Raw genomic sequence first — 144,179 nt, forward strand, 5'->3', positions numbered from 1 at the left:
TGCCCCATCAAACCCTATAGTAGATGTAATATATTGTAGCACCTCACTCCCTACAATACACATTATACATTGTATGACCCCCCCCCCCCCCGCACTACACATTATACATTGTATCCCCCCCGCACTACACATTATACATTGTATCCCCACCGCACTGCACATTATACATTGTATCCCCCCAGCACTACACATTATACATTGTACATTGTATCACCAACCCCCCCGTACTACGCATTATACATTGTAACAGTCCTCCCCGGAGTCTTTATAGTCATGGATTCTCCCAGGTAATGTGTGTGTTAGTAGCTATAGAAAAGGTCCTATACCTATACCTCCTTTTTCAATGCGTTTTGTTGCCATGATACTATATTATCTACCGATAACTTCATAGTGACACAGGACATATCTAGCAATGTTAATGTTATCTCTAGTTGGATTCAAAACTTCCTGACTAATGGATTCCAGTCCTGTAGCCACCGGCTGCGTCTATGGCCGTCCGCAGGCTTTCTCTGTTCCCAGCCTTATCAATAACCATCAGCCTCCACCCCGCCATGGTATTTACATAAAGTGCTTTCCAGCCGCTCTAATAATTCCTAATATCTTTATTGAGGCAATGTGTCTGCTATCGCCAACACAGTCCAACAGATGGGAGAATTCTCTTGGACGCTGCTGTAAGGAAGATCTCATTTGGTAAGAAGCCTCGAGCAAAAAGGGAATAAAATGAGAGTTAACGCTGAACGTTCCTTGTAGAGTAACGGCTGGAGAGTCGGAGCCGCGGATATGATCACAGTCTTCCCAGGAGTTCCCAAAGTCATCATTGTGTTTGGAAAGGACAAGATGATGTTTTATTTCCTTGGCTTCTGGCCTGAGCTCCTTCTTATTACAGGGATGCTAGAAAGAGATCAGCTAGAACACATCTCCTTCCTAAGACTTATGTACAGTACATATAATCCAGTCCTGTTGGTCATATAGTCTTTGATACCAGGAAGTGGTGGCTCTACAGATTACTGGCCACATGGTCAATGGCCACTGGCTGCATGACTGTAACTAGACTGTCCGAGGGTATAGCTTGCTTTATCCAACAATGCCATAAGGGTATGGCAGCTGAGAACCTGCTGAAAGAAGAGCCCAAAAAGGAGCTTCCACCAGGGAGCTCTATAATGCTAGATGAAAAATGCAGATGTGTCCAACATTACCTTTCTCATGACTCAACCTACCCCAAAAAGTAAAATGATCATCTGTAATACTCTGCTTGGAGATCTTCATGCCATCTGGGTCTAGAGGTGGCCGGCCAGTGGTTGTGATGGGAATTGCAGCTTGTTTAGGGTTTTCCTCGAATATTAGAAACTAAACCAAGGAAAGATAAGGGTGGATACATTTTTTGAATCAGAACGGTGAACTTGGACCTTTTCCTACAATGTATAGAACGATTGGCAGCATGTTATCCATGTAAAATTGGTCTCTTTGGAATAATCCAGTTGGTTTAGTGGTCTACTATTCCAGTCTACTATGGAGCACGGCAGCTCGAGTGCCATATTTGCACTACTAGATGTTGAGCTCTAAGCGCAGCATCTTTAGATGAGTTCCTTTCAAGTTCATCTTTTTACCCTTTACTCAATGTTATTATCCTATGGTGCCCCTTATCTTCTGCCCTACAATCTGTGGAATGATGAAAGGGGCTACAAAGTTGAAGAAGAAGGTGGGTACACTTGCTGTGGTGGAACGCCTTGATGGCCTGGGACAGGGGTGCAGGGTCCTTTCTGGTCTAAGGGCCACACTGTCAGCTGGTGCCACTTCCAAAATCCACAAGAACACCTTAGCATCTGAGATATTCTTGGCATATTGATAGTATCTACCATAAGAATCTGATGTCTATTCTATCTCCATCGGAAGACTGGGGCTCCCATGACATCTCTTTTGGAGCTCCTGTGAGGAGGAGTAGATAGGGCTGTATATCTATGTCCCTATTATTGGGGTCATTGTGCAGGCTATATGAAGCCCCCATGACGTGGGAGAAGTACCACCGTCCTAGACTGGGATCACAGTCAGGGGGCCCCTTAATTCTACATTATTACAGAGATGATAACTTATGCCTGGAAATAGAAGCTCTCCATCTGTTTCTAGCACAGAAGCCTGGGAGACAAGCAATGCAAAACATAACAGGAAAGCATCTCTCCTAATACAGGAAACATAATGTCCTATTGATTGTATTCCACCGCCGCTACAATGTAACCACTGCTGTCTGAGCGAAGGAGAACAATGATTTAACAAAGCGTTCAAGGTTTATGGGATGCGCGTATAATACAAGACGCAGCAGACAATGCAAAAATCTTCACCGGAAGCAGAGTCCATGAATAATGCCGAGCAGATGTGGTGGTGCTGTCCGTGGTGCTGTCTGTGGTGCTGTCCGTGGTGCTGTCCGTGGTGCTGTCTGTGGTGCTGTCTGTGGTGCTGTCTGTGGTGCTGTCCGTGGTGCTGTCTGTGGTGCTGTCCGTGGTGCTGTCTGTGGTGCTGTCCGTGGTGCTGTCCGTGGTGCTGAAGCTCTCCAGGACTCCAGACCAGGATTTCCCAACCAGTTGATTTCTTTCAAATCAACTGGTGTCAGAAAGTTATATAGATTTGTAAATTACTTCTATTTAAGCATCTCAAGTCCTCCCATACTTATCAGCTGCTGTATGTCCTGCAGGAAATGTTTTTTTTTTTTTCTTTCAGTCTGCCCAGTGCTCTCTGCTGCCACCTCTGTCCATGTCAGCAACTCTCCAGAGCTGGAGAGGTTTTCTATAGGAATTTGTTCCTGACATGGACAGAGGTGGCAGCAGAGAGCACTGTGTCAGACTGGAGAGAATACACCACTTCATGCAGGACATACAGCAGCTGATAAGTACTGGAAGACTGGACATTTTTTAATAGAAGTAAAATACAACTCTCTGGCACTTGCTGAGATTAGTTGATTTAAAAGATTTTTTTATGAACTACTCCTTTAAGTCCTCTCAACACTATTCCCAACCTGTTGCTTTCCAGCTGTTGCAAAACTACAGTCTTCATTATGTCCTGACATACACATAGGCTCTCCTGGGAATGCTGGTAGTTGTAGTTCAGCAACAGATTGATGAACACTACTATAGCCAGTTACGCTTGTATTATATCTTCACCAGATTGGATTTGTATGCACCAGTGGACCTTAAGGCACCTATAGAAGTCACCACTAGTGATGAGCGGTCCGTCGGACTTTTGGTCTGCGCTCTATTGTTATGCCTGTGATCCTGGGTGCATAGTTGCGATCCCGCGAATATGCGGCCAGAATATTCCAGGGAATTCCAGATTGATTGCCTGGAATATCCTGACCGCATATTCCCGGGAGCGCAACTATACAGCCGAGATCACAGGTATGCCAATAGAGCGAACTGCTTTCGGACCAAAAGTCGGAAAGATTTGCTCATCACGTAGTGGGGTGATCTTATATACCCGATAGATAGCGGGTGAACACACAGGGGGCATTCGGGATCAGCTCATCCCCAGAGGACCCAACAACAACCTCCTCACCGGAACAATATTTCTCATCCAGGTCTAAACTTCATTTGTGTCTGTTCATTTGCACGGAGAGTCCGGAGGCCTCCGAGAACCTGCCGCTAATTGCAAAATAATTTCTAATGATGGAAGAGCTAAAAAATGCATGAAGTAATTTCCTCTAATTTCACCCTAATCACTTTCCACGTGAGCGGCCCGGCTTCCAGTTCTGGTCATTCATTAATCCTGGCTATTGCGTACCTCGCACCCATCAGACTCCGCGGCCGTAGAACCAGGAGCCCCGACTGACAGTATAATCACCTTTCCAAAAAATGGAGATAATTACTATGGGACGTGCTCCGGCATTACCCAAGATGCTTCCTTCTTCTCATATAATATTTAAATTACCGATTGAGACAAGATGGAGCCACATCTGCCGCAGGAAACCAGCTCAATAATCTACTTGATTTTATTCAGATTTTTTTTTTTTACCGGACATGGCAGAAAACTCATATAATAAATAATTTTGTCAATTTAAATAAAAAAATAAAAAAATAATAAAATAAAAAAATAATATATATATATATATATATATATATATATATATATATTTTTTTTTTTATCAACTGGTGCTAGAAAGTGTGAGAGATTTGTAATTTACTTCTATATAAAAATCTCCAGTCTTCCAGTACTTATCATCTGCAGTGGTGTATTCTCTCCAGTTTGACCCAGTGCTCTCTGCTGCCACCTCTGTCCATGTCAGGAACTGTCCAGAACAGGAGAGGTTTTCTATGGAATTTGCTGCTGCTCTGGACAGTTCCTGACATGGACAGAGGTGGCAGCAGAGAGCACTTTGTCAAACTGGAGAGAATACACCACTTCCTGCAGGACATACAGCAGCTGATAAGTACTGGAAGACTGGAGATTTTTAAATAAATTAAAAAAAAAATGACAGAGCTCCAAAGCTTTGCCTGCAGCTGGAGGAGGTGGTTAGATGCTGGAGGCAACCAACCAGTCTATTTACACAGTTTCCTATAGAGGTCACCAGGAGTTACAGGAACAGTATCGCTCACGGTGGTACACTATTTGCATAATTCCCACTATTGTCTTTGGGAGTTATGCAAACTGCATAAAACAGCCCCCTAGGCTCATTGGGAATTACAGACACCGTGGACACATCCAGCAGTCTTAAAGGGGTATTTCAGTGGGGGGGGGGGGGGGGGGGCACTTTTTCGCTGGGACCGGGGACAAGGTGGTTGAGGGAAAAGACGTCTTTCACCTCCCCGTTTCCAGCGATGGGTCCTGCATCGCGTCGCTCCGGTGCCCGGTTCCCGGCCGCTTCCTGGTGTCTGACGCGTGCCTGAGACGTGACGTCTCAGGTCCGCTCAGCCAGTCAGTGAAGGAGGGGGGATCCGTCACGTCAGCTATGGCTATATAAGTCAGATGCCATACGCATACCTGTCAGATGAGCGAGCGGTTCCTTCTGACTTCCCATACACTTACATTGTCTGCCCCCCCCCCCCCCCGAACAAATCTAAGCACCTATACCTTCTTTACCCCAACATGTTCAAGAGGCGAAGAGGCGGCAAGTTACCAAACCCATCAGAGAGCTGACCAGCCCCCATGTCATTGGCTTGGCTGACATACCTTCAATGCGTGTGGCCACCTTTAAGCCTGAAATTGATGGCGACCATCGTCCTTGTCACTTATAGATTATTTCACTATTGCAGCGAGCTGATACTTCATTGTGTCAGTGGTGTCGAACACTCATTGACACAACCATAAGGTCAGATTACACAATAGTTGCAGTCAGTTATTGATGGCCACTGAGTCAATAATGGCTCCCAGATGACTTAATGGTTGCTGCCATCAGTTGTAACCTCTGATGATGACTTTATGTTAATAGGGTGGAAGCTCTGCATCAGACTGCCCCATAGTCATCAACTCTGATGTTCGGTAAGTAGTTCTGAGTGGATTTGCCAAACTGTTTGGGTCAGCAACGTTCCGAACCTGAGCGCTCAGCATTGGACACCCGGTGGCTGGAGAAGTTAGATGCCGTCCTAGGGAGTCCTGGAGACCATGGATACAGCCATTGGCCACCTTCTCCAGATGCCTCGAGTCATATGACCAACATTCAGGTTCGGAGTATGTTGCTGATCCAGAACAGTCCACTCATCACTATTGGTAACCACAGTCAGTGGCGTCACACAATAGAAGAAGATCACACAATAGAAGGAGATCACACAATAGAAGGAGATCACACAATAGAAGGAGATCACACAATAGAAGGAGATCACACAATAGAAGGAGATCACACAATAGAAGAAGATCACACAATGGTTTACACCACACGGCACAACAGCTGAAGCCAACCTAAGTTTTGGTGGCCATATTGTCAATGGCGTCATGCGTTAGCTGGGGTTGCACAAAAGTTGTGTAAAACTTCTGCTGGCCACCTCATCTTTCTACATGAAGCCCTTGTCATTGACTCCTGGGAGCCCAGAGAGCTGACTGACTGTCACATCACACGGCTCTAACATGCAGCCCTCCTGGAGCCGGGATTAGACATAGAACCACGTCGCCCCAGGCTAAATATCAATCCTAAATGTGACTCCCAGGCTGAGCCGCTGTAATAAATCACCCCTCGCCACATAGCCATAAGCAGCCCCCGCTCCAGCCTGACAAGTAGTCTCCCATGGAGCGCAACCAACACCACTCCAGAAACCTTCATCTGGTTCAATCGTGTCTATTAACTCTTTCCATAAGACAAGATACAATCACCGACCATGGAGAAACCTGAGGAAGGATGACGACTAGAGTAATGCAATAGTACTAGACAAGACTAGACAAGAACATACACAGCTTGATACCCAATAATACTAGACAAGGCTAGACAAGAACATACACAGTGTTATATGCAATAATCCTAGACAAGACTAGACATGAACATACACAGTGTTATAAGCAAAAATCCTAGACCAGGCTAGACAAGACTAGATAAGAACATACACAGTGTTATACACAATAATTCTAGAGAACACTGGACAAGAACATACACAGTGTTACAAGCAAAAATTCTAGAGAAGACTAAACAAGAACATACACAGTGTTATACACAATAATTCTAGAGAAGACTAGACAAGAACACAGAGTGTTATACACAATAATTCTAGAGAAGACTAGACAAGAACATCCAATCTTATATGTAATATTTCTAGAGAAGACTAGACAAGAACATCCAGTCGTATATGTAATATTTCTAGAGAAGACTAGACAAGAACATACTTAGTGTTATATGTAATAATCCTAGACCAGACTAAACAAGACTAGACAAGAACATACACAGTGTTATGTGCAATAATCCTAGACCAGACTAAACAAGACTAGAAAAGAACATACTCAGTGTTATACAAAATAATTCTAGAGAAGACTAGACAAGAACATACTTAGTGTTATAGGCAATAATCCTAGACCAGACTAAACAAGACTAGATAAGAAAATACACAGTGTTATGTGCAATAATCCTAGACCAGACTAAACAAGACTAGATAGGAACATACACAGTGTTATACGCAATGATTACAGACAAGATCATATACAGACGACTGGGGGAAACTAACTATAAAGTTTACCATAGAGGAGGAGGGGGGAAGGGTGATACTACTGCGGGGGTCTCTGTCTCATGACTTCACCAGGGGCACGGACCCACCATAGCGGTAACTCCTTGCAGATGTAATAGGTCATAGGTCATGGTAACATTTCCTATAGGATGTGTCCGGATAGTGAGCGCTCCTCCACTTACCATTACACGCCTTCCTGTTGCAGAGTCGTCCTTCTTCTAAGACGCCTTCACAGATGTGGGTTTCATCAGGGGGAGACTGACAGGTCCTGGTTCTGGTCTGCAGCCCACCCCCACAGTCTCTGTTACAATCCCCCCATGTCGTCCATGCCGTCCATCCACCTTGAGAGAAGAAACAAAAGAGATTTCATTATCCTCCATATACATGAGTATAGATCCATGATACATGAGTATAGATCCATGATACATGAGTATAGATACATGATACATGAGTATAGATACATGATACATGAGTATAGATACATGATACATGAGTATAGATCCATGATACATGAGTATAGATCCCTGATACATGAGTATAGATACATGATACATGAGTATAGATACATGATACATGAGTATAGGTACATGATACATGAGTATAGATACATGATACATGAGTATAGATGCATGATACATGAGTATAGATACATGATACATGAGTATAGATCCATGATACATGAGTATAGATGCATGATACATGAGTATAGATGCATGATACATGAGTATAGATACATGATACATGAGTATAGATGCATGATACATGAGTATAGATGCATGATACATGAGTATAGATACATGATACATGAGTATAGATACATGATACATGAGTATAGATACATGACAGTCCATGTAGCATTGGGACTTACTGGTCACATGACTCTACGGCCTTATCCTCCTCCACACAGAACATGTGCACAGTCACTATTACCAATCCCAAACCCTCTTATACTAAAACACATCAGTGTCTCATAGGTTATTGCACATGATCTTATGTTATATTAAAGGGATTGTTCACCAAAAAAAAAAATCAACTGCGGCCAGAAAGTGTCTGAGATTTGTAATTTACTTCTATTAAAAAAAAAAAGAAAAAAAAAATCTCCAATCATCCAGTACTTATCAGCTGCTGTATATCCTGCAGGAAGTGGTGTATTCTTTCCAGTTTGGAGAGCAGGAGAGGTTTTCTATGGGGATTTGCTGCTGCTCTGGACAGTTCCTGACATGGACAGAGGTGGCAGCAGAGAACACTGTGTCAGACTGGAAAGAATACACCACTTCCTGCAGGACATACAGCAGCTGAAAAGTACTGGAAGACTCAAGATTCTTTAATAGAAGTAAATTACAAATCTTTGGCACTTTCTGGCTCCAGTTGATTTAAAAAAATTTTTTTTCTGGGGGGGGGGGGGCGGGGTGTTAACCCCTTTAAATCCCCTTTAAATCTCAGTCATATGCAGAGCTGCGCTCTTCACTCACTGTTCTCCCTACACCCTGCTCATTGAGTATCTGCTGTGAAGTATTGTCGCATATATATATATACCTCTATAGACAAAGAATATACCTCTATACTTGATACCTATCTAAGATATAAGATAAACCTAGGAAGAATGTAAACTCTGCTATCTTCCATTTCTCCATCTCTCTGACTTCTTCCAATATTAGAACAATATGATAGAGATTTACTAGCAATCGCTTTGTATAACTGCACAAGGTTCCCCGCAGATGGCCGCTCAGCCACTCAATCTATAATATTGACCCTTAACAGTTAATGAAGAACGGCCATTGGCCGGGAGCGTCGGACGCAAGAAGTCATTACCACCTGTAATCGGATACAATTGTTTAAGAATTGGTAACTGGTAGAAGATAATGGAAACATATAATCCATAGGATCCATAGAATCCATGAGCGGACGCCATTGAGGTCCAGGTCCTGATTATTTTTAACATGTCCCTTGGGGAGGAGGAAGAAGGGAGGAGGAAGAAGAGAGGAGGAAGAAGGGAAGAGGGTCACATGATTCCAACACTGTCCACAATTCCCCTATCCTTGTGCTATACGATATAGCGGCATATAACTGGACTATTCCAGCAGCAACATGGAGGATTTATTGGGTGCAATCACAAATATCCAACCTCTGTACACAGTGACCCCACCAGCAGAACAGTGAGTGCAGCTCTGAAGTATAATACTGGATGTAACTCAGGATCAGTAATGTATGTACACAGTGACCTCACCAGCAGTATAGTGAGTGCAGCTCTGAAGTATAATACAGGATGTACCTCAGGATCAGTAATGTAATGTATGTACACAGTGATCCCACCAGCAGAATAGTGAGTGCAGCTCTGGGGTATAATACAGGATGTAACTCAGGATCAGTAATGTATGTACACAGTGACCTCACCAGCAGAATAGTGAGTGCATCTCTGGAGTATAATACAGGATGTAACTCAGGATCAGTAATGTAATGTATGTACACAGTGACCCCACCAGCAGAATAGTGACTGCAGCTCTGGAGTATAATACAGGATGTAACTCAGGATCAGTAATGTATGTACACAGTGACCCCACCAGCAGAATAGTGAGTGCAGCTCTGAAGTATAATACAGGATGTAACTCAGGATCAGTAATGTAATGTATGTACACAGTGACCCCACCAGCAGAATAGTGAGTGCAGCTCTGAAGTATAATACAGGATGTACCTCAGGATCAGTAATGTATGTACACAGTGACCTCACCAGCAGAATACTGAGTGCAGCTCTGGAGGGTGTGGTTACTGGGTGTGTCTGTGTTTGCTGCTGAGCTCCACACATCCAGACTTCCAGGAGGAGAGAGGCTGATTTACCACCTGCTTCCCCAGGAAGGTGGCAGCTTCCTGGGAGAGTTCTCAGCATGGATCCCCTGACCTCCACCTCCCGGTCAAGGCCGGCGGGGGGTGTAGAGAGTAAGTTACCGGCCAGCGCTCCGGCTGGAGGGGTAAGAAGATCTAGTAGGGTTCGCAGCAATGTGGACCCAGCCCTTCCAGCGACGGGTGGAAGCCGCAAGGTTTCTGATGTTGATACAAAGCCTGCAAGTAAGGTGAGCGGAAGACGGGGTGCAGGTGCAGCTGCACGGAGGGGCTCCCAGGAGAGTCAGGTGGTGGAGCAGTGGGGTCTCAGGGGGCCCAGGGAGTCTGCAGCCACCTATGGCACCAGGATAGCTGCAAAGCTTACTGAGTATGAGCAGCTGGGAAAGATACTGAAGGGGTTAAGAGAAGACCTGAGCTTTGCTAAGCACAGAGCCAGCTCAGCCCCAAAGAAGCAGAAGCCTGGGTTTACAGCCAAGGTGAAGTCTCTGCAGCAGGAGGTGAGAGAGCTGGAGCTGCAGAGAATGGTTATCCTGGAGGGCAGCGATATCTTCAGAGAGAAGCTCCTCAATGCGGACAGATTTGCCAGTATGAAATCCCCAAAGAAGGAGGAGGAGGAGGATGATGGGGGTGATTGTTCCGCAGATAGTGAGAGCAGTAGTGAGGAAGAGGAAGGAGAAGACATAGAAGCTGGAGAGACCACTGTGACAGCGAGTCTGGAGGACTTGGCTACAAAATCCCCCAGTGCACAAGTGGTGGATGAGTCCCAGCTGAGTCTACCTGCAGGACAAGTGGCCTTACCAACATCTTCAGGAGAAGGCTCTACAGAGGATGATGATGGTGGTGATGATGATGATGATGATGACGACAACGACTCTGGAGGAGCTCTGCTTGCACAGATAAAACAAATTGAATCCCCAGTGCACATGGAGAACTTCAGCTTTGGAGATGACCTGGGGATGGAGAGTTTAATTAAAAAGAAGAGGAAAGGCAGAAAAAAGAGGAAGAAGCCAGCAGAGCAGGTGAACCTTGTGTATGTTCCCTTTGTGCAGTCTGGGGCGGCTGGAAAGTCGTCTCAGGGTGCAGATACTGGTAATCTGACTGTCCCCGCTTCTGCTACTGTGGAGCGGGGCCAGAAAGCCAGTAAGAGTACAACCAAGATGGCGGAGAGCGCCGGCCTCGCTGGTCAGGGTAGTGAGGTCGGTAACGGTGTAGGAGCGGCCGGGGGGCCGGACAGTTTGGTGGCTGAGGTGACGTGTGCAGGGCGCTCTTCTGCAGGTAAAGGGAGGAGTGTCCCAGTGCCAGCGGCTGGCACATTGCCCGGGCGGTCGGGCATCAAAACCAAGCTTGTGGGCGATCCTTTGAGTGGACCTGGAGCTGCAGGATGCTCCTCTGCAGGCAAAGGGAGGAGTGTGCAGGCCTCAGGAGAAGCCACAAGTGCCAGCAATAATCGTACTGCCGGGGACAGAGCAAGCAGTAAAGAGACTGTAATGTCAGGTGCCTGTCTGGTGCCGCAGGTACACACCAATGGACATGGACAGATTTCTGACAGCCATAACATTAATGAAGCCATGCTTCAGGCGGTGCAGGAGATTGAGGCAGAGGTGCTGGCTGAGGCTGAGGGCCGGGCAGGTGGCAATGCTGCATCTCCCCATGTTAAGGGGAAGACGGTTGCCCAGTCAAATGTGCCCGGGGATGCCAAGGATGCCACTGCTAATGCCAGAGCTACTACTAATATATCCTGTAGTAATGTAATAAAGCCAGCCAGACTACAGGTAGGCCAGTCCAGCCCAGCTAGGCAGGAAATGATTAATGCTGGTGTTAATGTTTCTTCTGTGGTTGCTGGGGGGAGTGGGGATGGTCCGGCTGCCCCCCCAGTGGTGGCCGCTCCAGTAAGGAGCTATGCCAACGTCACTGCTGGGGGAACTAGGGGATCCTCATCTCTTAATCCAGGAGAAGGTAACTTGCAACGACGCCTCCTGGAGGCGTTGAGGAGAGGAGACAGAACGCTCCAAGTAGAGGGCCGGGAGGTCGACCTGTCCTTCTATGTAGAAAGACATGGGCTTGGGGCATTCCGAGAGCATAATGGGGAAGTGGTCTGGTCCCTTCCGACACCCGGGCAGGAGGTTGGCCGTAGGAACGTGGCCCGTCTGGTATGGAGAGGCAGTGATGCGTGCCCATCCAGGGCAAAGGTGGTGGAGCTTCTCTTCCAGATGAGATTCAGGGCGAATGACATCTTTGCCCTGATCCACCCCTACGGTACCTCTGAATTCGACATCAGCTTTGTGAAGCCAGAGGGACTTGAGCTCTTCTGGTCCAATCACGAGTTGGTGAAGGATGAGCCTGTGTGGCGGGATTTCGCTGTAAAGGTGGTATCCCGTCAGAGTTCTGTCAAGAAAGTGACCGTTTTGACGCGCAACGAGTCGCTTTCTTGCTATGACATCATGACCTGGCTAGGCAGGTATGGGGAGGTGACGGACATCCCCAAGAAAAATCTGGATGAGCATGGTATTTGGTCCGGAGCCTGGACGTTTTCCGTTCGCCTCCGTCGTTCAGGCAACACTGTCGCACACATTCCATCTGCTGCCTTCCTCGGACGCGATAGGATCCAAGTCTTTTACCAGGGACAGCCGAAGCTGTGTCACAGGTGTGGGGATCCCACCCACTTTAGTGCAAACTGCACTAAGCTGATTTGTGCATTGTGCGGTGCGGAGGGTCATCTGGCTGCCGCCTGTGGCCGGATTCGCTGTCACCTGTGTGGTGACCTTGGTCACCCATTTAGCAGGTGTCCACGCTCATTCTCCAATGCTGCGGCCGCCCAAGATGGGGAGAGCCTTGTTGTTGCCTCACCTGGGGAGGGAACCAGCAGAGGAGAAAGGGCACTAGTGCCAGTGAAGAAGGTGAAAAACAAGACCCCCTCTAAGCTAAGGCGAGAGGAGAAGCGCAGAAGGAGCAGGGACCTGGGAAGTTCCCTGGTGGCAGGAGTAGTCAGTGGTCCTGCTCCAGATGCCAGCTTAGAGGGAACAGCTGAGGCTCTAGAGGATATCGAGTTAGATGAAGAGATAAGGAGACTTCGTAAAGAGGAGGCAAAGAGAGCCATTTCCTCCAGTTCCTCCCAATATGAAAGTTTGGATGAGGATGGTGGGAAAGGGCAAAATGAAAAACGTAAGTGCGACAGTAGGAGGCAAGGCCAGAGGGGACCTAGGGCATCTTCTTCTTTGTCCTCCGGTGTTGCGGGCCAAGTGCCAAAGGAAAGCCTGACTGACCCCCCTCTGATCGTTCTGTCCAATAGGTACCAGGCCCTCGGCAAATCCGAGGTTGAGGGACTGATTTTGGAGACGGTGAGGTCTCCAGGAGGTGCCGAGCCTGTTCCTTCTGAGGCTGTTTCCTCGGGAGGTCAGGTGGCCCCTGGGTCAGGAGATGAGGATCTGGGTATGGATATGTCTGCATCTTTAAAGCGGGTTAAAGAAAAGGCAAAATGATCTTCTTCTGATGGGGAAGGTGGTAAAAAGAAGGGTAGGAAATAAAGAGACAAGGCTGTCCAACTCAATCACCCATGATGGCGGCACTCACCCCATTGACGCTGGCATCCATTAACTGTGCCAGCATTAAGTCGGATACGGCTAGATTCGCAGCCTTTGATTTTCTCGGTCGTATTAACGCCGACATTTTGTTTTTGCAGGAGACCAGGTTGACAGATCAAGCCTTGCTAGTAAAAGCCAAGCGAGAGTGGAGGCATGGACCTTCACACTGGTCTCTTGCGGCTGAGCCGTATAGTGGGGTGGCGGTCCTTTTTACCGCTCCTGTAGAATGCAGACGGGTTATTGAGTTGGAAATGGGGAGGTGCCTGATCTTGGATGTCCTCATGAGGGGGCAAGAGCTCAGGCTCATTAACATCTATGCCCCACAGACTAAGTGGGACCGTAAAAGCCTTTTCATGAGGATTAAGCCCTTTCTTTTTACGAGTCGGCAGGTGATCTTTGGTGGAGACTTCAACACTATCACGAGGTCTCAGGACAGGAGAGGCGCCAAAGACAAGCTGGCTTATGATAGCATGGCCCTGATTAGTATAGTTAGGGAAGCTCGCCTAGAGGATGCCCACATCCGGACACCCTCGGGCCACGCGGGTTTCACCTATCATCGAGGTAGCTGCAGGTCTAGATTAGACAGGTTTTATTTAAAGGAGGAAGCCGTCTCTTCCGCAGTGTCCGTGGTTGAGGTGGAGTTCTCCGACCACTGTCTAATTTTGTTTTCCCTGAATGTTTCAGAGACCCCCCGGATGGGTAGAGGCTACTGGAGGCTGAATTCGTCCCTCCTGGAAGAAGCAGAGGTAAGACAATCCTTTGAGGATTTTCTTCAGAGTCAGGTACCTCTACTGGGCCTATGTAGTAGTAAGTCAGAGTGGTGGGAGATATTCAAGAAGCGGGTTGCGAGGTTCTTCCGCCAGCTCTCGAGCCTCAGATCCCTGAATAGGTATCGTGTGTATCAGGGCCTGAGGAGGAAACTCGAGCATCTCGTCTCGACTGGAGGTAGTAGAGAGGAGATCTCCAGAGTGAAAGCCTTGCTCATGAGGTGTCAGTATGATAGGCACACATCTTTAGTTTTTGAGAGGGATTTCGGGAGGTACCGCTCGCCCGACCCCTACAGAAACTGTAAGATGTCAGTGAATAGTAAGATTGTGACTGGACTGGTTGATAGTACGGGATCTCTGAACCGGTCCAGATCAGGGATCCTGGAGGTCATCAGATCCTTTTACTCACACCTCTTGGGGAGGAAGGATCTAGATCGAGATGTGATGTCGGGTTTCCTGGCTGAAACCATTCCTGAGCCAGGGGTAGACCCCTCTCTTGATGTTTTGGCAGAAGAGATCAGGGAAGAGGAAGTTAGACTGGCGATTGAAGGGCTTGCCCTGAAGAAGTCGCCAGGTCCAGATGGCTTAACATCTGAGTGGTATAAGACCTTCAGGGACCTCTTGGTTCCCCTCTTGACCGAGGTCTTCAATGAGTGTCTCTCCTCGGGCACTCTGCCGAGGTCAATGAGGAGGTCAGCCCTGATTCTTCTGTCAAAGGGTAAAGATTCGAGCCGCATTGAGAATTGGAGGCCCATAGCTCTTCTCAATGCGGACAGGAAGATTCTGGCCAAGATACTGTTTAATCGGCTGGTGAAGTTTGCACCCCGGCTCCTTTCGGGGGCTCAGCACTGCTCTGTTCCAGGCCGAAGCACCTTAAGTGCTGTCCTTAGTGTCAGGGAGGCAGTGGAGCGGAGTAGTGCGGGTCTTTGGAAGGGGTACTTGCTGTCCTTGGATCAGGCCAAAGCATTTGATCGGGTGAACCACGAGTACCTCTGGTCCGTCCTTCTGAGATATGGCCTACCAGATACTTTTGTCAATTGGCTTAAGATCTTGTATGCAGGGGCAGAGAGTTTCCCGCTGGTGAACGGTTGGTCTGGCCGCTCTTTTGAGGTTGGGTCTGGTGTTCGCCAGGGCTGTCCTTTGAGCCCACTGTTGTATGTGTTCGCGATCGACCCTTTCCTTAGGAGGGTTGGTTGTGGACCGTTGGCAGGGGTCGGGATGAGCCTGGAGGAGCCAGAAGCCACCCTGAGAGTGGTAGCGTACGCTGATGATGTCACTGTTTTTGTATCCTCGAGAGGGGAGGCAGTTATGGTGATGTCTGAAGTGGAGCGCTACTCGGAGGCATCCGGGTCCAAGATCAACCGGGACAAGTGTGAGAGTCTCTGGCTGGGAGGGGGGGATCCCAGGTTTGATCTCCCGGGCACCCTTCCAGAGCCCCAAGAGTCAGCAAAAGTATTGGGCATCACATTTGGCCAGGGTGATTACCCCACTAAAAACTGGGATGGTAGGCTCCAGGATGCCACTCGGAAGGTGGATCAGTGGAAAGGTTGGTCTTTAACCTTAAGGGAAAGGGTGCACCTGATCAAATCATACCTGCTCCCTTTGTTTATCTACCTGGGCAGTGTATGTATCTTGCCAGAGGCTTCCTATACTAGGATCTACAGCCTGTTCTTCCAGCTGTTATGGGGGAATAGGCTGAACCTGGTCAAGAGAGAGGTTACGTACCGCACGAGGAGACTAGGGGGTTTGTCTATGGTGAACCCTGTGGTGTTCTTAGTGAACACCTTCTTGAAAGCTAACATCGCAAACCTCTGGAAAGAGAGGGCTCCTCCGTGGGTACTCTCCTGCAGGGAATGGTTTCGGCCTTTCTTCCAGGAATGGGAGACAGGAGGGCGAGTGAAGGACCTTCGTACACCCCATGGATATCTTCCGGCTTACGCTACCCTGACTCTGAAGATGATACGTCGGTGGGGTCTGGGAATGTGGGAGATCAGGACTCAGTCAAGGAAATTCCTTGACCAAAGGGTTCTGTTGACCCATTTCCAGAAGCCCCTGGCGCTCAGGGATTGCCCAGGTCAGGATCTGAGGGTTGGGTTAAGTCTATTGAACTCAAAGAGGATCCCCCAGAAGTTTTGGGACTTGGCCTGGCGCTGCTTCCAGGGGAAGCTATATGTGAGGGACAATTTGAAGTGCAGGAGCTCCGATGATCGGGGGTGTCCCCGAGAGGAGTGTGGAAATACGCTGGAGAGCATGGATCATTTCCTGCTTCATTGTCCCTTCAATATAGGGGTTTACACCAGGGTGGGCGCCTCCATAGGTTGGAGTCAGTTAGCCAGCCTCACCTATCCGGAGTGGGCTTATGGGGCATTCAGGAACCTGGGTGGCCGAGATCGCTGCACGTTATTTCTAGTCAGCTTAGTAGTTAGGTACCACACGTGGAACGCACGGTGTCTAGTATCTACACAGCGTAGAGTCCTCTCCGAGGTGGAGGTCTGTAGGAACATCACTGGTGACCTCGGGAAGATCAGGTCTTTGGAGTATGGCAGGCTGGGTACCAGTAGGGCTTCTCTCCTGTGGAGAGGGTTTTCCTTTGCTGTGCCCTAGGTACTGAGCCCACTGGGTGAGGGACCATAATTCTGGTTAGGGACAGAGTAGATAGGGACAGAGGTAGGGAGAGTGTGAGGGTTAGATTAATATTTAGGGATAGTAGTAGGGAGAGGGTAGGGTGAATAGTCAGGGATAGGTTATAAATTATTATGGTACCCGGTCTGCCATCCTCCGATCCCGGTGGGGGGCTGTGCATGACACTTTAGCTTTTTGTTTTAATTTTCTATTCAGTTATAAACAGTAAAGGGCTTACAGGCTACCGAACTTGAGCCTTGTTGTTATGTGTTGTGGTGTTGGTGTTTTAGGTAGTTTGGTAAGTTGAGGGCTGGATAAGCCCTATGGACGGTTATAGTTATTGTATATGGTATTGGTATAGGATAGGTTGGGAGGGGTGATGGGGGGTTTACATCGCATGCTTTTTCCTGGATGAGTACTTGGGGTTCTGGCATGGGTCACTGAGGGACAAGAACTGAACTTATGGACCCAGACTCATGTCCAGATTTGGGGTGTGGGTGATGGGGTTTGTAGTTAGAATATTAGATAGGTTTATGTAATTTGATTGCTATAATTTTATTATTATTTGCATTATTGTTTATTAGTATACATTATTATTATTATTATTATTATTATTATTATTATTATTATTATTATCATCATATTTTATCTTTAAGTATATAAGGCAGCCGGACCTGGTATTCTCAAGTTAGTATTTGATGTTTCCATTTGTACTAACTTTGTTTTGTTAGGTTAGTTTTAGTTGAGGATAGTTTCTTAACTGTTAAAGTTGTGTATTGTGTGTGTGTGTGTGGGGGGGGTTAGGTGGGAGTTATGTATATGGGGATGGGAGGTTTGGTTGGTGAATTGTGCTGGGGTGTGTGTGAGTGGGGGGTGCTGTGTGTGTGTTGAAGGAAAAAAAAAAAAAAAAAAAAAAAAAGCTTTGTGTAGTTTTGGTTTCTTATTTTGTTCAGTTATGTCCAAGCAGGGACTGTATTAAGTTAGAGACAAGAATGGCTCAAACCTTGTTATAGCTTTTTGGCCCTTGGTCTAAAGTGGCTTTACTATATTATTTCTGTGTGCTGTGAGGTGTGAGTGTGGGGTAGGTAGTAGTAGCGGTGGTGGGGGTAGTAATAGTTGTAAGTTTGGGGGATTTTGGTACTATCTTATAATGAAGCTGGACTGGCCAGTGAGGCAGGTGTGAGGGAGGATTTCCTTTCCGTAAAGACATTGTTTAAGAATTTATTAATTTGTTGTTTTTGTTATAAGCAGAAAAGCTTTGTATTTGTTTTTGTTCTGGCTGATGGAGCCGCGTTTATGTTTATGTAGTTATACTTGTTATGTTTTATATTTTTCTAATAAAAAGAATTACAGGATGTAACTCAGGATCATTAATGTATGTACACAGTGACCCCACCAGCAGAATAGTGAGTGCAGCTCTGAAGTATAATACAGGATGTAACTCAGGATCAGTAATGTAATGTATGTACACAGTGACCCCACCAGCAGAATAGTGAGTGCAGCTCTGAAGTATAATACAGGATGTACCTCAGGATCAGTAATAAAATAGGAGTACACAGTGACCACACTTGTTACATAGACTCCGTCTACTTTTAAAGAAGTGGAGCCTTTTCTTCCCCATAAACCTCCAGATGAGATTATTAGCATAGTAACAAGTTGTTACATAATCCATTCATGGCGGCTTTGCCTGATAAGCACCAACATCTGCAATCCTTCCCGCAGACCCCACAACCTCTCATAAAATATTCAGAATTTATATGAAGCCAACGCCGTACAATTTACTAGCTCAATAAATCTGACCTGGAAACCTGCTCTCTACAGCTGTAATAATAATTTTATTTCACACACCAATAATAAAATATGCAACTCCGTGGAATTAAAAGATCCAATAAATCTGCTCGCCGGAATGGGCTGGGATTCCTTTATTGATGCCGCAGGCTGAGAGGGAGAGAATAAGCGGATTAGCCGGGGCGGCAAGTCACCCGCTTCATCCAAATTGGACGTTCCCGGGTCAGTCCATTAAACGGCCGCGGCCACCGGTTACTCCACAAGTGTCAAATACGGCCGTCTTCAAGCTGTTTTCCAAAAAAAAATATCAAAATCAATGTCACTTTGTGCCGCGCAGTTCATTCAGGAGACATAAACATGGCGGTATTATTTCTTCTGGAGGATTATTAATACCGCTGCGAGGGCTTTAATGTGGCTCCATTTGTATTGGGCACAAAGTCAGAGCGGGATCCGCAGCCAAGAGGTGATTTAATGGAATAAGATCCTTTCAGTGCGGCCGAGACGAGAATTCACGACTTGTAGTGAGATGTAACCTGGCGCCCCGGATAATCTATGGTGCGTGTAAAAAATAAAAAAAGATGCAAAGCATCATGGTCCTAAGTTACTGAGGGGCCAGGAAATAGATTAAATACAGTAAGGTCCATGCACAGGACAGTAATAATGCGTATATATATATATATATATATATATATATATATATATATATATGCAAAAAAGGGGTCCGTGGAGCCTCAGTTACGAGTCTCAAAACACGGGAATAGCCAGATATCCCTCTCTCCAGAGAAGGAAGCCCATTGCCAAGGGGTGCCTCCTAGTGGGGAGAGCACCAAACCACCCTGATACGTAGTCCCTCAGGTCCTACCTCTGTTGCGAGCTTTGAGACCTAAATAGGGAAACACCAGGGTGGCCCCTGTAAGTCAAAGTCTAACTCTGTGGCGAGTATAACCACATAAGACAAGGGTTACCAAGGCTAGGCATCCATCCACAGACTGCAGTTTTGGGGTATTTGCCCCTCGTCAGTGTGGAGCAGGATTCTGGCTACTGGGGCAATGACAAATAGACCAACAAAACACAACAATCACCGAACTCAGGGAGAACAGACCCATTACAGGGGTAGTTCCCCCCAAAATTTTGTATTTTAAATCAGCTGGTTTCAGAATGTTATAGAGATTTGTAAATTACTTCTATTTGAAAATCTACAGTCTTCCAGTACTTATCAGCTGCTGTATGTCCTGCAGGAAGTGGTGTTCTCTTTCCTGTCTGACACAGTGCTCTCTGCTGCCACCTCTGTCCATGTCAGGAACTGTCCAGAGCAGGAGAGGTTTTCTATGGGGATTTGCTGCTGCACTGGACAGTTCCTGACATGGACAGAGGTGGCAGCAGAGAGGGATGTGTTAGACAGGAAAGAAAACCCCACTTCCTGCAGGACGTACAGCAGCTGATAAGTACTGGAAGACTGGAGATTTTTAAATAGAATTAATTTATAGATCTCTGGCACTTACTGGCACCAGCGGATTTGAAAGAAAAAATGTGGGTTGAACAATTCCTTTAAGTCTGCCTGGAAGTCAATGACAGTAAGAAGAGGAGAGGAGGGACAACCTTATTTGTAGACATTGCGTCTTCAGGGGGCATGTGTCCGTCACTGAGGGGGTATGTGTCCGTCACTGAGGGGGTATGTGTCCGTCACTGAGAGGGTATGTGTCCGTCACTGAGGGGGTATGTGTCCGTCATTGAGGGGGTATGTGTCCGTCATTGAGGGGGTATGTGTCCTTCATTGAGAGGGTATGTGTCCATCTTTGAGAGGGTATGTGTCCGTCACTGAGGGGGTATGTGTCCGTCACTAAGGGGGTATGTGTCCGTCATTGAGGGGGTATGTGTCCGTCATTGAGAGGGTATGTGTCCATCTTTGAGAGGGTATGTGTCCGTCACTAAGGGGGTATGTGTCCGTCATTGAGGGAGTATGTGTCCGTCATTGAGGGGGTATGTGTCCGTCATTGGAGGGGTTTGTGTCCATCATTGAGGGGGTATGTGTCCGTCACTGAGGGGGTATGTGTCCGTCACTGAGGGGGTATGTGTCCGTCATTGAGAGGGTATGTGTCCGTCATTGAGGGGGTATGTGTCTTACATTGGGGGGGATATGTGTCAGTCATTGGGGGGTATGTGTCCATCATTTGGGGGTATGTGTCCATCATTGGGGGGGTATGTGCCTGTCATTGGGGGGGTATGTGTTCGTCATTGAGGGCGTATGTGTCCGTCATTGAGGGGGTATGTGTCCGTCATTGAGGGGGTATGTGTCCGTCATTGAGGGGGTATGTGTCCGTCATTGAGGGGGTATGTGTCCGTCATTGAGGGGGTATGTGTCCGTCATTGAGGGGGTATGTGTCCGTCATTGGGGGGGGTATGTGTCCGTCATTGAGGGGGTATGTGTCCGTCATTGAGGGGGTATGTGTCCGTCATTGAGGGGGTATGTGTCCGTCATTGAGGGGGTATGTGTCCGTCATTGGGGGGGTATGTGTCCGTCATTGAGGGGGTATGTGTCTGTCATTGAGGGGGTATGTGAGCCCTGGGGCAGCATCCAACTTCTCCATCCACTGGGAGTCAAATGCAGAAGGTTCGGGATTGTGAGAACCCCAACGTTCGGTGAGTTCTGTCAGCACCGTCCGGGTCTATGTGAAGCCTGGTGGAGAGCCTTATGGGTATGTTAGTGGTTTCTATTAGTGGTGGCCTTAAAGGGGTTATCCAGCGCTACAAAAACATGGCCACTTTCCCCCCTCTCTTGTCTCCAGTTCAGGTGCAGTTTACAATTAAGCTCCATTTACTTCAATGGAACTGAGTTTGAAACCGCACCCAATCTGGAGACAAGAGAGGGGGAAGTGGCCATGTTTTTGTAGCGCTGGATAACCCTTGTAATGGAGGAGCCATGTGAGATGCTTCTTCCCATCCCATCGATGTGCGGGTCATGGTCTGATCCTGATCTTCTCCATTGCTGATCCCATTTGCTATATGTAACGACCCCCCCCCCCCCCCCCCCCCCGTCCATTACGATGTTTTCAGCTCCTCTCAGTAATCACGCACAGAAAACAAGGAAACGGATGGTAATTCAATGGTTCCGCCATCCCGGGAACTACGCCTGACCTTTTAGACAGTGTCAAAATTTGAGCGCAATAACATCCAGGTTTTATCGATCTCGGAATCGACCTTTCCCCTGACAGCGCTGAGTTATAAGCCCCTCCGTCCTGTATGAATGGGAAGGAGAGAGAGAGGAGAACTCTTCATCGATCCCGCCGGCCCAATCAAAATGCCACAATTTCCAGCTTTTATCTCTTCCGTCGTCCCGTCCAAATGAGAGAATCAAGGTCATTTGTTCCCCGACCTCAGGAACACGAGACCCTCCGGCTTATGGATCAAGTGCCAGAGTTTTCTTCCAATTGTTGGATACGATCACTATGGCCATTGCCGGAACCCACAAACTGATCGGAATAACCGGAAAATATAGGAGAAATCAGCTCAGGGCATCCTTATAGATTCATGTATTTCTGCCAGTGTAGACAATGCTCTGTGAGCTCTACAGCCTGGACTCCAGACTGATACATTGTGCATAGCTAGTCCTGCTCTCAGCTGTATCCAGTGTAGACAATGCTCTGTGAGCTCCAGACTGATACATTGTACATAGCTAGTCCTGCTCTCAGCTGTATCCAGTGTAGACAATGCTCTGTGAGCTCCAGCCTGATACATTGTACATAGCTGGTCCTGCTCTCAGCTGTATCCAGTATAGACAATGCTCTGTGAGCTCTACAGATTGATACATTGTACATAGCTGGTCCTGCTCTCAGCTGTATCCATGTAGACAATGCTCTGTGAGCTCTACAGCCTGATACATTGTAGCTAGTCCTGCTCTCAGCTGATACAATTGTATCCAGTAGACAATGCTCTGTGGTTACTTAGTAATCAGTACTCACACAACTTCTTCTATTTGTACCAATATAGCCGTCACCATTATAGTCTGTACAGGTTGTCACCCAGCTTTCCCAGATAACAGAATGCCTAATAATATAAGGGTAAAGACTCCCCCCACCCCCATGGCGGCCATATTGATTGTCACCAAACTTTCCCAGAAGTGAATATAATTAAGTAACAGACAGAACAGGTAATGAAGTGGACAGGACGGGTCACACTGGGGTCTCCTATTAACCGGAGACGTTGTGCATTAAAGGTGGAGATGCCCTTTAATTATGATGTTTCCACGCTCTATGTGGCAGCTGCGGCCCTGAGGTTATACGCTGTGGCTGACGCTGCTGAGAGGTGACAGAGCTCGGGCGATGCTCCCGCTGGATGTGAGCGATGGCCGTGCTGGATATTGATCCACGACATAGTGACCTGCTCCGTGTGATGGACGACGCCTCACACTGACTAATGGAGAAGCCGCCGCCACTTACCTGCCCTTTTCTTTTTAGAATTTTTCATCTTCTCTTAAATTTATCCTGAAGTAAATGGGGATGAACATGAGGATTTTATTACATCAGCAATCCTGTACTATTGTAGAGCCGACCGTGTATTATTATAGAGCCGACCCTGTACTATAATAGAGCCGACAGTGTATTATTATAGAGCTGACTATATATATTATTACATCAGCAACCCTGTACTATTATAGAGCCGACCGTGTATTATTACATCAGCAATCCTGTACTATTATAGAGCCAACCGTGTACTATTATAGAGCCGACCCTGTACTATAATAGAGCCGACAGTGTATTATTATAGAGCTGACTATATATATTATTACATCAGCAACCCTGTACTATTATAGAGCCGACCGTGTATTATTACATCAGCAATCCTGTACTATTATAGAGCCAACCGTGTACTATTATAGAGCCGACCCTGTACTATAATAGAGCCGACAGTGTATTATTATAGAGCTGACTATATATATTATTACATCAGCAACCCTGTACTATTATAGAGCCAACCGTGTATTATTACATCAGCAATCCTGTACTATTATAGAGCCAACCGTGTACTATTATAGAGCCGACCCTGTACTATTATAGAGCCGACCGCATATTATTACATCAGCAACCCTGTACTATTATAGAGCCAACTGTGTATTGTTATAGAGCTGACTATATATATTATTACATCAGCAACCCTGTACTATTATAGAGCCGACCATGTAATATTATAGAGCCAACCCTCTACTATTATAGAGCCGACAGTGTATTATTATAGAGCCGACCCTGTACTATAATAGAGCCGACAGTGTATTATTATAGAGCTGACAATATATATTATTACATCAGCAACCCTGTACTATTAAAGAGCCAACAGTGTATTATTATAGAGCCGACCATGTATTATTACATCAGCAATCCTGTACTATTATAGAGGCGACTATATGTATTATTATGGAGCCTACTGTGTCTTTTTTTAGAGCCAACTATATGTATTATTATAGAGCAAACTATATGTATTACTATAGAGCTGACCGTCTATTATTATATCAGCCACCCTGTACTATTATAGAGCCGACCGTGTACTATTATAGAGCCGAGCGTGTACTATTATAGAGCCTACTGTGTATTATTATAGAGCCGACTGTGTAGTATTATAGATCCAACTGTGTACTATTATAGTGCCGACCGTGTATTATTATATCAGCAACCCTGTACTATTATAGAGCCGACCGTGTATTATTAGATCAGTAACCCTGTACTATTATAGAGCCGGCCGTGTATTATTATAGAGCCGTCCGCATATTATTATAGAGCCCACTATATGTATTATTATGGAGCCTACTGTGTCCTATTGTAGAGCTGACTATATGTATTATTATAGAGCCATGTCGGGCAGAGCTGGGCAGGTTCCTACTGGTGCAGAAGAGGGCGCTTTCATTCTGGGCGCACATACAGAAAAAGAGGCCAGACTCCTATCACCACAAAGCCTCCCTGAGCCATGGAGCCCAATGTGCCCTCCAACAGGGCACCCACCACCAGTCCGGCCAAACCCCACAACATGGCCTGACAAAAGCCCAAATAAAGCAGGTGATAGAGACATACCAGGGGCAATATACAGAGGGATACCAGGGGCAATATACAGAGAGATACCAGGGGCAATATACAGAGGAATACCAGGGGCAATATACAGAGGGATACCAGGGGTAATATACAGAGGGATACCAGGGGTAATATACAGAGGGATACCAAAGGCAATACACAGAGAGATACCAGGGCCAATATACAGAGGAATACCAGGGGCAATATACAGAGGGATACCAGGGGTAATATACAGAGGGATACCAGGGGTAATATACAGAGGGATACCAGGGGTAATATACAGAGGGATACCAAAGGCAATACACAGAGAGATACCAGGGCCAATATACAGAGGGATACCAGGGGCAATATACAGAGGGATACCAGGGGCAATATACAGAGGGATGCCAGGGGCAATATACAGAGGGATACCAGGGGCAATATACAGAGGAATACCAGGGGCAATATACAGAGAGATACCAGGGGCAATATACAGAGGGATACCAGGGGCAATATACAGAGGGATACCAGGGGCAATATACAGAGGAATACCAGGGGCAATACACAGAGAGATACCAGGGGCAATATACAGAGAGATACCATGGGGCAATACACAGAGAGATACCAGGGGCAATATACAGAGAGATACCAGGGGCAATATACAGAGGGATACCAGGGGCAATATACAGAGGGATACCAAAGGCAATACACAGAGAGATACCAGGGCCAATATACAGAGGGATACCAGGGGCAATATACAGAGGGATACCAGGGGCAATATACAGAGAGATACCAGGGGCAATATACAGAGGGATACCAGGGGCAATATACAGAGGGATACCAGGGGCAATATACAGAGGGATACCAAAGGCAATACACAGAGAGATACCAGGGTCAATATACAGAGGGATACCAGGGCCAATATACAGAGGGATACCAGGGGCAATATACAGAGGGATACCAGGGGCAATATACAGAGGGATGCCAGGGGCAATATACAGAGGGATACCAGGGGCAATATACAGAGGGATACCAGGGGCAATATACAGAGGAATACCAGGGGCAATATACAGAGGAATACCAGGGGCAATATACAGAGGGATACCAGGGGCAATATACAGAGGAATACCAGGGGCAATATACAGAGGGATGCCAGGGGCAATATACAGAGGAATACCAGGGGCAATATACAGAGGGATACCAGGGGCAATATACAGAGGAATACCAGGGGCAATATACAGAGGAATACCAGGGGCAATATACAGAGGGATACCAGGGGCAATATACAGAGGAATACCAGGGGCAATACACAGAGTGATACCAGGGGCAATATACAGAGGGATACCAGGGGCAATATACAGAGGAATACCAGGGGCAATACACAGAGTGATACCAGGGGCAATATACAAAGGAATGGAGGAGAGAAATAAGTAACTCCTACAAACTCACTGCAGAGAGACTACACCATGGCGCCATACCTGGAGAGACTGCACCACCCCAAACACAGCCAGACCCTAAGCCTCTATAGACTGAGCGCCCACAGCCTGGAGATAGAGATGGGGCGGCACAGACAGACATACAAGCCGCGGGAGAGCCGACTGTGCCGGCACTGTGAGCAGGGAGACCTGGAGGATGAGGCCCGCTTCTTGCTACACTGCAGCAAATACTCATCCACCAGGGTCACCTACTTCCAGAGACTCTCCACCATCATCCACCAGGGTCACCTACTTCCAGAGACTCTCCACCATCATCCACCAGGGTCACCTACTTCCAGAGACTCTCCACCATCATCCCCCAGGGTCACCTACTTCCAGAGACTCTCCACCATCATCCACCAGGGTCACCTACTTCCAGAGACTCTCCACCATCATCCACCAGGGACACCTACTTCCAGAGACTCTCCACCATCATCCACCAGGGTCACCTACTTCCAGAGACTCTCCACCATCATCCCGGACTTCACCTCCATAGATGAGGAGAGGAAACTCCACATTCTGCTGTGGGAAGAGAAGGCCACCCTGGAAGTAGCGCCCCAGTATGTCTCCACCTGCCACCAGCTGAGAGGATTATAAGATACCATGGACTGTATACACCTTATGATCCCCCAATCCTGCCCCTTACCCCATATCCACCCTCCTTTCCCTCACATCCCACATATTTTATACTCTTTTGCTTTGGCAATGCTAAATAACTTTAAACTTGATAAGATACTTAATACTTTGGGATCCAGATCTGTACTGAGAGTAGAGAGAGTGGTACAGTTGTGCTGACTGAGCTGTATATAGGAGCAGTATTATAGTAGTATATTCCTGTATATAGGAGCAGTATTATAGTAGTTATATTCCTGTATATAGCAGCAGTATTATAGTAGTTATATTCTTGTATATAGGAGCAGTATTATAGTAGTTATATTCCTGTATATAGGGGCAGTATTATAGTAGTTATATTCTTGTATATAGGGGGCAGTATTATAGTAGTTATATCTCTGTATATAGGAGCAGTATTATAGTAGTTATATTCCTGTATATAGGAGCAGTATTATAGTAGTTATATTCCTGTATATAGGAGCAGTATTATAGTAGTTATGTTCCTGTATATAGGAGCAGTATTATAGTAGTTATATTCCTGTATATAGGAGCAGTATTATAGTAGTTATATTCCTGTATATAGGAGCAGTATTATAGTAGTTATATTCCTGTATATAGGGGCAGTATTATAGTAGTTATATTCCTGTATATAGGAGCAGTATTATAGTAGTATATTCCTGTATATAGGAGCAGTATTATAGCAGTTATATTCCCGTATATAGGAGCAGTATTATAGTAGTTATATTCCTGTATATAGGAGCAGTATTATAGTAGTATATTCCTGTATATAGGGGCAGTATTATAGTAGTTATATTCCTGTATATAGGGAGCAGTATTATAGTAGTTATATTCTTGTATATAGGAGCAGTATTATAGTAGTTATGTTCCTGTATATAGGAGCAGTATTATAGTAGTTATATTCCTGTATATAGGAGCAGTATTATAGTTGTTATATTCCTGTATATAGGAGGCAGTATTATAGTAGTTATATTCCTGTATATAGGAGCAGTATTATAGTAGTTATATTCCTGTATATAGGAGCAGTATTATAGTAGTATATTCCTGTATATAGGGGCAGTATTATAGTAGTTATATTCCTGTATATAGGGAGCAGTATTATAGTAGTTATATTCTTGTATATAGGAGCAGTATTATAGTAGTTATATTCTTGTATATAGGGACAGTATTATAGTAGTTATATTCCTGTATATAGGAGCAGTATTATAGTAGTTGTATCCCTGTATATAGGAGCAGTATTATAGTAGTTATATTCCTGTATATAGGAGCAGTATTATAGTAGTTGTATTCCTGTATATAGCAGCAGTAATATGGTATTTGTATTCCTGTATATAGGAGCAGTATTATAGTAGTTGTATTCCTGTATATAGGAGCAGTAATATGGTAGTTGTATTCCTGTATATATGGGATGATATTCTGGTAGATTTATTCCTATCAATATTTGGTAGTTACTTAAGTTGCTCCATTGTTTTCCGTTACATTCTGTAAGTTCCCCTTTAACTGACTCATCAGGATAATCTGAGAACACCATCTATCTCTCCCTCTTCCAGTCTCTCTCTTCACCATGTTGCCTTCCCTGTTAGGAAACAATATAATTGGCATTCAGAAACTTGCTGACTGACCCTGGGGCTGACCTTGTGTAAGTTGTGTAGGACACTGCGTTGCGGGCTCCCTTATTGTCGGTGACTGGCTCCCACTTCCTGCAGTGATCTGTATTAGCTTTCATATGGATCAAAGGTTATCGACATATTTTCAGAAACCCAGAAGTGTACTTAACACAATCAATACTCTCTCAATAACCAGAGAGGCATAACCAGCCAAATGCTCAACCAGCCAAAAAGAGCTCTCCCTTCGCCATCTGCCAAAAAGCATTTTAAGATTCCTCCTTTATGATGGGGAATCATTAACCCCTTTATTCATTTATTCTCCACCAATGAGCCGTGTTTACACTCTGCACGTCCTTAAGCTGAAAATTATTCATAGTCCTAATGATGCCGGTTCGGGATATTTCTCCCTGTCCTCGTTCTGCACCTAATGACTCTTTAACAATCAATAGACATGAACGGAACGGTGTTACTTTCCTCCCAGGAAACCATTTGTACGTCACAGTTACGACTATGTTGGAATATATAGGGTGAGGAGCATAAAAGAGGAGACGATTAGAGGCATTCAGTGAGAGACAATGGAGCACAATGGTCTTTATGCATCTTAAATCTCCCGAATCCGCTTGTTTGGAAGCAGCTTCATGTTGTCTTGCTGCCTGTTTATGATCCATGAGCTCCAGCTCCCATCTAGTCGCTCATTGGAAAACTCAACAAGGTTGGCTCTATCCAACGCTAGGCATCGGTCTTGTATTGTATTACTGACATGGATGGTACCGTATCACCAGGATTGGGTTGGAGTTTTTCAGTTTAGAAAATTTTGAATTTTCCTAATATTTCAATAGAAATAATCATTATTATAACTAGTTAAAAAAAAGTTGGAAGTTGCAATCCAAAATGGTGCCCGTTACCTACCATAACAATTTACAATGCTGTTATCTTTGTATGTTAGCAAAGCATTAACAAAGATTTCAGAAGATTTGCTCAGCCAATCGATGTCCAGGATGGGACTGTTGCGGCCAGTGATTGGCTGAGCAGCTGTCACTTCAGAGAGTGGCTCTGAATGTTGTACTGGTAGCTGCAGGGAGCGGGGAGAGGCTAGAAAAACTCTGGGGAGTATGGAGAGGCTAAAAAGACACTGGGGAGTGTGGAGAAGCCAGAAAGACACCAGGGAGCGTGGAGAGGCCAGGAAGACACCAGGGAGCGTGGAGAGGCCAGGAAGACACCAGGGAGCGTGGAGAGGCCAGGAAGACATTGGGGAGTATGGAGGAGCCAGGAAGACACAGGGGAGTATGGAGAAGCCAGGAAGACACAGGGGAGTATAGAGAAGCCAGGAAGACATCGGGAAGCATGGAGAGGCCAGGAAGACACCAAGGAGCGTGGAGAAGCCAGGAAGACATTGGGGAGTATGGAGAAGCCAGAAAGACATCGGGAAGTATGGAGAAGCCAGGAAGACACTGTGGAGTGTGGAGAAGCTAGGAAGACACCAAGGAGCGTGGAGAAGCCAGGAAGACACCGGGGAACATGGAGATGCCAAGAAGACACCAGGGAGCGTGGAGAAGCCAGAAAGACACCAGGGAGCGTGGAGAAGCCAGGAAGACACAGGGGAGTATGGAGAAGCCAGGAAGACATTGGGGAGTATGGAGAAGCCAGGAAGACACAGGGGAGTATGGAGAAGCCAGGAAGACACCGGGGAACATGGAGAGGCCAGAAAGACATTGGGGAGTATGGAGAAGCCAGGAAGACACAGGGGAGTATGGAGAAGCCAGGAAGACACCGGGGAACATGGAGAGGCCAGAAAGACACTGGGGAGTATGGAGAAGCCAGGAAGACACAGGGGAGTATGGAGATGCCAGGAAGACACAGGGGAGTGTGGAGAAGCCAGGAAGACACCGGGGAGCGTGGAGAAGCCAGAAAGACACCAGGGAGCGTGGAGAGGCCAGGAAGACATTGGGGAGTATGGAGGAGCCAGAAAGACACAGGGGAGTGTGGAGAAGCCAGGAAGACACCAGGGAGTATGGAGAAGCCAGGAAGACACCGGGGAGTATGGAGAAGCCAGGAAGACACAGGGGAGTATAGAGAAGCCTGGAAGACATCGGGAAGCATGGAGAGGCCAGGAAGACACCAAGGAGCGTGGAGAAGCCCGGAAGACATTGGGGAGTATGGAGAAGCCAGAAAGACATCGGGAAGTATGGAGAAGCCAGGAAGACACTGTGGAGTGTGGAGAAGCTAGGAAGACACCAAGGAGTGTGGAGAAGCCAGGAAGACACCGGGGAACATGGAGATGCCAAGAAGACACCAGGGAGCGTGGAGAGGCCAGAAAGACATTGGGGAGTATGGAGAAGCCAGGAAGACACAGGGGAGTATGGAGAAGCCAGGAAGACACCGGGGAACATGGAGAGGCCAGAAAGACATTGGGGAGTATGGAGAAGCCAGGAAGACACAGGGGAGTATGGAGATGCCAGGAAGACACAGGGGAGTGTGGAGAAGCCAGGAAGACACCGGGGAGCGTGGAGAGGCCAGGAAGACATTGGGGAGTATGGAGGAGCCAGAAAGACACAGGGAAGTGTGGAGAAGCCAGGAAGACACCGGGGAACATGGAGAGGTAACGTATAGTGATAAGGTAAGTTATTATTGACTATATATAGCAAGGGCTGCACGAAAATCGCTAATGATTGATATATATATTACCGATGAGGATGCTGAAGATATTGTAGAGTCCCACCTACGCGTATCTACAGCAGCCAATAACAATCTGACCCATTTATACATCATACATGAGTACTATCCTACTGGGAACATTTTATACTGATTTACAATGTGCAAAGTTGAGCCTATACTCCACTCATTACACTCACTTATAATATCGAAATACTAACCGCACACCAAACAGTCTCATCAGCAGATTCCCCCAGCAGAGCTCTATCCTGCTGCCCTATAACACTAAAATAGACATGTGAAGAGTGTAATAGACAGACAGCGTGCATTATAGGAAGATATTAAAGGGGTACTTTCTATGGGTATTTGCTGCTGCTCTGGACAGTTCCTGACATGGACAGAGGTGGCAGTAGAGAACACTATGTCAGACTGGAGAGAATACACCACTTCCTGCAGGATATACAGCAGCAGATAAGTACTGGAAGACTGTGTTTTTTTTTAAATAGATGTAATTTCCAAATCTGTACCAGTTGATGTAAAATATATTTCACCATAGTACCCCTTTAAACTCACAAAAAAAACTTTTTTTTTGTTCTAATACATGTATAAATGGAATTACACAAAAAATAAATTAAAGCCAGATGAGACGTGGCCCTGTATTGTCCTGATGCTAAGTTATGAGGTTATACATGAGTAAATAAGAAGCTGTGTAGCTGTAACATTGGTGATAGATAGGTGGAGTCTGTCAGCTTCCTTCTCCCTCCTCCTATTAAGAACACATAGAGGTTCAGATTAGCTGTGCATGCATGTGTATGGGGGGGGGGGGGGGTCCAGGAGAAATAATTGAGGGTTCAGCCAACAGCCTCTTTAACAAAAAAATAGATATCATATCTATAGTAATATACCAAAATAAAAAGAAAAGAGTGGGTCTATACAGAAAGAGGGGGCCCATTGTTAAGAGTAAATGTGGGCACTTGGAACAGGAGAACTTGTTTGTCTCCATCTGCTTTATATAAATGTTTTATTCTCTACAGGACTTGAGGATACGCATTGCCTGCACAGTATGTGGCCAACCTGGGTCAATATCTCTACGACCCCCATGGCATCCAAATGGGCTTCCTCTATGACCCGTATGCCCACTACAGTCTCATCAGTCTATGTTACTCTGCGCCATATTGACTGATGCTTCCCAACATCCGGCAACACTTCCCGAGTACAAATCCGTGTCCTTGTTACCGAGTTGGCGTGACGGGCCGACCTGTTTTCTTAAGCACTTTCTGTGGAAAACACGACTTCCCGTAATATGGTTTTCACGAAGCGCCGTGGTAATTAGCCTTCTAAGTGCCCGATCCTGGAAGCTATTGTGTTTTGTAAGCATTTAGAATGTATCCGGCCACCGCGCTCACATAAATGTTAATCATGCCTGGTTGACTTCCAATTACCAAGGCTACAATGGCTTTTTGTGTGTCTTACTGTGTTGGGTTCCCATTGTTTGCAGATGACTGACTTCCTATATTCGGCTTTATTGAGCAATAATGAAGTGGTGAGGGACTCGCCCATTGCACCTGCTGAAGGGGCACAGATTGTCTTCATCGGGGGCGGTTGACCTTGACTCTTGGCTAAGTAAAATTCGGCAGAAGAGAGAAGGAGAGAAACACCTGGAGCAAATCTGGACTAATAAAAATATACGTTGTATGTCGAATAAACCCGGGACATATGGGATTCTATGGGCGCCATCCATCACTGTGTCGTAAGTGTCTTCCTATGATGAATAATCTGTAGGGAACAGTACGGGACGGCTTCATATCTATCAGCAGTCAGATAAATGACAGCCCGTGGTCTCGGTAATGCACACATTTGGCGTTCTTCACGTTAGTGCATAAGGACTCTTGAACTTTTATGGGTCATTTCACTCCATCATTTTGTTTATCTTTAGGAAAGTGAGTCAAATGTGTAAGAGAACGGCGCCCCGGAGGCTCGAGACGAGAGGCAGATTTCTAAGAGCTCTTGAGATATAAACGGCTGCGATGGGACCGTCTCCATCCCGCTTAGCTTGTTCTTACAGACATCGATACAGTGAGCTCAATGTTCTCCTAATGCGTCCTCCGAGAGCAACTAGAAAGTCAAACACCGGCGCACACCTATATCAAAAGGCTCTTTTTAGAATTGAGTTATTTTGAATTCTCTCCTCCGAGGTGGAGAGATGCTCGTAGAATTAGATCATGGGTTATGTAGCGTTAAACTGGCGCCATGATATCTCAGACATGCCATTACCCATGGAAAGGTCCATCATTGTAGGCAACCAGCAATATGCCGAGCAGGGATATTAACGCTTCCGTCACATTCCCGCTGCTTGGTTTCCCAACATACAAGAAATGTATCATCAGAAAATGAAGTATGGCTTTATACTTTATTTTAAATATTTTATATATTTATTAAAAATCTATTTATTTTATAAATCCATAAAAAATATCATTTTTAACTTATTGCATCTTACTTTTAGCTTTGCTGTGTAGAGTGGGGTAGAAAGAGCAGAGTCAATTTATTACTATTCACTGTAAGTTTCCGCATAGACTGAGTCTCTCTGTACTCTGAATCTCTTGTTAGCTTTGCTGTGTAGACTGGGGCAGAATGAGCAGAATCAATTTTTTACTATCCATAATCATTAGAATTTCTCAGTTTCCACATAGACTGAGTCTTCCTGTTTTCTGAATGTTTTGCTGTGTAGACTGGGGCGGAATAGGTAGAGTCAATTGATTATAACCCATAAAAATTGAATTTGCCAGCTTCCACATTGACTTCTGTATTTGCATTTAACACTTTATATGCATTTGGTTGGAATGTCTTATGTGGTTGTTTTTTTTGCTCTATATGGCATCATGGAGCTGTAATCCTCCTTTAGGTATGGCCCCTGGGGCTCCCTCTTTGCCTGCCTCACTTGCTCATGTTTCTATATGAGGTATATAGTTTGGCACACCTTGTTGTTGGACTTCATAAAGATTGTGCATTTGTTAGGATTGTGCACTAAATTATTCTCTTGTGCTCCTCTCCTCTGATTTTTGTATGTAGTTGGGCACGAGTTAGTGACACCCAGTTTTCCATTAGATTTCTGGTTGTGCACACTACATTGACATCCCCTTAACCCAACAACATCTGTTGGAGAAGAGTCATGATTAGTGTTGAGTGGACTTGCTGAACTTCCCAGACCTTAACACTCGGCACTTAACTCCCAGAGCCCCCCACCCAACTTCTCCAGCAGCCAGGAGTTCCGGTAGATGTTGAGTGTTCGGGTTCAGAGAAAGTTGCTGAACCCGAACAGTTCAGCAAGTCCGTTCAACTCTAGTCATGATACCTCCATACACATTTGTCATCTAGTCCCACAAAAAATGATGGGTTAAGATGATGTATATTTAACACCATGTGGGTAAAGCTCTCCATACAGCTGCCCCACCATTCTTCAAAAAGGTCTGAAGCCGACTTACTTAAGACTGTAATAGTCTTTTACAACCTCTATAGGCTTCCATATAAAGCTTAGAAGTACTCCAAGATCAATCTACATGAAGACTCAGCCCTTCTCATGATGGTAGTCCATCCTCCGACAAGCACCATCATGGTAATAACTTCCTATTTTCTCAGATAAGCTGGTACCTTTGTTATTTAGGGGTCATTATGTTGTATTGAACAGAGATGCAGAACCGGAATGTTTGTCATTTGACTGCTGGCATCTGAAGTTGGATGCCACCCTAGGGCTGCCAGGAAAACATGGATACAGCCTTAGGCCATAGGCCATATCCATGTTTTCTAGGACTCCCCAGGGCGGCATCTAACTTCTCCAGACTTTGGGAGACATCTGTAAGACATACAGATCTTTGAGCGCTATGCAAATAAAAAACATATGCCTAATGTTCAGGTTCGGAGAACGTTGCTGAACCCAAACAATACGGCAACTCTGCTCTACACTAGTCATAAACAGGGGCTTCTATACTTTTGGATCAGACCTTGATGGCATCTCAAGGATGTCAGGTTTTCTATAACATAGGTCTTCTATTTGAGCTCTAGGGTTACAGCTGTCACCCTACGCGGCTGTACTGAGGGGTGACCACCACCACCACCGCTCTCCACATTCTGTTACTTCTCCGATGTACTTTATTCCGCATAGTCCTTGCTTCCCATTTAATTTTGGACATTCACTCTGAACTAAGTTACATGTGAGAATTTCTGAAATGAAAGGTAATCGTCTCCATTAAACGCATTATCCTAAGTCTATAGGCCGGGCTGTTAATAGCCACATTTTCTTAAGTGTTTAAAATAGTGAGAAGTCTTCTCTGGCTTCCGAGGGGACATGAGCGTCTCGCGAGTGAGTGATGATCTCAGGACACAGCTTCACATTAAATAGGAGATGTGATCTTAAGTCAATTTGGCCACAATCCGAAGACAGATCTGTAGGATGAATCCACCTATTATCCCGAAACCATTAACAGACGGCTGACTCAGTGGAAAGGTGAGAGCCGGGCGGCTCGTAAGCTGAAACACTATCTGGCCTGCGCCTGGCAGAAATCTGGAGAGATGATATCTGATATTTATAGCTGAATGTGACACGTACAGGATGGATGATGACCAGATGACATCATCATGGAAATGTATAGTGGCATCATGGGACCGCTCAAACAATCCGAGCGGAAGCCCAATTACTCAATGACTGATACCATGATTTCCTGCCTCACCTGCCAAGTTCTTCTGTTCTTACTAATGAAGAACATCTACCAAATGACCGCCCGCACATAGAGACGGAGCACAGAGGAGTTAGTCATTAGGAAATGATCAATAGTTTACACTAAGCAGCCTCAAAATTAAAACCAAAGCCACATAGAGTGAATACATTTTATTATCGGGTGAGAATGGTGCCTGTTGGAGGATGACAAGTGGCCGGTCAGGTGTTGATGTGAGAAGCAGAAAAAAGTGGTCACCAGGATGCACTATGGGAAGAAGACAAGATGGCGGGAGCAGTGTGATGGGGACATTACAGGCATATGGGGGGGGCACATCACAGGGATACGGGGGGGACATCACAGGGATATGGGGGGGCACATCACAGGGATACGGGGGGGACATCACAGGGATACGGGGGGCACATCACAGGGATATGGGGGGCACATCACAGGGATATGGGGGGACATCACAGGGCTATGGAGGGCACATCACAGGGATATGGGGGGACATCACAGGGCTATGGAGGGCACATCACAGGGATATTGGGGGCATCACAGGGCTATGGAGGGCACATCACAGGGATATGGGGGGACATCACAGGGATATGGGGGGCACATCACAGGCCTATGGGGGGATACATCACAGGGCAATTGGGGGCGCACATCACAGGGCTATGGGGGGCACATCACAGGGCAATTGGGGGCGCACATCACAGGACTATGGGGTCTATGCCCTAGAAGTCAGCACTCCAGAATAATAAGTGGGTCTATTATTATTATTATTATATTAGCTCACTTATAGCTCATTTATACCTTAAGCTGGATGCAGCTTTTCTCCTAATATTATACTTTTTTCCCACTTTTTTGTGTCCCGTGCATAAATAATTGACTTCCAATTTTAACAGGACTTTAAAATGGTTTTGATTTCACTGTACATATGTTCTATTATTAACAGATCAGTGCCGCTATACCAGTGTGCGAATAGTAATATAATGTGTCTGCCATCCAGCTGGAAAGGACATTGCCTAAAGTGTATTCAGAAATGAATGCTCTCCCGCACAGAGTCCATCTCCCGCACAGAGTCCATCTCCGAGGGGGGTCAATCTCCCCCACACAGAGTCCATCTCCCACACATAGTCCATCTCCCGCACAGAGTCCATTTCTGAGGGGTGTCCATCTCCCCTGCACAGAGTCCCTCTCCCTGCACAGAGTCCATCTTTGAGGGGGTCCATCTCCCACACAGAGTCCATCTCCCCCGCACAGAGTCCATCTCCCACACAGAGTCCATCTCCTCCGCACAGAGTCCATCTCCCCCGCACAGAGTCCATCTTTGAGGGGGTCCATCTCCCTGCACAGAGTCCATCTCCCCCGCACAGAGTCCCTCTCCCTGCACAGAGTCCCTCTCCCTGCACAGAGTCCATCTCCCCCGCACAGAGTCCCTCTCCCTGCACAGAGTCCATCTCCCCCGCACAGAGTCCCTCTCCCTGCACAGAGTCCCTCTCCCTGCACAGAGTCCATCTCTCCCGCACAGAGTCCATCTCCCTGCACAGAGTCCATCTCCCCCGCACAGAGTCCATCTCCCCCGCACAGAGTCCATCTCCCCCGCACAGAGTCCATCTCCCCCGCACAGAGTCCATCTTTGAGGGGGTCCATCTCCCTGCACAGAGTCCATCTCCCTGCACAGAGTCCATCTCACGAGGGGTGTCCATCTCCAGCTGGATGCCAGGTACAGTATCCAGCTTGAGATGGAGACCACTGATATAAAGCATTACAAGCCCCGGTAGATTGACTAGCCCTCTTAGTTCTCCCCTCTATGGGTATTCTCAGCACCAATATCGATACTTGTGATTTCTTAATATTCCGAGATGAAAAGATTCATTTCCAACACGCGGCGCTCGGCATTAACAAGACGGAGGACTATGGCGAGAAACTCTACTCCTTCGCTCTACATCCCACAGACCGGCCAAAAGAATATCCCACCAGCATCTTGGGAAAACGCCAGCGTTACCTCAGCAACGAGAGAAGCGACCCCTTCACTATTCACTATGTGCTGAACAGGATTAACCGCCTGGACGCCATCCACATGGATAACCTATAGAGTCTCACAGTCTTCGCCTTACTGTATGGTTTCCATGTTGTCGGCACTTGTATCTGTTGTACTATTTCCTAGGCTTCTCCTGTGTGTGAGGCTGCGACGCTCATAGAATTACACCTGTATCATTTTAGAGGTATCAACAACTTTAGGGGGGAAAAAAATAAAATTCTATTCTACGTTACTTCATTATTGGCCTGGCTGGATTGTGTTGTATGGGAGACTGAAATAATAATAAAAAATCTTCCATCGCCTATCTTCGTGAATCCTGGTCTTAGTCATGGTGGGACTCAAATCTTAAGATTGCGATACGTTTTTTTGATATAGTATAGTAGTCCTGTATCTGATTGAGTGTCGCGAAGGATCTTTTGGACTGGCGGACTTTCCATGCATGTGTTCGGCCATGTGCCTGGTGTTAATCAGAATAACACTCCATCTTCATATCAACCTGAAGTTGATGAGAAGGAGCCCCCGCACCCCCACCCTGCTCTATCACCACCGGGCACTGAAGGATGTCAGACATCTGAGACTTTCCAAGCCTTTCACTGGTTACACTTTACTCGTTCCCCTCCAAGCTTCATTAATTCCCTGTATTTCGGGCATTCCGCCGTCTGACTTTGATGCGACTCTCTTTTTGAGCTGATTTATTGATATTTTTTCATCCCTGATTCGCCCTTGTGCGTTGCGTGGAGGGCACATTCTGACAGTAAATATTTCTAGAATAGTCATAGATAATAATTCCCGAGGGGGGCTAAAAAAATAAATAAATAAAGTGGGATGAATTTCTGGAGGTGATTTTTGGTGCTGTTAAAGGTTGAGTAATTGTAAAGTACTTTAGCTAATGTGGTTGCATTTAATGCGGTAAGACATAATGGGGACACCTCTCTGGGTGATAATTCTCTGCCTTTAATTTTATGTCGCCTGATCGGGACGCTGTTTACACTCCGCTCCAACGAAAGACAAAGAAGAGTGAGAACATTCCTCTCATGGGCATTGGAAGTGATCCTAATGTGTTTAGTAAGGGGGGTGACTCAACAATGACTCTATCAATGAGGTTACGGAAAGTCCTCTGGAAATAGTCACACTCAATGTATACACACGCCGGATCTGCCCTAGGCAGGAAGGAACTCTGGAGCAGCTCAATGCCCCCGAATAAGCAAACTACAAAGGCGAGAAACTCTTCCCAAAGTTACAGAGGAGACGAGAGAATGGAGAACGGGTAAAATACTGAGGTCTCCATCCTTTCCTATACCCAGATGATACTTAGAAACGTGAGTCTGTGATACTCTGTTGGGAGTTGTTTATTCTACATGTGACTATATGTGGTCACTCAATGGTTGTGGTGGGAACCGCAGAGCGCGGAGAGTCTTGTGATGCGGTAGCATAATTACTTTACCATTGCTTCATTCCCAGTGGTCAGACCCCCACCAATCAGAAAATCTCGTAAGCTTGGGATAAACCACTTTAAAGGGATAGTTCACAAAAAAATTCTTTCAAGTAAACTGGTGCCAGAAATTGCCAGAGGTTTGTAATTTAATTCTATAAAAAAATCTCCAGTCCTTCGGTACTTATCTAAAGGACGCTGGTTGACCTCAGGGAGCTCAACCAAAACACCGCAGAGACACCATCACACGTCTCGACGTCGGTGTATTCTAGGACATTTTCCCCTGGGAAATCAAATATGCAAAAAACACTGCAGAGACACCATCACACGTCTCGACGTCGGTGTATTCTAGGACATTGCCCCCTGGGAAATCAAATATGCAAAAAACACTGCAGAGACACCATCACACGTCTCGACGTCGGTGTATTCTAGGACATTGCCCCCTGGGAAATCAAATATGCAAAAAACACTGCAGAGACACCATCACATGTCTCGATGTCAGTGAGCTAGCCGGACCTTCCCCCGGGAAGGAACAACCAAGCCAAGGAATGTCCAATCAAGGAAACCACCCGAGCAAGGTATCCATCCACAGACAGCTGTTTTGGGCTATTTGCCCCTCATCAGTGTGGAGTAGGATACTGGCTAGTGGGGACAATGCCTAGTAAGTGCATGCTCCTCCACACTGATGAGGGGCAAATACTCTGAAACAGCCGTCTGTGGATGGATACCTTGCTTGGCTGGTTTTCTTGACTGGAGACATTCATTGGCTTGGTTGTTCCATCCCGGGGGAAAGTAGTGGTAGCTCACTGACATTGAGACACATGTTTTTGCATATTCCTGTACTTATCAGCTGCTGTATGTCCTGCAGGAAGTGGTGTATTCTCGATTCTGACACAGTGCTCTCTGTTGCCACCTGTGTTCATGTCAGGAACTGTCCAGAGCAGGAGAGGTTTTCTATGGGGATTTTCTGCTGCTCTGGACAGTTCCTGACATGGACAGAGGTGGCAGCAGAGAGCACTGTGTCAGACTGGAGAGAATACACCATTTTCTGTTGGACATACAGCAGCTGATAAGTACTGGAAGACTGGAGATTTGTTAATAGAAGTAAATTACAAATCTATGGCTTTTTCTTTGAAAGAAAATATTATTTTTTTTTACTAAACTACCCCATCACTAATGTCTCAGCCATGCTACAACAGCCAGCTACCACTCTAGCAACCATCCTGCCCATTCCCCTGCCCATGGCTTCCATGGGGCTTCCTAGCCTAGCCCCTGTGTCTACAACCAGCAGTATGGCTAACAGGATGACACCTCTCTCCGACACTAGCCGCATGTTCAACCAAATCTGTGTGCATAGCCAACCCGCTACATGACAGGTGTCAAACTCAGGCCCTCCGGCTGGTACAGGACTACAACTCCCATCATGCCTGGAGAGCTAAAGCTTTGGCTGTCCACCCATGATGGGAATTGTAGTTTTGCACCAGCTGGAGAACGAGGCATCAAACATTTCACAGAAATCGGTTATCGAGACTAAACTCCCTCTATAGAAAACGATACAAAATATATATAAATGACGGTAACAGATCTGCCTTCATCCCCGTCCCCAGCGGGAAGCAGACAAGCTATAATGCTATATGGGGGTGGTCGCACAGGTGCAGAACACTGATCAACAGCCGATCTAATAGTATGGGCGTAACCAACAGGCTGTATGCCAGCATGGTGCACTACACCAACCGTGTGACTGCCGCCCCATAGAGGCTTTATCTGGGTTACGTGGCGTCCGCCCCTCTTGTGAATAGCGGATGTGTGAGTGAACGTTCCTCAGTATTATGCACCTGTGCCACCTCCCCCATATAACACCGGCCAGGATTAACCTGATATTGTATGCGGGAGTATGGCCTCGTTTTCTGGGATTTTAGGTAAATTTGCTCCAATTGTCGGTGATTTGTAGAGGAAAGACCCTCCAGATTTACTAGAACTGATGATGAAGAGAGTGGGGAGAAGGCTACTGGTAATGTGAAGATGCTGAAGAAGCAGGGGATGCTCTGAGCTTAGTATATGGTGGAGAAGGAGCTAGGACTTGGCTGTAATGTATTGTACTCACAGGATGACGCTGCTGGATCCGGGAGATCAGATCCATACGGGGTCCAGAGGTGAATAAGCTCTTATAAGTGCAGCACTCATCCTCTGGACCGAGGCCGACCTGCTCCTAACCTTTACTCCAGCTTACTCAGCAACAATCACAGCTCCTCATATAAAAGTCCCCTGCTCTGTATAATGCAGCAAAAACCGGATGCAGCAAAGGTATCTATAGGTCCACCAAGACGTAACCTCGAGACCCTTAAAGGGGTAGTTCACAAAAAAAAGTGTATTTCAGTACTTATCAGCTGCTGTATGTCCTGAAGGAAGTGGTGTATTCTTTATAGTCTGGAGAGCAGGATAGGTTTTCTATGGGGATTTACTGCTGCTCTGGACAGTTCCTGACATGGAGAGAGGTGGCAGCAGAGAGCACTGTGTCAGACTGGAAAGAATACATCACTTCCTGCAGGACATACAGCAGCTGATAAGTACTGGAAGAATGGAGATTTTTAATAGAAGTAAATTACAAATCTGTATAACTTTCTGGCACCAGCTGATTTCAAAGGAAACATTTAACACCACACGTATAGAACATACAGACTCTGTTATAGCCTGATGCCCACAGTCAGGGCATCTGAATACTTTATGGGCGGTGTGATATGTATCATGGCCTCCTCACTTGGTAGTGTCACCTTACTGACCTTAAAGTGGTATTCTGCTGATCCCATTAAAAACAAAATGCACAACAAAGCCTATAGGTGCACTCACCGATCATTTGACACCTTTCTCGCTTGTCTACATTGCTGGATTCAAACTTTCACAAATAATCCCAGTTTTTCATTATGGCAACCGACCAGGAAACTACATCTCCCATCATGCACTGCACCTCAGAGCCAACTGCCTGGTACTCACCCACTCCTGGCTCTTTCTGGTCTGGCCAGGTGATCACTCATAGGTCTGAGTAAGTTACAGAGGAGGTGTCACAGCTTGCCTGGCAACAGGAGAGACAGAGATCACATGACCTCTGTCCCAGAAGGGAGGGGGAGGACAGAGGAGTGGAGACAGAGTGGACCAGGCCCTCGGGATGTGCTGCAGACAAACTGCCAAATTCATGTAATAGAAACATATTACACAAAAGCTCAGATTATGGGTGGGGAGTAAACAGGGATAACTGGTTCCCCTTTGACACTGGTAAAAATTTTTGGCTTTAATCTGACCCTCCTATACAGATAGCACACTAGCCGGGACACCAAGTCTAGTAGTGATAGGGATTTGGACAAGGCCAAGTTATAGCAAGGAGTAACGGGGTACATACCCTGGCTGTTCTGCTATTTAGAGGCCTCCGCCATCCCACCTTTACCTTTAGTGTCCTCCTCCTCCATTCACCTCCATGGAAGTTTACTGTGTATAAATATTATGGCTACGGTATTATTTGGGCACCGTTACCAGGGAACTCTCGGCACTATTACCTTGGCATTATATGGTAATTTTATGTGGCATTATATTTGTGGCTTTATTTAACTCCGGATTCCCCCCGTGGTGCTGAGGAAAGAGAGCAGGGCAGCCGCCACACTATCTCCCCTCTATTAAAGGAGAAGTCCGGCGAACATTTTTATTAAAGTATTGTATTCCTCCCAAAAGTTATACAAATCCCCAATATAGACTTATTACGGGAAATGCTTATAAAGTGCTTTTTCCCCTGAACTTTCTACTGCATCAAGGCTTCCTTTCCTGGATAACATGGTGATGTCACTTCCTGGATAACATGGTGATGTCACTTCCTGGATAACACGGTGATGTCACTTCCTGGTTAACATGATGATATCACTTCCTGGATAACACGGTGATGTCACTTCCTGGATAACACAGTGATGTCACTTCCTGGATAACATGGTGATGTCACTTCCTGGATAACCTGGTGATGATGTCACTTCCTGGATAACATGGTGATGTCACTTCCTGGATAACCTGGTGATGATGTCACTTCCTGGATAACATGGTGATGTCACTTCCTGGATTACATAGTGATGTCACGACTCCCAGAGCTGTGCGGGCTGTGGCTGCTGGAAAGGATGATGGCAGGGGGACACTGAGGGACACAGGGCATCCCCCTGTCATCATCCTCTCCAGCAGCCACAGCCCGCACAGCTCTGGCAGTCATGACATCACCATGTTATCCAGAAAGTGACATAACTGTGTTATCCAGGAAGTGACATCACCATGTTATCCAGGAAGTCACATCACCATGTTATCCAGGAAGTGACAGTATCACCATGTTATCCAGGAAGTGACATCACCATGTTATCCAGGAAGTGACATCACCATGTTATCCAGGAAGTGACATCATCACCATGTTATCCAGGGAGTGACATCACCATGTTATCCAGGAAGTGACATCACCATGTTATCCAGGAAGTGACATCACCATGTTATCAAGGAAGTGACATCACCATATTATCCTGGAAGTGACATCACCATGTTATCCAGGAAGTGACATCACCATGTTATCCAGGAAGTGACATCACCATGTTATCCAGGAAGTGACATCACCATGTTATCCAGGCAGTGACATCACCATGTTATCCAGGAAGTGACATCACCATGTTATCCAGGGACTGACATCACCATGTTATCCAGGAAGTGACATCACCATGTTATCCAGGAAGTGACATCACCATGTTATCGAGGAAGTGACATCACCGTGTTATCCAGGAAGTGACATCACCGTGTTATCCAGGAAGTGACATCACCATGTTATCCAGGAAGTGACATCAACATGTTATCCAGGAAGTGACATCAACATGTTATCCAGGAAGTGACATCACCATGTTATCCAGGAAGTGACATCACCATGTTATCCAGGAAGTGACATCACCATGTTATCCAGGAAGTGACATCACCATGTTATCCAGGAAGTGAAGCCTTGATGCAGTAGTATGTGCAGGGAAAAAGCACTTTATAAGCATTTCCCGTAATAAGCATACAGTATATTGGGGATTTGTATAACTTTTGGGGAACAATACAATACTTTAGTAACAATTTTAGCTGGAGTTAAGAATTTGCAGGGAACTGCATCTGTTCCTATTTAATTGAATAGAGCTGAACAGGGGGTTGTTGGCCACCACTGTGCGGGAAAAAAATGAAGAGATTGCAGTGCTACTGTTAGTATTGTGTCCCCTTCAGGATTTGTGGGGGTCTCAGACGTTGTACCCCTACTGATGATTATGTGATGGAATACACCTATAAAATACAGTATAGCGGGAAGACCCCAGGCTCTAATGCAGCAGTATAGCACCTCACCTGCCATGTTCTATTACTGGAGTCACTTTTGGGGGGCTGCTGCTCCTCCTGCCCCCACCTCTGATCTTCTGATCCCCTCGGGTATGGTGCATATGTGAGGCAGCCCAGCATGGGAGTAAGCAGGTGATGTGGCGGCAAGTAGCAGAAGATCTCCATTAGATTAATGAGCGGGGGACAATCCAGATCCATTGAGTCTTATTATAGAAGCGCGGACACAGATCACAGTCCGGGACGACACTGCCGATTATTCAGATCACCTCCGTTATGTAATCAATGTGACACTGATGATAGGTGACTAATCAATGGATGCACCATGGGGGGAGGGGGGCTCGCCCGGGATCACGCTCCATTATAAGGTTCTAATGAAGAAGAGATAACAATGGAATCTAGAAGGTTCATTGTTATCATCAGGGCTGAGGATGGTGGGAGTCATTTGTTTACCATTCTCCTGCCCACCCCCCGTTATGTGCCGCCAAGGTCACCTTATACCGCCACATACATTACTGATGGGAAGCCACACTTAGCTGTTCATTAGCACTCTATGAAGTAGCTGCAGGTGAGTGTCGACAATTAGTCATCACGTTGCTTTATCATCTAGGCTGAGTACCTGCTTAATGTATCTCTGCAGAGGTCAGCGCTCCCATTCCCTGATAAAGATTCCCAAACGTTACAGATAGAGAATAGACACAGAAGGAACAGATATAGTAACATTGTACCTTCCTGCAATCACCACTAGGGGGATCACATGCTCACTGCATGCTTTCTACCCTTCAATGTAAAAGAGTCTGACATACACGGCTCCCTCTAGTGGTGAATGTTGTCAAACAAAAAGTTATCTGTGCCACAACTGGTGTCAGTAAAGACAGTATTATAGTAGTAATATTCTTGTATATAGGAGCAGTATTATAGTAGTTATATTCCTGTATATAGGAGCAGTATTATAGTAGTAATATTCTTGTATATAGGAGCAGTATTATAGTAGTTATATTCGTGTATATAGGGGCAGTATTATAGTAGTATATTCCTGTATATAGGAGCAGTATTATAGTAGTTATATTATTATATATAGGAGCAGTATTATAGTAGTTATATTCCTGTATATAGGGAGCAGTATTACAGTAGTTATATTCTTGTATATAGGGGCAGTATTATAGTAGTTATATTATTATATATAGGAGCAGTATTATATTAGTTATATTCTTGTATATAGGAGCAGTATTATAGCAGTTATATTCATGTATATAGGAGCAGTATTATAGTAGTTATATTCCTGTATATGGGGAGCAGTATTATAGTAGTATATTCCTGTATATAGGGAGCAGTATTATAGTAGTTATATTCTTGTATATAGGGGCAGTATTATAGTAGTTATATTATTATATATAGGAGCAGTATTATATTAGTTATATTCTTGTATATAGGAGCAGTATTATAGCAGTTATATTCCTGTATATAGGAGCAGTATTATAGTAGTTATATTCCTGTATATAGGAGCAGTATTATAGTAGTTATATTCCTGTATATGGGGAGCAGTATTATAGTAGTATATTCCTGTATATAGGAGCAGTATTATAGTAGTATATTCCTGTATATAGGAGCAGTATTATAGTAGTTATATTCCTGTATATAGGAGCAGTATTATAGTAGTTATATTATTATATATAGGAGCAGTATTATAGTAGTTATATTCCTGTATATAGGAGCAGTATTATAGCAGTTATATTCCTGTATATAGGAGCAGTATTATAGTAGTTATATTCCTGTATATAGGAGCAGTATTATAGTAGTTATATTCTTTTATATAGGGGGCAGTATTATAGTAGTTATATACCTGTATATAGGAGCAGTATTATAGTAGTTATATTCTTGTATATAGGAGCAGTATTATAGTAGTTATATTCTTTTATATAAGAGCAGTATTATAGTAGTTATATTTTTTATCCACTAGAGGCAGTATTATACTAGGTAAACAGCAGTATTGACATAGTTATATCTATCTAAGTAATTTCTGTTTTATTTAGCAGTACAGCAGTAAAATACAATCTATTTGCACAATGACTGGTCTGGGAAAGTGCTGAGTAGTTGTTACTTCCTCTTCTTCACACTCTCGTTGTGTAACACATGGTAAATTATTAAGATGGGGTGACAATAAGCTCAGTATAAATGTCCCCTGGGATTAGGGAGAATGCGAGCACATGATGGAAGCTGTAAATGAAGATGAAGCCAGTTACATAAGCATATAAGAATGATTCCTGACCCTTATTATAAGCTTATTACAAGAGAACACTTTCCTTTTCTTGGTTTTGTTCCTTGGCCTTGTGGAGGAGCCTTGTTACACTATATATTATTACCGTTATACCTCTTGATACTTCCGGGCTCATACGGTATATACTATGCCTCTCCATTTTGAGGTCACTCCTTTCGTGGGCTACACAAAGACTTTTCTGGAAACACAATACATTTGGTGGAAGTTTCCTGTTTCTATGGGAACTTAACTTGTTCAGAACTCAATTAAGGATTTTGTGACTCAATGTATTATTATACACACACGTTATATAAGGCTCTCGACTTCACAAGGTAACGCTCCTCTCCCATTACAGCATTATAATATATCATTATTGAAGGTAAAAGCATTGTTACGTCCCCAGGTGCCTGTTCTGTGGAGCGAAATCTATTGATGTTGACTTCTAAGATCATTTCATGAGAAGGAATCCAAGGTTGTCAAAGCTCCGCCCCTTTTAAATAATCTGTCTATATATCAACATAACTTAAAAGGGTACACTAACGAAGAACTTTGCGGGTCAGAAAGTTATACAGATTTGTAATTTACTTCTATTTAAAAATCTCCAGTGGTCCAATACTTATTAGCTGCTGTATGTCCTGCAGGAAGTGGTGTATTCTCTCCAGACTGACACAGTGCTCTCTGCTGCCACCTCTGTCCATGTCAGGAACTGTCCAGAGCAGGAGAGGTTTTCTATGGGGATTTGCTACTACTCTGGACAGTTCCTGACATGGACAGAGGCGGCAGCAGAGAGCACTGTGTCGGACACTTCCTGCAGGACATGCAGCCGCTGATAAGTACTGGAAAACTGGAGATTTTTAAGTAGTAAATTACAAATATGTATATTTCCTGGAGTTGCTCTTTACCTTTTAAATAGAAGTAAATGACTAATCTCTGGCATTTTCTGATACCAGTTGATGTGAAAGAAAATACTTTTTGGCTAGAGTACCCCTTTAATGATAAAAGATAAAAAAAAAATGCGAATGAGAGGCCCCATATAAGCATATAGTAGATATATCATGAGTAGGACTGGAGCTCTGGAGAGTATGCTGCCATTGTCAGTCTGTGGTGGTGTGTACTGTTATATATCCTGTTCACATACTGCATTGTGTTATGTAATAGTTCTGGTGGAGGTGCACTGAGCAGGCTGCACTGTAATGGGGGGTGAGTAACACAGTGGGGTGGGGGTTGTGAGGGTCTGGTGATACAGTATGTGAACTGAAGGAAAGAAACAGCAGCAGCACAAGTAGGAAGATGTTACGCTACTTGCACAGAGCTGCCGAGAAGAGGAGATAAGACAATAGAACTTCGGATATAAAGGTCCGCTGGTGTTTATATGAGGGACAGCTACCAAGAGCTTTTAGGGTGGGAAAAAGATAACAAAAAAAGCCTTGATTTACCTTTCAGGACCAGCATGGATCCACCTCAGCAGGCAGACTGGCTCAGCTTGTATACAGTATACAGTGCAGACTTTCTCTCTTTCCTGCACATAGCACATGCTAAGCCCTGACCCTATTTCCTGGAATCTGTCCTAAAACTAGTTGTTACTAGAGACAGAATTCTCCTAACAACAGGCAGTGGTCATCAGACCGAGGAAAAGTGGCCAAGTGTTTACAAGCATGCTCCAGATGACATGGACCAATAAATGGGCCAATGTCTAAATCAACCCTAAGCCTTTCTGATAATACTATGCCACATAGTATAATCGGCTTACACTTTATCTGCAGAGATGATTTTTTTCTGATCGTAATCTGAAGTTTATTACATTAATTAGAAGATACTATTGATTGTGGCGGAAACAAGAGCGGCTCTCGTTTCTTCTTCCTCATCTGATAACCTGACTCAATGTAATGACTTGAAAAGAAACAAAGACTCATCTAGCTCAGATATTTTCCCCAAACCTGCGTACTTTATTTTATTATACAATCATGACTCGATAACAATCAATGGAAAGATACTTAAAGGGGTACTCCGGTGAAAGTTTTTTTTTACTGGTGTCAAAAAGTTATAAATATATATTTATAGATTACTTCTATTTAAAAATCTCCAGTCTTCCAGCTGCTGTATGTCCCGCAGGAAGTGGTGTATTCTCTCCAGGCTAATACAGTGCTCTCTGCTACCACCTCTGTCCATGTCAGGAAATGTCCAGAGCAGCAGCAAATCCCCATAAAAAACCTCTCCTGCTTTGGCAACTGTGTCAGACTGGAGAGAATACACCACTTCCTGCAGGACATACAGCAGCTGATAAGTAATGGAAAACTGGAGATTTTTAAATAGAAGTAAATCTGTATTACTTTCTGAACTAGTTGATTTGAAAGAAAAAATAAACGCTGTAGTACCCCTTTAAAGGTCTAAGAATCTATGTCAAATGTGCACCATGAGCCCCACCCATCATGTGCCATTTATAGTGCTAATATCTTGGCAGAAGGATCCTCGGACCCCTCCAGGCACCAGGACTGGCTACATCTGCTCTCACCGCACCCTCCTCGCATAATACAATACACTAGACGTTTAAACTTCCAAGCACTAAATGGTTTGGAATACCTTTTTTTTTTTTTTTTTTTTACATAAACGGTAAAAGATATTTTGCAGGAGAAGAGGACATAAGCGAGTGTGACAGATGAAAGCAGAAGGAACGCTCCGCTCCATGTCACTGTTTCGGAAAACCATTATCTGTCAAACACTCCGCTCCAAGTTGTGTAGCCGAGAGCGCAGGAGAAGTGACCAATCCTTACCAGAGTGAGATAAGGTGAACAGACGTCTCCAGGAACCTTGGAGGAACCCATCACAGACGTCTGCTCTACAGTGGGAGATAGCGAGAAAAACAAAAGAGGATATATAGGGCAGGCGGCTATCTGCACAGACAAAGAAACAAACAGCACAGTAGCATGCAAAGTCAGAACGCATTAGTGTTTACTATGGCGAGGAACATTTTATCGAACATTTGACCTTTTTCTCTTCTAGGATTCTTGTCTGGCAGCAGATGCTCCTCTGCCTGACGAAGGAGGAGAAGGAGAAAAAGTGTCAGCTCTGGTAACAAGTTCAATCCCAGAAACCAACGTGCGACCAGGATGAGATGCATTAAAAGCTTGATTCGGCCACCAAGGAGTAACAAGGTTAAAATAAGATCACCTTCCCAAAGTCACCCAACGAAAGCGTCGAATCGATGAAAGATAATACACCTGCATGCACTTACTTCTCCCGAAATGCCTATCAATCCCAACACCCTGATCTAATGCTCAGTCCTGGCAGGCCGCCACCACCTCCGAGGGAAGGGTGTCTTCTCCACAGTCCATGGGAGGAGGGACACGGCATGACAACAGCCGCTCATCCAAGTGCCAAGGACGGCATCACCTTGATGGGCCAAACAACCAGAAGAATACCCTAGGACATGACGCAGGAGGAGGAGGACCAATGGAGGTTGGAAGAGGGTTTGGGTCAAGTTAAAGGTCTCTTTGATAGGAGTCCATTGGGGACATTTATTAAGCCCGGTGCACGGAGGAAAACATTTACCAGGTCAGAGCTGGAGTAGGTTTCCCTGTCATTTTTTCGATGGAAAAATGATGAATTTAGGGGACCCTCTTGTCCCCTTTATGATTAGCCGAATAAACAATCATCAATCATCAATGATTTTTGTCTTTTAATATGTTTCAAAATCATCATCCACTGGCCTCGCATTGCTACTTGTAATAGTGATGCGCGGCGGACATCTGTTGCCAGAGTAATGACAAAAAACAAAGATTTTACTTACCTGTCCAGGCTCCCCCGGTGTCCTCCACTCTTTTTCCCAATTCCCAGCTGACCTCAGCCGCCTCCTGAACGTCAAAACCCGTCTCTGAAGTAAGAGGTTGCTTGGCCAATCATTGGACAGTGCTTTGTCCTGTCTCAGCCACAGATTGGTTGAACGGCCTGTCACTTCAGAGATGGGTTTAGACATTCAGGCTGAGGTGATCCAGAAACACAGGGACAAGGATGGAGGACATTGAAGCCTGGACAGGTAAGTACATCTCTGTCACCAAAGCAATAATTACACCTACATGGCATAACTTGATACGCCCCTTATTGCACGGAAGGCGGCAAGGAGGAAGGTACATATGTGTCTTACCTTCCTCCTCGGAGCCGTTCTGGTGCAGTTAGTCTTGTGCTCCACAGTCCAGTGAGACCTTTAGGAGCACTGCCCGCCCTTACAGCACCGATCCGCCCCTGGCCAGTCGGCTCCATTCATTATCATTAGAAAGGGGCAGGCTGACCGGTGGTGGATCAGCGCTATGGGGGCGGGCAGTGCTCCTAACGGTCTCACTACATGCACAGGAATGGTGCAGAAGAGGAAGGTAAGAGACATGCCTTCCTCCTCAGCATCTCAAGTACAATAGGGACATATCAGCAGGTTAGAGTTGTCTCCCCTTAAAAGAACAAGACGCCTCATTGGGCCAACAACAGATCATTCATATACATAATGTAAACAGGACATATGGACATCGTTTCAACCAAGTAGATTATCCCCAGCGTCCACCTTGTTTCCTTGGTATCAAGATTGGGTCAGGAAATGGTGATAAGTGGGGACCTGGTGAGTGTCGGAATGGCTATGGAATGGGATTGGAGAGATGATTGATGATGGACAACCCCTTTAAGAAAGCTATGCAGTACCCTAATGCCAACTAGCAAACCAATCTTTCTCCCAAAACTGTTATGGATACAGGTATTCATGGGGTGTCCCACCACGGGTGTTTTGTGTCTCTTCTTTGCGCCTCTCAAAGGTGCTCTTTTCTAACCTTTTATCTTTCCTTTTTTTTCTTGCACACACCCCTTTCCACCACTCACAGGGTAGATTACTTAGCCCCTGTAGGAAGTAGTTACTTAGTGGGGGAGGTGTAGCTTCAGTCTTACTGAGATTCTAGATTCAACCAGATAACCACGACTGGGGCTTGTATCACCCTAATAGGACGGGACACTCAACACTGTAGGGCACAAGGTGGTCAGACCAAAGTCTATACATGGGTACAAGTAACTTCTCATACCAAAGTATTCTCTACGTTCCGGCAGAGTACAGTGCTACAATGGGTTAGGGCTCCCTCAACAAACTCTTCTCCTCTACTCTACTTCCACTCTTCAAGAACCAATACAACTACCTCTCTTCTACTTCCTCAAACACAAACAAGTTCAAGCACTAAAGTCCGAGTAAAGATTTATCTATTCTACAAATGTGTATTGTACTACTAAGAGACTGTACAATAAGCTGTTATATTTTTATATCACTGGGACTCACTAGGATATCATCCTTTCCTCCGCACCAGCACCTATACACATTACACATACACACTAGCCGCACACCTTGGGTTATTTTTCCCTTTCTATGGGTGGCGGTACCGATAGTCTGGGTGGGTCAATGGCCACTCAGGACTACCGTGACAAGAGCCCAAGGGGCCCATCACAGCCCGGCAGGTCACAGACCATTGTGGGGAGTACAGCAGTGCTATACACCACATACACATACTACTTCAAGGACTCTCCATAGACGAATGCTCGGCACTGTGTGAAGCACCCAGGGGCGGTCTTGGCATTTCTGGGGCCCCAAGCGAAGGTATGTCTGGGGCCCCCCCTCGACATGCGTTCCAAAACAATAGACCGCTGTGTGTTGCCCCAAGTAGTATATACCCCTTGTGCGCTACCGCCAGTAATATATACTCCTTGTTTGCTGCCCCCAGTAGTATATAGACCCCTGTGTGTTCCCCCAGTTATATATAGCCCCCCGTGTGCTCCCCCAGAAGTATATAGACCTCCTGTGTGCTGCCCCAGTTGTATATAGACCCCCTGTGTGCTGCCCCCAGTTGTATATACCCCCTGTGTGCTCCCCCACTAGTATATAGGCCCCCTGTGTGCTCCCTCAGGGGTATTTAGCCCCCCTGTGTGCTCCCCCACTTGGATATAGACCTCCTGTGTGCTCCCCCACTTGGATATAGACCCCTGTGTGCTCCTCCAGTAGTATATAAACCCCCTGTGTGGTTCAACCAGTAGTATATAGACCCCCTGTGTGCCCCACCAATATTATATAGACTCCTTGTGTGCTGCCCCAGTAGTACACAGACCCCTGTGTGCTCCCCCAGTTATATATAGACCACCTGTGTGCCTCACAAGTAGTATATAGACCCCCTGTATGTTCCCCCAGTAGTAAATAGAAGTATGGAGCTAGACGGCACTGTGTAGGCTCTGTGGCTCAAGTGGGTGCTTCAACCTCAGTGGGCGGGCTCCAAGACCACTTAGGTAACAGAAAATTCGAGAAGAGGCGGCACTCCAATATATGGTGAAAAATGAAAATGATTTATTCACCCATCAATGTGCAACGTTTCGATCTCCCAATGAGATCGTTGCTTGAAAAAGATCTCATTGGGAGATCGAAACGTTGCACATTGATGGGTGAATAAATCATTTTCATTTTTCACCATATATTGGAGTGCCGCCTCTTCTCGAATTTTCTTTCCCCCAGTAGTATATAGACCCCCTGTGTGCCCCACCAGTAGTATATAGACCCCTGTGTGCTCCCCCAGTAGTATATAGCCCCCCTGTGTGCTCCCCCACTTGGATATAGACCTCCTGTGTGCTCTCCAAGTTGTATATAGACCCCATTCTGCTGCCCCAAGTAGTATATAGACCCCCTGTGTGCTGCCCCCAGTAGTATATAGACCCCATTCTGCTGCCCCAAGTAGTATATAGAACCCCTGTGCGCTGCCCCCAGTAGTATATAGACCCCTCTGTGAAGCTCCAGTAGTCTATAGCCCCTCTGTGTGCTCCCCCCATTTATATAGACCCCCGATGTGTGCTCCCCCACTTGGATATAGACCTCCTGTGTGCTCTCCAAGTTGTATATACACCCCATTCTGCTGCCCCAAGTAGTATATAGACCCCCTGTGTGCTGCCCCCAGTAGTATATAGACCCCTCTGTGAAGCCCCAGTAGTCTATAGCCCCCCTGTGTGCTCCCCCTGTTATATAGCCCCCCTGTGTGCTCCCCCCATTTATATAGACCCCCGATGTGCGCTCCCCCAGTTAAACAGACCCCTGTGTGCTCCCCCTCCCATATAGTAAATAACACAATAAAACAAACACTTATACTCACCTGGGTCCGGGCGTCTCCTCTTCTCTTCACTCTTGTGGCCGCAGGAAGGGTTTTCCCTGCGATCACAAGAGGCCGCACTCCCCTTGTCCTGGCGCCGATGCTCCAGTGATGTCACTGGAGCGCCAGCACCACAAGGACAAAGCTGCCACTTGTGACCGCAGGGAAAACCCTTCCTGCGGCCACAAGAGTGACTGACAGGAAAAGAGCCAATGTCTCCCGCCCTGTCAGTGCTGCTGCATGTAACTATGAGCGCTCATTACGAGTGCTCATAGTTACAGTTCAGATGGCAGCAGCGAGCGGGGCAGCGGCCCTGTCCAGCGGTCTTGAGCACAAGAGCGGGGCGTGGGGGCCCCCCTGGATGTTGGGGGCCCCAAGCGATCGCTTGGGGTGCTTGGTGCCAAAGACCGCCACTGGAAGCACCTGAAGCTTTTACAGAAGAAATTCCACTGGGCCCCCTGTATGGCACCCAGAACCGTGTAAGTGGTCATGACCTGGTATGACCTGGCCCACCTGGCCCACTTAGAGGGTCTACTCACATATGAATGAATGGAGTGGTAAACGTCAAAGCTAATCAATAGTTTTGATGAAATAAATAAATGAATAAACAATGTCTGTTTCCTTTCATCCGCACGTGTTTCCGCGCCAAGGTACAAGCTGTATCATCGCCAAAGCGCCTGTTAGAAATGTGCAGAACCGATCTAACATTGACATTTCCTGACACCGTTGAGGCCCCTAAACAATACGGCGGCATTTCCCATCCTGCATCACGTGTCTCTTGAATGGATTAATGGTGGAGATATCGGCAGAGAAGAATGAGCCAGAAGAAAGCGACATGTATGGAGCGCATGACAACGTGAGGCTCTCCAAACCCATCAATAACCCCCTTCTCAGATGGAATTTCTAATGCAATCTGTCCGACTCCTACACAGGTACTCTACGTTTATTGTGAACGCATGAAGGACGCCAACAGAGAAAACTCCGCTCACGCACAAAGAATTTCAGGTTCAGAGTTTAACAGGAAGTTTTGCTATTTGTCGGATATTTTTATTATGTTGATTTTGTTGACTTGAAACAATGTCGCTGTAACATTGGTGATTTGTGCCTGCCGGCGGACCGCTCGTCTCGGCGGTCACGGTCATTGGGTTATGTTTTCCCAGCGCTGTCTGTGCTGCGTTCCATCCCCATGTTTCTTCAGTTGCTGACACTGTCATGACTGGCTCTGCCCATTGGGTGTGTGTGCGTGCTCCTCTCTGTCTCTTAAAGGGGTACTCAGGGGGAAAAATTGTTCACAAATCAACTGATGTCAGAAAGTTATACAGATCTGTAAATTACTTCTATTTAAAATCTCCAGTTTTCCAGTACTTATCAGCTGCTGTATGCTCACCCCTGTCCATGTCAGGAACTGTCCAGTGCAGCAGTAAATCCCCATAGAGAACCTAGTTCTAGTGTTCCATAAAAAGGTGTCCCTGTGTTTTCATCACTGTGCATGACCCCGGCTTGCTTCCTTGGCTTTGTTCTAGTCTGCTGCTTCATACTACATTGTATCTCTGTCCTCCCATATCCCTTGGACTCTCACGTGGACATTTCTTGGACCTTAAGTCCAGCTACTGCCTAAACTGGGACCATTCCTGAGGTAACAACCTGGAGGTCTCCTACATTGAAATCCAGGTCCTCATATGGAGTCTCAGGAGTGACCAAAGTCAGATGAGTTCACAGAGGGTCTACACCCAAAACAAGGAAGACATGAGCCATCATCCCCCAGCATTCAATCTAGCACTTGGATGTTTAAATGGGAACCTACAGATGCGTCCATGCTTACCCTTCCTTTAGTTTAGTTGAGGATTGCAATTTCTCATCAAACCAATTCAACACATTATTAAGACAGAACACTAAAAGGCTTCTAGTGATGAGCAAATACTGTTCGATCGAATAGATATTCGATCGAATAGTAAGGTATTCGATCTATCAAATATTATCGAATAATTCACTGAATATTCGATAAGCGTTTAAATCACCCAGCTTCCGTTTTTTTACCTCCAAGTGGTCGAATAGATGTTTTTCAATAATCGAATACTTGTTTCTATAGACTTTAATGGGATCGAATATTCGATCGAATATTCGGGAGATATTCGTACGAATATCGAATATTCGAATATTTCACTATTCGCTCATCACTAAAGGCTTCATCTCCATAACAATCACTGGGTGTACACATGTAGGCAAACACAGTACAAAAACCTTAAAAGGTTGTCCGGAGAAGTAGAAAACATTCTGGCTAGGGGGGGGGGGGAAATAACAAACACACTATACTCACCAGTCCTATTCCACTGTCACTGGCGCTTCAACACCCCCTGGTTCCTTGTTTTTTCTTGGCTTCTTCATAGGTCGGGTGATGCCAGGACCATGCAGATACTGCCCCGCTCAGCCAATCTTTGACATAGACGAGACACCACCAAGGCCAAGGATTGGCTGAGCAGAGCAGTTCTTGCACGGTCACGACATGGTGGGTTAGTCGGATGGGTGAGTATACATATTTTGTTATTTTCACAAACCCAAAGCCTGGAGTAATCAAATTTTTTTGCCTAGAAAGTCCCTCTAAGAACTCCATAAGGAGAAAATCAGCAGGACCAGCTGACTTTGTAATGTGTATGGGGGCCTCCCAACTTACTCTAATAGATGAGTTCGGGGAAATACGTTTCAGTTATGTTGTATTTCAACTGCCCCGTTAATTTGTTCTCTGGAAAATAGGCCAGAGATGTCTGGCAGCAATTTACACCCTATGGTGGGGCAACTATCATCTAGCCCTGGTTCGGGACCTTTAATACAGAATGGGCTTGTATAAAGCAGAGAACCCTTGTAAGAAGCTGTAAAAAACCATGAACACAGCCAATGAATCCACCATCAATCGTATGCAGCGTACACTATGGACACAACCATATCCCATAAATGACATTCGCCATAAATTGGAGCCGGTCAATGATTTATTTGATGGGGACTTAATAAGTAAAGGTGCAGAAAGTCATCGGAAGAAGCTTTTATATTAAACAGAAGATTTATTACTGAGAACATTGTTCTCTCTGTATCAAGAAGCCTCCTCACATATCAGGGGGGGATCCCAGGGAACCTCAGACAATGATGCCTCCGCCAAGTGTTGAGAGAGTCCAAATGAGTTTGTAAGAGCGGCAGAATGGGCGAGTCAGAGGTCGATAATAGAGGGAATCGGTGAAGCTACAGCCCTCGCTATAAATGAGCTCGGCTACTTCATTTAGCCTCCACAGAATTCAATTATTTAATCACTAAATGCATGTATTATTCCCATCTGACAATAGATGTTCATTTATGACTCCTGAATAAAACAGGTAGGAGAGATGGATGAGCAGAATTTTAATTAAACATTTGTCATGACTCGTTCGGAGCCGTGAAATATGTGAATGCGTGTGACGGCGAGATTACAGCTGAAAACAATTCGGAGTTAAAGGGGTAGGCTATTCAACCAGGACTATCCCTTGTCCAGGCCTCCTGCCAGTAGTGGGCAGTAATGAGCTAGGTACGTCCCATGAAGATGGTGATTAACCCCAATCATGATCAGTGGTTTGGAGCCGAGTTGCCAGACTGTTTGGGTTCGGCAATGTTCTCCAAACCCTGACACTTGCCATTAGACTACCGACATCTGGAGAAGTTAGATGTCGCCCTAGAGAGTCCTGGAAGACATACAGCCTATGGTCTATGGTGTATCCAGGTTTACAAGACTCCCTCGGGCGACATTCAACTTGCTGGGAGTCCAATGGTCGTACACAATAATATACCGTAGAGGGACAGTCTTTTTTGCCTTGACAACATCTGTCGGAGAAGAGTCATGACTAGTATTGAGCGGACTTGCCCCACTCTTCTCTGGACGTTCTGAACGCTCTCATTTGACTCCTGGTGGCTGCAGAAGTTGGATGCCGCCCTACTTCTTCAGCCGGGAGTCAAATTAAAAGCATTTGGGTTCAGAGAACTTTGCCGAACAGTTCGGCAACTTCGCTCAACACTACTATGAGTTACATGACCTGACACCTCCATGGAGCTGCTAATCTCAGAATTCTCTGCTGTACTGCTGCATCCAAACATGTTTTTACATTTTTAAAAAAAATGCTTCGATCTGGTGACCTGACTTGTTGCTAAGGACATGCTGCCTGACAATCCCATGGAAAGAACGGTGGTTGTGAGGCATAAATCCATAGCAACTAGATTGTCATCTGTTTAGATGAATCTTGGACAGACCCTTTGTGGAGAGAAGCATGGTGACGCCATCCAGGACCTCTTAGTGTGTTATTTGGCCCAGTGCTAAGGTTTTCTGTCTGCCCCACCATCCTGAACAATTTTTTAAAGATGTCTACACATTGGGGGACATGTATCAAGAGTGGCGTACCAGCCAGTGGTAGCTAGCGCTATGACTTGTAGTTACCGTTATGACCTGTATCTAGCGCTATGACCTGTATCTAGCGCTATGACCTGTATCTAGCGCTATGACCTGTAGTTACCGTTTTGACCTGTAGCTAAGGTTATGGCCTGTAGTTACTGTTATGACCTGTAGTTACCGCTATGACCTGTAGCTAGGGTTATGACCTGTAGCTTGAGTTATGACCTGTAGTTACCGCTATGATCTGTAGCTAGAGTTATGACCTGTAGCTAGAGTTATGACCTGTAGCTTGAGTTATGACCTGTAGATAGAGTTATGACCTGTAGCTAGGGTTATGACCTGTAGTTACCGCTATGACCTGTAGCTAGAGTTATGACCTGTAGCTAGAGTTATGACCTGTAGCTAGAGTTATGACCTGTAGATAGAGTTATGACCTGTAGCTAGAGTTATGACCTGTAGTTACCGCTATGACCTGTAGCTAGAGTTATGACCTGTAGTTACCGCTATGACCTGTAGCTAGAGTTATGACCTGTAGTTACCGCTATGACCTGTAGCTAGAGTTATGACCTGTAGTTACCGCTATGACCTGTAGCTAGAGTTATGACCTGTAGTTACCGTTATGACCTGTAGTTACCGCTATGACCTGTAGCTAGAGTTATGACCTGTAGTTACCGTTATGACCTGTAGATAGAGTTATGACCTGTAGCTAGAGTTATGACCTGTAGATAGAGTTATGACCTGTAGCTAGAGTTATGACCTGTAGTTACCGCTATGACCTGTAGCTAGGGTTATGACCTGTAGTTACCGCTATGACCTGTAGCTAGACTTATGACCTGTAGTACAGCTTCACCTTGCAGGTCGCACATGCTCAGTTGCATTGCTCAGAGTTTTAGCAGAGCTGTTTGCCCATAAAATAGTAGATAATGAGGACTAGGAACTAATGTGAGAGGATCAGCAGTGAGGGAACACAATACAAAGTGCACAATAGGGCGGAGATTCAACAGCCAGGGGGAACAGAGTCTGGAATATAGTCAGCAAAGCATGATGGGAACTGTAGTCTGTTAAAGCCGCTCACTCCTTCTACTCTGAAAAAACAGAACATAGGAAACAATGGTGTGACAATGAAGCTCCTTGTAAATGTTTGGGATATTGGATCAGGGTTATGCTGCTGCACTGTATGTCATGACTGCGGAGTTCCCCTTTAACCCTTACAATAATACACATATAGCATAAGAATGGCCGGTGTCCTATACAATGAAGGGATATCCAAAACCTTTAATAATTTCGGTATTGGAGTTACTCCACTGCTTACAATCAGAGGGATTGAGGTTAATAGAGGTCATCCCTCCCGTCAGCAAAACACGGCCGATCACGGACGATTCCTTTAATGAAGAATCTACTAAATTTTGACCATTCGTTTGAAATCCTGGAGATTTATTTTGGTTAAAAGTTCTCAATTTCCCACTAGTGTTACAAATCCCAATCTATTTGTGTGGTAGAGAGCCGGAGCTTACCCTCGCAATCTCACATCGCAGCAGGGCGGCTGATAAAATATCCAGCCTTTAATTTGCAGACCTCATCCCATGAATTTCAATGAACCACTTCTTCCTATCTCCTAGAATGGATCCAAAATAAAAGTCCCTCTCAGAGGCAGCGACACAGTCCGTCATCTCTCTGGTACTCCGAGCCTCCGGGCCGCCACGACACCGCTCCCTATGCGCTCATATCGCTTTACTGACATTTAGTACACGATTACAATTCAATACACTGCAATAAAACTTCAGCTCACAATAGATTACTCCAAGTTATTGTTTCTCTTAAAGGGATTCATCACTTTCAAATAGCAGAAACCGCAGGCTGTAATTCCCATCGCAACCACTAGGTGACCTCACAGTCATAAACAACTCCCCACAGAGTATTGGTGAATCACATGTCTGCTCATCTTACTCCACAATCTATGGATATACAGAGGAACTATAAGGACATATCTATATATAAAGTCTGTCAGGTGATATATGTGACTTATCCGGTATGATGGAGGGTGAGACGCTCTATGATTGGTTTATAGGATTTAAAGACTAAGCAGAGAAGATCCTAACAGGACTCCTAAGAGGCATTGAGAGTCCTGCTTACTGTGTGAGTGTCAAAGAGCCATTGCTAAGCTCCTGAAGGGCCAAGGTCTGTAGCGCCTCTTCGCTCCCCTTCCCATCCCTATCCTTGCTAGATTTAAAGTCAACTTAAACCCGAGTCCTGTTTTCAGACTATATACAAATTGTATCCAGGGTGTGAGATTTGGATTCAGGCTATGTTCACACTACGTAAAATAACGGCCATTGTCCGTGCCGCATAACTACGGCCGTTGTTTTGAGGTTCCCTATAATGACTGCAATGCAATGTAACTACGGCCATTGAATTCACACTACGTGTAACTAACAGCCGTGAAAAATGAACATGTCAATTATTTCCGGCGGGTAATACTGCAACAACGGACGTGGATTTCAATGCGTCCGCGAACGTAAAACTTATATCTGCCGAATTAAACTTGATTTTGATGTAAAAAAAATTCTGAGTGGTTTATCGGGCTGGGCGCAGTCGTACGATCGTAATTCGAACATAGCCTCAAGCTGACTGGCAATCAAGCAAGGAAAGGAATGGGAGGGGGAGCGAGGAGGTGTTACGGCCCTCAGCACTTTAAAGGCTTTAGAATTCCTCTTTGCACCAGAGAATAGAAGAATTTTCTATGTTCTGGAAGCACAGATGAATATATAAAAGGTACCATGTGTCTGCCCTAACAGCTATCACTTTAACAGCTATGTAACTATGTGAGGCTGCTTCCTGGTCTTGGGAAGGGACTTGAGACGTGACGTTGGCAGGCCTGCTCAGCCACGGTGTCCTGCTTCTGTCGCTAAACCAGCAAGCCGCCAAGAGGCCGGACCAATGGATTGCAAGTGGCATCGATGGAGCCAGGGTGGTACGTGGATGTTAGTGTTTTTACCCAACCCCTGAAAATGTGGTCCTAGTCGGAGTACCCCTTCAAAAGAACTTTGCAATCGGTTCTATTTACCTCATTAATTTTGCCTCCCTGTTAGGCACCCTGAGCTGTCTGTCGTGCTTATAGCTGTTATATAGGTTCCCGACCACCTCTCTCTGTTATCATTGGTGGCCGGGCTGATGACTCTCTGCCTCACTGTTCTGCTCTGAAAGAAGGGGGGGTCGGGGTTTGGAGCACAGCTCCCCTGCCTGGCCACCTTATCTGCAGTAATCCTTCTCCACACTGACAGCTCTAAGCCCTGGAGCTGTGAGAACTGGACCTGGCATAGCAGAGCCTAACAGAACAGCAGAGTGCAGAGCAGAAGAACACAGAGCTGCTGGACAGAACAGCCAATGACTGTGGAGGCGCTGCCCATCACCCAAAGCAGGCCAGTAGCATGAAGTTTGACAGCTGAGAATACCCCTCCTGGAGTCATACAGCCCACTCTCTATTACTGTAATAAACATTCCGAGGTTTTCTAATGTGTCAGTAAATTAGGTGGAAAATAAAAAGAAAAGGTTTTCCTTTAGAGAGAAAATTCAGCATTTCATTTTACATTACATTACAATAAATCCCCCCAACCCCCTTAAGAAAACCTCTCCTGCTATGGACAGTTCCTGACATGGACTAAGGTGGCAGTAGAGAGCACTGTGTCAGACTGGAAAGGACACACCACTTCCTGCAGGACATACAGCAGCTGATACATACTGGACTGGAGACTGGAGATTTACAAATCTATATAACTTGCTGACACCAGTTGATTTGAAAGAAAAAGATTTTTGCTGGATAATCCCTTTAAATTTATATAATAGGAAATAAGAGTGCTTAAAGGGCGTGTATTCACCCAGTGCCAGATACTGAAGTTTTTTATTTATTTATTCTGATTGTATTTCATTTTTTTGTACATAATGGAGGCTTTCAATTATTTTTAACAGCATTTAGTTATATACTTTACAGTAAGCCCCATGGCCATAGACAACAGTGGAAAGGAGCTGCCCCACTGACATGAAGGGGAAACATTACCGGGCATACTGTGTGACCTATGAAGAGCTCATTCCACAGAAAGGGGGAGGCTGAGCTGTGAGCTTCATCTATTGTCTCCTCTGTATATCGGCGTCCCATGTGGCTGTAATACTGTGCACACTTCTTATCCCCTTCATCTCAGACAGAACAGGAAGTCAGCTCAGTCTTACACCTAGTGGTAAGAATGGAAACTGCACATTTTCCCAATTATTTTTATAACATAGATAGTAAAATAAAAATTAGGGGGGGAAATTATTAAAATTTATGTTTAACATAAAACCCACGATTTATACCCCATTCCCTGTATTAGGCTTTATGCGGAGGAGAACATAGCCTATTGTTCTATGGGATCCCGGCCGGAGCGTACACACATCGTATACGCTCCGGCCGGGATCCCGTGCGGCGCCGCAAAGAACTGACATGTCAGTTTTCTGCGGCCGTAATTCACTGAATTGTGCCTGTAGGAAACCCTGTCAGTTCACACAATAAAGCGAGCGGCTCCGGCCGCTTGCTTCATTGTGTCCTATGGGTAGTTCTGATGCGGGCGCGCACGCGGTACTGCGGTACCGGCCGGGATGATCTGCGTAGAGACCAGCCGTTCCGTGACCCGGCCGGGGTCACAGAACGGCCAGTCGTTTACGTTGTGTTAACATAGTCTGTGCAGAAAGGTAGCGGTGGTCACATGGTTCCCATATGGCGGTATAGGGTAACACCAATCTCCTCCCCGTACACTGAATCCTGTAACGTTAATGATCGGAGATTCTTCAAATCATCAGACAGACAAATTGAATTAGGCGTCATCTCCAGCGAGGCGAGGACGGACGGGGCCGTAATTCACTGTCTAATAAATATGGCCGTCGTCTCATTCAATGTGTGAAAACATTGGGATTCCCGGTAATTCCCATCATCACCGGTAATTATCAGGTAGACGGCGATCGTATAATTATGGCTTATAATTGATGACGGTTACATCTACAATACATCTGCGTCTTTGTTTTAATGAGCCGCGTGGACCCTGTAAATGGTGCAGTGTGCGTTCTACGTGCCGCCATATGGTCCCTCCATTACATATATATATACTGTATATATAGTGTCCCAGTATATAGATGTACAGTGGAGACCGGACGGATATATGATTATTATTGTTGTTGTCTCTGTAAAGGATATGGAGGCCACGGTGCCCCCTCCCCCCGCCCCGGCCGGTCGCAGTCTCTCTCACCGCCGCCCTCTTGATTATCCGCCCTTTCTTTGATTGCTCGCTCTTCATCAGACGTGCCGCCTCGTATTATTCAGGGTGATGATTATTATATGTTCCAGGTTACATTAGATGCATTATACAACATGAACTTCATATCATCATATCAACAGCAATGGCACCAGATTATAATAACCATTGGAAATTACCAACAATGGGCCTTCAGTGATGTCACAGTTATGTCAAATAGTCACATGACTGATAGAAGGGGTCCCTGTACATGCTGTAAGTCCAAACATACTGTGTTAAATGTGTGTACGTAGCAGAGCTGTTTGTGTATGGTGATGCAGCAGAGATGTGTCTGTGTGTATGTAGCAGAGCTGTTCATGTATGGTGATGCAGCAGAGATGTGTCTGTGTGTATGTAGCAGAGCTGTTTGTGTATGGTGATGCAGCAGAGATGTATGTAGCAGAGCTGTTCATGTATGGTGATGTAGCAGAGATGTGTCTGTGTGTATGTAGCAGAGCTGTTTGTGTATGGTGATGCAGCAGAGATGTACGTAGCAGAGCTGTTTGTGTATGGTGATGCAGCAGAGATGTGTCTGTGTGTATGTAGCAGAGCTGTTCATGTATGGTGATGCAGCAGAGATGTGTCTGTGTGTATGTAGCCGAGCTGTTCATGTATGGTGATGTAGCAGAGATGTTTCTGTGTGTATGTAGCAGAGCTGTTTGTGTATGGTAATGCAGCAGAGATGTGTTTGTGTGTATGTAGCAGAGCTGTTCATGTATGGTGATGTAGCAGAGCCGTTTCTGTATGTGTGTATGTAGCAGAGCTGTTCATGTATGGTGATGTAGCAGAGCCGTTTCTGTATGTGTGTATGTAGCAGAGCTGTTCGTGTATGGTGATGCAGCAGAGATGTGTCTGTGTGTATGTAGCAGAGCTGTTTGTGTATGGTGATGCAGCAGAGATGTATGTAGCAGAGCTGTTCATGTATGGTGATGTAGCAGAGATGTGTCTGTGTGTATGTAGCAGAGCTGTTCATGTAAGGTGATGCAGCAGAGATGTGTCTGTGTGTATGTAGCCGAGCTGTTCATGTATGGTGATGTAGCAGAGATGTTTCTGTGTGTATGTAGCAGAGCTGTTTGTGTATGGTAATGCAGCAGAGATGTGTTTGTGTGTATGTAGCAGAGCTGTTCATGTATGGTGATGTAGCAGAGCCGTTTCTGTATGTGTGTATGTAGCAGAGCTGTTCATGTATGGTGATGTAGCAGAGCCGTTTCTGTATGTGTGTATGTAGCAGAGCTGTTCGTGTATGGTGATGCAGCAGAGATGTGTCTGTGTGTATGTAGCAGAGCTGTTTGTGTATGGTGATATAGCAGAGATGTTTCTGTCTGTGTGTATGTAGCAGAGCTGTTTGTGTATGGTGATGCAGCAGAGATGTATGTAGCAGAGCTGTTCATGTATGGTGATATAGCAGAGATGTTTCTGTCTGTGTGTATGTAGCAGAGCTGTTCGTGTATGGTGATGCAGCAGAGATGTATGTAGCAGAGCTGTTTGTGTATGGTGATGCAGCAGAGATGTATGTAGCAGAGCTGTTCATGTATGGTGATATAGCAGAGATGTTTCTGTCTGTGTGTATGTAGCAGAGCTGTTCGTGTATGGTGATGCAGCAGAGATGTATGTAGCAGAGCTGTTTGTGTATGGTGATGCAGCAGAGATGTATGTAGCAGAGCTGTTTGTGTATGGTGATGAAGCAGAGGTGTGTGTCTCTATATTACATAGTTACATAGTTAATACGGTTGAAAAAAGACACACGTCTATCAAGTTTAACCAATGTGTGTATGATGCAGCAGAGCTGGGTGTGTATAGTGCATGCAGTAGATCTGTGTATGTGTGGGTATAATGCAATGTCATGGACAGTGTTAAAGTGGACCTGTCATTTCAATATAATCCTTCATTGCATTAACCCCTTCACTGCAGTAACCCTCTGCTGAAGGTAGGGGGCACTAAAAGAGCAGACACAACTAGCTAGAACCTTATGGAAAAGAATGTATTAAAAGCATTTATAATAGCTGGCAGGTGCTGGAGATTCGCTGCTCTATAATCCTGGTGCATCTTGCTTAGTAACCCCAGGGAGCGTGTATTCTGCGCCCCCCCCCCCCCCCCCCCACCATAGTGACTAGCTATCAGGCCCCCCATACGGCCCCAGGGCCTCATCCGCCGCCCGTAACCAATAAAGCTACAAATGAAAGACGTTTACACAGTTCTATCAATTCTTAACATGGTTAATGCATAGAGTGTCTCTCTTTGCAGTCGGCCTCATGGGAAATACTGCAAGTTTTTTTCTTTTTGTGCGCGTTGACCCCAATGGCGTCCTCACATTATATATTTAACACCCCATTTTAAATGCAAGGCTGGTAAAGCGCTGAATGACTATTGAAAATCAATGGAAATCTTTTCCAATCTATTTTCTGTAGTTACAGACTGTGAAACGTTTACAAGAAATGAAAAAAATTAACTTGGGACATGATCAGTGATGGGGAAAGCTGCACGCTATGGAAAAAGGGGGCTTAAAGGGGCTGTCTGGATGGGAAGACTCGTCATCATGCACCCTATTAGTGAATTATTACAGGGGTCCTGTGTTCAGGATCCAGAACGGAAAACAACTGCACAGAGTGTCTCTTGCTTTGGAAGACCAGTCCTGTCCCACATTATACAGACAGCCCATGGATGGGAATGAACACTGCAATACCTTGTTTCACCAGGGGTGGCACTGCCGAGGTATTGAACAGAATCCTTTAAAACAAGAGAAAGGTTGTCTAAAGTGGCAATTTCCACCTTAATTATTCCAAGTCTATAATGAAACATGTCTACAGTGGCCGTCTATTGAAGGACACCCAGTCAATGGGGTATAGGTATATCGGGGGGCTCCTTCATCAAGGACATAAGGGATAATGAAGGTCGGGGACCCAGCTTGACTATGTACCATGGGATACTACATATAAATTGCATCATGTTCCTTCACAGATCCCCCGTGATATTCACAAGCTTCCATTGTTTTATATTTACACCATGAGCCGTGATTTTACTTCACTTCAATTGTATAAACTGCTTTGATATCAGCCGATAGACTCGATGAACCCTCCGCTCCTCCGGTCTTGTTCTTCTGTGTTATGACAAGTGGGTTATGACTCCGTCGGCCGCTGATCCTCATTAACGCTGATGGATTTATTTTTAGAATGTTTACGTACAGGAGACGGTGGTGGTGAGGACTGTGAGAGGTCACTGTACAGGAGACTGTGGTGGTCAGGACTGTGAGAGGTCACTGTACAGGAGAGTGTGGTGGTCAGGACTGTGAGAGGTCACTGTACAGGAAACGGTGGTGGTCAGGACTGTGAGAGGTCACTGTACAGGAGACGGTGGTGGTCAGGACTGTGAGAGGTCACTGTACAAGAGACGGTGGTGGTCAGGACTGTGAGAGGTCACTGTAACGGAGACTGTGGTGGTCAGGACTGTGAGAGGTCACTGTACAGGAAACGGTGGTGGTCAGGACTGTGAGAGGTCAATGTACAGGAAACGGTGGTGGTCAGGACTGTGAGAGGTCACTGTACAGGAGACGGTGGTGGTCAAGACTGTGAGAGGTCACTGTACAGGAAACGGTGGTGGTCAGGACTGTGAGAGGTCACTGTACAGGAGACGGTGGTGGTAAGGACTGTGAGAGGTCAATGTACAGGAGACGGTGGTGGTCAGGACTGTGAGAGGTCACTGTACAGGAGACGGTGGTGGTCAGGACTGTGAGAGGTCACTGTACAGGAGAGTGTGGTGGTCAGGACTGTGAGAGGTCACTGTACAGGAGAGTGTGGTGGTCAGGACTGTGAGAGGTCACTGTACAGGAGACGGTGGTGGTCAGGACTGTGGGAGGTCACTGTACCGGAGACGGTGGTGGTCAGAACTGTGAGAGGTCACTGTACAGGAGACGGTGGTGGTCAGGACTGTGAGAGGTCACTGTACGGAGACTGTGGTGGTCAGGACTGTGAGAGGTCACTGTACCGGAGACTGTGGTGGTCAGGACTGTGAGAGGTCACTGTACAGGAGACGGTGGTAGTCAGGACTGTGAGAGGTCACTGTACCGGAGACGGTGGTGGTCAGGACTGTGAGAGGTCACTGTACAGGAGACTGTGGTGGTCAGGACTGTGAGAGGTCACTGTACAGGAGAGTGTGGTGGTCAGGACTGTGAGAGGTCACTGTACAGGAGACGGTGGTGGTCAGGACTGTGAGAGGTCACTGTACCGGAGACTGTGGTGGTCAGGACTGTGAGAGGTCACTGTACCAGAGACGGTGGTGGTCAGGACTGTGAGAGGTCACTGTACCGGAGACGGTGGTGGTCAAGACTGTGAGAGGTCACTGTACCGGCGACTGTGGTGGTCAGGACTGTGAGAGGTCACTGTACAGGAGACTGTGGTGGTCAGGACTGTGAGAGGTCACTGTACAGGAGACTGTGGTGGTCAGGACTGTGAGAGGTCACTGTGCAGGAGACTGTGGTGGTCAGGACTGTGAGAGGTCATTGTACAGGAGACTGTGGTGGTCAGGACTGTGAGAGGTCACTGTACAGGAGACGGTGGTGGTCAGGACTGTGAGAGGTCACTGTACAGGAGAGTGTGGTGGTCAGGACTGTGAGAGGTCATTGTACAGGAGACTGTGGTGGTCAAGACTGTGAGAGGTCACTGTACCGGAGACGGTGGTGGTCAGGACTGTGAGAGGTCACTGTACAGGAGAGTGTGGTGGTCAGGACTGTGAGAGGTCACTGTACAGGAGACTGTGGTGGTCAGGACTGTGTGAGGTCACTGTACCGGAGACGGTGGTGGTCAGGACTGTGAGAGGTCACTGTACAGGAGACGGTGGTGGTCAGGACTGTGAGAGGTCACTGTACAGGAGAGTGTGGTGGTCAGGACTCTGAGAGGTCACTGTACAGGAGACGGTGGTGGTCAGGACTGTGAGAGGTCACTGTACAGGAGACTGTGGTGGTCAGGACTGTGAGAGGTCACTGTACCAGAGACGGTGGTGGTCAGGACTGTGAGAGGTCACTGTACAGGAGACGGTGGTGGTCAGGACTGTGAGAGGTCACTGTACAGGAGACTGTGGTGGTCAGGACTGTGAGTGGTCACTGTACAGGAGACTGTGGTGGTCAGGACTGTGAGAGGTCATTCTACAGGAGACTGTGGTGGTCAGGACTGTGAGAGGTCACTGTACCAGAGACGGTGGTGGTCAGGACTGTGAGAGGTCACTGTACCGGAGACTGTGGTGGTCAGGACTGTGAGAGGTCACTGTACCGGAGACGGTGGTGGTCAGGACTGTGAGAGGTCACTGTACCGGAGCAGTGGTGGTCAGGACTGTGAGAGGTCATTCTACAGGAGACTGTGGTGGTCAGGACTGTGAGAGGTTTTTGTACAGGAGACGGTGGTGGTCAGGACTATGAGAAGTCACTGTACAGGAGACTGTCGTGGTCAGGACTGTGAGAGGTCATTGTACAGGAGACTGTGGTGGTCAGGACTGTGAGAGGTCATTGTACAGGAGACTGTGGGCGTCAGGACTGTAAAAAGTCACGGAAAAGGAGACTGTGGTGGTAAGGACTGTGAGGGGTCATTACAAAGAACTCCCCAGTGGTCAGAACTGAGCAGTCACTGTATAGGAGACTCCGGTGGTCAGGACTGTGAGAGGTCACTGTATAGGAGACTGTGGTGGTCAGGACCTTATTTACCATGAACTACAGGGATTGTTACAATGAACCACCTTACTACCCTAAACCACCAAGGATGTTACCATGAACCACCTCACTACCTTAGACCACCAAGGATGTTACAATGAACCACCTTACTACCCTAAACCACCATAGATGTTACCATGAACCACCTCACTACCTTAGACCACCAAGGATGTTACTAAGAACCACCTCACTACCCTAAACCACCAAGGATGTTACCATGAACCACCTCACTACCCTAAACCACCAAGGATGTTACTAAGAATCACCTAACTACCCTAAACCACCAAAGATGTTACCATGAACCACCTCACTACCCTAAACCACCAAGGATGTTACTAAGAACCACCTCACTACCCTAAACCACCAAGGATGTTACTAAGAATCACCTAACTACCCTAAACCACCAAGGATGCTACTAAGAACCACCTCACTACCCTAAACCACCAAGGATGTTACCATGAACCACCTTACTACCCTAAACCACCAAGGATGTTACCATGAACCACCTTTCTACCCTAAACCACCAAGGATGTTACCATGAACCACCTCACTACCCTAAATCACCAAGGATGTTACCATGAAAAACCTCACTACTCTAAACCACCAAGGATGTTACCATGAACCACCTCACTACCCTAAACCACCAAGGATGTTACCATGAAAAACCTCACTACTCTAAACCACCAAAGATGTTACCATGAACCACCTCACTACCCTAAACCACCAAGGATGTTACTAAGAACCACCTCACTACCCTAAACCACCAAGGATGTTACTAAGAATCACCTAACTACCCTAAACCACGAAGGATGTTACTAAGAACCACCTCACTACCCTAAACCACCAAGGATGTTACCATGAACCACCTTACTACCCTAAACCACCAAGGATGTTACCATGAACCACCTCACTACCCTAAACCACCAAGGATGTTACTAAGAACCACCTCACTACCCTAAACCACCAAGGATGTTACCATGAACCACCTTTCTACCCTAAACCACCAAGGATGTTACCATGAACCACCTTTCTACCCTAAACCACCAAGGATGTTACCATGAAAAACCTCACTACCCTAAACCACCAAGGATGTTACCATGAACCCCATCACTAGAGGCAGCCATGTGACTGCTGAGGGGCTCTGGGAGTAATGGGACCAGTCCATTTTGCTACTGGATTGTGCGAATGTATTGTGGAGGAAAATTAAGCTTATGGTTTATTAAAAGCACATAGAGGGGTACACAAACCTCAGGCCTCGGCACCATAACCGAGATTTAATTTTGACCCTGGCTCTGGGCTTATGGGAAGCCTCTCGTCCCACTTCCAGACTTTACTACAACAATTTCCAGTTTACTCTTCCGGAATAATTCTGTATACACTTCCAGCATTACTCCCCGTGCCCTATATTTAACTCTGTTCACCGTAGAAGAAGAAAAAAACTCTGAAGGAAATGTTAAGTGTTGCCTGAGCTGAATAGCGGCTTTTGCTTAGTGATTTCCAGCTGCAGACAATTCCCCCCCGATGCAGCGGGATACATCCAGAATGGTTTCAGTGCTCGGCTTCGGCTGGTTCCCTGCCTCCATACTTTCAGGCATGTTTATTAAGTGGTTGATCAGAAAACAATCGAGGCCGAGCGTGTCCCTTTAATCCAGCGGGGCCGACTATAGGATCTTTTTTTCTGACTGGCGCATGGAATGCACGAACCTTTCTGGTATAATAAAACGTGACATCTCGGGTCGGTCAGGACATGCTAAATCTGCCTTTATTAGGCACAAATATTGCGGTTATTTTTATTTTCCTCCCCGTCAGCAGAACCTTTCGGCGGTAATCATCCTTCATCCTGGGAACCTCATTGTCGGATTCTGACTAAGAAAGGGTAAAAAAAAATAAAAAATACCTATAAACCAACCTATACGAGCTGGAAATGAAGGCAGCAAGCAACCTGTACTATGCATTATCCCGCTGAGCTAAACATAACATGTAAATGGAAAGGCAATGTTCACGTGTTGCCTAGCAACCCCTTCCTAGGTGGCCATTTTGATTTGGCATTCATTTGCTTGGACACAGGTTCTGTTTAGCTGAATGGTGGGTTCGCTTAATTGAGCAAACAGATTGGCGAGGCTGTAAAATGATATTGCGGTAAACGGGGGCTGGAAAATTCATTGATTTTATTAACAATGGGGTTGATGAGTGTTTGTAGTCAATCTACGAGAGCGGCGCCAGGAGAGAGAGAGGGCGACTGGATCATAAAATTGTAAATATGGAGCCGAAAATAGCAGAAAATCTCACTCTGAAGCTTCATTCATGTTGCTATATGATGGATCCCCATGTTGGACTGATCCAGAGTATGGCACCCACAGATGCCAGGGGGCTCTTACTGTAACCACCTAAGGCTCCTGATCTCATATGGGAAAACCTGCTTCATTGTATGGCCTTATGTTTCAACTTTTTTCCAAAAGTTCTCTTTTTTCCCCCTAAGCTTCCAAAAATTGGAAATTTGGGGTAATTCCCAGCATTTTAGGGGCAATTCCATGGGTATTACACTGGGCAATTATTGGCCAAATAGACCAATATCATCTTGTGTAGTAGGACTAGCTATCAGTAAGCAAACTAGCAAATGATCGCTTATTGGTAGTGTTGAGCGAGCACTAAAATGCTCAAATGCTCATGCTTGACACGAGTAACGTACCCCATCAAAGTCAATGGGACACTCGAGCATTTTACCAGGTTCTCCCTTCTTGCCAAAGGGAACCTGGTTTACCTTAAAAACCTCAGAAAGTGACAGTCTGGCCCCCAGGGAGTTAAGGTAACTCTCTTGGGGCCAAAATGTGCTCTTTTGGGGGAACACTCTCCCTCCTGGGATCCCAATGTGAGATCTCTTCTCTCTTTGGTTCCTTCTTCTGCAATGAGACAATCAGTGACCATTGAGGCTGGCGATTGGCTGAGAGGAAACTTTAGCAGTGGTGTCCCGCCTCAGCAGCTGATTGGCTCATTACAGATGAAGAAGCCCAAGAGATAAGATGCTGCATGCCGGGATCCCAGGATGGTAAGTATAGTTTATCCCCCCATCCCATGGGTAAAGGCTGTAGAAATGTATTATGACTTAGCATAGCCTTAAAGCTGAAAATCAAGCATCAAGCTCGATCAAGCACCCCAATACTCGATTGAGCACTATGTTCCATAGAGCATGATCGATCAACACTACTCATTGGCTGATTTAGCTGTTCCAACCTCCAACTTCCTCCTCACATCTCCGCGTGTAACAAGAGATGTGTGCCCAATGGCCCATAGCAGGGAAGGGCGGCAGGACTGATCCAGAATATGACTGATCGTGCCTTGTAAATGCTCCAAAAATGAGCGCTGATCACCAAGGTCAATGCTCGTTCATTTATGCGATCAGGCCATCTAATAGGCCCATTAGGGTCAAGAGTTAGTTACGAATTTCTCAAAAAAAAAATTGGCAAATCTGAAAATCCAGGACTGCTGAGAATAATTTCAAGCCAATCTTTTCAAAATAGTTGCCTCTAGAGATAAGTGAAGCGGCTTCATTCAGCTTCGTACGAGGCACAAATATCGGCTTTTAAATCCTGCTGTCTAACCACTCGGTGGAGAAGGTGGATACAGCCCTGGACAGCCTATGGCCTATGTATCCATGTTTTCCATGTGGTCCTCTAGCTTTCTCCACCATTCTACACCAATGTTTCTCAACTCCAGTCCTCAAGACCCACCAACAGGTCATGTTTTGAGGATTTCCTAAGTATTTCACAATTTACATAACTATACTCAGTGCATCAGGTATTATCACTGGTGTTCTTTGAATGGGATATCCTCAAAACATGACCTGTTGGAGGAACTGGAGTTGAGAAACACTGTTCTACAGAGAGCGGTCAGACAGCGGGATTCTAGGCTGATACTTCTGCTTCGTACGAAGCTACATGAAGCCGCTTCCCTCATCTCTAGAGGCCACCACTACCAGACCCAACCAGCCGCACATCTCCTGTGTTAACCGTCATCTAACATACTGTACTGCTGATGCTGCCGCCACACCCTACAGAGCCGCACATCGCCTGCATTGTTATAATAACCCTGAAACCTCTGAGATCTCATACACAATTTGGCCACTTTTTAATCAGACTGAATTCGTTAAATTGAGGAATTCACTCATCTCTGGCACCCAAACTCATATATTGTATGTTTACCCACATGGAGTAGTAGTAGAAGTAAAGCTTCGGCACTAGGGCAGGGTGGGGAACCTTTGGTTCTCCAGCTGTTCCCAAACTACAAGTCCTATCAATGCTTTCACTTTGGCTGTCCAGGCGGCTGTCCAGGCAAGATGGGTATAAAAGTTAAGCAAGAGCTGGAGGGCTGCCAGTCACCCGTCCTGCCCTCGTGAATCAGGGGATTTGCCCCATAAGAAGGCTCATAGTATAGATGGCCCAGGTGGTCTCTCTAGCAGGTGGTGGTCTTGGTATTGATTTTCTTTGGGTCCCGGGGGCTTCAGGCTACAGGTCTCTCATAGGTTTAGTCTATGACATTTCTTTTAGAAGATTAATTTGTTTTTGGGTTTCTGTTTTTATGCATTGTATTATATATATGTATATGAATGTTTTATGCTCTCAGCTTGATTTTCCATCATCACATCCATCACTAGAAACTTTGCATTAATCGATGCATTTATATGCCGCCTGTATTTACTTCCATTGAATCCTCCCTCATGTATTAAATATGACTAAAAGGCTGATGGGCCAGGAAATAATTACACTCTGGTAATTGATGGTCAATCCTTGGGGTCTTTTTGTAGAGTCGAGAGTTGAGCAATCTATTGATCGGATTATTCTGCGGTATGATGGTCAGCCACCTGAGAAGATAAATGACTGCGCCCCCGGCCTTCTTTACTCACTGCTTGGAAATCAAAGGTCGATCTTGGGTGTTCATCATCATCTTCATCACGCTGCGCTCTTCACTATTTCATATGTACATATTATGAGGAGAATTAACAAGGCCTTACTCCCTACAGTTACACAGAGGAGACGTCTTTGCATGTGATTTATGAATGTAAAGAATTATGGTTCCTTTCTATAATGGCAACAGTAAGTAGATGATACCTAGAGATCAGCGTGACTGGAGCGGGCTGGAGCAGACTGAGGTGGGCTGGGGCAGGCTGAAGCGGACTGAGGCGGGCTGGAGCGGACTGAGGTGGGCTGGAGCGGATTGAGGCGGGCTGGGGCGGACTGGAGCGAGCTGGAGCGGGCTGGAGCGGACTGGAGCGAGCTGGAGCGGGCTGGAGCGGACTGGAGAGGACTAAGGCGGGCTGGAGAGGACTAAGGCGGGCTGGGGCGGGCTGGAGTGGGATCGCTCAGGATTTGAATACTGGTGGCTGGCAAAGTTGGATGCAGCCCTATGGGGTCTTGGAAAACTATGTCTCCACAATGGGATACATTGCAGCCAATCATGTGATGCCCAGGTGATCTCATTAGGAATGGCAGTGATAAGATTCCACCCCCTTCTCTCTGTAGCAAGAGGCATAATGGGAAATGCAGGAAACATTAGAAAATAAAATCAATATGGCTGAAACCCCATGCCCGTCGCATCAACTAAAACAGGTAAGCACGCGGCAAATAAAAACCTCTGTATTATCCTCTATTTATAGCCTATGTTGGACTATATATTAGAAAATAAAAATCCTGGAGTGGTTCTTTGACCGTTACACAAGAGTGAAAATATTACAATGTTACAACTTTAAAGGGGAATTCCGGCATTTTTTTTTTTTTTTTTTTTTCAAATCAACTGGTGTCAGAAAGTTATATAGATTTATAATTTTCATCTACTTAAAAATTTCAGTCTTTCAGTATTTATCAGCTACTGTATGTCCTGGAGGAAGTGGTGTATTCTCTCCAGTCTGACACAGTGATCTCTGCTGCCACCTCTGTCCATGTCAGGAACGGTCCAGAGCAGCAGCAAATCCCCATAGAAAACCTCTCCTGCTCTGGACAGTTCCTGACATGGACAGAGGTGGCAGCAGAGAGCACCGTGTCAGACTGGAGAGAATACACCACTACCTGCAATATGTACAGCAGCTGATAAGTACTGAAACATAAGTAAATTACAAATCTATATAACTTTCTGACATCAGCTGATTACAAGTATAGCCCAATGATCTCAGTAAGTAGTGTGTAATGCTTTATGTCACCTGTGGTGGTGCTGTTGGGGAGGGGAACACTTGCTCCTGGATGCTCCTCCTCCCCCACATTACAACTGATCACCAGGACAATTATCAAACACGATTGTCCAAAAAGTTCTCCAAAACTGACAACCTCTCTTAGGGCACAGATCTTCCTGGCTCTATACCATGATGGATAAATATATATATATATCAAAAAATTTTTTAAAAGTCAATCATTTATTAAAAAAAAAAAAAAAAATTCCCTTAAAACCAAAGAAGCAGATAGTTCCATCTCCACATCCTGATGAAGTGCATTACTCTCCACCATTGCCTGTAGTCGTGTGCCGTATACACGGAGTGAGATCTTTATGGCCCCTGTGAATGGCTTTCCTCGGAGTGATGTTCTGTGACTCGGCTCGTTTCTCTCTTCCCGCACTGTAGACTACTAACCGATGAAGCAGTCAGAGTTATTCCCCGGCTCTTTAATACAGAGATACACATCGCATTTTACAATTATGCGGTTTTGACTCATTATTGGCACAGCGGGCGCTTTACGCCTCCCAAGACATTTCCAGTTTCAAGAAATGCTCTTCGAAGCATCCGAATGTCTCTCGAGTTCTTTAATGCCATTCTAATCTCAACAATTTTCAATAAAAAAAGTACAAATCCTTGATGCCACCTTGAGGGTTCAGTCCTCATCGGAGCCATTGCCGGTAATAAATCTATCCCTAAGTGTTCTTCCGTCACGTACTTTGAGTAGACTTGTAGACTTCAAGCCTTTTCATTGGTTCGGGGAGAAAAAGGCGATTACATTCTCGATCTTACGCTGCTCGGTGGCGGGGTACGTGTGCAACTTTCTGAGATTGCCGTCTTGGGAATGAATTTCTAAGAAACCTTCTCAGCACCAACAAATTGCCTGCGAATGTCTTTATGTTCAGGTCTCCCGATTACAACCACATGATAATGACTTTACAAGGTCCGTAAATCTTTGTGTTTATACCTAAAATGTAAAAAAGAAGTATGACCTGGGCACATACTGGGCCCCTTCATTTCTCTTCTTGGTTGTTTTCTTTCTAATCTTGTGTCCTGTAGGGGTAACGGGTGAGAGGTGCGGACCACTAATGATCGCCATTGGTGGACAAATCTGAATAGTTATGCACAATAATAAGAGGGCAATACACCTTTTATAACTACTTCTGGCTTCATGGGTCTCTTTATAGGTGGAACCTTGCTGACATCCTCTTTTCATGGGTGGAGACCCATTGCCCTACTTTCTTCATGGGTGGAGCATCGCCCATCTACTCTATTCATGGGTGGAGCCTCACTGCCCTACTCTCTTTATGGGTGGAGCCTATTTGTCCAACTCTCTTCATAGATGGAGCCTATTTGTCCTACTCTCTTTATGGGTGGAGCCTATTTGTCCTACTCTCGTCATGGGTGGAGCCTATTTGTCCTACTCTCTTCATGGTTGGAGCCTCACTGCCACACTGTCATCATAGGTGGAGCCTCACTGCCTACTCTTGTTATGAGTGGAGCCTCACTGTTCTAGTCTCTTCATGGGTGGAGCCTCACTGTCCTACTCTCTTTATGGGTGGAGCCTATTTGTCCTACTCTCATCATGGGTGGAGCCTATTTGTCCTACTCTCTTCATGGTTGGAGCCTCACTGCCACACTGTCATCATAGGTGGAGCCTCACTGCCTACTCTTGTTATGAGTGGAGCCTCACTGTTCTAGTCTCTTCATGGGTGGAGCCTCACTGTTCTAGTCTCTTCATGGGTGGAGCCTCACTGTTCTAGTTTCTTCATGAGTGGAGCCTCACTATCTTACTCTTTATGGGTGGCACCTCACTGCCCTACTCTCATCATGAGTGGAGCCTGACTGTCCAACCCTCTTCGTGGGTGAATCCTTTCTGTAGATCACTTATCACTTATAAAGGGGCTTTCTCTGAAGTCCCTTTCACTCAAATGCAGCTCCATCCCTGTTGAGCGCCCATCCCTGTATGCAGCTAAAGGGCTTACTCCCTGCTCTGTGTGTGCTGTGTATGGGAGACATCATAGCAGATAGTCTACATCCAAAAGCTCAGGGAAAACTGAACAATAGAGATGGGGCCTGCAGAGGGGAAAACTGGTGGAAAATACCTTATACAAGATATACAATGGCCGGAAATGATGCTGCTCCTCATGTGCACACACAGGACATTTGTTATAAAGGTTAGTGTCCATTTATATTGGCATGCACTGAAGCCAATAATGGATTCTCCTTCTATTCCATAAGAGTCACCAATATGTCAACAAATCTTGCAATCTTTGCGTTGTTTCTAAGATTAGATGGAATTTTACCGTCAGTGATATTGGAGCCGTGCATGCTTTATGCATGCTCTATTTACAGATGTCCATAGATACAGCCCATAGCGATGTTAAAGGACTTAGAAGGTGGAGAAGTTCTGCCAATATGCTTTGGTATTTCAGAGTTCAGTGCCCTCCATCCAGCCGACCCTTCAGAGCTATAAGAATCCAGGACCCGGACCCTCTGTTGGGTTTGTCTTGGCTTCATCTTGGTCATAGCTGGGGAGCAACGTTTACCGAGCTCTATGGTGGTAAAATAAAAGCGCGGGGCCACTCATAACAGGAATTCCTGCTTCTCCTTATGAATATCTAGAAAATCCAATAATCCATTATGGCGGGGATCTGATAGACGCCAGACTGGTAGCGTACAATCCATATTTATATTTACTTTCAACGATCGGACCATAAGCTTCATCTCGAGGAAACGTCTCCCCAGCTAGGAAAGGGTTGGCACTGTCAGCTGGCATTACATGCCAATAACTTTGTATTGCCCAAGGGTTATCCAGCAGTCAGTAATGAGCACGCTCAGAAAGTGCATCGTAGACGTGAAGCTTAAATGTCTGGAGAGAGTCTGTGCAACCAAGAAGTAATCAGCTGTCAGGGCTCCTCTGTGGTCTGTCAAGTCTCCTGCGCACATCCTGTATGCATAGGCATTGATCTAAAACCTGGCTCCTCAGAGACCCCACAACTATTAGAAGTGTCTATTGTGTAATTGGAGCTTTACAAACTACGTATCTTCATTACATGGATTGATACGTTGGGGATTTCAGAACTATCTGGCAAAGTCTAAGGATGCAGAAGTGATGGGTGGAAATCTTGACTGGTTTCCACAGCCTGCAATTTATAATGAGGGAACAGGGCGACTCGTAGGATGCTCCAACATGAATCAATAACTAACAATCATTGGCGGCAAATCTCGCAACGCAGGGGATACAGTAGAACGGGATAACATGCTTTTATTAATCTTATGCACATTGCTCCACTGTATAATCGTGCAGGCACCTTATACTTATATCATTCTGGTCATTATAAACTTGTTATGCAGCATATCAATATCCTTAAAGGGGAAGAATTTTTCCTTAAAAATCTGAATAGACACTACTCTCAACCTTACACAATGACACCTTTATTTCTGTGTGCGTTCCTTTCCTTAATGCGATGGAAATGCCTTAGTCCAAGACTGGGGAGAATGTTATATATGTAGACCTGTATAGTATATTACACATATATTTGGGGACATGTACATATATTTAGATATTTTTAATGGAGCCTCACTTTCCTACTTTTCGTAAAGACTTACTGCCTTGTTTCCCCTTCATTGGAGAAGCCTCATTGAGCTATTATCTTCATGGGTGGAGCTTCCCTGTCCTGTTCTCCTCATGGGTGGAGCTTCACTAACCTGTTCTCCTCATGGGGGGAGCTTCCCTGTCCTGTTCTCTTTATGGTTGGATCTTCACTGTGTTATTGCTATCATTTTAGTCAAACCTAATCTTTATTACAGACAGCTAAAATCTGACAATGCATGGCCAAACACATAAGGACAAACAGGAGTATTTGTCCAACCCTAATAGTGTCTACAATGACATCAGAATTGGAGCATGGAGCAATGGAAGATGGCATCTGGTGTGATGGGTCACATTCTCCATCATGGAGACGACCAGGTGCTTCACTGGTCTTGGGTAATGTTGAGCGGAGTTGTCCAAACTGGGTTTGGCAGCGTTCTCCAAACCTGAACATTCAGCATTTGACTCCCGGTGGATGCAGCCTTGGGCTATGTTCACACACTGTATAGGCAACGCCATTAACAGCTGTTGTTTAACACTACCTTTGGCCGAAATTAATGATTATGATGTGTTAAAACAACGGCCACTGTTTGTACAACGTGTGAACATAGCCTTGGCATCCAACTTCTTCAGGCACCGACGTCAAATGCCAAAGATTCAGGTTTGGAAAATGTTGCTGAACCCAAAAAGTTTGGCATCTTTGCTCAACACTAGTCTTTGGTCCTACATTATTAGCTGGGGGGGAGGGTGTACAATTATAGCTGATCAGTGTATAATATATCCTTCACTCTAGAAATCCAAGTCTGTTGTTCTGTCGTAAAGACACAAGTCATCTACATCTACCTCTAATGAGTTGTGTACTTTCCGTCCCCCGAGATGCCGACATCATCATGGTGACCAGACGCCAGATTGTGACAAATTTACTGCCAAACTTTGTGGCTTTTATCCTGTAGCCCTGGTGCGGGTGGACTCTATAGCAGCTGGCACTGGATGAATTACACGTAGGATTTTAAGCTTGATCATCATCAGAGGTGACAGAACCCACCAGAGCCCATCTCCCATCGAATATCAGGGCTCAGTAACATTTGGCAACGGAATTTCGTTCCATCCCGAAATCCAATTTTCTGTTTTGTTTGCAATTATGTCTTAATGACGGAACATTCCGGCAGAAATGACTCTACGTAGAATAGAGAACGATCGCTTCATCTTCACGAGATATAAAACCCTGAGACAACAATATGCTGAAAACTCATTTCATTTCTTCAAACTTGATCTTTGTTTTTAGTTGAAAGCCTCCGACTTACACATAAAACCGCTGATATGGACGCAGAAACCACATAAAGAAGCAGCTAGCGCCATAGCTAGAAAGCCCGCACAGAGAGCGCTCCACCCCTCGAAGCCCTGCACAACCACCGTCTCTTGAAATAGAATTTTTTTTTCTATCTCGAAAACATATTACATTTATTTTATTGTAAAATGTTATTTTTTATTAAGAAATATTGATTGAGTTCCATCCACCCTATTTATTTCCACGAGGCTGTCTGGCCGCAACGTAAAGCTATTTACTGACACTATCAGCCAGCAGCGACTCCCTGTAGAGCTCTCCACCGGGCTGGAGCAGTTAGAAGGCGGTGGAGTAATTGATAAAGAGAATAAAGCACAAGGGAAAGTTAGTAATGTCAAAGCTATTTCCATCACCCTTGGCTTATTGCCACATCTGCATGCAGAATGAAGTCATACGGTAAGATCAAACAGCGCAACCCAGCCGCCCGGCCCCCATGGACTTCACTGAACAACTATTCTGCAAAATCATTTTACTATGTGGAAAACTAATGCTGCATAAAAAGGGAAGCCGTGGAGGAAGGCGGAAACGACGGAAAAAACATCATCCAAATCACCAGAAAAGAAGGAGAATGCGGCTCCTCTGGTGACTTTTCGAGCAAATTGCATTAATGGTATTCGAAGCATACAAGCTGGAGGAAGCCAGTGACTGGAAGGAAGGAGCAACCGGGAGATGAAATCCTTGGCTGCATTATACCGGCTGCAATGTGATTGGCGGCTGCATTGGTAGGATGCAATGGAAATGGAAAATAGGTGTAGTTATCTGCCAGTCTCACATGTGATTAGTGGTGTTATACATTTCATACATGAGAAAACTGAGGTTGGACATCTGCAAGGGCTTAAAATCTGCATTCAGAGCTAGAAAGAAAATTATTGGCAAAGTCATAAAATACATTCTACTGAAGAATAAGTACTAGGAATAGAAAGGTATAATACTGCCCTAAATGTAAAAGAATATAACTACTATAATACTGCCCTAAATGTAAAAGAATATAACTACTAAAATACTGATCCCCCATATAGAAATATATAACTACTATAATACTGCCCCTGCATACAAGAATATAACTACTATAATACTGCTCCTATATACAGGAATATAACTACTATAATACTGCTCCTATATACAGGAATATAACTACTATAATACTGCCCCCCATAAACAGGAATATAACTACTATAATACTGCTCCTATATACAGGAATATACTACTATAATACTGCTCCTATATACAGGAATATACTATAATACTGCTCCTATATACAGGAATATACTATAATACTGCTCCTATATACAGGAATATAACTACTATAATACTGCTCCTATATACAGGAATATAACTACTATAATACTGCCCCCTATATACAGGAATATAACTACTATAATACTGCTCCTATATACAGGAATATAACTACTATAATACTGCCCCCTATATACAGGAATATAACTACTATAATACTGCTCCTATATACAGGGATATAACTACACTCTGGTGTTGATTTTTAATATAGGCCTAGCGGCATTAGTATCAGCCATAGATGGGATGTGCAGCGGTTCCATTCTCTCCAGTTCGTGTATAACTACTATAATACTGCTCCTATATACAGGAATATAACTACTATAATACTGCCCCTATATACAGCGATATAACTACTATAATACTGCCCCCTATATACAGGAATATTACTACTATAATACACGAACTGGGGAGAATGGAACGGCTGCACATCCCATCTATGGCTGATACTAATGCCGCTTAGGCCTATATTAAAAATCAACACCAGAGTGTCTGTATATGAATTGATCAAGCCATATTGCCCCGTGTACCACCGCGCAGGTCTCTCCAGTTCGTGTTTCACAGTTCTCCCTCTCTGAACAGCTAGCACTCCTTTATAAGACCCACATGACCAAAATTAGCAGGATATGTCTGTGCTCACATGTCTGGACCCTATGTCTTCCCCATTCTGTGAGAGCAGCAATGGTAAGTGTAATACTCTATCCATACTTGTGTCGTTTGGGGGCAGCCTTCCCCGCCGGTGGTGCTGGCTGGGTTTTGGTGGGGCTTTTTGGGTCTGGTCCTGTGACATTGGGGTTGCAGGGCCGTTCCATGGCCTCCCTTCCCTGCACGTGCACGCTTTGCAGGGTTGGCGGTCGCTGACCGACACGGTGTGGAGTTAGCGTAGGGACCCGAGTGGACCAGAGGACCTGCGCGGTGGTACACGGGGCAATATGGCTTGATCAATTCATATACAGACACTCTGGTGTTGATTTTTAATATAGGCCTAGCGGCATTAGTATCAGCCATAGATGGGATGTGCAGCGGTTCTCCAGTTCGTGTATTACTAATATAATACTGCCCCCTATATACAGGAATATAACTACTATAATACTGCTCCTATATACAGGGATATACCTACTATAATACTGCTCCTATATACAGGTATATAACTACTATAATACTGCTCCTATATACAGGAATATAACTACTATAATACTGCCCCCTATATACAAGAATATAACTACTATAATACTGCCCCTATATACAAGAATATACTACTATAATACTGCTCCTATATACAGGAATATAACTACTATAATACTGCTCCTATATACAGGAATATAACTACTATAATACTGCTCCTATATACAGGAATATAACTACTATAATACTGCTCCTATATATAGGAATATACTACTATAATACTGCTCCTATATACAGGAATATAACTACTATAATACTGCTCCTATATACAGGAATATAACTACTATAATACTGCCCCCTATATACAAGAATATAACTACTATAATACTGCCCCTATATACAAGAATATACTACTATAATACTGCTCCTATATACAGGAATATAACTACTATAATACTGCTCCTATATACAGGAATATAACTACTATAATACTGCTCCTATATACAGGAATATAACTACTATAATACTGCTCCTATATACAGGAATATAACTACTATAATACTGCTCCTATATACAGGAATATAACTACTATAATACTGCTCCTATATATAGGAATATACTACTATAATACTGCTCCTATATACAGGAATATAACTACTATAATACTGCTCCTATATACAGGAATATAACTACTATAATACTGCCCCCTATATACAAGAATATAACTACTATAATACTGCCCCTATATACAAGAATATACTACTATAATACTGCTCCTATATACAGGAATATAACTACTATAATACTGCTCCTATATACAGGAATATAACTACTATAATACTGCTCCTATATACAGGAATATAACTACTATAATACTGCTCCTATATACAGGAATATAACTACTATAATACTGCTCCTATATACAGGAATATAACTACTATAATACTGCCCCCATGTGTAAGAATATACAGGCTGATCTCTTGCTGATAACCCTCCTGTTACCTATCGATACGTTACTGATGAACAAGTCTTATGTGCTTCCTTTAGGGCTGACGCCTCCCAGTAATAGAGAAGATGCAGCAGAGAGATCTGCAGTAACTATAAAGTATTTCCGTGTCTCAGAAATAACCAAACAACCATAAAAACAACTCGGAGAAATACAAGCTCATTTAAAACTCAGCGTAAAATATAATAATGCAGAAATTCTTCCCTTTCCTCAGAAAATCTGCAGATGATCTTGGCTTCAGCAGCTGAGCCTCAGTCATGTCTGGTTGCGGAGTACAGCTGTTACTTCCTATAGAGGAGCCTGGGATGTGAGACGCGTGGCTGCACTCCTGCTGTTATGGGCTCCATGCTCCCTCGTACCTCAGGCGTCTCTTCATATACATGACTGGTCACTCCCTGCATAGATGGATGAACACGTGTGCACAACTCTACCCAGAAAACCGACCTTATAGATGCAACGTCCAGCAGCCTTTGCATCTCTTCCCTTTTGGCCATAATCTACATGAGATATCGGTTGCTGCACAGATACTAGTACGGTTGGGTACTTAAAGGGGTTATACTATGGTATGGTTGGGTACTTAAAGGGGTTATACTATGGTATGGTTGGGTACTTAAAGGGGTTATACTATGGTATGGTTGGGTACTTAAAGGGTTTATACTATAATATGGTTGGGTACTTAAAGGGTTTATACTATGGTATGGTCAGATATTTAAAAGGGTTATACTGTGGCATGGTTGGATACTTAACGGGGTTATACTACAGTATAGTTGGGTACTTAAAGGGGTTATACTGTGGCTTGTTTGGGTACTTAAAGGGGTTATACTATGGTATGCTCAGATATTTAAAAGGGTTATACTGTGGTATGGTCAGATATTTAAAAGGGTTATACTGTGGTATGGTTGGGTACTTAAAGGGATTATACTGTGGCATGGTTGGGTACTAAAAGGGATTATACTGTGGCATGGTTGGGTACTTAAAGGGATTATACTGGGGCATGGTTGGGTATTTAAAGGGGTTATACTGTGGTATGGTCGGATATTTAAAAGGGTTATACTGTGGCATGGTTAGGTGCTTAAAGGGGTTGTACTATGGTATGTTTGGGCTCTTAAAGTGGTTGTACTATGGTATGTTTGGGCTCTTAAAGTGGTTGTACTATGGTATGTTTGGGCTCTTAAAGTGGCTGTACAGGATTAGGACAAACACTGATTCTTTTTTCCAGTCCAGCGCCACTCTTGTCCTCAGGTTGTGGGCGGTATTTCAGCTTAGTTCTATAGAAGTAAATGGAGACAAGTTGCAATACCACACACATGGGTGTGTGTGTGTGTGTGTGTGTGTGAGGGGGGGTGTATGGGTGTCTGTGGGGGGTGTATGGGTGTGTGTGGGGGGTGTATGGGTGTGTGTGGGGGGTGTATGGGTGTGTGTGGGGGGTGTATGGGTGTGGGGGGGGGGGAATCCCACATTTAAAGAGTAATTCTTAAATATATATTTATATACATTTGTCTATAGTATTTCCTATATATATATTTGTTTATTCTCCTCCTGGTTTGGGGTCAGTATCGATTAAGTGTAAACCAATCCTGATGTATTCCACATGGCACCTATCACCTTGTATAATGTCTCACATAATATGACGCATAAACACATCAGAGTCTGATTTACATAAAACGCGCAGAAAACACCCTGTAAAATGTGTAAAAAAAAAAAATAGTCCTAGAAAACTTCATAAGGAAAAAGGCTGCAAAAAAAGGAGAAAAAGGAAAAAATACTAAAAAAAAGTGTCCTTGTGGTTGCAAATCTAATGTGTGACCATCCCCCGAGACCCTCACAGCCGATAACCTGATGTCAGTGTCAGATTGTTACATTTCCTGATGAATTAGGATCACACGGCACGCGTCACCTATTGTTACTCTCACTCCTCCTCAGTTATAACCAGTCTATCATTTTTCCGAAGTCATAATAAGCTGCTGTATGTCCTGCAGGAAGTGGTGTATTCTCTCCAGTCTGACACAGTGCTCTCTGCTGCCACCTCTGTCCATGTCAGGAACTGTCCAGAGCAGCAGCAAATCCCCATAGAAAACCTCTCCTGTTCTGGACAGTTCCTGACATGGACAGAGGTGGCAGCAGAGAGCACTGTGTCAGACTGGAGAGAACACACCACTTCCTGTGGGACATACAGCAGCTGATAAGGACTGGAAGACTGAAGATTTTTTAAATAGAAGTAAATTACAAATTTGTAAAACTTTGTACAAAAGTAAGTTCTAAATCTATATAACTTTCTGACACCGGTGGATTTGAAAGAAAATGTTTTTCGTCCGAATATCCCTTTAAGACTGATCACCTACAACCAAGTTCCCACCATGATTACAGCTGGGGGTCTTAGCAGCAGGACACCCAGTAATATTATTATTGCCCATAGTAAACCACCTCAACACTGATAGGAATTGATCAATATAAACCATTCACTTAAATGGAAGCTGAACTGCAGTAACTGAGCACGACCACTAAACAACGTACGGCGCTGTCTGCTTCTGGCTCTGCTCTCTGTATATGTGGGCACCTCAGCTGACGGGCAGGATGCCAGGTGCTGGCGCCCCACCAACTGAAGGATAAAGCATCAATTAATTTAGCCCATAAATCACTTTAAATAGCAAAGAGGTGGAAAACCTGCTGGCAGGGTCTAATACAGGTCTATAGGGGTCTGGTACTCTCCGAAACCCTGAGTCCTTCTCTGCCCCCCAGAACAGATATATTCCCCAGTATGGGTGATATATGGAGATCCAAGACATGGACAGACCCTTTATCCCTTTAAGGTTTCATTGCTTCAGTCCCAGACGCTCCCCTGTCTATAGACTCCATACATTGCCGCCATGACTTATTACTGATCTCCTGCTCTATCCTCCCTAACCATAAGCTCCTTGTATCTCCTATTCTTAGTTCCCCGTACCATGGCTTCCTGTGCCGACAATGACCTTGCGTCTTCTGCCCTGCCCCCAGCCGCACAGACTTCATCATTTTATGCGGGGAGCATCCCGATGTGCCTCCGAGGCCAGGGAGATGCGATGACTGACACCGCTGCCGCTGCTAAAACAGCATTTTCTTCCTCGCATTAGCTGAGGTCCAGGAATTCTGGAGTAAAATGTGAGAACATTGCAAAGATCATCAACAGATGCTGCGGCGCTTCTCTGAATACAGACGAGGAGCGAGGTACAAAAGAGCAAATTGCAGGAATTACAATTGGGCGGCTTTCCAGTTACTGGTTGGATTCATCCAGCTCGAAACCCCGAGATCAGAAACTTACCCCACCCTCAAAGAAAAGTGGAACTCCAGGATAGAATCCCTTCCACTCATTGCTCATTAGGGATCAGCGAATTTGCCGAAAGTTCTGGTTCAGCAACGTTCATCCAAATGTTCGGCATATGACTCCAGGCATCTGGAAAAGTGGGATGCCACCCTAGGAAGTCCTGGAAAACATATATACGGCCATAGGCTGGATCCATGTTATCCTGGGCGGCATCCAACCTTTCCTGATGCCGGGAATCAATTGCCGAGCTTTTGGATGGACCAGAACTTTCGTCAAGTTCGTTCATCAATGGAAGGGATTCTATCCCGAAGTTCGGCAAGGACACTGGGCAATAAAATATCTGCATCCCATCTATTTTATTTTTGTTAGTTGATACCTAGTGTAGCTGAGTTTCTGACCTGTTTGGTTTTAACAACGCTCCCTGAGTGCTCGGCATTTGACTCCCGGCATCTGTAACAGTTGGACGTCACTCTAGGTCGTCCTAAAAAACATGGATATAGCCAATAGGCCATAAGCTGGATCCATGTTTTCCTGGCAGACCTTGGGCTGTATTCAACTTTTCCAGATGGGAGTCCAATGCTGAGCATTCAGATTTGGATGAACGTTGCCGAACCAGAACTTTCGGCAATTTCGCTCATCGCTAATGAGCAATCGATGGAAGGGAATCCTATCCTGAAGTTCGGCAAGGGCTCTGGGCAATTAAGTATCTGCATCCCATCTAATTTATTTTTGTTAAAGTTGGTATCCAATTTTGAGCAGAGTTGCCGACCTGTTCGTTTTTGGCAACATTCTTCGAAATTTAACGCTCGGCATTTGACTCCCGGCATCTAAAGAAGTTGGATGCCGCCCTAGGGAGTCCTGGAAAACATGGATACAGCCTTAAACTCATGGCTGTATCCATGGTTTCCTGACAGCCCTACGATGGCATCTAACTTCTCCAGAAGCCAGGAGTCAAATGCCGGGCGTTCAATTTCGGAGAATGTTGCCAAAAACGAACAGGTCGGCAACTCTGCTCAACACTATTGGTAATGTACAAGTAATTGACTATTTTCTCCACCATGACCGAGTTTTGGTTTGGCCAACAACCCCCCCCATGCCTTGTAATACTGATGGAAGCCGCCAGGTAGCCGCAAGTTATGGACGCCCCTTTAAATTTTGTTTGTTACCCAGTGTTCCCTTAATCATATAGCATAATGACCAACAAGGCGGTAATATTGGCGGCCCGTCATTACCAGGACCTATAGTTGAGCCCATCTGCATATTAGAGACCACCATCTTTTCTGTGTGGTGCGCACTTCTTCTTGGCTTCATGATGGCTGCAGGTTGGCAGTTCCTAATTACAGTACGGCCGGGTTCACACTGCATTATTGCAACCCGTTTTTTTCCTCCGTCTTATGCAAAAAAAAAACGGATGTATTTATGTTGATCCGCTTTCCCATTGACTTCCATTATAAAAAAAACCTGATCAAAAGACGAATTAGAACGCATCCATTTTTTTCTAATCGTATCAGAAAATGTGACAACCATGTCTTTATGGACGCTAAAAAACCGATGTGTCTTGATCCATTTTTTTTTTCTAATGGAAGTCAATAGAAAAACAGATCAAAATGGATACACACAAATACATCAGTTTTTTCATCCGTTTTTTGCATAAAACAGATGAAAAAAAAAAAGATTGCAAAAACTCAGTGTGAACCTAGCCTTACGCATTCCGCCCTGTCGGTGATGTCTGTGATGTCATACTGCAACTTGATGTATCAGAGGGAGGACAGACAAGTGTCAGGTATACGGTGAGCGCCGGCCTGGCACAATCACATGACAGCTGATATATATATTCAGCCCGGGGAGGTGGACCGCACCTGCAGATACAAGATGGGAAGTGACAGGCCCGCTGCTGCCGCTGCCGCCACTCGTGGCTTCTCCATATGTTTCCCGGGTTGAGCTGATTACCAGGATTAGATGGGTGCGACAGGAAATTAAAACCAACATGGCTGCCGCCTCCAGATTATTTACATGAGACGCCGATGCCTCCTGACTAGTAGTGATATGGTGGATGGCTAAATAGAGATCAGGTAGATGGAGATGTGAGGTGCATACACAAGTCATAGCCGCAGGCAGCGGAGATGGGCAGCGCCCCCGGGAGCCTCCGTAATAAACGCTAATTCAGACAGTCACAATGAGACTCCACCGGCCACAGAGACGCTGTCAGCCCCGGGCGGGAAGGTGAAGCCAAGGAAACGATAAGGTAGAAGGCGAAGTACAGAGCGCATAATGCGATGAGACATGGCGGTGGTCTCCTGTGTGTACAAACAGCCCAACGTGTAATCCTCCCCATTACATATACTGGACTATTCATACCAAGACTGTGTGATGTATACAGGGTCCTATAGACTGTGTGATGTATACAGGGTCCTATAGACTGTGTGATGTACATGGGGTCCTATAGACTGTGTGATGTATACAGGGTCCTATAGACTGTGTGATGTATACGGGGTCCTATAGACTGGGTGATGTATACAGGGTCCTATAGACTGTGTGATGTATACAGGGTCCTATAGGCTGTGTGATGTATACGGGGTCCTATAGACTGTGTGATGTATACAGGGTCCTATAGACTGTGTGATGTATACAGGGTCCTATAGACTGTGTGATGTATACAGGGTCCTATAGACTGTGTGATGTATACAGGGTCCTATAGAATGTGTGATGTATACAGGGTCCTATAGACTGTGTGATGTATACGGGGTCCTATAGACTGTGTGATGTATACAGGGTCCTATAGACTGTGTGATGTATACGGGGTCCTATAGACTGTGTGATGTATACGGGGTCCTATAGACTGTGTGATGTATACAGGGTCCTATAGACTGTGTGATGTATACGGGGTCCTATAGACTGTGTGATGTATACGGGGTCCTATAGACTGTGTGATGTATACGGGGTCCTATAGACTGTGTGATGTATACAGGGTCCTATAGACTGTGTGATGTATACGGGGTCCTATAGACTGTGTGATGTATACGGGGTCCTATAGACTGTGTGATGTATACAGGGTCCTATAGACTGTGTGATGTACATGGGGTCCTATAGACTGTGTGATGTATACGGGGTCCTATAGACTGTGTGATGTATACGGGGTCCTATAGACTGTGTGATGTATACAGGGTCCTATAGACTGTGTGATGTATACAGGGTCCTATAGACTGTGTGATGTATACAGGGTCCTATAGACTGTGTGATGTATACGGGGTCCTATAGACTGTGTGATGTATACAGGGTCCTATAGACTGTGTGATGTATACAGGGTCCTATAGACTGTGTGATGTATACGGGGTCCTATAGACTGTGTGATGTATACAGGGTCCTATAGACTGTGTGATGTATACAGGGTCCTATAGACTGTGTGATGTATACAGGGTCCTATAAACTGTGTGATGTATACAGGGTCCTATAGACTGTGTGATGTATACAGGGTCCTATAGACTGTGTGATGTATACAGGGTCCTATAGAATGTGTGATGTATACGGGGTCCTATAGACTGGGTGATGTATACAGGGTCCTATAGACTGGGTGATGTATACAGGGTCCTATAGACTGTGTGATGTATACAGGGTCCTATAGACTGTGTGATGTATACGGGGTCCTATAGACTGTGTGATGTATACGGGGTCCTATAGACTGTGTGATGTATACAGGGTCCTATAGACTGTGTGATGTATACGGGGTCCTATAGACTGTGTGATGTATACAGGGTCCTATAGACTGTGTGATGTATACAGGGTCCTATAGACTGTGTCATGTATACGGGGTCCTATAGACTGTGTGATGTATACGGGGTCCTATAGACTGTGTGATGTATAAGAGGTCCTATAGACTGTGTGATGTATACGGGGTCCTATAGACTGTGTGATGTATACGGGGTCCTATAGACTGTGTGATGTATACGGGGTCCTATAGACTGTGTGATGTATACAGGGTCCTATAGACTGTGTGATGTATACGGGGTCCTATAGACTGTGTGATGTATACAGGGTCCTATAGACTGTGTGATGTATACAGGGTCCTATAGACTGTGTGATGTATACGGGGTCCTATAGGCTGTGTGATGTACATGGGGTCCTATAGACTTTGTGATGTATACAGGGTCCTATAGACTGTGTGATGTATACGGGGTCCTATAGGCTGTGTGATGTATACGGGGTCCTATAGACTGTGTGATGTATACAGGGTCCTATAGACTGTGTGATGTATACAGGGTCCTATAGACTGTGTGATGTATACAGGGTCCTATAGACTGTGTGATGTATACGGGGTCCTATAGGCTGTGTGATGTACATGGGGTCCTATAGACTTTGTGATGTATACAGGGTCCTATAGACTGTGTGATGTATACGGGGTCCTATAGGCTGTGTGATGTACATGGGGTCCTATAGACTGTGTGATGTATACGGGGTCCTATAGACTGTGTGATGTATACAGGGTCCTATAGACTGTGTGATGTATACAGGGTTCTATAGACTGTGTGATGTATACGGGGTCCTATAGACTGTGTGATGTATATGGGGTCCTATAGACTGTGTGATGTACATGGGGTCCTATAGACTGTGTGATGTATACGGGGTCCTATAGACTGTGTGATGTATACAGGGTCCTATAGGCTGTGTGATGTACATGGGGTCCTATAGACTGTGTGATGTATACAGGGTCCTATAGACTGTGTGATGTATACAGGGTCCTATAGACTGTGTGATGTATACAGGGTCCTATAGAATGTGTGATGTATACAGGGTCCTATAGACTGTGTGATGTATACAGGGTCCTATAGACTGTGTGATGTATACGGGGTCCTATAGACTGTGTGATGTATACAGGGTCCTATAGACTGTGTGATGTACATGGGGTCCTATAGAATGTATGATCTATACAGGGTCCTATAGACTGTGTGATGTATACGGGGTCCTATAGAATGTGTGATGTATACGGGGTCCTATAGACTGTGTGATGTATACGGGGTCCTATAGACTGTGTGATGTACATGGGGTCCTATAGACTGTGTGATGTATACGGGGTCCTATAGACTGTGTGATGTATACAGGGTCCTATAGGCTGTGTGATGTACATGGGGTCCTATAGACTGTGTGATGTATACGGGGTCCTATAGACTGTGTGATGTACATGGGGTCCTATAGACTGTGTGATGTATACGGGGTCCTATAGACTGTGTGATGTATACAGGGTCCTATAGACTGTGTGATGTATACAGCGTCCTATAGACTGTGTGATGTATACAGGGTCCTATAGACTGTGTGATGTATACAGGGTCCTATAGACTGTGTGATGTATACGGGGTCCTATAGACTGTGATGTATACAGGGTCCTATAGACTGTGTGATGTATACAGGGTCCTATAGACTGTGTGATGTATACAGGGTCCTATAGACTGTGTGATGTATACGGGGTCCTATAGACTGTGTGATGTATACAGGGTCCTATAGACTGTGTGATGTATACGGGGTCCTATAGACTGTGTGATGTATACAGGGTCCTATAGACTGTGTGATGTATACAGGGTCCTATAGGCTGTGTGATGTATACAGGGTCCTATAGACTGTGTGATGTATACAGGGTCCTATAGGCTGTGTGATGTATACAGGGTCCTATAGACTGTGTGATGTATACAGGGTCCTATAGACTGTGTGATGTATACAGGGTCCTATAGACTGTGTGATGTATATGGGGTCCTATAGACTGTGTGATGTATACAGGGTTCTATAGACTGTGTGATGTATACAGGGTCCTATAGACTGTGTGATGTATACAGGGTCCTATAGACTGTGTGATGTATACGGGGTCCTATAGACTGTGTGATGTATACAGGGTCCTATAGACTGTGTGATGTATATGGGGTCCTATAGACTGTGTGATGTATACAGGGTCCTATAGACTGTGTGATGTATACAGGGTCCTATAGACTGTGTAATGGAGACAGGGTCATACACACACAGATACACATTGATAAACACATAGACATACACATCCATCCATACACACACACACACACACACACACATATACATATTCACCTATACATACAAATAAACATATACAGTACATACACATATACATACATATTCAGGCTATGTTCACACTACGTATATTTATATACGTGTTAAACTCCGGCCGGGGATTTACGTAAGTTGCGGCCGGCTACGTACGGACCGTGAACTTACGCCCGTAAGCTACTTACGCTTCCCGAGCGCCCTACGTAGCGATCTGACAGCGGTCTTGTACTTGGATATCTTCGGCTAGCCCCGGACACCCCACAGAACCTTTTTGATCGGCAAAGAAAAGTGGAAAAATGAAGAAATCACCACTCCGTACGGGACCGCATGTTACGCTACGGGCGTAAGTTACAGCATTTTCGTCCGCAAACAATGGTCTGGTTCATTTTTTACGGCGCCGCATACGATCTGGGTGTAAGTTCGTACGTAGTGTGAACTGTGCAGCCGTAGATTGTATACTTTCCATTGTACACAAACTACGTAAGTCTCCGGCCGCTTATTCACGGAACGCGCTACATCTGGAGACTTACGTAGTGTGAACATAGCCTCACACACACATATATATATATACACACACACACGTGTGCACACATATATACTCATACATACAAACATACATACATATACACATATACATACACACATATATACACACACGCGTGCACACATATATACTCATACATACATACAAACATACATACATATACACATATACATACACACATATATACACACACGCACACATTCACACACGTGTGCACACATATATACTCATACATACATACATATACACATATACATACACACATATATACACACACATACACACACACACACGCGTGCACACATATATACTCATACATACATACATATACATACACACACACATTTTTCACATTAGCCCTTTAACCCTGTGCACACATATATACTCATACATACAAACATACATACATATACACATATACATACACACATATATACACACATGCACACATACACACACGCGTGCACACATATATACTCATACATACATACAAACATACATACATATACACATATACATACACACATACACACACGCGTGCACACATATATACTCATACATACATACATACATACACACACACACACACACATTTTTCACATTAGCCCTTTAACCCTGTGCACACAATCTGGTAAACAATAGTCCATGTCTCCCGGCTATAGGAGCTCCTCCTGGGGTATGACCTACACAATGCCGCCAGTCTATAGAGGAACAATGGCTGATTAGCATTCCTATCCCGGGTGTCAGGGATCCTCCGATCTTCTCCCAGGGTAACGGAGCTTGTCACAGACTCCTAGGACGGCCGTGCGGAGGAGATACAACCTGACACTGTATAGATGCTCGCCTCCAGCTGACACAACTTTCCTGCAGACACTTCTGCTGCTTGGTTTATTTTTGTTTTTTGCCTTTTTTTAAATTCTACATAAAAGTAAAAAAAAAAATAAAAATAAAATACCCAGCTGGGTAATAATAGTGTTTTATATATTTTATATGAGAAGATGAACTTTATGGTAAAAGAACCAATAGATTAATATTCTATACCATTTCTTCATAATAAAAATTAAAGGGGTCGCACAGGATTAGAAAAACGGATGAACATCGAATAGCGCCCCACCTGTTTGGAGGTTGTATGAGGTATTACAGCCCAAACAGGCATGTTTTTCTAATCCTGAACAATCCCCATAAATTACATGAATATTAATTATCTGCGTAAAAACATTAAACAGGAAACATATGTTCTACCTTTCGGGGGTCTTTCGTGTTTTCCTTCTGTTTCTGATGCACACTGTCTGCTCTGTTGTTTTCATTTGTCCAATTCCAAGTTCTTGTTCTTGCTGTACCCTCTAGCCTGAAATTCAGCCAACTCCATCTCACCACCTACAATACTTTCTTACAATAAACTCTCTCACTATGTGGGAGGGAAATTTGGCTGCATTCCAGGGTAGAGTGTGCAGCAAGTCTGTTATAGGATGTACACCATATAGAAAGTCAGGGTAAAAAAGACTAAAGAGCAGAAAGTATGCACTAAAAACAGAAGCAAAGCACAAATGACATGAAGTTTGCAAAGAGCAATGAGAAGAGAAAGGAAATAAACACCAGAAGCACAGCAAGGAAAGGGTTACACTAAGCACTGAGCTGTGTGGATGGTAAAGGGAAGGGGATACGCTCCAGCATGGGGCAGCTGCACATAGCTTTATGGATAGTGAGAGATGAGAGGGAAGCCATGATTTACCTTTGAGGAACAGAGAAGATTATTTAGCAAGTGGACTCACTCAACTTGCAGGCACACAGCCCAGGATCTTTAGGGCTCTTTCTGTCTTGCTTTGTCTGTTACTAGAGACAGATTTATATCCAAAATGAAGACACACTTTCTATATAAATAGTATGCTCTCAATAGAGCCACTGAAATATCTGTAACCAACACAGTCTCAATAAGATATAAATAATCCTCCAAAGAAAAGAGAGACCTTTAGTGTAATAGTATAAATCAAAATAAACTAGATACTTATGTAATAAACCATACCTTTATTATCTATAATCATGTATAACAATGAAATCGCAGTAAAAATCAGAGAATCACACATGGAAGACAACAACCCAGGAAGAGCAGCTAAGGGTACCTCATGATACAGGCTGCACAATGCTGTAAAGTGGTAGATAAAGACTGACCATCGCACAAGTCACCATGCAAAAATGCATAAATACATAATCTTGCTAATAGATGAAAAACATGAACGAAATATATATAAAGCTATCTGTAATAAAGTGACTGGTGCTATGTAAATAAATAAATAAATAAAGCAGAGTGCAGAGCATACCCATCACGCAGTGTTACTGCTCGTCCTGGATGCCGCCAAACCCCGACGTACGTTTCGTCTCCTTCATCAGGGGGTGACGTCATAACAGCAGGACGGATGTTATATACTAGATCACCATCAACATGTGACAGAACAAGCACCTGTGGTTAATAATCGGCGTCATGCCGCGTGCGGTCCGGGATCGTCCCTCCGGATGTGACGTCACCAGATGCGCGCGCCGGGGGGACGTCATCTGGTGACGTCACATCCGGAGGGACGATCCCGGACCGCACGCGGCATGACGCCGATTATTAACCACAGGTGCTTGTTCTGTCACATGTTGATGGTGATCTAGTATATAACATCCGTCCTGCTGTTATGACGTCACCCCCTGATGAAGGAGACGAAACGTACGTCGGGGTTTGGCGGCATCCAGGACGAGCAGTAACACTGCGTGATGGGTATGCTCTGCACTCTGCTTTATTTATTTATATAGCACCAGTCACTTTATTACAGATAGCTTTATATATATTTCATTCATGTTTTTCATCTATTAGCAAGATTATGTATTTATGCATTTTTGCATGGTGACTTGTGCGATGGTCAGTCTTTATCTACCACTTTACAGCATTGTGCAGCCTGTATCATGAGGTACCCTTAGCTGCTCTTCCTGGGTTGTTGTCTTCCATGTGTGATTCTCTGATTTTTACTGCGATTTCATTGTTATACATGATTATAGATAATAAAGGTATGGTTTATTACATAAGTATCTAGTTTATTTTGATTTATACTATTACACTAAAGGTCTCTCTTTTCTTTGGAGGATTATTTAGAGACAGATTTACCCTGACAACAGTCAGTGGACATCAAATTGCAGGAAAAGGGAGACACCTAGTAGCCAAGGCTTTACAGTTGCTTTTCTGGGCTGAGAAGTAATTTTGATTAATAAAGTGGCCCAAGTTGGTTGTGATAATGTCGCTATTTTACCTTAACTCAAAAGCAACCAATCTGCTGCGTAGTTCTAGTCGTATTGTAACTTTTCTTCCTTTCTATGTATAAACCAATTTAATTTGCATAAATTAGCATAAATCTGCTCTGTCCGGCACAATTTCCGTAGACCTCCATGGAGATTGGTGTTGACATCATGTGACTTAGTATAAACCTGCGGAACAGGAACTGAACTAACAATGTAGAGTAACTTAAGTGCTGAATCTCTATGATTAGGAAGGGGGTTGAGGTCCTCCATTGCCCTTTGCAGGCACCTGTTGTTGCGTCTCTAACAAGAGCGGCTCATTATTCGCCACCAGCGGAGTCCTTCTCTCCACATCCTCCTTCTCCATAATTGAAATGCACAGAATATGACATCATCCAACCACAGGCGACCTAATTAGGGGAAGAAAGTTCTAGAACTTCCTGTTGATTTTTTTTTTAGAAGATGACGAACTGAAACTTTCAAGATTCCATCGAGTCAACAATCAACAATGAGTCTGAGACGTGACTCAAAAAGTTACGATAGAGCAAAAAACTTTATCCTGATCTCGAAGCCTAGACTCCTTACATCCCTACAGGAAGTTTTGGTCAAGTCAAATAAGTAGAGAAATGGAGGTAAGTGTCCATAGCTCCACCAGGTCAGTCACACCTTCCCTGACTAAGGACCTAAGGAGTAACCAAGAAGTTTAGAGTTTCTAATTGAAGAGGCTCCCATGCACATGGGGGAAGATTTACGAAGACGAAGTACGCCGATCTTATTTAAGGCCCCGCCCCTTTTCCCCCGACGGGATACACTAAGAATGTATATGGTGGGGATCAGTGTATACTGATCTTCTGTCCTATCACCACTTCTCAGTTCTTCTGTTGCACTCTTTCCACCCAACCACAGCGCGTCTTACACGCTGGATAGGAAGTTAGTCCCTTGGGTGAAGGAAGAGTCTTAGTCAAGCTTCTCTGGAGGAAGGACGCAGACCAGATAGCTCTCCACAGTGGTTCTACCTGAGCCCTGGTCCTCTGCTAGGTCCCCCCATAAAGAAGAGGAGTCAGTTTAAGTCAGTACCCTGCATGGGTAAGACGCAGGACAGTGCTCTGTTACAAACATCTCTCTCAGTGCCTATACCCTGCATGATGCAGTGTTAAACCCCTCAGGAGAGGACTAGCCAACAGATCACCTCAACCCACGCCGTGGACTAGGAGAACCGACAGTGCAGGACAGTATCCACTATAAAGCCAAAGATCTAGGAACTGATCCGGGTGGAGCAAAGTTACTGTAAAAGTCTATGAACTCCAACTCACAGCGCGAGTGTCAGCCAGGAAACCCTCAACACTCTGCTTATCCCAGGTAACAAGGTCTGGTGCCTGTGTCACCTATTAGTACGGTTAAGCCAAAGCTAGTGGGCGTAAGGTGGTGTAAGACTATAGAAAGGTCAATACACAGGCACAGGTTGTTTCTTCTTCTACAAGTATTCTATATACTCCAAAATCCCGGCAGAGCACATTACTACTTGGGTTGAGACTCTCACGGCACCCTCCTTTCTACTACAACTCTACCGACACTACTACATCCTACTCCGCACTTATCTCACACATCTGGTGGTTCTATGTTTAAGTGTTTACTTGAACTCTATCAAGTGTATATCCAAGCTCATCTGTATCACCTGTTGCACATTTGCAGATAGTAAATCGAGTCAACGTTATCTCAGAGTCTGAATATTCATCACCACTGGCACAGCATATACACCACAACCTTGGGACCTCTCCCCTTTCTGTGGGTGGGGGGTCCTACTATCCGGGAGGGTCATTACACCACTCTGGCCACCCGTGACTATATCACCCATGACTACATTATCCCAAGGGACCCGGTAGCAACCCGACAGGATACCGACCACAGGGGAAAAGGGTACAACCGGCCCCACACCTTAAAAGCAGGCGTGCCATCACACCTGTGTGCCCACCCGGCACTGGCGTCACATGACAAACCCCTAAGATCCGGCTGTATCTCGGCCATCCACAATAGAAGTGGCGTCAACATCCGGGGGCTCAACACACTACCAGTTATGATCTTGATGCCCAGGAGTTGACAGGGTTCCCCTCCCCATGGGTTGGTCTGGCAGTTATGATCTTGATGCCCAGGAGTTGACAGGGTTCCCCTCCCCATGGGTTGGTCTGGCAGTTATGATCTTCACGTCCAGGAGTCGGCAGGGTTCCCCTCCCCATGGGTTGGTCTGGCAGTTATGATCTTCACGTCCAGGAGTCGGCAGGGTTCCCCTCCCCATAGGTTGGTCTGGCAGTTATGATCTTGATACCCAGGAGTCGGCAGGGTTCCTCTCCCCATGGGTTGGTCTGGCAGTTATGATCTTGATGCCCAGGAGTTGGCAGGGTTCCCCTCCCCATGGGTTGGTCTGGCAGTTATGATCTTGACACCCAGGAGTTGGCAGGGTTCCCCTCCCCATGGGTTGGTCTGGCAGTTATGATCTTGATGCCCAGGAGTTGGCAGGGTTCCCCTCCCCATGGGTTGGTCTGGCAGTTATGATCTTGATACCCAGGAGTCGGCAGGGTTCCCCTCCCCATGGGTTGGTCTGGCAGTTATGATCTTGATGCCCAGGAGTTGGCAGGGTTCCCCTCCCCATGGGTTGGTCTGGCAGTTATGATCTTGATACCCAGGAGTTGGCAGGGTTCCCCTCCCCATGGGTTGGTCTGGCAGTTATGATCTTGATACCCAGGAGTTGGCAGGGTTCCCCTCCCCATGGGTTGGTCTGGCAGTTATGATCTTGATACCCAGGAGTTGGCAGGGTTCCCCTCCCCATGGGTTGGTCTGGCAGTTATGATCTTGATGCCCAGGAGTTGGCAGGGTTCCCCTCCCCATGGGTTGGTCTGGCAGTTATGATCTTGATGCCCAGGAGTTGGCAGGGTTCCCCTCCCCATGGGTTGGTCTGGCAGTTATGATCTTGATGCCCAGGAGTTGGCAGGGTTCCCCTCCCCATGGGTTGGTCTGGCAGTTATGATCTTGATACCCAGGAGTTGGCAGGGTTCCCCTCCCCATGGGTCGGTCTGGCAGTTATGATCTTGATGCCCAGGAGTTGGCAGGGTTCCCCTCCCCATGGGTTGGTCTGGCAGTTATGATGCCCCTTGCTCCTTTTTGCCCCCTGACTGTCTATAGATCATAACTGGAATATTTTTAACCAAGAAACTTTCTTGTAAAATCCGCAACCACTCGAGATAAAACGATATTCCGGTCTTAGCATTCAGCCCCCGTTGTTTTCTGGTAAAGTTTTGCGCTCGGTTTTTCATCGGCCGCCGCTGACAGATGATTTAAGGCTTAAAAAATATGAGTGGGAAAGTTTGTGCAACTCTTTTAAGGATTTGTCTAACACCGCAATCAGGTAAAGTGGCCCCGACTTCAATCACTTGATGGCATCGATAAATCCCGCGCCTGGAGGAGCCGCCACATCTCTACACGGCCGCATACGATTCCTGAGTGTTATTCCTATAGGGGCATTACCATAAAGTGATCACTGGCTGCAAATATATTCATCCAGCTTTTCCTGGTACAGATAAGTGCAGACGTCTTACTAGCCTGGAGGCCACCCCAGCAGCTGAGCCCATGACCTGTCAATGGCCGCCACAATATATATAGATATAGGGGAGCAGGGACTGCAGAGGGGTCATAGGGTCTGACTGGGTCCCATATTATAAGTGGAAGAAAAAAACTGGTGTCCCTTCAAGGTGGGTGACTGTATCATACATCATGGGGCCAATGCCGAGAGTCGGACAGCCACCCTATGTCATCTATATCCTCTAACAGGCATAGCATGGTCACTACACAATGAACACTTTTGCAACTGGGACCTTTTGACACTGGGACAGTTTTCAAATAAACTGGTGTCAGAAATTTAGAAAAACAGTCTTCAAGTACTTATCAGCTGCTGTATGTCCTACAGGAAGTGGTGTATTCTCTCCAGTCGGACACAGTGCTCTCTGTTGCCACCTCTGTCCATGTCAGGGACTGTCCAGAGCAGCAGCAAATCCCCATAGAAAACCTCTCCTGTTCTGGACAGTTCCTGACATGGACAGAGGTGGCAGCAGAGAGCACTGTGTCAGACTGGAGAGAATACACCACTTCATGCAGGACATACAGCAGCTGATAAGTACTGGGAGACTGGAGATTTTTAAATAAAAGTAAATCACTAATTTGTAAAACTTTTTGAAACCAGTTGGTAGTAATAATAATAATAATAATAATAATAATTCTCTGGAGTGCCCCTGTAAGGCTCAAGAGATTGATCTTCCCCCCCAAAAAAAGACGGAGACACTATGTTTGATTGTCAGCTCTTGGGACAAGAGTCAGTGCTGGTATTGCTTTACACTCCAGAATACACAGAGATTCTTTCACCCGTCTCCTGTTTTACTGATGACTTAAGACCTGTTTCTTGTTATTTCAAGTGGAAAATGTGAGCCGCCTCATGTACAATCCCAGGGGGGTAGCAGAGAGGAGTGAGTGACAGCGCGGCCGCTACAACCTGCCCAGTGATGACAGCTTCTCGTGTTCAGCATTTACAGCCGCAGAATGGACGGAGCGGATCTCACCCCAGGACGGCGCAGGAGGGGGGGGGGGGGTATATGTGATAACAGATGACACCGCCAATTCACAATCAGGTGTATAGCCTCAGGACACGCTGATTTCAGTGCTACCTGCAGTCCTATGTAAGCCCACAGATAACAGCGATATCTCTGAGTACAGATAATGTAGTAGATGCCGCCTGCAGTCCTATGTAACACCACCGATAACACAGTGATATCTCTCTGTGACCTGCAGTCCTATGTAAGCCCTATACCACAGATGACATGTACAGTCAGAGTATAGTTACAGGCTGTCTTGCCATGCGTACAGATGTAGCAGAGGTAGATGTATGAGGGTTGCACAGTCTGTATACCATGCTATGTGTAGGTCCCAGAGTCCAGACAGTTCATGGAGTCTTAACCAGCTGCACCTCAGCAATCTGTAATATCATCATGAAAAAAAACACCTTAGCTCTGCTACATCAGTGAGTAAAACCATTCACAATACACTGGGACATCATAGTCAGCAAATGACAAAGTCAGCACGGCTGCATCAAACCCCTTCTGTTCTGCTGCATACAGTATATGTATAACACCATTCACACTATCGTCATGCTAACATGCAGCATAATCAATGACAAAATCAGCTCTGCTACATTTCCATCCTGTGATATCACAATGAGTTGTAGCAAAGGACAAACTCAGCTCTTCTGCATCAGGATTGACAAACACAATGATCTTTCCTCGAGAAATGACACCTTGAAAATCTTATTAAACATTGCAACAAATGACAAACACAGCTGCACTATCCTGGTATGTAAGACCACAGATAACACATTGAGATATTAGCAAACTCTGCACTGCTACATATCTGTGTAGTATAATAAATAACAGATTAGGATATACTTATACAGTGTGCCAGATGACAAACTCATCCGTCATATATTGGGGTGTAAGACGTAAATATTCTGCTGCTATGATGGTTTATACCCCATTACAAACTCAGCTCCACTAAATTCATACTATCACAGTAACAACTTGTAATTTTACTTGTAGCAAATAATAACTCAGCTCTGCTACATCTGTAGCTACAACCTGACATAACCCATTGTAATATCACCAGGCATTGCCTCAAGTGACAAACTCAACACTCCTACATCTCTTTTACACTACAGATAACACAGTATGTATGAGACCATGATGCAATGTGCCAAATCACAAACTCAGCTGTGCTATATTCTGGGTAATATAGTCTGCTGCCATAATGGTTTGTACCAAATGGCAAACTCAGCTCCACTTCATTGATATTGAATACAACAGGTAGCACCTTGTAATCTCACTGTACATTGGGATGAATGACGGCTCAGCACTGCTACATTTCTATGTGAATCAACCATGATGCAACGTGATATCGTCATGAATTTTACCAAATAACAAACTCAGCACTGCTACTTCTTTATGCAAAACCAGAGATAACACATTGTTATATTACATTTACATTTAAAACCGCAGATAACACATTGAAATGTCAGTGCCTATTGTGCTATACGACAAACTCAGCACTGCTACATCTTTATGTAATACACTGTGATATCATCATGTACTATGCACAATGACAAACTCAGCTACAACATATTGGGGGGGGGGGGGTAGACCTTGAATAAAACATAACACGGCCAAAATGACTAAATCAACTCTGCTACAATAATGTGTAGAATATTGTGCAACAAGTAACATCACCACAGGTTGTACCACACTTAGCACTGCTACATCTCTATATAGATTATACATAGCAATAACAACATGCATGCACTATGCTCAAGAACACACTTAGCACTGCTATATCGCTATGTAAAACAAATACATAATACATGCACTATGACAAACTCAGCACTGCTATGTCTCTATGTAAAACACCTATATAATACACTGTAATCTCATCCATCACAATGACAAACTGAGCTGTAACATATCGGGGTGTGAGATGTTGCATAAAATATCAGACTGCCATTTTGGGATGACAAAATCAGCTCTGTTACATTCATATGTAAAACCGCATGCAACACGTTGCAATATCACCATACGCTCTGCTAAGTGACAAACTCAGCTATGCTATATCTCTATGTAAAACCAGGGGTAACATATTGCAATATCATTGTGCCACATGACAGACTCAGTTATGCTATATCTCTATATAAAACCAGGGGTAATGTATTATGATATCATTGTGCTACATGACAGCCTCGGCTCTGCTATATCTCTATATATAACCCGGCATAACATACTGGGATCACATTGTGCTACCTGACAGCCTCAGCTCTGCTACATCTCTATTTAAAACCAGGCAAAACATCCTGGGATCACATTGTGCCACATGACAGACTCAGCTCTGCCATATCTCTATATAAGACCAGATATAACATATTGGGATCACATTTGACACATGACATACTCAGCTCTGCTATATCTCTATATAAAACCATACATAACATATTGGGATCACATTGTGCCACCTAACATACTCAGCACTGCTACATCTATATATAAAACCAGGCATAACATATTGCAATATCATTGTGCCAAATGACAGACTGAGCTCTGCTATATCTCTCTATATAAGACCAGGCATAACATACTGGGATGACATTGTGCCGCCTGACAGCCTCGGCACTGCTACATCTCTTTATATACCCAGGCATAACATATCTTTGTGCCACCTGACAGCCTCGGCACTGCTACATCTCTTTATATACCCAGGCATAACATATCTTTGTGCCACCTGACAGCCTCGGCACTGCTACATCTCTATATATACCCAGGCATAACATATCTTTGTGCCACCTGACAGCCTCGGCACTGCTACATCTCTATATATACCCAGGCATAACATATCTTTGTGCCACCTGACAGCCTCGGCACTGCTACATCTCTATATATACCCAGGCATAACATATCTTTGTGCCACCTGACAGCCTGGTCTCTGGGACAGCTCGTAGTGTCAGGAGGAGCACAGGGCAGCACTTTCCTCCCCCATCACTCACCTTGGACGTCCCCGGCGCTGGCGCTGCTCATGCAGTTCTCCAGGTAAATCCCATCCTTGTAGCAGTCGCCCCTCTTCTTGGTGGCCCCTGGGGGGTCGCTGCTGCTGCTCTGGACGTCGCCGTCGTGGCAGGAGCAGGGGGTCTGCATGATGCCACAGGGGTGGAAGCTGCTGCTGCTGCTCAGGCAGGTGTCCAGCCACTTGCACAGCATCTGGCAGGCAGCTTTCCGGGGGTTCCTGTTCCCCAACACCAGATATTCCAGGGAGAAGTCGGTCTCCTGCGGCTGGGAGGTTTTCCATTGCAGCTGGGGGTCTTCCTTCCTGGGGAGGGTCTGTCTCATCTGCAGGAACTGCTTGTTGGACTGCAGGAAGGCGTACTGGACCGAACTGTCGCACAGTTTCAAGACATCATCAAAACTCTCCATCCCCAAGTACGTCCGTGTGGACTCCAGGAAAGAGTCAAACTGCGAGGTGCGGATCTGCTGGTGGTCGCATATACCCGCCGGCTTAGATACCTTCACGTACAGGGTGTATCTCCTGGGGTCTGGGTTCTGGATAATCCAGGCACACAAAGAATTGTTCAAAGGAAAGAGAGACAAAGAAGAGAAATAGCCATAGAATTCCCCTTGGACTTGCGTCGTGCAGGAATTGAGTCCCGAGTCCAGGCGGGAGGTGGTCGGGGAGAGCAGGGAAAGTGCGGCAGTGAGGAGCAGCAAGTTGTGGGGGGATCCAGGGCTCCTCATCCTAGGTCTCTGCTCCTCTGGAATTCACAGTAATTGTCAGGCAGGGGCCAGATCTCGGACATAACAGGTGGAGCAGGAGCCGCAGCGGTTTTATGAGGCTTGAGGAAAATCAATCCAGCCCTGGTCTGCTTGTCTCAGGCGACCCCTAGTGTCCGCTGCGAGGGATCTGCGGAGAGAAGGAGAGATACAATGAGACGGTAACTCTGCACAAGCCGCTACAATGTAACAATCCAGAGAACAAGATACAATGAGACGGTAACTCTAAATATACGGCTACAATGTAACAATCCAGAGAACAAGATACAATGAGACGGTAACTCTAAATATATGGCTACAATGTAACAATCCAGAGAACAAGATACAACGAGACGGTAACTCTAAATATACGGCTACAATGTAACAATCCAGAGAACAAGATACAACTAGACGGACGGTAACTCTGCACAAGCCGCTACAATGTAACAATCCAGAGAACAAGATACAACGAGACGGTAACTCTGCACAAGCCGCTACAATGTAACAATCCAGAGAACAAGATACAACGAGACGGTAACTCTGCACAAGCCGCTACAATGTAACAATCCAGAGAACAAGATACAACAAGACGGTAACTCTAAATATATGGCTACAATGTAACAACCCAGAGAACAAGATACAACTAGACGGACGGTAACTCTGCACAAGCCGCTACAATGTAACAATCCAGAGAACAAGATACAACGAGACAGTAACTCTGCACAAGCCGCTACAATGTAACAATCCAGAGAACAAGATACAACGAGACGGTAACTCTAAATATACGGCTACAATGTAACAATCCAGAGAACAAGATACAACGAGACGGTAACTCTAAATATATGGCTACAATGTAACAATCCAGAGAACAAGATACAACGAGACGGTAACTCTAAATATACGGCTACACTGTAACAATCCAGAGAACAAGATACAACTAGACGGACGGTAACTCTGCACAAGCCGCTACAATGTAACAATCCAGAGAACAAGATACAACGAGACGGTAACTCTGCACAAGACGCTACAATGTAACAATCCAGAAAACAAGATACAATGAGACTGTAACTCTGCACAAGATGCTACAATGTAACAATCCAGAGAACAAGATACAATGAGACGGTAACTCTGCACAAGCCGCTACAATGTAACAATCCAGAGAACAAGATACAACGAGACGGTAACTCTAAATATATGGCTACAATGTAACAATCCAGAGAACAAGATAGAACGAGACGATAACTCGGCACAAATCGCTACAATGTAACAATCCAGAGAACAAGATACAAGACGTTAACTCTATATAAACGGCTACAATGTAACAATCCAGAGAACAGCGGAGAACAAGATACAATGAGACGGTAACACTGCACAAACCGCTACAATGTAACAATCCAGAGAACAACAAGATACAATGTCACAATAACTCTAACTATACCGCTACAATGTAACAACCCAGAGAACATACAATGAGACAATAACTCTGCACAAACTGCTACAATGTAACAATTCAGAGAACAGAAGACAAAAAGATACATTGAGACATTTACTCTAAATATACGGCTACAATGTAACAATCCAGAGAACAAGCTACAATGAGACGCTAACTCTACGCAAACCGCTACAATGTAACAATCCACAGACTGTAAAAGATACAATGAGGCATTACAAAAGGTGATCCAGGTTTGAAAAAAAGGAAAAGAAAACTTTTCCCCAAAAACACAGCGCCCCCGGTGTATTCAGTTTCTGGGCGGTGCTGCAGCTCAGTTCCATTAAGGTGAATAGAGCCAAGACAGCAACAATGTTTTCTGCACCCAAAATAACTGCTACAATGTAACAATCCGGAGACTGTAAAAGAGAAACCTAAACAATGAAACTAACAAACTGCAACAATGTAACAATCCGGAGAGCGGAGGAGAACATCGCTCTATAACTCTACAGTAAGGACGTTCACTGGCTGATATCCACATTCCATCCCATGCAGCGTCTCCTCTGACCTCAGCAAAAGGCGGGAAACACAGGAGAGAGAAGCGCCGGTGCCAGGCTTCACATGAGCGCAGGCTCTGGGAACCCTCAGGACTCGCACAGACGGCATTTTCTGCCCCTTTTTTGGCCTTGAAAAGAATTGCAAAAAACAAAGACAATCTTGGCCGTTCTTTCGTCTAAAAATGTCTGGAAGGTCGGAGGCCTCAATGTAAAGTTATGAAGAAAGGAAGAGGGAAAGATACAAAGAGACCTGCAACAATGTAACATCCCAGAGAAGGAAGCCGCTACCAGGGGAATGAGAGGCGGCAGCAGCAACCCAGGCTTCTACATCTCACCGATACAAGAAGATGTCACAAGCTGGCACACGTCACCGAGGAAGAAGCCAACCATGCCAGACATGCGGAGCTGAACTCCTTACTATGGCAACCAAGTCCCAGCAAGTGGAGGGTGAGGTGCGGACGGGGCTCATCATCTCCCACACCCAGTCACACTCCAGAGGAGGATCCAGCACTGCAAGAGTTAACTGCGGAATCTATAAACAGGATAATAATAATAATAATAATAATAATAATAATAATAATAATAATAATAATAATAATAATAATAGAAATTATTATTATTATTATTATTATTATTATTATTATTATTATTATTATTATTATTATTATTATTATTATTATTATTATGTGGAAATCCCGGATCAGGGAAACCGCACCATGTGATCAGCTACCACAGACATGGAGGACGTCAGAGCTCCAGGAAGCAGTCAGCAAGGGGCAGTAACTGACTGTAATACAAGTTCAGTGCAGCGATGGGTTATCTGTCTGATGATTGGATGGAGATGGAGCAGAGCTGAGTTTGTCATTTGGATTATTTCCTATCTATCTAAGATTGTGTCGTTGGTTATCACTGAGTTATCTGTGGTTTACATAGGACTGCAGGTGACATCTACTACATTATCTGTACTCAGATATCTCACTGTGTTATCTGTGGTGTTACATAGGACTGCAGGTGACATCTACTATATTATCTGTACTCATAGGTATCACTGTGTTATCTGTGGTGTTACATAGGACTGCAGGTGACATCTACTACATTTTCTGTACTCAGAGATATCACTGTGTTATCTGTGTGTTACATAGGACTGCAGGTCACATTTACTACATTATCTGTACTCAGAGATATCACTGTGTTATCTGTGGTGTTACATAGGACTGCAGGTGACATCTACTATATTATCTGTACTCATAGGTATCACTGTGTTATCTGTGGTGTTACATAGGACTGCAGGTGACATCTACTACATTTTCTGTACTCAGAGATATCACTGTGTTATCTGTGTGTTACATAGGACTGCAGGTCACATTTACTACATTATCTGTACTCAGAGATATCACTGTGTTATCTGTGGTGTTACATAGGACTGCAGGTGACATATACTACATTATCTGTACTCAGAGATATCACTGTGCTATCTGTGTGTTACATAGGACTGCAGGTGACATCTACTACATTATCTGTGCTCAGAGAGATATCAGTGTGTTATCTGTGGTGTTACATAGGACTGCAGGTGACATCTACTACATTATCTGTGCTCAGAGAGATATCAGTGTGTTATCTGTGGTGTTACATAGGACTGCAGGTCACATCTACTACATTATCTGTACTCAGTGATATCAGTGTGTTATCTGTGCTGTTACATAGGACTGCAGGTGACTACTACATTATCTGTGCTCAGAGAGATATCAGTGTGTTATCTGTGGTGTTACATAGGACTGCAGGTGGCATCTACTACATTATCTATACTCAGAGATATCACTGTGTTATCTGTGGTGTTACATAGGACTGCAGGTGACATCTACTACATTATCTGTACTCAGAGATATCACTGTGTTATCTGTGGTTACATAGGACTGCAGGTCACATGTACTACATTATCTATACTCAGAGATATCACTGTGTTATCTGTGGTGTTACATAGGACTGCAGGTGACAGCTACTACATTATCTGTACTCAGAGATATCACTGTGTTATCTGTGCTGTTACATAGGACTGCAGGTCACATCTACTTCATTATCTGTACTCAGAGATATCACCGTGTTATCTGTGTGTTACATAGGACTGCAGGTGACATCTACTACATTATCTGTACTCAAGAGATTTCACTGTGTTATCTGTGGTGTTACATAGGACTGCAGGTGACAGCTACTACATTATCTGTACTCAGAGATATCACTGTGTTATCTGTGGTGTTACATAGGACTGCAGGTCACATGTACTACATTATCTGTACTCAGAGATATCACTGTGTTATCTGTGGTTACATAGGACTGCAGGTCACATGTACTACATTATCTGTACTCAGAGATATCACTGTGTTATCTGTGGTGTTACATAGGACTGCAGGTCACATGTACTACATTATCTGTACTCAGAGATATCACTGTGTTATCTGTGGTTACATAGGACTGCAGGTCACATGTACTACATTATCTGTACTCAGAGATTTCACTGTGTTATCTGTGGTGTTACATAGGACTGCAGGTGACAGCTACTACATTACCTGTACTCAGATATATCACTGTGTTATCTGTGCTGTTACATAGGACTGCAGGTCACATCTACTTCATTGTCTGTACTCAGAGATATCACCGTGTTATCTGTGTGTTACATAAGACTGCAGGTGACATCTACTACATTATCTGTGCTCAGAGAGATATCAGTGTGTTATCTGTGGTGTTACATAGGACTGCAGGTCACATATACTACATTATCTGTACTCAGAGATATCACTGTGCTATCTGTGTGTTACATAGGACTGCAGGTGACATCTACATTATCTGTGCTCAGAGATATATCAGTGTGTTATCTGTGGTGTTACATAGGACTGCAGGTGACAGTTACTACATTATCTGTACTCAGAGATATCACTGTGTTATCTGTGGTGTTACATAGGACTGCAGGTGACTACTACATTATCTGTACTCAGAGGTATCACTGTGTTATCTGTGGTGTTACATAGGACTGCAGGTCACATGTACTACATTATCTGTACTCAGAGATTTCACTGTGTTATCTGTGGTGTTACATAGGACTGCAGGTGACAGCTACTACATTATCTGTACTCAGAGATATCACTGTGTTATCTGTGCTGTTACATAGGACTGCAGGTGACAGCTACTACATTATCTGTACTCAGAGATATCACCGTGTTATCTGTGTGTTACATAGGACTGCAGGTGACTACTACATTATCTGTACTCAGAGATATCACCGTGTTATCTGTGTGTTACATAGGACTGCAGGTCACATCTACACAGTAACGTATCTGAAAGAGTTACTATGCATACGTAATATATTCTATAAGTTCCCCTCTGCTACATCTGTGTACATGTATACTACCATCTCTTATATCAGGTTGTCCTACATTAGTTAGGTCCACATTATGTTACCATTCCGGCTTATAATCGGATGCCCACCAGACACCAGTGAGTTTAATGGGGTCAGTGAGGTTCCCATCGCGGTGCCCCACATTTCAGTGTAATCCCCCGTGCAGGCTCTTGAGGTTTCCCTCATACATCCTGCACTAGGTGGTGCAATCACTGTCTGTATTGAGATGTAGCAGAGCTGCAGTGTGCTGGGAGATTACTATTGTCTTTGTCATCAGGAGGTAAAACCTAATGTCTTATCTCTGCTCACCGAGAATAAACTCAGCTCTGCTACATCTGCATCTGAGACAATGTATTCCTGAGGGATCATCTATCCCTTCATCACCCTGGGGCAGATCTGATGGACGGAGATGGACGATGATGTATCGGGGCAGATGGCTGACGCTTGCTTTCTCGTCTGATTGTCACATGGGAGATGAATTGCTGTTTTTAAGACTATTCCCCTCATTATTAGAAGGGATGGAGGTAGAGATCAGCCCCCCCCCCCCTGGGTGGAGCCCCCCGGGTGGATTCTAGGTAGTATACATTGTGGGTGATACCCCACTTGATCCTGGTATATGGATGTGTCAGTCATCACTGTGGGGATAGGATCCTGTTCTGCACCAGGAAGCTCAGGATGAACAAAAGTTCTGAAGGCCTTCGAGTAGGGATGGACACAGAACGATGGAGAAGTAAGCAGAGCTGTATGTGAGTTCTGGAATAGCAGAGCGAAATGACACGGATTCTACAGAGATCACTATGGTCTGATGGGTCTTATATCTATGTGAGATTCCTTAGGATGTGAAGTGGATGATAAGAGGATGGCGATAGGCTGCGGCAGAAGCTGAGGGGAGGGGGGGGGGGCAGGTATACATGTCCATCTTCCATCTGTTTTAGCCTTTAGACCACAATTTATTACTATAGTAAAAGTCTGTCGCCAGTCATCAGTGATCATTGAATTCATTGCATCACCTGTATACACTCAGCTCCCTCTAGTGGTGGTTGCAGAGACTTATTAAATGACGAAGAAGAAGAAGAAGAAGAAGAAGAAGAAGAAGAAGAGGAAGAAGAAGAAGAAGAAGAAGAAGAGGAAGAGGAAGAGGAAGAAGAAGAAGAAGAAGAAGAAGAAGAAGAAGAAGAATGAACTTAACTTCAAACAGAAAAATGTGATTATAGAACCATAATCATCAACATCATCATCAATGTTTCCACTATAATAAAGGACCATCAATATCACCTCCTTATCCACCATTATCATCAGCAATATCACATTATCCACCATTATCAGCAATATCACCTTATCCACCATTATCAGCAATATCACCTTATCCACCATTATCATCAGCATCAATATCACCTTATCCACCATTATCATCAGCAATATCACCTTAGCCACCATTATCATCAGCAATATCACCTTATCCACCATTATCATTATGAATATGTCATTGAGAAGTCTGTAGACAAGTTGGGAAGATAGGACCAGCAGGAGCAACATTGGTCATATAGGAGCCAAGAGCCAGAATCAACTCCTCATCACCAATGTAATCCTCCTCCTCTTCCTCCTCCTCTTCCTCCTTCTCCTCCTCCTCCTCATCACCGACTTCCTTAACATCAATATCATCACCATCACTCCTATTACAATCATTATCACCATCATCATCACCATCACTTACTGGTTTCCTCACTATTACTGTCTTTATGATCATTATTATCATCATCATCATCATCATCAGCAGCAGCTCCATCTTCTCCATCTTCTCCTGACCATTATCCCCATCACCTCTAGCAGTATAACCATAATCATCAACTTTACCATCACCACCACAGCCTTTATTACTCTAACTATTGTCATCCCCATCATCATCATCATCATCATCATCATCATCATCATCACTGTCATCTTTACCATTATCATCACTGTCATATTCACTACCATCACCACCACCACATCCTCATCATCACTGTCATCTTTACTAATATCATCATCATCATCATTCTCATCATCATTATCACTGTCATCTTCACTACCATCACCACCACCATCATCATCACCGCCATGTTCACCACCACCACCACCACAACATCATCATCATCGTCATCTTTACTAATATCATCATCACCATCATCCTCCTCCTCATCATCATCATCATCACTGTCATCTTCACTACAATCATTACCACCATCATCATCATAATCATTGTTATCATCCTCATTATTATCAGCTTTATTATCACCAGGATGATAACCATCATCAATATCATCACTGCCATCATCACCCATCCCAATCATCATCTTTATCATTCATCTTCACCATCCTCATCATCATCACTGTCATCTTCATCATCATCATCATCATCATCCTGCTCATCACCCTCATTATTACTGACCAGGACCACTCTCCTCCTCCTCCCTGGCTTGTACACTGATGGTAGGCTGTGTGTGATGCCAGTCAGGCTCTTGGCATCTGAGGCCGTTGTGTATACTGGAGAGGGTACAGATGGCTGATGGTGATGCCAGCTACGATGACATTATATCTAATTAATTATAAAGAGCAAAATAAAATGTGTAAGGTGAAAAGTTCACCAGTGAGAGCGGGGCTGTGAGGAGCGCTCAGATAGCTGATCACCACAGATCGCTGCTCACCACAGATCACTGCTCACCACAGATCGCTGATCACCACAGATCGCTGATCACCACAGATCGCTGCTCACCACAGATCGCCGCTCACCACAGATCACAGCTCACCACAGATCGCTGCTCACCACAGATCGCCGCTCACCACAGATCACAGCTCACCACAGATCACAGCTCACCACAGATCGCTGATCACCACAGATCGCTGCTCACCACAGATCGCCGCTCACCACAGATCGCCGATCACCACAGATCGCCGATCACCACAGATCACAGCTCACCACAGATCGCCGCTCACCACAGATCGCCGCTCACCACAGATCGCCGCTCACCACAGATCGCTGCTCACCACAGATCGCTGCTCACCACAGATCGCCGCTCACCACAGATCGCTGATCACCACAGATCACAGCTCACCACAGATCGCTGCTCACCACAGATCGCTGCTCACCACAGATCGCTGCTCACCACAGATCGCTGCTCACCACAGATCGCTGCTCACCACAGATCGCCGCTCACCACAGATCGCCGCTCACCACAGATCGCCGCTCACCACAGATCGCCGCTCACCACAGATCGCCGCTCACCACAGATCGCCGCTCACCACAGATCGCTGCTCACCACAGATCGCAGCTCACCACAGATCGCTGATCACCACAGATTGCTGACCACCACAGATCGCTACTCATCACAGATCACCGATCACCACAGATCGCTGATCACCACAGATCGCTGCTCACCACAGATTGCTGACTACCACAGATCACCGCTCACCACAGATCACCGCTCACCACAGATTGCTGACTACCACAGATCACCGCTCACCACAGATCACTGCTCACCACAGATCACCCACCACCACAGATCACCGCTCACCAAAGATCACCCCTCACCACAGATTGCTGCTCTTCTCATCACATATCACTGCTCACCACAGATCGCCGCTCACCACTGATCACCACAGATCACTGCTCACCACAGATCACTGATCACGACAGATCATCGCTCACCACAGATCGCTGCTGCCGCCTCCGCCGGTGAGGCCAATCTGCAGACAGCGGCAGCACTCTGCAGGACTGTCACTCAGACACTTCTTCATCCTCAACAACTATCATCATTAGTGCCATATAGTGCCCAATCTGTGCTGCTACACCCCGGCTACAATCACTGCTATCACCCTCCATATAGTCTATACATCTAGGTATCTAAGCCAACCATGTGATACTGTCTGCTGATCCTCTGTATGTAAGCCTATCATGTGTGATACTGTCTGCTGATCCTCTGTATCTAGGCTTATCTTGTGTGATACTGTCTGCTGATCCTCTGTATCTAAGCCCATAATGTTGTGTGATACTGTCTGCTGATCCTGTGTATCTAAGCCAATCATGTGTGATACTGTCTGCTGACCCTCTGTATCTAAGCCTATCACCTGTGCTGCTGTCTGATAAGGTCACTGTGTATGAATTGCACTGCTAAGCCCAGGGATCTAAGCTAAACATATGGATTACCATCTGTGGAGCCAGTGTATCTAAGCCTATCATGTGTGATACTTTCTTGTAAGGCCAAGTACAGTATCTAAGCCTATCATGTGTGATACTTTCTGGTAAAGCTATGTATAGTATCTAAGCCTATTATGTATGATACTCTGTGGTAAGGCCAAGTACAGTATCTAAGCCTATCATGTGTGATACTTTCTGGTAAGGCTATGTATAGTATCTAAGCCTATCATGTGTGATACTTTCTTGTAAGGCCAAGTACAGTATATAAGCCTATCATGTGTGATACTTTCTGGTAAGGCTATGTATAGTATCTAAGCCTATTATGTGTGATACTTTCTGGTAAGGCTATGTATAGTATCTAAGCCTATTATGTGTGATACTTTCTGGTAAGGCCAAGTACAGTATCTAAGCCTATCATGTATGATACTCTCTAGTAAGGCCAAGTCCAGTATCTAAGCCTATTATGTGTGATACTTTCTGGTAAGGCCAAGTACAGTATCTAAGCCTATCATGTGTGATACTTTCTGGTAAAGCTATGTATAGTATCTAAGCCTATTATGTATGATACTCTGTGGTAAGGCCAAGTACAGTATCTAAGCCTATTATGTGTGATACTTTCTGGTAAGGCTATGTATAGTATCTAAGCCTATTATGTGTGATACTTTCTGGTAAGGCCAAGTACAGTATCTAAGCCTATCATGTATGATACTCTCTAGTAAGGCCAAGTACAGTATCTAAGCCTATTATGTGCGATACTTTCCGGTAAGGCCAAGTACATATCTAATCTGAACCCCCTCTATAATGGATAGCTATACATTGCCTTCTATATAACAACCCAACCTATATAGAATTACCCACAATGCCTTGTGCAGTGTCTCTTTATGAGCCCATACTGGTGGAGGCTATGGGCTTACTTAAAGGGGTTATCCAGTGCTACATAGACATGGCCACTTGTCCCCTGTTCTTGTGTCCAGATTGGGTGGGATTTCAAACTCAGTTCCATTGAAGTAAATGGAGCTTAATTGCAAACCGCACCTGAACTGGAGACAAGAGAGGGGGAAAAGTGGCCATGTTTTTGTAGTGCTGGATAACCCCTTTAAAGGGGTTCTCTTCTTCCTCAGACAATCTCTATTTGTTGAGATGACTTGTTGGGGCCACCAGTGATCTGTAGGCAGAAAGAGTTGGGTTTCCCTGCAGTGCCACCACTGGTGAGATGATGTATTACACTGCATCCAGTCATATCCTAGAATTGTCTATATAATGCAGGACAGGTGAGGTCCTCCAGCGAGAGAGTCCATATCTAACCATAGACCCCCCCCCCCCCCGCCCCCGCCAGGTAGGCAGCCATTGTTTTATCTCCTTACAATGAATAATTCAGCACTATCTTTTATCAGCATTGCTCCCACCCGCTGACTTTTCCTTGAATATAGCGGATTGTTTTAGTTCTTAAGGTGTGTAATGAATAGCTCGCTTTCTCCCCTTTGAACGCTAATACAAATATATTACCATAATTACTCCGCCATCCTTTTAATTAGAATAAAGCCCCGGCTTCCGGAGTCTCTCCTCCATGAACAATGATATGAATAGGAATGTACAGAGCATCATGTCTACACTCATCAGGGAGACTCTATGTGCTGTATACGCTATAATGTATGCTGTATACTCTGCTATAATAGTTATATACCGGCGGCTATGCATGGCTCCGAATGTAACCACAGAACCTATGAGCATCAGACCCTTTGGGCGGACAGTGACTTCTCTATGGATGATGATAGTGACTTCTCTATGGATGATGACAGTGACTTCTCTATGGATGATGATAGTGACTCCTCTATGGATGATGACAGTGACTTCTCTATGGATGATGATAGTGACTCCTCTATGGATGATGATAGTGACTCCTCTATGGATGATGACAGTGACTTCTCTATGGATGATGACAGTGACTTCTCTATGGATGATGACAGTGACTTCTCTATGGATGATGACAGTGACTTCTCTATGGATGATGACAGTGACTTCTCTATGGATGATGATAGTGACTTCTCTATGGATGATGACAGTGACTTCTCTATGGATGATGATAGTGACTTCTCTATGGATGACAGTGACTTCTCTATGGATGATGACAGTGACTTCTCTATGGATGATGACAGTGACTTCTCTGTGGATGAGTCACTTCTCTATGGATGATGACAGTGACTTCTCTATGGATGATGACAGTCACTTCTCCATGGATGATGACAGTGACTTCTCTATGGATGATAATAGTGACTCCTCTATGGATGATGACAGTGACTTCTCTATGGATGATGACAGTGACTTCTCTATGGATGATGACATTGACTACTCTATGGATGATGATAGTGACTTCTCTACGGATGATGACAGTGACTTCTCTATGGATGATGACAGTGACTTCTCTATGGATGATGACATTAACTTCTCTATGGATGATAATAGTGACTTCTCTATGGATGATGACAGTGACTTCTCTATGGATGATGACAGTGACTTCTCTATGGATGATGATAGTGACTTCTCTATGGATGATGATAGTGACTCCTCTATGGATGATGACAGTGACTTCTCTATGGATGATGACAGTGACTTCTCTATGGATGATGACATTGACTACTCTATGGATGATGATAGTGACTTCTCTACGGATGATGACAGTGACTTCTCTATGGATGATGATAGTGACTTCTCTATGGATGATGACAGTGACTTCTCTATGGATGATTATAGTGACTTCTCTATGGATGATGACAGTGACTTCTCTATGGATGATGACAGTGACTTCTCTATGGATGATGACAGTGACTTCTCTATGGATGATGACAGTGACTTCTCTATGGATGATGACAGTGACTTCTCTATGGATGACAGTGACTTCTCTATGGATGATGACAGTGAAGTCCTGGATTCATACAGAGCAGGGATCATGTGGCACTGACAGCCTTCCTCCTGTATATGGGTATTATATATCATCTGAAATGTTTCTATTCTCGCACTTATACTTTACCCATTAGGAGTTGGATCAGACAACTGATCATCAGAGTAATTCAGGCCATTATATTATATACTGTATATTTTACATTTCTTTATTAAAGTTAAATAACCTGGTAAAATAAATTTATTAAAGAGAATTAATATATATATATTATTTTTTTTTTTTATATTGTAGCACTAGGGGTAAACTCAGCTACTCTGCTACCACCAATGGCTGTGTTGGGAACTGCAGGGCTGCTCATACCATGAAACATTTTCATATTGGGAACACTGTTGCATACAGATACCGAGCCTCCCCTGATGTCTATATAATATATGTTACCATTAGAATAGACATTACACTGGGGGGGGGGGGGGCTGTCTGTGTCACTAGTGCTGAAGCCTTCCCTGATGTCTATGTAATACATGTTACTATTAGAATAGACATTACACTGGGGGGGGGGGGGGGGGGGGGGGCGCTGTCTGTGTCACTAGTGCTTCAGCCTCTCCTGATGTCTATATAAAACATGTTACCATTAGATTACACATTACACTGGGGGAGCTGTCTGTGTCACTAGTGCTGCAGCCTCCCTTGATGTCTATATAATACATGTTACCATTGGAATAGATATTACACTGGGGGGGGGGCTGTCTGTGTCAGTAGTGCTTCAGCCTCTCCTGATGTCTATCTAACACATGTTACCCTTACAAATAGACATTACACTGGGGGAGCTGTCTGTGTCACTAGTGCTTCAGCCTCTCCTGATGTCTATATTAAACATGTTACCATTAGAATAGACATTATACTAGGGGAAGCTGTCTGTGTCACTAGTGCTGCAGCCTCCCTTGATGTCTATATAATACATGTTACCATTAGATTACACATTACACTGGGGGAGCTGTCTGTGTCACTAGTGCTGCAGCCTCCCCTTATGTCTATATAATACATGTTACCATTAGATTAGACATTACACCAGGGGGAGCTGTCTGTATCACTAGTGCTGCAGCCTCCCCTGATGTCTATATAATACATGTTACCATTAGATTACACATTACACTGGGGGAGCTGTCTGTGTCACTAGTGCTGCAGCCTCCCCTGATGTCTATATAATACATGTTACCATTAGAATAGACATTACACTGGGGGAGCTGTCTGTGTCACTAGTGCTGCAGCTTCCTTTGATGTCTGTACCAGCTGCTGGCAGCATGTTTGGCCATTACTCCATAGACTTCCACATACAGTGGTCGTTTTGTTCAGAAGTCCTATAGGGAGTGAACGCCATATTCCATTGAGCGGACGTCTCCTTCAATGGGACAGAGTTGTAGGAAATAATTGACACGCGTTCGCAGTCGGCTCTTTACTGGTGACCCAGGAGCTGCGGACAGGTCTTCCCAGTCTTCTCCGCGTCGACCCCTTTATTATTGAGCTTTGAAGACGCAGTGAAGGGAGTGAAGACGCCTCAGCGGCCGAGGTGTTAACCTGTAACAAGCACCTTCATTATAACTCTTGTCAGTGGAGGGTTCTCACGTCCCCACTTGGCTTCATCAATCAATGTATCTGACTCGCTATATCTCATTGAATCCAGAATAATTGAGAACCGACCAACGATGAGAAGGGGAGCGAGGGACACAACGTCTGTATGGAAGGTCCGTGCTTCACAGGGCTTACTCCCATATACCGGCTTATAGGGCATGACCAGGGAAACCGATTCCTATGACCCGTCCTTCAGCAATGTATACTGATTATAGGATGTTATGATAATAGTGATCACCAAGGTCATGCAGCAAAGAAGTAGGCAGATATATTGGCTCCCATCTTGGTGAGATTTTGCCTAAATTTTAAACATTAAGCTACAAAATTTCTATGGTGTAATGGTGTAATGGTGAGTTCCATGTAATTGTGCACAACAAACTTAATGTCCCATCCTGTGTCTGCCATGATGTCACTTCCTGTATCTTTTGGAATGTCACTTCCTGTGTCTGCCATAAAGTCACTTCCTTTATCTTTTGGGATGTCACTTCCTGTGTCTGCCCTAAAGTCACTTCCTTTATCTTTTGGAATGTCACTTCCTGTGTCTGCCATAAAGTCACTTCCTTTATCTTTTGGGATGTCACTTCCTGTGTCTGCCATAAAGTCACTTCCTTTATCTTTTGGGATGTCACTTCCTGTGTCTGCCATAAAGTCACTTCCTTTATCTTTTGGGATTTCACTTCCGGTGTCTGCCATTATGTCACTTCCTGTATCTTTTGGGATGTCACTTCCTGTGTCTGCCATAAAGTCACTTCCTGTATCTATTGGCATGTAACTTCCTGTGTCTGCCATGGTGTCACTTCCTGTATCTTTTGGGATGTCACTTCCTGTGTCTGCCATTATGTCACTTCCTGTATTTTTCATTATGTCACTTCCTGTTTTTGCCATGATGCCACTTTTTTGTGTGCAATGATATCCCTTCCTGTATCGGACATAATATCACTTTCTGTATAATTTGAGATGTCATTTCCTGTGTCTACCTTGATTCCTGTATCTTTAATGATGTCACTTCCTCTGTCTGCAGTTATGTCACTTTCTGTATCTACCTTGTATCACTTCCTGTATCTGCCATGATGTCACTTCCTGTATCTTTCATCTCAGGAAGTCTGCAGTCTTAAGGTTTCTCAAAGTTCTTCAAAATCTCAAGTTTTCAGTCTTAAAGTAGAGTTAGAGCAAATACTAATATCTTACTAGGATTACCTTTACCACTACAGGCCACAACACACAGCATTACAATGTCCAGTGTCCAGTCTTTACCCTGAGAAAGGGTCAAGACAAAAAAAGAGAAGTTTTCGACTCTTCCGAGCCTCTGAACCCTGCCTAAAACGAAGCTACATAACTTCTACACTTATAATGAGTTAACTCTTACAGTACAATTTACCACCAGCAGACCCCCATTTACAAAACCATCCAAGGCTTTCAGGCAACCACTGGGTGCCACATGCCTACTTTCAGCTAGCCTGGAGCATAACGCCCATCCTCACCTTTGGCCACCACATGACTAAAATAATGATTGCAACCACATGATGCACAAATGGTGAAAATAGAAAATATAACATCTGTAGTGAGCATGAGCCGCTACCAGAATCCCAAGCAGAGACCTCTACATAAACCCCTCTCGATGCACCATGGCCGTGAATGACAACATTAGCTCCGTCCTGAACTTTTTTCGGTTGCGTTCCCCTACCCCCGGCTCTGTCTGAATTTCTTGCACTGCTCACCCGAGCGTTTCATTTTACGGTGAAAGCAAATTCAGCTTTGAGAAAAAAAAATAAAATAAAAAAAGTCTTCGTTTGATGAATTCAGGTCATAAAGTCCAAATACATCCCCAAGATTTTAAGCTAATTTTTTCGGCGGCTGATGAATCGCGAGCGACAGGGAAGTGCATTAATATCCAAAATAAAGACTTCACATTTTTTGAATCGAGTGGAGAAAACCTCCCGATTCTACGTCGGTGATTTAGAATGTTTTACCTAAAAGGATTCTGTCATTTTTCTCTCTTCCATAAGTGCTTATTTTTGTACCATTTGTATCGAGATAAGACAGTAGGCAATAAAACCGGCGCGGCGCGGCAGACAGCCCGATAGACGAAATGTATCCCTAATAAGTACAATGCAAATGAAGTGACAATTGTGTCTGTACACGACTACAGATGTAGCGGCGAGGCCCTAACATATGGCCGTACAGTGCGAGCATCGAAACGGCTGCCGCCGCGTTTAACTCAGATTAAGATGATTGAAGCTGAGATAGGAGAGAGCAGAACGGGGAGCGCTCACTACAAGACGATGACAACAACACAGCCAGTCTGCCTCCATACATGTTAATAGACCTGCAGTATGTTACAGGGTAGCTGTCATTTACTTTTTTTTAAAATATATTTATCAGAAATGAACAGTACGAGCGATTGTAAGAAACTCAGTAATAGGTGTTTATAAGCAAAAGAGTTTCCTTCTATACTCACAAAGCTGTTTTGCAGCCTCCCCCCTCACTTATTATGGTCTATGGAGAGGGGAGGGGTCGAGGGGGTGAGGGAGCAGGGAGAGGAGACAAACAGCCTGTGCATAGCAGAGAGCACAGCACAACATCCTGCAATATTATCTCACCAAGTTTCCAGATAAGCACTGATCGGTCTAACCCATAGATTCAACAGCTTCTGTGCCCAGACAGTCTCCAGACTGCATGAGCTGGCTCTGTCCTCTTCTTGCTCACTCACCCCCTGGACCCCTCCCTCCTCCATAGGTTATAATGGACAATCTTCACTTTGCTCCTCTGTAAAGAAGACGGCTTTGCCTGATAATGAGCAGATGAGAAGTGAGAGGGGGAGAGACTGCTAAACAGCTCTCTTATCTATCTCCTATCAATTATCTCCTATCTATCTATCTATCTATCTATCTATCTATCTATCTCCTATCTATCTATCTATCTCCTATCTATCTATCTATCTATCTATCTATCTATCTATCTATCTATCTATCTGTCTATCTCCTACCTATCTATCTATCTATCTATCTATCTATCTCCTATCTATCTATCTATCTCCTATCTATCTATCTATCTATCTCCTATCTATCTATCTATCTATCTATCTATCTATCTATCTTCTATCTATCTATCTATCTATTATCTATCTATCTATCTATCTATCTATCTATCTATCATCTATCTATCTATTATCTATCTATCTATCTATCTATCTATCTATCTATCTCCTATCTATCTATTATCTATCTATCTATCTATCTATCTATCTATCTATCTATCTATTATCTATCTATCTATCATCTATCTATCTATCTATCTATCTATCTCCTATCTATCTCCTATCTATCTATCTATCTATCTATCTATCTATCTATCTATCTATCTCCTATCTATCTATCTATCTATCTATCTATCTATCTATCTATCTATCTATCTCCTATCTATCTATTATCTATCTATCTATCTATTATCTATCTATCTATCTATCATCTATCTATTATCTATCTATCTATCTATCTATCTATCTATCTATCTATCTATCTATCTATCTCCTATCTATCTATCTATCTATCTATCTATCTCCTATCTATCTATCTATCTATCTATCTATCTATCTATCTATCTATCTATCTATCTATCTATCATCTATTAATCTCTTGCTCTTTATCTCTCTCTCCACTAATTATTATTATTATTATTATTATTATATTATCTGACCTTTAGTTACCCCCCCCCCCTTTATAACTTTTACCCCCATATTTGTGACCATTTGGATTCCTGCAGTTATTTCCAGGATAACCTGCCCCCCCGGACAATAGGCCATAGTCTCCCCCTGCTGATCTGACCCGTTGCCCCCGTTTCTTGTTCGGAGGGTCCTCGCCATTGTCTGGGGATCCTTGTCCAGACGTGGGTATAAAGCCTCCGGAGCTGAGTCCGGCAGGAATAAAGGGCTGCTTCTTCTCCCTCCGCTGTTGCCATGGCTCTACCAGTGAGTGACAGCAATTCACACAGCACCAATGGCTTTCTGTGGCCGAGAAATACACGGCTGAAGGTTTTCTCTTCTCTTACAGAACAATCCCACCCTGTCTGCATTCATCTCATGACAAAACATCGCAATGGACTGCCTGGGTCCGGCACTAATTTTAGGGATCTGAAAGGTCAAAGGTCACGTAAAATTCCTTAAATGCTCAGCTGAACTATGAACAATGGGGAATAATAGAACTCTGATCTAGAGCTCATCTATTCTATCAGGGATGTCACTTTGCTGCCCACGGGTCCGACGCTGCCATCAGGAGCCCATGGCCGTGCCCAATGCTATTTCTATGAAGTACAAGCAGTTCCTATACAAGCAGTAGTGTGACGACTAGTCATGAGAATGGAGGTCACATATCCCCCAGGTGAATGGAGCATGGGCATGCTCGGCCACCCCTTCATTCATTCTTTATGGAAGCTCTAAACATGGCGGCCAATGCTGGGCAACCCCATAGACAGAAGAGGCGGTGGTGGCCGAGCATAAATGTGGGGGACGTTATAAGCGATTGCTTCATTTACCTCCTAAGTAAATGGGGACCTAGTGAACGTGCTCGGCCATGGCTGCAGTCACTCTCTATTGGGCTTCCAAACATTGCCGAGCTCAGTGATTAGATAGGGGGATAACTTTTAATCTTGTAATAACCCCTTTAAGTGCTCTGGGCTTGGCCATGGGATGCGATTACTAGTTTTTTTCTAAAAAGGAAAAAAAAAAAAAAAAAAAATTTTTTTTTTTTTTTTTTTTTTTTTTGTATTATCACAGTCCCATTCACTAAAGTACCAGACACGGCCAATAGGTGGCACTGTTCTGGGATATTTACATATTTGATTCCTTTAAAAGAGTTGTCCAGACAAATTCAAAAGAGTCAGGCCGGCAGGGGGTGGTTTATATATAACAGACAAGGTATACGCACCCCTACCCATCCCCTATAGTCACTGCTGCTTTCCCTTGTATACCACTCCCTGTGACATCACATCAATGGAGAAACTGCCTGTACAGCCAATCACTGACTGCAGACATGTCCCGCTTCTATCACTGACTGCAGACATGTCCCGCTTCTATCAGTGACTGCAGGGAAGTCCCGTCTCTATCAGTAACTGCAGGGATGTCCCGCTTCTATCAGTGACTGCAGGGATGTCCCGCTTCTATCAGTGACTGCAGGGATGTCCCGCTTCTATCAGTGACTGCAGGGATGTCCCGCTTCTATCAGTGACTGCAGGGATGTCCCGCTTCTATCACTGACTGACGGGACGCCCTGCTTCTATCAGTGACTGCAGGGATGTCCCGCTTCTATCAGTGACTGCAGGGATGTCCCGCTTCTATCAGTGACTGCAGGGATGTCCCGCTTCTATCAGTGACTGCAGGGATGTCCCGCTTCTATCAGTGAGTGGCTAAACAGACACTTCCTGTGGTGATGTCACAGGAAGTGGCAAATAGAGGAAATCAGTGATGACTACAGGGGATAAGTAACCGTGCAAATAACTTGTTTGTTACATCTAGACTTCCCCCTGCTGCCCTGCAACTTTCACTTTGCCCAGAACACCTCTTTTTTTCCTTTGAAATATATTGTTGCCAAAATGTTAAAAAGATTTGTAATTTACTTCTATTTAAAAAAGTTTTTCCAATACATAACAGCTGCTGTATGTCCTGCAGGAAGTGGTGTATTCTCTCCAGTCTGACACAGTGCTCTCTGCTGCCACCTCTGTCCATGTCAGGAACTGTCCAGAGCAGGAGAGGTTTTCTATGGGGATTTGCTGCTGCTCTGGACAGTTCCTGATATGGACAGAGGTGGCAGCAGAGAGCACTGTGTCAGACTGGAGAAAAATACACCACTTCCTGCATCACATACATCAGCTGATAAGTACTGGAAGGCTGGATTTTATTTTTATTTTTTTACAGAAGTAAATTACAAATCTGTATAACTTTCCGAAACCAGCTGATTTAAAAGAAAAAAAAATACAGGAGTTCCCCTTTAAGTAATGGACCACATTGCTGCAGATGCTGAGAACATTTTCCCTTTAAAACCACAAACTTTGATCATTTTTTTCGTTCTAAATAACAACTGGATGTTTTACGCAGATGACTTTGCAGAGAGTTGGCCTTGCCAAGTTAGGCAGCGGTAATAAAGCGATCCTGGAGGACAGTGCTTTATGAGAGGAGCAGATTTTGCAGTTGATTTCATTATGGCTGGGATTGTGTAATGTGCCGCTGGCTAGGCCGCGCTCTGGGCGACTCTTCTAGAACGTTCCTGCACACAGCTATGTTATTATGTGTCCATCTACAATACACTTCCCCCCCAGGTTATTAGGAACAGGATATTGTGCACCATAGAGCCAGGGGAAACAATATACCCAGAGCTCAAATGTTATTCTACTGACTAGTAAGAGATTGTGTGTGCATGGCGACCTCCGGAGGACTGCAGGTACATAATACAGAAAAATATTCACAAAAATCATGCTGAAATATCTCCTGTTCTGTACATTATTACAGCTTACTGATACATTGTTTCATCTCTATAGATAGAATTAGACTGTATAGGAGGTGTAATACCCACTATGAACACTGGGGGGTGCACAATCCCATAGACATACTGTAACAACCACTAACAACCACTGACGTATGACTGTGTAATCACTGTGGGGGCTTTTCTAGGGCAGGATTATTATATACCACCGCCACTTAATGGAAGTGGACCTGGTGGAGAAATATAAAAGTTTAGGACCTACTCTGTATAATGACAGTGAGGGAAGCGCACAGAGCTCCATTCCCCTCCTATCATCAGCTTCTGTATTAGTGATTGCATCTCATTCCCTCCATTGTTCTAGCAGTAGGGGATGTTTGGGAGTCAGGTAGTATAAACCCTTCAGTACAATATTCAATCTAAATTCTCCATTGAACATGATAAAATTATTAAAAAAAGGCCCTTAAAAAAAATAAAAATAATATATATATATATATATATATATATATATATATATATATATATATATAAACAATGAGCTGGACCAGAGTGGGCACTGAGGAGGTCACTAGGAGGGGAAGACTGAGCCATGAGCATCATCTATTACCTACAAGTGTCACCTTTCACACCAGCAGGTTCCTCCTTATCATCACAAACAGAACAAGTCTCAGCCTAGTTTCAGGTCTAGTGGTGAGAATGAAAATGGCAAGATCAGTAATATCTTATATACAAATAGTAAAATAGAACATTAAAAAATATCTTCAAAAAATCTTTGCCACTCGTATCCTCATTTTGGGTGTGAGGGGTTTGAGTGAATAGAGCTGAATTGTAATATCACACACCACCTGAGGACAGGGGTGGCGCTATTTTTGCAAGAAACTAGCCATAGTGTGTGTTTTTTCTATCTGATTTTGATCTGATGACACGTTCCCTCCAGCCTGGCACAGACTCAGCATCAGTATCATTTCTGGGTGTCAAAGCTAAAAGGCATCGAAGAACAAGGTGATCCCCCCCCCCCCCTCTTTTGGTAATTATTGGTGCCCGACAACCCATAGATCTCTGATCATATTCTCTTTTTACACATAGTATATCAACAACTTAAAGGGGAACGCCAGCTTTTTTTTTTCTTTCAAATCCACTGGTGTCAGAAAGTTATATAGATTTGTAATGTAATTCTACTTAAAAATCTCCAGTCTTCCAGTACTTATCATCTGCTGTATGTCCTGCAGGAAGTGTTGTATTCTCTCCACTCTGACACAGGGCTCTCTGCTGCCACCTCTGTCCATAGCAGGTGAGGTTTTCTATGGAGATTTGCTGCTTCTCTGGACAGTTCCTGACATGGACAGAGGTGGCAGCAGAGAGCACTGTGTCAGACTGCAGAGAATACACCACTTCCTGCAGGACATACAGCAGCTCATAAGTACTGGAAGACTGGAGATTTTTTAAGTAGAATTACATTACGAATCTGTATAACTTTCTGACACCAGTGGATTTGAAAGAAAGAAAAAATAGCTGGTGTTCCCCTTTAAATTGTTGATCTACTGTTAAAATGAAAAGATTTTACCCAATAACCTATCATGGATGAGAATGGTAAGACGGCGGCGGCGGTGCTGTGTTCTTTCTTGGCGTTTTCTAAGCCCTTCATTCCTGATTCCTGTCCATAAAGCATTATCCCACCATAAATCCCACAGCTCCTTGGTTCCCTCCATTGTGAGCGCAGCGTTCCCCGTATCCCCTGATATGTTCCGCCCCCGGATCGGTTTGTATTTTGGTTTTTATTGCGCCTTTAACGGAGTAGAAATAAAATCAATAACCGTCCCTGTAAAATAATCCTCTCTATTTCACACTCATGTACGGAATATTACAGAAGTATTCAGGACATTTACCCAGTTAAAACAATGGCGCAGCGAGCCGGCTGAGCAAAGACATTTATTTTTCCGCATTTACCGGCTCCTTTTTATAGATTCTGTATTCACGAGCCCGGAAAATAAGATCAGGTCAACCCAATGGGATTCTTTCAGAGAAAATTAGAATATTCATCGGATACGAGAAAGATTCGGCGGAGCCGAGCAGATCATGCCAATTTTTACGACGCTTAATTTTCTTTCATGTTGAATTTAATAATTTAGCTGTTGCACGTTGTAAGATGCCGGAGAAGTGACTCGTTTAATTGTAGGGAGCTGGATGGCATTAAAAAAAGAAGATTGCACGGAGAAGGGAGCGGGGTGAGGGGCGGCAATGGCGAGGAGCTGCCTTACTGTCCGGAGTTATTGGATGGTTTCATTTCTAGAAGTATTTCCCTCGCTGACACAAAACACTGAGACTCATAAGAGCTGAAACGATGGGGAAAAACGGGAAGATACGACACTGATGAAGCAATAGGCGATAGAGGCCGAGATTGGAATCAGAAATTTGCACGTGATCCCTCATCCACCATAGAGGTAAATCATGACGTCAATGTCACCAGGGTTGTAAATTGTTATGTGATCCACCATACACCACAAAGGTAAATCATGACGTCAGTGTCACTAGGGTTGTAAGTTGGTATGTGATCCCTCATCCACCATAGAGGTAAATCATGACGTCAATGTCACCAGGGTTGTAAGTTTGTATGTGATCTACCATACACCACAAAGGTAAATCATGACGTCAGTGTCACTAGGGTTGTAAGTTTGTATGTGATCCACCATACACCACAAAGGTAAATCATGACGTCAGTGTCACTAGGGTTGTAAGTTGGTATGTGATCCACCATACACCATAAAGGTAAATCATGACGTCAGTGTCACTAGGGTTGTAAGTTGGTATGTGATCCACCATACACCATAAAGGTAAATCATGACGTCAGTGTCACTAGGGTTGTAAGTTGGTATGTGATCCACCATACACCACAAAGGTAAATCATGACGTCAGTGTCACTAGGGTTGTAAGTTGGTATGTGATCCACCATACACCACAAAGGTAAATCATGACGTCAATGTCACCAGGGTTTGGAAGTTTGTATGTGAAGCACCATACACCACAAAGGTAAATCAATGTCAGCAGGTTAGAGAATCCATATGTCCACCATAAAGGTAAATCATGATGTCAGTGTCACCAGGATTGGGAATTCATACATGATGCATCATACACTATGAGGCCATGTTCACTCTATAAAACACCAGCCGGGTCACAGAACGGCCGGTGTTTGAGAAGATCATCTTCCCGGTACTACAGTACCAGCCAAATGATCTTCATTTTTGATGCACCCGCATCCCAATTCACTGCCATTGTTGCAAATCGTCAACAAAAGCCGTGACTAATACTTAACTTACGTTGTGTGAACATGGCCTAAAGGTAAATCATGACGTCAATGTCAACAGGGCTGAGAATGTGGTCCACCATACAACATAAAGGTAAATAATGAGGTCAATGTCAGCAGGTTGCGAATCCATACATCCACCATAAAGATAAATCATGACGTCAATGACACCAGGGCTGAGAATGTGGTCCACCATACACCATAAAGGTAAATCATGACGTCAATGACACCAGGGCTGAGAATGTGGTCCACCATACACCATAAAGGTAAATCATGACGTCAATGACACCAGGGCTGAGAATGTGGTCCACCATACACCATAAAGGTAAATCATGACGTCAATGTCACCAGAATCGGGAATTCGTACATGAACCATTATACACCATAAAGGTAAATCATGATGTCAATGTCACTAGGATAGGGAGTTCCTACACAATCCATCACCTACAGACCACAAAGGTAAATCATGACGTCAATGTCCCCAGGCCAAACACAATAGGGTCTAGCAGCACCGGTCAATCAATAGCCTTTAAAAGATGGTGAGGATGCACAGTAGTGTCCACAATCCCAGAAGTGTAAAGCAGTATATCCAAGTAATCCAAGTCCAACAGCATCTAAAGAAGAATAATCCAGAAAGGTCATTTGCCAAGTCCTACTACAAGGTTTTGATCTTAATGATCTTTTTTCAAAATACCTTATAACTTGTATTACGACTTGGCAAATAAACTTATAGAACTCTTCTTTGGATGGTGTTGTATTTTTTGGGCAATGTTACCAGGGTGAGGAATTCATACGTGATCAATCATACATCATAAAGGTAAACCATGACATCAATGTCAGCAATGCGGGGAACTCGTACCTGATCCATCATACACCATAGAGGTAAATCATGACGTCAATGTCACCAGAGTTGGGAATTCCTACGGGATCCATCATACAACATAGAGGTAGATCACGATGTCAATGTCACCAGTGTTAGGAATTCCTACGTGATCAATCATACACCCTAGAGATAGATCACAATGTCAATGTATACTGCCCAAAACTATAATTTGGAGATTGTGGCAACATTGCAACATGGAATTTGGAAAACCAAAACCAAAAATAGCCAAAAAAGCTGAAAAATTTGGATCTGTGAACAAATCCTAGAGACCTCAAATCTTCATAAGTTAAATTTTTCAAAAATTTCTAAAAAAAAAAAAACCCTACACTTTAATTGTGAAAATGCATGGTCTGAATTGACTGCAATCCCCCTATGAGTCTGACCTGACATCCAGCAAAGCAAATAGCTCACCATTAGGGGGACCGCAGTGACGAGACTACACCCCTCCCCCATATGAAGACAGAGGCACCATGGGAAAGGTAGGAAACATTAGAAAATCTTTTTAGTGGGGAAATATGAATGAATGTGGCTGAAATCCCCATACATGTAAATGAGCTAGGTAAGCACAAGGTATACACAAGAGCCTCTGTTATTCTCTAATAATATTCTATGCTAAAGTATATAAGAAACATATCCCGGACTGCGTCTTAAACTTTTAGTACAACGGCCGCATCCTGCGCCCCGCACCTACAGGCCGTCATGAATATTTCATCTCCAAGCGTGCCACTTTATTATGTACTCCAGCTATCTCCCTGCTCTGGTAACATGGCCCCTCCGGGGAATATGAATCATCCTCGTGAGACCGATAAACAGCTTAAAAAAACCTTTCTTTGGAGTGCGACTCTGTCAGCAGTAAATCGCTCTGCCTCAATTTGTTTTCATGAATATTTTGACAGGTGAATTATTCATGGACGCGACCTTTACAGAACGAACCCCTCCCCTAGCAATGGCGACAGCAACACATTGCTGCAGAGACCACGAGAGAGAGGATCCATCCATTCATATAATGGGTATTTCATGGTCTCCAAAGGTGACATACTGTATACTACGGTACTATAGTGTGTATAGAGGAGACCACTCCCCACCGCACTGCAGCCATCCTATACAGGGAGGAAATATACAACTACTCATACCATTGTGGAGAAAAAGAAACTAATATCACACAACTTATATGTTAGAAAAGCGTCAGTGATTAAGATTATAGTACAATAGTTATATTCTTGTATATAGGAGCAGTATTATAGTAGTTATATTCTTGTATATAGAGCAGTATTATAGTAGTTATATTCCTGTATATAGGGAGCAGTATTATAGTAGTTATATTCTTGTATATAGAGCAGTATTATAGTAGTTATATTCCTGTATATAGGGAGCAGTATTATAGTAGTTATATTCCTGTATATAGGAGCAGTATTATAGTAGTTATATTCCTGTATATAGGAGCAGTATTATAGTAGTTATATTCCTGTATATAGGAGCAGTATTATAGTAGTTATATTCCTGTATATAGGGAGCAGTATTATAGTAGTTATATTCCTGTATATAGAAGCAGTATTATAGTAGTATATTCCTGTATATAGGGAGCAGTATTATAGTAGTTATATCCCTGTATATAGGAGCAGTATTATAGTAGTTATATTCCTGTATATAGGACTAGTATTATAGTAGTTATATTCCTGTATATAGAAGCAGTATTATAGTAGTTATATTCCTGTATATAGGAGCAGTATTATAGTAGTTATATTCCTGTATATAGGAGCAGTATTATAGTAGTTATATTCTTGTATATAGGAGACAGTATTATAGTAGTTATATTCCTGTATATAGGAGCAGTATTATAGTAGTTATATTCTTGTATATAGGGAGCAGCATTATAGTAGTTATATTCCTGTATACAGGAGCAGTATTATAGTAGTTATATTCCTGTATATTGGAGCAGTATTATAGTAGTTATATTCTTGTATATAGGAGCAGTATTATAGCAGTTATATTCCTGTATATTGGAGCAGTATTATAGTAGTTATATTCCTGTATATTGGAGCAGTATTATAGTAGTTATATTCTTGTATATAGGAGCAGTATTATAGCAGTTATATTCCTGTATATTGGAGCAGTGTTATAGTAGTTATATTCTTGTATATAGGAGCAGTATTATAGTAGATATATTCCTGTATATAGGGGGCAGTATTATAGTAGTTATATCCCTGTATATAGGGGGCAGTATTATAGTAGGTATATTCTTGTATATAGGGGGCAGTATTATAGTAGTTATATTCCTGTATATAGGAGCAGTATTATAGTAGTTATATTCTTGTATATAGGAGCAGTATTATAGTAGTTATATTCTTGTATATAGGAGCAGTATTATAGTAGATATATTCCTGTATATAGGGGGCAGTATTATAGTAGTTATATCCCTGTATATAGGAGCAGTATTATAGTAGTTATATTCCTGTATATAGGAGCAGTATTATAGTCGTTATATTCCTGTATATAGGAGCAGTATTATAGTAGTTATATCCCTGTATATAAGAGCAGTATTATAGTGGTTATATTCTTGTATATAGGAGATGGATTATAGTAGTTGTATATAGCAGGCAGTATTTCACAAGTTATATTGTTATACTGTACATTGCAGACACAATTATCAAATATTACATTCTTGTCTCTCTAATAATCGCTATAAGACCTTAGAATGCTCTACCACCATTTAATATAGATTTCTTTCTGGTTCTTCTTTTGATAAATGTCGGAGAGGTTGACCAGAAATCTGTATAAAGTATTTTTAGGTATTTCCAGCATTAAGTCATCCAAGTCCAGATCAATAGCCTTAGCTCTAGCCGGCGCTCGGGAGTGTAACCATCACCCGTTAAGCTCTTAATTGATCCTTTAAATGATCTGCCATTCCATCAATGTTTTTTTTTCTATGGTCCGATCTATAAAGTTTCCTACGTATTGAGACACCACGATCGCACCTTCTCATTGACATTCAGACGTCCTGTCATACAGAATCCATCTATTGTTTTCTAAATCTGTTCTCTGGACAATGAAGTGAGGACGGCTTCGGCCCCGTTTTATTCTCAGCTATTTGGCACAAGATCAGGACAGTCAGTGCCAAATCCTGAGCGAGTCATCATGGATAAAATGAAGATCTGTCCATTTCATACAGTGGTGGAAACTCGGCCGAGCCGTGATTTGTTGCAGGTTGTGATACCTTTTATTGGTTCCGCTATTAATTCCGCTTTGCACATTACTGGATATGAATTGGGATCAGAAAACGGCAACCTCAAATATCCTTCAGTTTCTCCTCGATTTTTGAGAACTTTATTCTCTATTACGGAGTTATTTAAGGTTTTGGTGAAACAACCGGCAGATAGGGTGACCTGGGACATCTTTGACTTAGCGCTAGTTGTCTAAAAGATCCCCTACTCTTCACACTTTCACCCTCGTATGAGGACGTGGACTTTGCTGATGGATGCCACCAGGTTGTTACCTCTAGGAGTGGTATAGGTCGTCACTGGCCCAGGGCCCATTGAGACACCACTTTGAGACACTAAGGGGTCGGAAAGTGCATAGTCTGGATACTAGCTAAGGTCTGGACAGGTGGAGTTCTTTTATGGATAAAGACAGGCAAATAGGTCAATGTCGGCAGGTCACTCAACTTTACTGCTCAATTTGAGAAAGGTGTAGCTGGCAGACATACCCAAAGGTGGAAGATGATTAAGAGAGAAAGAATTAGCATGGAGACGCTGCCCCTTTAAGATTTAGAGAGAGAGTGTGTGCCCACCCTATGGGCAGGAGCAGGAACAGCAGTGGATACAGCTGTAGGAGTGAGTTAAAGGGAATCTCTCACTAGGTTTATGAATAAACTACAGACAGAAATGCTGAGCAGATCGGTGTATTACTTTCATCATTCTTTTCAGCCGTTCTCCTAATATGCTGAGATTTGTGTGGCACCCCGCCCTCCAGCTGCTGATTGACAGTTAAGGGCCTATACACAGAATGGATAGATAACCGCCAATCAGCAGCTGGTGGGTGGAGTGTGCTTGCTTTTGCTCATGAATATGCAGAACTACTGAGCTTATGCACATAATGGAGAGGGCTACTTATTTCCCATGTTATATAGGATATCCCCATAGCTGTAAAGAAAAAAGTAAATAAGTCTCTTTAAGCACAGCAGCAGAGGCAAGTGCTGGCAGGTCTATACACTAACAGTAGACAGTATAGACAATGACCCAGGTAAGTGGTTATTTTAAGGAATTCCAATGGCAAGTCCTCAATTGCTTCAGTGTAAAACTTATAGATGTGATGGATGGACCTAAGAGGCTGGAGACCACAACAACTGCTTCACCTGCTACCTGGGTACTTAGGGTTTTGGATACAAAGTATCTACTGGAGAGGAAATATAGAAGATCATCAGATAGGATTTGGGCCGGACAACTCAATAATTCAAGTCTTAGACGTATAACGTCCAACAAGTGCATGCCCATCCAGCTTGGTAGACCATCCCCTGCTAGTTGTTGTTACTATAAAGAGGTGCCCATGTATCTATGGCATTGCTATAGGTTCATTATGAAATACTGTACAGACTGTGTGCCGACATGCAGACATACTGCGGAAGCTTAAGAGAAATGTGGGAATCAAGGCAGATCTAGGGTTGAGCGAGCATACTCGGATGACTATAGTGCCTAATCTAGCATCGGGGTTCTTTGGTAAAGAAAGCCATACACCATAAATTTCTCAACAATTTTTATTCCATCAATTATACCTGTTATATTTTTTCGTACAATTTTTGTATATTTCATCCCTTGAAGGGATGTTTAAAGGAAATATACAAAAATTAGAACAAAATAAATTAATATTTTATACAGGCTCCCTTGGCTCTGCCGAGCAGGGGGCAATTAGTTAAATGCTTGAGTCTCCCATTGACTTTCCTTGAGTCGATCACCTGAGTAACAAGCACTCAAGCATTTAAGTTCTCACTCAACACTGGTCAGAACTAATCCGATTCATTACAAATTTTTGTAAAGAGAGCAAATTTGAATTTTTGGCTTCAAGCTAATCAATATAGAGGGTTTGGTCCCTGCCCCATTGAGTAGTAAGGCTCACATTGTATTCCTCCTGCTCAGTTCTCGATCACTGGGCTTAGTGCTCTGCTTCTGGTCCAATGGATGCAGAACCAAATCCAAGTCGAATTCTTAGCCGATTCCCAGGAAATCTTTGGCTCATCTCTACTGCTCAGACTGGAAACACTTAAAATCTTGAGAACTTACTTCGCATTTTCATTGTGACGTTTGCCGCAGGTTTCCCTGCTGTTAAATTTCACTCTTTTACAAAAAAAAACAACAACATTGTATCCTACGCAATAAATTTCCCTGGAGATACAGTAAATATCACACCATCACCAATAGAAAATCTGCTAAAATACGAAAGGAAAAAGAGAGAAAACCAATTATCTGCTGTTAACATCTAGTTTGGGACTCAATGGCCTGAAAAGAAAAGCCTAAGGCGATGAGCGGCCCCTGCACTGGTCAATAGGGTGTGACAGGGACCCATTAGAGGGGGCGACCCGTGCAGCCTTTTGGCCGGTGATTTGTCACAGCTTCCTGAGCCGGCAGGGAAGTCCGCTGGGAATACTGAGAATCCTGATCACGTTTTCCTGAGTCAATAAACAGAGAGCTCCTGAGATTTGAGGTGATAAATGTATCGAGGGAAGTAGGGCTTGGGAAATCACTGACGTAGGTTCTCTGCGGCCCAACTCCTCTGTCCGGGCATTCTAATCAGTTCTTGGAAACCCTGCCGTGAAGAAGATGCATTGTGCCGCCATATACACATTATTGATGCCACCCACCTCCACTTGCCACCATCTATCACACTCCAAGAATGTGTCCAGGGTGGGGGAGATATATATGAGAACACAAAGTGAGAAAGACAGACACTGAAGATTTTATGCTCAGGAAAGGTAGAAAGGTCACATTGGACTGCCGTGAAGGTCGTAGAGTTCATAGTAACAATATGGTGAGATTCTATGAAGAAGAGAAAAAAGCTACAAAGAAGACGCTACATGGACCTCTAACCTCTAAGCACAATACATTCAACGTCTTCCCTCTCTTGGTTCAACTTTTTTTTTTTTTTTAATTCAACCTTAGTAACTAGCTGTAGGAGTTTGCTCACCTTAGGGTGTTGTACTGTAGGAAGAACACCAGTATATAACAAATTAGACCAAACTACGACTTTCTTTAAGAACAGTGTCTCGAACTTTGATGGTGTTGTACAATGTCTCCTCTCAATAGGTGCTTGAAACCTGAGAGCCACAGCTCGGTGAAGCCGGACTGTAGAGAACAACCGAGACTCTTTATTGTAACCAAATGGACAATGGGTGAAATCCATCAAGGGCTTTGCTACTATTTTTTAGGTCATTTTTCGCCCATTTCTGGTTTAAGTTCTATTTATAAACCAGTATTCAGGAGGCAAATATTTTTATTTATTTTTTTTATATATATTAATCTTTTTATTTTGTGACAATAAATCTTAAAAACATTTTACAATAGGAGTTTTCATACAATACAAACTAATCCCTCAGATGGACCCTTGCGGAAGGGGTTTATATTCTGACACTTCTACCCCCCCTACCCCAAGTGAACACAAATTCTACAATTAAATCCTCGTAGGAAGGCAGACCTGGTTGTGCACGGCTCTTCCCTCCTAGTCGACCTCTTGATAGAACTACCCTACCCCACACTTTCCCCTCCCCTTTTAATCCTCTCTCAACATCTTGGGACGCCAATACACTCCGCTTTACAGTCCTTCTATAGCCCCGTTCCCACTGAGCAAAGCTAGCGGAATTCCGCGACGGAATTGTCCGCCGCGGAATGCCGTTAGCCTCCCGCTCATAATGGGAGTCTATGGGAGGCGCGCGCTGCTGCTCTGTACGCGCTGAAGAATGAACATGTTCATAGACTCCCATTATGAGCGGGAGGCTAACGGCATTCCGCGGCGGACAATTCCGTCGCGGAATTCCGCTACCTTTGCTCAGTGGGAACGGAGCCTATGTTCCTAACTGTCCCTTCCCTCTCTCCCTCTCCTATTCCTAAATCTCCTGCTACCGCTGGGGATCGTGTCTGAGGCAGGGAGGACAGCAGACGCACACGGATACTCTCTTCCCCCCAACCCTTTCTCTCGCCCACGGAGTACTCAACTACTTTAAGCCCTCTTAACTGACATCTGGACCCTATTGGACTCTTTCCCCTACTTGGCTCCCCCTTCTCAGAGGGATACCCTCAGGGATGTTGCCCCCTACGGGTCCTTAAGAACTACTCCAGACAACACCTCGGCCACCCCCCGGTACGCAATAACCTTATATAAAGGTCACTCGTCCCCGCCGGGTGGACCCAGGCCGTCCACTTCTTCATTACGATTTATTATTCATTTATTTATTTTGTTTATAGTTACTTAGTGCCTTATTTATATTACCCTTCTATACAGGGTATCTTATTTTTACTCCCTCTTTGAGGCCTCCGTGGTGTCAGTCTCGCGTCGTTACCCACACACTCTACCTCAATCCATCGCGGCTGCCCCCCTTCCCCACCCCCGACACGTCCCCTTCCCACTTGAATACCTTAAATCCCCCCTATCCTTTTTGCATCTATCGCATATATCTGTGTTTCGTGCTTTCATCTTAAACAACTTAACTGGTGTAAAATGTAACCTTCTAATTATAAAGATCTGTGACACTCTATGATTCATTCTCAAACTAACCTCTTTAATGTTACCCATCACACTTTCCCAATCTATTTCTTTTGTCCCCGTATCTTCTTCCCATGTAAATCTAAATTTCTCCTCCAGTGATGCATTTACCGTGTGAATCATTTTCTTATATAGTTTCCCTACCGTGCCCTTAGTTGATTTCATTATATTGTCATCCAATAAAGAAAAATCCTCTACCACGAACAATTCTTTCTCTTTAGACTCTCTCACCATGTGTTTGAGTTGATAATACCGTAGTGTATCCCATTTGCCCAGACCCCACTGCTCCGATAGTTCTTCAAAGGATTTTACGTTGCCAAATGTATCGAAAATATGTTCGATATTTATAATCCCCCGTTTTGCCCAAAATAACCAATCCTGGAATTTATTAAACTGGGCCAGATTCACATTAAGCCACAGTGGTGTGAATTGATTACTCTTATCTAAACCCATGATCTTTTTACTGCGTGACCACACCCTCTTGTATAAACCATTAAGGGAGTTGTTTTTTGCCTCTATCCTCCCTGCCTCCAACAGTGCCGGTAGACTTGGACCACTTATGTCAGTCAGCTCTTGCCACATACCCCAGAAGTCATACTCTTTCCATTTCACAATATACATCAGTTGCGCCGCCAAAAAGTACAATTCAAAATTAGGGAGGTTAAAACCTCCTTCCTCCCATTTTTTCGTCAGTAACTCATATTTTACCCTCGGAATTTTTTTTTGCCAAATTAGCTCGTTACATAAGCCCCTTATTTCCCCAAAAACTTTTTTCCCCAACCAGACTGGGCTGTTGGCCAAGACGTAGAGGACCTGTGGCAGCACTATCATTTTTACTAGGCCCACTCTGTCGGCCATATTGAGAGGAAACTTTTCCCACAGTCTAATTTTCCCTTGGATCTTTCTAATTAAGGGGAACCAGTTTAATCTGATATAATCATGAGGCTCAGATGAGAGTTCAATTCCCAAGTACCTTATAGAGGCCCCCGGGGCGCAGACCCTCAATTGACCATAATCGCCCCCATCCCTGGCATCCAGTATTAATAGTGAGGACTTACCCCAATTTATGGAGAAGCCTGAGTACCTCCCGTAGATCTTAATTACCTCCATCAGCTCTCTTACTGAAGACCGAACACTCCCCAGGAACAGCATCACATCATCTGCAAATAGTGCTATCTTTTCTGACCCTGAGGAGTGCTCGAATCCCCTAATATTACTTGAACATCTAATATGCTCGGCCAACGGCTCCATTGCTATAGCAAACAGGAGAGGGGACAGGGGGCACCCCTGGACAGCTGGAAATATTTTTTAGACATTTTTTAATCTTCCCGTATTGAGTATTCACCCAAAAATTTGCATAATCTGGGATTAGCGCACAATTTGTCATTTGTAACTTTTCAAAAAGACACACAAACTGGTGCAGGCCTAGGTCTGGTCTGTACCAAGTGAATTTGTTTAGGATTTTTTAAGGAGTTTTTTACGACTTTTTACTTAGATACATTTACAAAGCAAAAGCAACTTGATAATAACTAACACAAATAAAAGCACTAAATAAACCCCAATCCCCATTAGAATTAGACTAATTTGACTCCTTAGAATATGTCCCCCAATGTGTTCCATCAGCTCCATCATTTTTTAACGTGTTGTCCATTTTTTATAGTAATAAAGAGTTGTGGTTGTTCTTGTCCGGCTTTGGTAACTTCGTATTCAGGGAGCTTTGGCTGTCTAATGGGTTGAGCCTATTGGAATAGACATTGCGCTACACCAGCACAACATGGTGAGTATAGCCTTGTTTGCCTTTTCTGTAATGGGTTTGAGTGGACTTGGTCATGGCTCTGTTTCTGCCCTGGCAATATTGCCAAACTGGGACATACCAAATATTACCAAATTGGATAAGATAAGAATATTTATTCATCCAACAGCTACAAAATTCCACCAATCCTTCCATACACATGTAAGCTCGGCATGTATTCTGAATGCGGAAAGGGGGGAAATCTGCTGGTTAGATCCTCTTGCAGCTACTTATCTCTCCAAATCAAAAATGACCGTGTGTACTGTCCATGAACATAGCATTGCCGACTTATGGAGGGTCCCTCGCAGTCATGTAACAAAATAAAAAAAAATAGACGTATAGGAGCAAATCAGGTCAAATCCTGAACACGAGCATGCAGCATTTGATTAGCAGTGGCTGCTGAAGTTGGATGCAGCCCTAGGGAGTCATGGAAAACATAGATACAGCCACAGATCATAGTGGGTATCACACTTCAGCAGCCACCACTAGTCCAATGCTGCATGCACGAGTTTGGACAAACCCAAGCGTGCTCAAAGTTCACTCAACTTTAATCCTATATACTATCTGCAATTGTGGCTAGTATGCGGATTCCAGCACAGCTCTTTGCATCAGGCCTGATACTTTTCTCACTTAGCATCTGACATTGTGGGTAGTTAAAAGGGCACTATACATATTAGATGGTCCGCCAGCCCTACTGAATTTTGCAGGTTTGGTAAACACATATTTACCGTATGTGACCATCTTTAGGCTTTAAAACACATTGGTTAAGTGGTTAACTGGTGCACTGTCAAACATTATCAGGTGTGCAAAAGATCTCAAACACATGTGTCCACTCTCATCTTTACCTAACCTAACTAAGAGAAAGGTGAGGCTGGACACATCTGTAGAACCATAGCTAAAGCCAAAGCCATTGACAAGGTTCCGTCATTTGCTGTGCACAGAGCTTCAGAAATGCAATTACTTTTTGAGAAGTTTATTTCCTCTTACATTTTTTTTTATATTTTAATCATAAAACGATTTAACAGTAACAGTAAAGTCATTGGGAATAAAATCTCATAATGGATCAATCACAGGAAGAAGCTTCAATTGATATTGCGCTGAATCAGGTTACAAGGAAAACAACAGCCGCCCATGGTTTTACCCCATAAACCTGTAGATGGTGTATATAAGGCATAAGTGTCGCCTTTTACTACTTTATCAATTGGAATAATACAGAGGACGTAGATGGCAACACTTTACATGCAATGGAGGAAAATCAATCAGGAATTGATTGCAGTTGTTTTTTACAATTGCGAAGACAAGTGGAACGTCCCTCTCATTCTTCCTGCTGGTATTAATTACTGAGCGCTGAGGTTTCCCGACGTATAACATTCTATTGATTTAACAAAAAATCACAAAAATTTACTGGAAAAATTTAGAAAGGCCATGATTACTTGTTACCATATTGTTTTGAGCTAATTTATCTGATTGTTTTTTTTTTTTTTTATTACTTTCTATCAAAGCAGTCACTCTTAAAATAAAAAAGACTTTTTTATTTGGTAAAATCAGATATTTAAATCAGATATGGTTAATTCACTTATTTATTTTTTATAAATTCAATTTTCAGATGAAAATAGAACAGACCACAGCACATTTTTCATGTTGGTTTAGAGGAACACTCCAAACAAAAATAATACATGGCATGTGTTATGTAATGTCCAAAGGAGTCATTAGTGGTTATATCCTTGTACATAGGAGGCAGTATAATTGTAGTAGTATTCTTGTACATAGGAGCAGTATCATAGTACTTATATTCTTGTACATAGGAACAGTATTATAGTAGTTATATTCCTGTATATAGGAGCAGTATTATAGTAGTTATATTCTTGTATATAGGAGCAGTATTATAGTAGTTATATTCCTGTATATAAGGGGCAGTATTATAGTAGTTATATTCTTGTACATAGAAGCAGTATTATAGTAGTTATATTCCTGTATATAGGAGCAGTATTTTAGTAGTTATATTCTTGCATATAGGGGGCAGTATTATAGTAGTTATCTTCCTGTACAAAGGGGGCAGTATTATAGTAGTTATATTCTTGTACATAGGAGCAGTATTATAGTAGTTATATTCTTGTATATAGGAGCAGTATTATAGTAGTTATATTCTTGTACATAGGAGCAGTATTATAGTAGTTATATTCTTGTATATAGGGAGCAGTATTATAGTAGTATATCCCTGTATATAGGAGCAGTATTATAGTAGTTATATTCTTGTACATAGGAGCAGTATTTTAGTAGTTATATTCCTGTATATAGGGGCAGTATTATAGTAGTATATCCCTGTATATAGGAGCAGTATTATAGTAGTTATATTCCTGTATATAGGAGCAGTATTATAGTAGTTATATTCTTGTACATAAGAGCAGTATTATAGTAGTTAGATTCCTGTTTATAGGAGCAGTATTATAGTAGTTATATTCTTGTACATAGGAGCAGTATTTTAGTAGTTATATTCCTGTATATAAAGGCAGTATTATAGTAGTATATCCCTGTATATAGGAGCAGTATTATAGTAGTTATATTCTTGTACATAGGAGCAGTATTATAGTAGTTATATTGCTGTATATAGGGGGCAGTATTATAGTAGTATATTACTGTATATAGGAGCAGTATTATAGTAGTTATATTCCTGTATATAGGGAGCAGTATTATAGTAGTTATATTCCTGTATATAGGGGGCAGTATTATAGTAGTTATATTCCTGTATATAGGGAGCAGTATTATAGTAGTTATATTCCTGTATATAGGGGGCAGTATTATAATAGTTATATTCCTTTATATATGAGCAGTATTATAGTAGTTATATTCCTGTATATAGGAGCAGTATTATAGTAGTTATATTCCTGTATATAGGAACAGTATTACAGTAGTTATTTTCTTGTATATAGGAACAGTATTATAGTAGTTATATTCTTGTATATAGGAGCAGTATTATAGTATTTATATTCTTATACATAGGGACAGTATTATAGTATTTATATTCTTATACATAGGGACAGTATTATATTGGTAATATTCATATGATAATGAGGCAGTATTTTAGTAGTTATATTCTTGTTAAAATATTGATGCTACACACCATACATTTATACTGCCCTTTTAATAGAACATCAGTTATGACCAAATTGCTCTTTAATTTTCCCTCCATCCCTGACACAGCAAATCAAAATTGATTGGTTAGGAAATAGTTTTAAAAGAAAGAGAGGAAATCGATTTTCGTAAACCTCACCATCCAAAAACCAATGGCGTGAATCCGCTGACCAGCAGTATGCTTACAAGTCACACACCTCAGATTGACTGTCCTTAAAAAGCAAAATAAAAAAATAAAATAAAAATAATTCTAAAAAAAAAAAAAATCATCAGAAATGTCTTAAGGGTCTAAACCTTTGGGACAGTCGGCTGCCTTAGTAGATTTACTGCAAGTTCCCGGCTTAACTCGCTTTTGAACACAATCATCTAGTGTAGTTATGAGGCCAATCTATGCTAAATCATTTTGAGCCTCCTTTAGTGCAGAGATATCATAGTAACAGATGATACATCAAACAAGCAGCGATAAGCAGAGAATTAATGGCCTCAGACCTCTGCAAGTCTCTATGTGATCATTTTTGATCTCTTAGGAAAACGTGATATATTCTGTCTGTCTGGCGAGGCCAATGCCTGAGCAATATCTGCCCTATTTTCAGAAAGAAGGAATCATTTCTCAGCAGATGAGGGGAGAGATAAATAACCACACGAGATTTTTATTTTTTCCCGATGTACGGTGTGAGCTAAAAGAATCAAAATAACCCAACGAACAACTAAAAAAACACACACACACATTCCTGAAATCTGATACTTTATACGGTAAAGCGGAGAAGTGGAGCAGTTCCCAGAACTCTTACATCCTACGACATCATTTGTCAGAGAGAACGTTGCCAATGACGTCCAGAGTGATGGTAGAAATATTGGGAACGTCTTTCCAAGGGAATCATCTGCTTATTGATAGTAATGTATGAATATCCCATACTGTAATGTTCAGGGAGGACCAACTGGGCTTATATACAGAGAATAAAGATGAATTCGGATGAGGGACATAATTATTTTACACTTTCGCATTTTATTCTCAAAGTAAATGGAGACTGATTATAGTGCTTGGAGGCGAAGGGTCATGTGACCAACACACTGAAAAAAAGTTGATTTTCTCAACTTTCCAACAGTTTTCCCTTTACCCTATAACCCAATTCACCGAATTATTGGACCAAAGCTCACGGGACACTCAA

At 44.2% G+C, this 144,179-nt stretch overlaps 1 protein-coding gene across 1 annotated transcript; it reads right to left on the minus strand.

Annotated features, from left to right (window-relative positions):
- Positions 1-1,294: 1,294 nt before the first annotated feature.
- Positions 1,295-105,592, minus strand: LOC138784099 (adhesion G protein-coupled receptor B1-like). Its single transcript, XM_069959614.1, has 3 exons — positions 104,851-105,592; positions 7,310-7,468; positions 1,295-1,347 (listed from the first exon to the last, which is right to left on the minus strand). The coding sequence occupies exons 1-3, from the start codon at positions 105,590-105,592 to the stop codon at positions 1,322-1,324; spliced, it is 927 nt and encodes a 308-aa protein (XP_069815715.1). The 3' UTR covers positions 1,295-1,321.
- Between the last annotated feature and the right edge of the window lie 38,587 nt (positions 105,593-144,179).

The sequence above is a fragment of the Dendropsophus ebraccatus genome, chromosome 2 (assembly GCF_027789765.1).
Source record: "Dendropsophus ebraccatus isolate aDenEbr1 chromosome 2, aDenEbr1.pat, whole genome shotgun sequence".
NCBI lineage: Eukaryota > Metazoa > Chordata > Amphibia > Anura > Hylidae > Dendropsophus > Dendropsophus ebraccatus.

What these genes read in the sequence shown, in the direction of transcription:
- LOC138784099 (XM_069959614.1), bottom strand. Translation starts at nt 105,592, where the DNA reads ATGAGGAGCCCTGGATCCCCCCACAACTTGCTGCTCCTCACTGCCGCA. An exon ending in CAGCGCCGGGGACGTCCAAG is followed by an intron (nt 7,469 to 104,850) that starts GTGAGTGATGGG and finishes TCTTCTCTCAAG; the next exon opens with GTGGATGGACGGCATGGACG. An exon ending in CAACAGGAAGGCGTGTAATG is followed by an intron (nt 1,348 to 7,309) that starts GTAAGTGGAGGA and finishes TCCTTGGTTTAG; the next exon opens with TTTCTAATATTCGAGGAAAA.